The following is a 122,190-nucleotide window of genomic DNA, read 5'->3' on the forward strand; positions in this document are numbered from 1 at the left end:
AAAGTTAATTTACCAATATCTTTTTATCGTGCTCGTGGCTGCAGAAATAATAATCTTAATATCCTGAGATGAAAAAATTATTAATGAAGCGCCAAACACAGAGAAGTTATATCTGGCAGAAAAAGTAATTTAATCAAACGTTATTAATTACATCACTACATTTTATAGATAATTCTAATCATTAATCAAGCAATATGCAAGTTGAGGACCTACTCGCATAAATTACCAACATTTTTTTTATATTTTTACCAGTTCATAATTGGCAAAGAGTTCAAAGTTCAAACTGCCAACTATATGTGACTAGCATTATCTGATTGTCCAGTTCTAAAAAAGGTTTTTGGAGCATCTGCAATTGATTGGATTAGGGTTAGTTAGGGTTGGGCTTCAAAGTAAATTGGTTTCGAAGGGGGTTTAGCAGAAAATATTAACAAATCTACCACACTAATTTCTTTTATCCATTTGCATTTAAGTCAAGTTCGTTATGGGCATGCTTAGAACTTAGGAATCTATTAATGTCAAAGTTACAGCGGTACCATGAAAATGGTAATTAATCCTAGGCGCTACATAATTGAAATGTTACTGCGTATGTCACCACTAGTACGATATAGTTCGTATGTGAAAGTTGGGCTATCGAGTTTTTAATGTAGTTCTTTGAATTTTGTTTGAGTGTATTTGTCATCTACATACTACCTACACTCAAACTAGTGTTTACAATTTGTTTTTTGATTTGTTCCATCAGCATTGCTGTTCACATGGGCACCTACTCATTTTGTGTGACTTCAATATAGCATCTTCTAAATGTGTGCACCTTTAAAATGAATGCATCAAACGCCATCCCCTTTAAAGCTTTAAGCCTAAAGTAAAAAGTACCTAAGGTTATATGATCCTCATACAGTATTTTCTCTTAATATTTACCTACCTTTGCAAAATGTTACACGTGCAAAGACATTTGAAAGGTACTGTTCGCTTTAAAACGCATGGATCGTTCAAGAAAATATAAATTCACATTAAAAAACGCCGCCAATGCATGGCGATTACTACATAAATGAACCACCTTCTAAACATGTTTGCCAATGCCTTAGCCTTAAGTAAAAACCACTACAAATTTTAAGCGCCAAACTACCCTCAGTTATTTTGGATCACGCGGTATATGCCAGGCAACCGATCGTAGAGGAATTTGGGTTCGTGAAAACATGCACAAAATTTATAACGCGTTTTACTTTTTTTTTGGGGGGATTGATTCAACCTTGAGTTCATCTATGAGGTGAATTTTGAAATTTTAAAAAACGGCGTGAGTAATGTGACCATGAAGTTCTAAACTTTTATCATATCCATCAATCTCTGGACCAACCTAATTTTATCCCTTCATTAGTATATCACCTAGGCCCCCCACCCCCACCTTTTGAGCCCCTAGGCATTATGAATAATCCGCCATCGCGTATAGAGGATGGTTTTATTGTATTGTAAAGAATTTCATTATAAGTACGAGCCTTTGATTTACTAGAAAGTTTATGAAAAATCTAAGATTCTTCAGACTTGCGACCTATTTTTTCCAACAAACTATATATAAATACAACAAAATAACATCATTTTTAAGATTGTTCTTTTCTTGGTCCATCGAACAAAGCACTGACACGTAAAACTAAGGCCGGTGGTACAATTCAATTTCAGTAACGAAAATATTTTTCGTAGATGTGAGAAGTTGGAAAGTGATTTTTCTTATTACAATTTCTCTTTTGGCCAAATTCTCTTCTTTAACTCCATAGCAAATATTGTTGTATAACCTTGGAATGACACATTTCATGTAAGTGTGAAAGAGGAACCCAGACGTTACTTGTATAAATAATTTTGGTTTCCAACTTTTCATTAAAGTAGAAAGCGTTGTGCTATTTAATTACATTACACCGAAAAAGCGAATATCTTTTTGTTGTATGAGCCGGTTCTAGTCTCTGAGGTTTTCTGCTTTGTAAGATAATTTGGTCAGACTAAACACAGATCTAATTTCGCTAATTGCTACTGGGAGTATCTTTGCTACGTTCCGTACAATTTCACTATACGACGTACCCAAAGACCTCGGGTGGGAATATAGAAAAGAAAAACTAAGCCAATTGTCAAAATTTTTATGTGATTAATATAATTGAAATCTTTGAATAAAAAGTGTCGGGAGATAACATTAATTCCCACTGCCTTTCAGAGAGAATTTGTAATGAAGGGAATATTTTTGGAGGACGGCTTTTAAAAGCCCGACGTTGAATAGAACTCTTTGAATATTTCATAGGAACTAGTATGGATGGGGATTTAATTAAAGCTACATTGAGACACTCTAGGAATTGGGGAATTCTCGCGCGGAGGTTTCAGGTACGGCGTTCAATACCGGCCAATGAAGAGATATATTTGAGTCGCAGTGAAAGGGGCGAAGTGAAACTTTGTCCGTGTGCGAGGGTGAAGCTGGGTCTGTGATCAATACACGCTGGCGGAGGCACCCTCCGGCGTCTTATTAAAGCGGACGAGCGGGAGAACACCGATGATGATCTCGCCACGCGGCCAAGATTGGCTGTTGAAATAGACTCACGGCGTTGGGAAGTTCAATGAAATATCTATCAGTCGACTTTTTTGAATAACCGTAGAACGTAGATAGTCAATTTATGATAGCATTGTACATGAATCGATACGTAATTATTGAAGCATTTGCATTCATACATACAAAGTATAACACAGGTAGGTAAGGGAGCGCCCCAAATATTCTCTCCGAGCGCCGCAGAATACAAAAGATTCAAATTTACATTTACACTTGGTTTTAGCAATTTCACTCCCAGTTTGTCATCTGCGTTATTTCCACGTATATGCTATACATAGAAACACAACCTCCACTTTACATCAGTATCACAATCGTGAAACTGCGAAACGAACTAAAATTTGTTTTGTATATACAACCCTCCTCACTATTGATTTAGGCGCGACTGCGAATTATTAGAAATGTGACTTTGAAATATGTATTAAAAATTTGCTTCTTTTAACGCAGTTCGTTTTCATTGCTTTCTTGTAATGCGAACGTACGAAAATTTTACTCGATAGGTGTTCATGCTCGGAAGGCAAAACCGTGTCGAAAGTGTTCGTTTTTAGCGCATTTTCTAACAAAGTTGGGTGCGCTATTGCAGCACTTTCTGTGTCCGTCCGTCTGTCGGTCTGTCTGTCTGTCCCAGGCCTTAACTACTCCTACAGTGTTTAAGATATTTAGTTCGTTCTTTTTCCATTCGGTAGTGTATAGCTCTGGCATTTGAGCCAAGGAAAATCTTGACGACTAAACTGCGTATGCGCAGGCTGCGCAACGTCAACTTTCTTATTTATGGGGATATTTGTCTGAAATCTTAACCACAGATGCTTTTAGTAAAAGCTAAAAGCAAACGTATTGCATATTGTAATTAATAATAACAATGTATATTACGTGCTTTGCAAAACAAAATAATACTTGCATTAGTCAAAACAACAAACCATCAAAACATTAAAGATAACTAATTAGATTAATGTAGGCATGCCCAGGATGCGCAATATCAACTGTCTTATTTACCAAGATATCTTTTTGAAATTTGAATAACAGATGTTTCTGTTAAAGGCAGACATATCTGATATTGCATTAGATGTGCGCATGCGCAGTCAGTGCTATCTTCCTTATTCATGAAGATATTTCTTTGAAATTTTAACCAGAAATGCTTCCAGTATATAAAAACATATCACATGTAGTAAAAGTCGAAAACTACAAATGTCATTAGCAAAGGCAAACACATCGCACATAGTAAAAATGAAATGAGTGCATTCGCAGACTGTAAAATGTCAACTTTTTCACTTATGACTCTCTCTCTAAAGTTTAGGCATAGAAGCTTCTAGTAAAAACAAGCATCGCATATAAATAGCATGCGCGAACTGCGCAACGTCAATTTTTTTATTTATGGAGATATTCCTTTGAAATTTTAACCGTATATGCGTTTAGTAAAGAAAAACATAGTGCACATACATATGGCCTATGTTTTCTACCAACTACTGTCCTTCTTTCTGTCCTCTTATCAAAGTACGGGGTGGAGGGGAGGGGGAGTAGTTTTATCGGGTATATTCTCTTATACGTCAAGAACGGATTGTCGGAAGAGAGTACTCACAAAGGGCGATTGAGAGGTCTGCAAGAAATATATGCATTGGTGATGTCAAAACAAAAGCTATTTCGGTTTAAAAAAATGCGCTTTATCTGCACAAGAGTTGTGCACACAATTTATACTTGTTTTTAATTCTTAAAAAAACGCTAAAAATTATATTTGTCAATGTTGTCTTTGCCATTTGATATAATGATTTATATAATAGATGCTGATACAATAATTTCAACGTGAAATAAGCTTTTTGCAGACATTTGGTCCTAAATTCTTTACACAATTTTCAGCCACAATTGAGTTCTGGTTTACGCCAATGCCATTTAGCCGTAGGCAGTTGCTTCCTAACCTGTTTGCGATGAAAGAGAATTGCAGATGTTTTTCCTGGAGGCAGTGTCCTTTTGAGAATTTATATATGTTTTATAAATCGTAGTTTATTGCAGCAATCGCCTGCAAATCCTCATCGGACGCAAACGATAAGTACACTTGCGTATCGTCTATATAATTGTGGAATTTGCAGGATAATAGACATTACATGCATAAAAGAGGTCCAAATATGGACCTCTGAGGGACATCAAAGTTCAATTCTCTAAACTAGCACACTCTGTCCATGTAGTTGACCGCCTGCATTCGATTTGAAAGATAATTATGGAAGAGGTCTACAGCTCGTTGTGACAATCCTATAAAATGCAACATCTCAATTTTTAGAAAGCCTTACTAAAACCAAGTAAGATCAAAAATGTCATAGGCCTTCAAGACCTCATCTGTGACATTCAGTAAGCTGTTTGGATTGCTCATGGGGAAGTATATTAAACTTGTTTAAATGCGAACGAAGTTGCTCATCCATAATCCTCTCCAGTACCTTTGAAAATGTGGGCATTCATTTCCACAGGGTTTATCACTTTGGGAATAGGGGTGATAAACGGCACAATTCCGAACACAAATCTCGTAATGCAGAAGTTGTAATGAGTGATTTTATTTTGGGCAGAATTTTGTTTTGAGAAGTTTGTGTTTTTGTCATCAGCGTAAAGTAGCATGTATGTACATTTAGGTGGTTGTCCTATTTGGATGATTTGAACTCATTTAAATTAGGGCGGCGTATTTTTTCCACAAAACTGTTTTCCTTTGTGAAACGTGACCTCAAGTTTTCAGTGCGTCAGTGCATTAATAGTGTTTTCTCTGTTCTTTAATGGGCAGAGTCGCCCCATTGTCAGGAAGGTATCTCTGATAACACTCATTTTAACGACTGGTTTATCTTACAAATCTGATTTCCCTGTGAGATCGTTTTGTGAACCCCTATCATCTGGCTTCATTATGACGGTGCAGTTTTAATATACCAATCAGTCAATTAATGTCCAGAGCCATCTTTAATCGTTCCCATTCGCGGGCGTGTCTTCTTAGGAATCCAGAGAGGTGGAAGATTTTGAAAAAAGAGGATTCGCGGTTTGTACGTGGAGCTGATAGCACGTACATCGAGAGATTCGCGGTTTGTACGTCGTGTAGTTCGCACGCTTTAGAAAAATAGATTCGCGGGTCGTATGCGGTACTGTTAAAGGGGTAGTATACCCAAAATCAAAAAAATTGTAGAAGAAAATCTAAGAACAAAATTTCAAACCGGAGTTTTCTACGATGAGTAGTTTTCAAATTATTAACGATGAAAGTTTGAAAGACAGAACATGTGACGTCATCCCGACGTCGTGGGTGCGGCGGCACGGATCCAAGCAGTCCAAACGCGTCAGTTCTTTCATATTCTAGTTCGCTTTCCTTTGAAAAAAACAAGAAAACCTTACTGAAGTATCATCCGAACATATATCCTCATATAAATTTGAATATTTGTAATAAATTTCTGTACCCAGCTCAGATTGGATACCTATGCTTTCAGTAAGCGGTTTGGTTCGATTTGATTCAGTTCTTCTGTTTGATTGTGGCATATGTTTGATGTTGAACTGGTTTCTCCACTACGAAATTGATCGTTTACACACAATAAGCAATCAGACACAATCTTACTTTCTTAGATAAGTTGACTGGCGTTTTGTAGCTTTATTAGGGCCTTTGTTTCCTGTGAGATGTAAAGAAGGGATTGCAGTATGTTAGCCTTCTCTAAACTTTATGCTGAGGTACAGGGTCCTTTCCTTCTTGTATCTTCCAAAAAAAATTATCATCTTTAAAGTGGACACTGCAAACGACGTGACTATACCTACTATGATTCAGCGGTTTTTTCTAATTTTCCAGACTTTATTTCGACACGGCTCCTTCTTTTCTAGGGGAAAATGCAATGGAACATTGGCATTTTTCAAATTATTATTGCAGGGGAAAACACAAAGTTAGGCATACTGGTGATCTAAACATAAACCAATTTAGTAACGACATAAATACTATGAAACTCTTTGACTTAATTCATTCATTCAAAATGGTATCATTAATAACTACGCCAACTAGAATTTTCACCAACATTAATTACACCAGCAGTTCTTCAATAGATTATGTTATCAGCAACGTACCTCATATTTTAAAAACAAAAAATTTTGATCCCGGAATATCTGACCATCATTGTCAAACTCTTGAATTAGTCGTTGCTTCTTGCGATATTAAAGAACACACCAACGACTATTACCTTCACACGTATAGAATAATCAAGGAACGGTCTCTTCTAGATTTCAAGGAACGCTTCGCAGAATTCCAATTTAAGGAATTCAATAATTCTAACGTCAATCGCCTATTTGACAAATTTCTAGGAACGTTGCTTTGGTGCTTCGATATTGCATGTCCAAAAAGAAAAAGGAATATTTCCAACTCTAATAAAGGTGATAGAATTCCTTTCTCTATAGATTTGTATCAAAAAAGGAAACTTTTGCAGAATTTAAATTGGTTGCGTAAAAGAATATACGACGAGAATCTTATTAAACGATACCAAACCTTAAAAAGAGAAATAAAACATCAGATAATATTGGAAAAGAAAAATTATTACAAAAATTTAATCAACAACTCATCTAATAAAAACAAAACTAGCTGGAACTTAGTTAACAAAGTCAAATGTAAACAAACGAATACTAAAATAAAAGAAATAAATTATAAGAATAAAACTTTAACATGTTCGAATGATATGGCTGCAGCTTTTGGCCAATATCTATCAACAGACATTGTCAATAAAATTAGTGATCATTTTGGTAGTAATTTAAGTAAGGAATGTACGATAAGTGAATCTGCAACTCAATCAATGTTTTTTACATCAGTCTCAAGTGACGAAGTTATCGAGATAATAAGTAGTCTGCCAAATAAAAACTCAACTGGGTTAGACGAGGTACCTGTAAGCGCAATCAAGTATTGTAAAGAATTGATTGCTCCTCATATTACGAACATCATTAATGTTTCAATTAAGGAGGGCCAATTTCCATCAGCCTTAAAATTGGCCTCCGTAACTTTACTACATAAAAAAGGTGACCCTAGCGATGTCGCAAATTATCGTCCGATTGCTGTTTTAAGTACGTTCTCAAAAATAATAGAAAAGGTCGTGGCAAAACGAGTTTACTCGTACTTAAACAAATTTCAACTAATAACCAATTGTCAGCACGGTTTAGAAATGGCTTTTCAACAGAATCAAGTATTGCTGAATACATACAGTTCGTGAACAGTAAATTAGATGTCGGTGAATACGTTGTGTCTATCTTTTTCGATCTAACTCAAGCTTTTGACACTGTAGATAAAGCATTTGTATCCGACAAATTATACAACCTTGGAATCCGAGGATCCATTAACAACTGGTTCGTGTCATTTTTAGAAGAACGAAGAATTATGGTACGCGTCAACAACGTTCTTTCGGATGAATTTAAGTTAGATTTAGGAACTCCACAAGGTAGCGTTTTGGGACCACTTTATCTTTCTCTTATACATCAATGATCTTCCTAATTTTATTACACATGGTAAATTGCTCATATATGCTGACGATACGTGTATGATCATATCTGACCCTACAACGGCTAATCTAATAAAGAAAATTAACGCATGTTGGAGTGCATTTTCAAATTGGTGCTTTAGGAATCATCTAATAATTAATTCTGCAAAAACATCAATTATCGAACATCACAACATACGAAAACAATCATTTTTTAACCAGTTTTCTTTAGGCAAGAGTATAGTCTATACGTCTACATCAGTAGAGTTTCTGGGAATTACATGCGATAGTGGGCTCTCCTGGGACACCCATATCAACAACGTCTGCAATAAATTAAACAAGTGCTATTACTTATTAACCACGTTAAAATCAATGCTGGATACTGAAACACTTTTAAATGTTTACTATGCATATGGATATTCAGCTATAGCGTATGGAATTATAGTATGGGGGCAGGGTCGAGATGTTCAAAGGGTTTTTGTATTACAAAAAAGGATAGTAAGATTGATCTTTGGTCTTAGTGGGAGAACTTCGTGCCGTGAATTCTTCAAAAGCAAAAAAATATTGACCGTGGCATCTATATACCTCCTCAAACTCTATGTCACATTCACTTAAAGAAGCACAACCTTCTGAGGAATTGTGACATTCATAGTTATAACACCAGACACAAAACCGATTTTGTAAATTTTAAAGTGAAGAATAGTTATTGTACTAAATCACCAAATCACGCCGGTGTAAATTTCTTTAATAAGCTTTCAAGTGATCTGAAAACTATTCAAAATAAATTTATATTTAAGCGGAAGTTAAAAACGTTGCTATTCAATCATTGCTTCTACACTGTGAACGAATTCCTCACTCTTACTGCACAGTCTTAGTGTTCTTGTGTTTTATATTGTTCCATAGTGATCATTAATGGCTTTAATTTTTATGTATATTTTAATAGTTGTTTGTTTGTTTCATGTTATGTTTATATATACACATACACACACATTGTAAGTACCAAAGTAATTGTAAGACGAGTGCAAAAATTACTACCTATGTAATTACTTAGCACAATAAATAAAATGAAATGACAAGGTTTAAATTAAAAAGTAAATAAATTTATTTGCAGATGTTTACGAATTCGTCGATTTTATAGATTGCATTTTGAACTAATAACTTTTTAACCTGAATTCCCTGAAAGTCTTTATATTTTGATATTTAACACTTTGAGGTATGCCTGGCGTCGTGTCTCCCAGGATTTAGTTAACTGTTTATTAGTGCACAGCAGTTTTGAGCTGTTCGCAGTTGTGCATTATTAAGCTTTATAGGGGAGTCGATGGTGTCCGTCTGTCCGTGAAAACGATAACTGTCAAACGCTTTCTACAGAAAATCGCGGATGTTCCACACACAACCGTGAGAACGCTATATCGCGTTCAAATCTCCTACTACCCGGTTGAATTACCATAAAACTACTATTATAGCGTAATATTTTTCCGTTGCTAAGTTTCCCATATTGACAAAACATCGCTATTGTCATGGCAGTTTGATATATAAAACTGTCATCTCCACGTGAATTGTTTTCATGTAGGCACGTTTTCCATTTAACGATTTGAATTCGAATGGATTTAGACGAATTTGACGATTTTGGGGATGAAGAGGAACAAGAAGAAGAGCAACTTGATCCGAATAATCCAGATCATGCATTTATTTTATTGGAACGAGAGTTTACAAAGGTAAGTGTTAGTAATAGTGATACTAATTCAATATGAAATTGCCAGACAATCGCAGACATCGAACAAAACGCACAGGCCGCTCAATACGCCGAAGAATTTAACAAGTTATTCGAAGCGCTCTACACGCATAACGAAACGAGAAAACAGTTGACACAGAGATGTGCGGAATTGGAAGAGCAGCTCGCGGGAGGCACAGAAAAACTGATAATAGCAACAAAAATTGCCGAAGGCGATGCCGAGGTCATTGCGAGTTTAAAGGGGAAAATTGAGTACTCTTGGCGGATGACTGATGCAGCACATGAGCGCGAACAGCAAGCGCAAGAAATTATCGATAACCTGAGGAGCCAAATTAGTGCTTTGGTCGCCGAGCTGGATTTCAAAAATAAGATGAGCTCGGAAGATGAGTGGGTGTTACCTAAATTGCTTTGACTTTGCATTTCAGCGTTGTTAAATTGCAGCGGAGGCGGCCAGCAAAGCAAAAACCAAGAAAGTCTAGAGAGGGAGAAAGAGAAACTAATGGGTGAAATTGGTCAACTGCAAGTGAAATTGGCAAATGCAATCGGGTACCAGGAAGAATTGGAGAGAAAAAACTCTCACGCTGATTTGAAAATAATTGACCTCTCTAGTCAATTGCAGGTTGGGAGCCTTCATTGCTTTCAGCAACTTGACTGATCATATTTTCAGGATTTGGCGAATGATTTTGACAAAACCAAGAAACAGCGTGATAAGTTAGAAGGAGAAGCCGTCGAGTTAAACAACGAACTTTCAAGATGCAACGGAGAAGTGCGTTCATTACAATCCACCGTCCAAAAAGGAGAGACCTTTATAAACCGACTAGAAAGACAAATAGATGATTTGAAGAACCTAAAGGAGAAGCTTTCGAGCGATCTTGAAAATTTAACCGATAAATACGAAAATCTACAAGACGTCCATAAGCAGCTTAAAAATACACAAGACGATACAAAGAAACAGCTCGGAAAGGCGATGATGGAAAATAAAGTAAGTTTTGACTGAAATATGCTATATCACAATTATCGCTTTGCAGCTGAAAGACGACCAAGCTGTTAAAATGAGGTCAGAAATAAATAAATTTGTGACGATTCGTGAGCAGTACGATAAGAAAATTGTCAAGTTAGAATGTGACAAACGAGCCGCTTGGGACGAGCGCGATGCACTACGCCAGATCCAAATTAGCACCCAGAAAGAGATCCAGCAGTACAAAAGGCAGTCCGACGTAGATAAGCGCACGATGGATTCAATGGTTAAGGAAAAAGACTTGCTAAATAAAAATATCTTAAAACATCAAGGTAAACTGACGAAATCTTCCATGGGTTAACGCCAAATTTTAGACCTCATCAAGGAGCACATCAAATTGTTCAAAATTCAAGAGCAAACCAAGAAAAAGTTGGAACTAGAAATTGGCGAACAAGTTCAGGAGATTGGTAAACAAAGAAAGCAGGTCTCCTACCTAGAAAAGGAGCGAGACCGACTCGTCGATGAGGGTTTGGAGTTAACGCAGAAAATAGAAGATACAATGGAGGAAATTAAGCTTAAGAAGGTAAATAATTTTTTATTACCTTTGCCATTCAACTTAAAAATTGTAGACGCAAATATACGATTTGAAGAAAAGTCTGGCGGAGAACGACAATAAATTGCGTATACAACAAAATCTGTTCGAAGGAGTGCGAGCTGAGAGGAATAACTTACAAAAAGCTCTCCAAGAGTCGGCCGCTGAATGCGGGGAGCTCAAAAATAAGCTGAAGGTGAGCAGCCACCAATCAGAGCAACTTAAAGAGGACATCGCCATGAAAGAACAAGAACTGATTCGAGAAGAGAACATTCTACGGAAGATTACGAAGGACAAAGAAAACTTAAGGTAGGTAGTTAATACGTTATAGAAGTGTAGTACCTATAAATCAATTGTAGAATTGAGCTTGATAACGCACTAGAAGCTGTCAAACAACTCAAAGAGGAAATCGTAGAAATGAAAACTGAAGAGAAACGCCTACACAAAGTCATATTCGTATGAGAGCCTCGACATTTTGTAATAAATGTACACGTAACTGTTTTAAGGAAAGCGATAAAAGAATCAAAGAGCTCACAAAAGACTTGGATACTCTTATGAATGAGCGTGACATTTTGGGATCACAGCTAGTGCGCCGCAATGACGAATTAGCACTTTTATACGAGAAAATCCGCATATTACAGTCTACACTTCAAAGAGGTAAAATCTCTCGAAGCATGTTCGGTTGAAGTTCACTCAAACTGTCTTAGGGGAAGCCCACTACGAACGTCGACTGGAAGATATTCGACTTTTAAAAATCGAAGTAAAACGTCTGCGTCAAGAAAAACTGCTTCTAACAAAATCCATTACCAACATGACGGACCTACGGCAAGAAATTTTCCATATGGAACGTGATTTAACAAGGGAACGTTTGAAGTGCCGAGCTTTGGAAGAAGAATTGCAAAATCCGCTAAACATACATCGATGGCGCAAGCTGGAGGGATCTGATCCAGATGTTTTAGACTTACTTAAAAAAATTCAATTGCTCCAAAAGTGCGAATGACACGTCGCCCTTAACTAGGCAAGCTTACTTTCTTTTTGCAGAAGACTGCTGAATCAGACTTCGGAAGCCGTCGAACGGGAAAGGCAGCTCAAGGAGGCAGAGAAGCTTTATACCAATCTCAAGCAAATTATGGCCAAGCAGCCGAGCCCCACGATTCAGGAAGATTTAAATAAAACGCGCAAAGCGCTTACATTACGTGGCAACAAGCTAAAGGTTTGAATGTTTAATCAATTCGAGAAAAGTAAAAAAGTCATTGCAGTGCTTGGTTTCTGAATTGAACATGACGGAATTGCAATCTATAGAGTACAAAGAAGATTTAGACAAGGTTCGTGAGGAACTGAAGGAGGTGAAGAAAAAGTACTTGATTGAAAAGAAAGCACATCAAAAAGATTTGGACGCCTTAAAAACCCTGGAAAGTAAACACAATCAGATGCCAAACATAGTGCCAATTAAATTTACAGGTGGAGGTTTTAAAATGTCTGTAACCACCAATGAACAATTTTAATATTAAATGATTTTTTAACAAAAATGCGCTTTATCCTCCTGACCGTTCTTCTGTTTGCCTGTCCGCTCGTTTGCGGTAAGGTATGACTACGAAAGACATCACCTAACAATGTTTATCAGTATTACCATCAATGTCATAGGCGACACATTGACTTTGTAATTTTGCACACCTCCTAATATTCGTCCCCGGAAGATTGACTTCTGAAAACTTCGCTCTCAGAAGATCCAATCTAAAAATTCGCCCCCGGAAGGTTCATTCCCGAAAGATTTGCCAGTGGAGCTCTCGCAAAATTCGCACCCGCAAGATTTATGCGCGGAAGATTTGGTACCAAGAAAACTCGCCTTTGAATTTTCGTTATTATACCGAAGCATTGTGAGCTATCGTAAGAACTGTACTGCAAAATTATTACACTAACCCATATATCTCGTATGCTGATAATTTCAGAAGTTGTAACGCCACAGAGTACATACTACTTTTTACTCAGGCATTAATTATATTTGTATGTAGATTCGTTAGAACACCTTTGGTTTGCTGTTGACTATTCTATTTAGCATCCTGTACTTATAAGCATGAATTACTCTGTATATATAATTTGTGCAGTTGGCAGCCCCCGTTCCAATCTGGTTATTTGGTGTTGGCAGCACTGAATAGTATGACGCTTAATACTAACCTCACTTTTTCATAATACCGATTACCGGTTGTCGGTATATCTAGGTACTAGGTTTAAATCTTATATAATTTTAGTAGAAGAGGACTACATGGTACCATGCCAAAATTACTTGAAGTCTGTGTTGACAACTTCGAATCTGCTTTAGCGGCTATAACTGGTGGAGCTGATCGAATCGAACTGTGCTCGTCACTAGTGGAAGGCGGTTTAACACCGACACCAGGACTTCTCCTACAAATTCAACAAGCCAACAACACAAAAGTTCCGATTTTCTGCATGATACGATGCCGTCCTTCAAACTTCGTGTACTCTCGCGAAGAAATCGACATTATGCTTGAAGATGTTAAAATACTTAAACAGAAAGGCGCGGACGGTTTCGTATTCGGAGCGCTCTTGGAGAACGGCGACGTAGACATGAAGAAATGTCGCGAGATTCTTAAAGCGTGCTTTCCTCTTCCAGTCACGTTTCACAGGGCGTTTGATTTTTGCAGGCGGCCTACTATCGAGGTGGAAGTCATCATTGATTTGGGATTTACGAGGTTGTTAACTAGTGGGAAACAAAAAAATGCACAGCTGGGTGTTAAACTAATTGAGAAACTTTGCGACCAGGTTGCGAATAGAATTATAATTGTTCCAGCAGGTGGTATCAATAAAGATAATTTAAAGTATATTATCGAACAGACAGATGCAAACGAGTATCATGGATCGTTTCGCAAATTGAAAGAGGAAAGTAAAGATGAAGAAAGCGAAGTGGTGTTAGGTGAAAAAGATGCACAATTACACATTGCAGATGAGCAATTGATTAGTGAAATTGTTCATATGCTAAAAACTGACTAATTTATGTTGTATCAGTATCTATTTTTTCATGTTGTATTTGAAAGACATAATGTGTGTACTTTCATGTTGGGAATGCTCTAAGTACAATGTACGTCTCTGTGCTCATTAAAGAAGTATTTTATTGATTTGGTGTAACTAGCAAATTTTCAAGCTTTCTGTTTCTTTTAATGTGTTTATCCTTTTTGTTGTGCCCTGTCACAGAATGGCCACAGTGGCATTGAAAGAGGTAGTTCAGACTGTCCACCCTAGGTGTGAGTGGATTTTCCTGAACCCCAATTTGTAATAATATTGTAGCAATGAAGAGGAAAGCATATGGAGTGGAAGAGTACTACAAACAGTCCTTGTGGCTGTGAGCAAAGTTTGTCCGCACGGGCACCCCTCATGTTCCTCTTGCTAGACATGGACGGACTTGTAAACCTCCTATGTCTAGGCTTTGACCACTGTCCTCCGATATCCCTCGGGGTATCAAAGGAATGAAACACGTTGACCTTTTCCTTCCTTTACGACGTGAACAAGACTTATTAGTATTCAGAAGCTACAACTGGGCATGCATGGGCTGGACTCTGGAGTACACTCCAGAAAGCAAATACTGGACAAGAGGGTAACTTGGAAACCTGCTCACATCACCATGGTCTTAATGCGTTGTCGAAGCTTTATGGGGAGGAATCTGACTATACACCACTTATCACTGTAGATAATTAGGCCTATCTTGAACAACCTTGCGGTGGTATGGTGCTCCCAAGCGGAAGCAAAAGTAGCCCAGACTCAACTAAATAGGCTGCAACGAATGGCCTGAGCAATGAGTAGTATACCCAAAGCTGCCATGCTAGGCCTGCTCTTCATTTAGTATAAGTAGTGGTGAAGAAGGAAGCAGCGAGGTAGGAGGGAATACATTGAGGGCTATTTAAAAACTGCCGTTCATGCTTGTTTTTCAATAAAGCTCCTTCCCACCTACCACTGTAAAGTGGATTATTATACAGTGATATTCATGTAGAAGTTGACATAGGGATTTCCCATGGATGCATCCTTGGGTGGGCATTTCCTATGTCTACTTTTACATTATAAAGTCCTGGAAGACGCCTAATTTTATGCAACCAAAATACCTTCTTGGAACAAATAAAGATCTGGCCTTCGTATTAATTATTAATTTGAATACTGTTGCTGCTTCACAGAAAATAAATCTCTTAAGCTCCTTTAACTGTTATCGGCACTATACCAATTCGAAATATCAACTTTTTCTTTACTTGAATAAATCGCACACGAACCGATAATGCAATATGACATGCAGATCCTCATTTGTTGTAGGCAGTTACTTTGGTTGCATAAAATTAGGAGTCTTTCAGGAGACTTTTTATCATGTAAAAGTAGACAGGAAATTCTTATAAGAAATCCTTGGGGGATTTATCGCTATGCTAACAAATTTCCTTTTCTTATACCTAGGAGGCGTATGCTCATGAATCTCATATAGCAATGGTATCTCTAGGGTGGCTAAACCAGGTTCCAAGTATGGATTACTATTCATCAGGTATGAATTTATTGTTATGTGTGCACGGTTGAATTTACCTCTTGCTTAGCTAGTACAGCTCCAGCTGCGTAGAGTGGTCATGAAATAGCATAATCCGAGAGTTCATTGTATCATTTGATCTTCTAAGTAGACCCTCCATCTTTTCTGCTACGAACATGCCTATAACGCCCACATATGGCTTAACTTCTTTGTAGTCAGAATGACATAGTGAAACCTCTTGATATGAAGTATTATGTATGTAATGTAGATGATCATTTATACAATTTGTCATTGATATTAATTTGCTAATCATGGGTTTTCTTCATAGTTCATTTCCATGTAAAATATGCACGCGCGATTTTATTACGGTAATTTTCACGGTTGTTGCTTTCCAACTTTTGAGTTATTCAATCGATCTGGAGAATTTACTAAAACAAAAGATATGGCACAAATGAGATAACTTAACAAACAAATTGAGAACAATTTAATATGTATTTCATATCTCCCAAACCCTTAGCAATATAATTACAATTTATCACAACATGTCTCAGTACATCATAAAAATAAAATATCTATAGTGGTAATGTCTTCGGGAATAGTTATTTGTACTCACAGAAACAAATATATTTCCGTATAAAATAAAAATACGTCGAGTGATCCATAAGATGAAGAATATGCAAATTCTGTGTCAAAGAAACATGGCAAAAGTGAAGTACGTATTTAGTATTAGCTGAGATTTCTTCGCGTTAAGCTCGGAACAAAAATATTCTCAGCTTTATGCACATACTCTTACAGTTTAAAATTAATCGAAACATGTACTTAAAATGATAAGGATTTAAAAACACTATTTGAATATTAAGTACAAAATTCAGAGATAAGCCAAGTCACATAGTAAAAGGCATTAATTGATACATAAAGCATTTGTTACAAACTCGAACTGGTTTAACGTGGCCAAATTTTGGCAAAGGAACACTGTTTGACGAACATCGAGAGCAAAATATTTTTCCACAGTTTCTACAATGATGTCTTCGTTTGACGACCGTGAATGTAGCGGTACAACTCATACATTTAGGCGCTTCTATATCCGGTATCCACACAGGTGGACGTTCATATTCTACCTGGCAAGTTATGTGAGACACTGATCCATTAGCAACAGCAGTCCCTAAATTTTCAGTGACGCTAACGCAACGTTCAAAATCTTCAGTCATGCCCGCTATATCTTCGTCATCACTAGATCGGGGTCGATTTGAATACTGGGATTCGGTATCCTCATTATCCATATGAAAATATACGTTGTTATCGAACAAAGCTTCCTGAGCTAGAATATTGGGGTCAACTGTAAACTCGTCGTTTTCAATTACTTCACTGGAGGATGGATGATATTCAATTGAATTGTCTAAAATTTGCTCAGAAAGCGAAGCAGTTTCAAGCGAATCGCAAGTGTTCATTAGAAAAACGGCTTTGAGAATATTCCGTAAGTCGCTCGCAAAGTTGGTTTGCAACTGATCAGCTACGCCGGCGATACAGACGAATAATCTATGTAACAAATCCTCGCTTGATCTAAATTTTGCTCTAATTTCGTTCCTACTGGCAATTTCGGCAGCTTGTAGCGCTAAGGCGATTTCTTCATCATCCGCGCAGTTGCTATTGAATGACGAGGTATCCGAACTTCCTTCGCTCACTTCCGCGTCGGTAGCGCGTTTGGGAATGGATACCAATTTTGAAGATTTTCGTGTTATCTTTGGCACGCTTCCACTTGTTCCAGGGGAGAAGTCGACCTGTCCTTGGTGGGCCATTTTTTTCTTGCTCGATTGCAGCTGCGCCGGCTCTGATTTGCAGTGACATGAAACTTGGGGCATTGCAGACTTCTTAACACAACCACATGATTTTTCTTCAAATACATCCAAACTGGGCGATCTATCTAAGCTAGTAGTTTCAGTACATATCCCCGAATCACTTGGAGATTCTACCCCTGGTTTTTTCTCTTCGGAATCGGTAGGAGCTTCAGTGGCAAGAATAGATGATAATGTGGCAGCAGCTACAGATATTACTTCCAAAGAATCATGTTCAGGTTGCGAATCGATTGATGAACTTTCTTCTAGAACTTCTATGGCTGTAGAGGTGGAGGGAGTTTCATTACTATCTACTGTGTTTTCTCTACTGTTTGCGTCCGTAGATTGAACAGGTTTGCTTTTTTCCTTAGCACTTTCATGATTGTTTAAGGTAACGGTAAAAAAAGTACACATGAAATCTTTACACGAAGGGTAGTCACTATAGAATTGATTAATAAAGTCATCTAAATCACTATGCATATCAAGATCGCTAACTGATTTTAAGTCACTAATTTGTTCGTTATCACATAATAATTTTTCAAGCATGTACAACTCTTTCTTGTTTAACGTCCATAACAGTTCGCGAATTTTGAGCAATAAAGTTCTAAACGGTCTAAACATTTCACTTATTTCCTCCATCGGTTTATCGATGCATAGCGGACCGTTAGGAAAAATTAACAACCCACTAACTATAGCTAAACGAGGTATCGTAAACATAAGCGCCGGATCACAGTCGTCGATCATATCTTGGGATATTAATCTCATTCGCAACGCTCGCTGAAGGGTTTCAGAGAAAAGAACGCCGATTAGTTGCTGCAATTCGTATTCTCTCGTTGTCTTCACAGGTACCATAGCGCTAACGTAACAAAGTTCGAATTCCGCGAAGAGTTTATCAAATATTTTTAGGCTTTCGATTAAAACTTCGTTAATAAGATCGTTACCGTTCAACTGTAAAGGGCCGTTCGGTGTATTGCTACGAAGACATGTTTCGCGTAGTAAATTCCGGACGTTTTCTAAACTTTTCGTTAATGCTCTTGCAAGTGGTCGCATTACTGTGCTTTCAGCCTCGCGATTCATGATAGAAGAACCGGCAGCCAAGCACTGTGAACAAAAACAAGATATGGTTACAAACTCCCAAATAAATAGGAGCTGGCGGCTGCATAAATATTTAGTCCCTTAGGAAAATGCGTTAAGAACAATCAAAGAATTGAATTTTTACCTCCGCTCCAAACCACAGTTGTCCTGCTAAGTTTTCCTGCAGAACGTCCTCCGGAAATTTCACTCTGAAATCACGATTAGCTCTATGTTCCCCGATAAGTACGTCCATTATGGCATTCGTTATTGTTAAAACCTTATCTTGCGATTGTCTCAACTGATTGACCAAAGATGTGCATCGCTCGGGATCTTTGCGACCGTCAAAACTATCCAGCTCGCTTGCTATCATATTTAATGCTTCGTCGGCGAAAAAAAATTGAGCTAGCAGTGAAGTATCGTCTTTCTAAAATGGAAAAACTGAGTTAATATGGGTACAATAAAAACCGAGATAAAAACAAAAACTAATAGAGGTATATAGAAGTAACGTATTCTCTTTATCTTTGATACGAAGCATTGGTTTGATTTTTGAATTCATAGTAAGCAATTTGACAAATATCTTGACATTCTTGGATTATAAACCACGTGTTTTGTTTATTGGTGAATTTGTTAAATTCTGATCGCTCGAAATTTCGTTTGTTTACAAAACGAACATACGAAAGGCCTTTATTATAGAACATCCAAATATAGGTACGTGTTTGTAATCAGAAACGAGAAATAGTAGTGCAATCTATAAATTGTACTTGATCATCATAAAGTGCACCAATTAGACAACGAGCGACAAAGTCACTTCAAACAGAATATTACGACCTAAAGCTCGGCCAGAAATAGCCATTAAGGCGGTGACATGCGCCCAAAATGAAAATGTTTTGTATGTATTGTATAAACAAAAGATTATTGAAACAAATTGAGATTATGATAAGACGAGGCCAAATATTTTTCGTTTGATATTTCTGAGGGTAGGTATTCCCAGTCAGTATGTAATGGGAAATGCCGCTTGATATCTTACTTATTTATCTCGCTCTTTTTTAAGGGAATTTGGTATATTGTCGAACTAATAAAAAAGCAACTAAAAAGATGTCGTTGATGGCGCGCGTGCAAATCTGTCCGATATGCAAGATTGATTTGGATTTTACACCTACCACCGTTTGTTTAGATTTTACAACAAGCGATTTAATGGACGGTGTATTATCTTTTTCAACGGAAATCGTTTTATTCACAAAGACGTGAAATTACGAACACCCAGTCCACTTAATTAGACATGTATTCGAGTCAATATGATTTCATTGTATTTCCTATTTTTTAATTATACTGCAGGTATAATAAACTAGAAAAAAAACACTATAAGATACACGTGTATAATTGGCCTTTAAAGCACTTGCAACGTTAAAGGCACTCCGCTTCGCGTCGTGCCATTAAACTCGTCGTCATTTTTTGACGTTAATACTCTAGCAAGGTTTCACGCGCGAGTTGCTGCCTGATAACACTGTCGAGGTGTAAACACCAACGTACGTCTGACTTACTGTGGTGCGTGAAACCTTGCTAGAGTTTTCCCGCCTTTAGGTAGTTGAATTTAAAAGCAAATTTAATTAGCAATCGGTACAGTTGTAGAAAAAATATTGTATATAACGGCGGTTGACGGATATGTTGATTCGGTTTCGCCTCGTCAAAATACCTTCATTCTCAATGCGCGAAATTGAACTTCGCGCTCTTGTTATATAAATAACTATTCATTACAACTTTTTAATCCACTTTTTAAATCAAATTTCGCATTAGTAGCCTTCATCAATGCTATATTTGTGATAACAATTCTTTATTGTTTACTTTTCCTACCGTTCTTCCGATTTCAAATTCATTTTTTTACTTTATTTATTTGTTACTCGTACTTATCGACCCTTTCCCAGTCCGTGGAGGTCTATTCGCGAGTATTGTACGTACCTACCCGCAAATAAGGGTAAGTAACCTGGGTATAGCTATAGCATGTGCAAAACCAAATTTTGAACCTGGTGGTAGTTTTGCTTTTATTCCAAGTGACTATGTATCAAATTCATTTAAATCCCTCCATAAATAAGAAAGTTGGCACTGCGCATGCGCAAAACCAAATTTTGAAAATTGCGATAAATTTGCTTTTATTGCAAGTGTCTATGTATCAAATTTCATTTGAATACCTTCATAAATAGAAAGTTTGCAATTCGGTTTGTGGTGTAGAATGACTCAATTTCTGTAACAAAAAAATGATACGAAGCGCCCTTCTCCTATTCCTCCCCTATTGGAATTACTAAGTAATTACTAAGTAAGTAGTAGTAATCGTGTGAATCGGGCACATCGAAAAATTGGTAGTACTAAACAGATGATTATGCATTCGAATGACATCTGTCATTCGTATTTCAATGGGATGCAGAGTGGGATGCGGAGCACAATATAAAATGACGTTCAGATGATGTTTCTATGGAAACGACCGCGACGGCCGAATCTAAGCTTAGTAATTGTGACGTCTAAATTAAATTCAGAATTGTCAGAAGATATTTACATTGATTTATACTCGGATTTATATGATGCCCTTTATGATTGGGTAAAAAATTTAGCACACGATACTGCAGATTAGAGATATAAAAAGAAACAGTCTACGAGTAGAATTGTACAACATTCTTCCGGAATCTATAAGTGTATTTTAAAGAGTGTTGAAGCATCTACATCTTAAATATTGCTTCTACTCCGTGCGCGAATATTTAAATACTAAATGCCTGTTTCTAACGAATGAAATAAAAGAATCCCTTTCTCACCCCCAGTGTTGGTTTAAAGAAAATAAAGTGCGATATGAAAATAAGGTAGCAATTTACTCAAAAGCTAAGTTGTGAGGTTCAATAGGATTTATATTCATAGCTTTACATTTGCAAAAGTCAACATTAGATATCTAATGTAAGGGCCAATCTTCTGCTTCCCAAGGTTAGTAAATATTTGGGAATACTAATACATACTTAGACGATTTGGCTATTGACGATATTGGTTAAAAATAAAATTTATTAGCAACCTTCGTGCTCCGGATACGTTAACCTCACGATTAATACAATGAAATAGAGGTAGCAACACGTTTATCAAAATTTATACAATTTTATGTAATTGAAGCGATTATCCTGTCGTAAGTAATTCTGCACTGACGAGGTACTACCTGCGTAAAATGGCACGCTTCTTAACTTAGAAATCATAATTAATATGTGGAACATGGCTCAATTTTCTATTGTTTAAGGTTAAGCAAGTACCTAACGCACTCCATTGTTATACGTACCTTCTTATTACACTATCTTCGGGTTTAAATTAATTAACAATTAGCTGAATCAAATCGTACTCTTTAAAAAATTTAAGGCTAGTTTCCACCCAAAAGCGGCACCCACCGAATACAAAATATTCTCTTTGCGCTCGAAAACTATAAATAATAATTTCTCTCAGTTCACACCTTTCTGCAATAACCAAATGTAATAGAGGTTCGCCTAGTTACATCCCTCGAGTGTTTCCATGCGCTTTTAATTGAATTACTCGGAATTAGGTAAAGTACTTAATTAGGCAAATTGTGAAACTATTACGTTTTTTAAAAAAAACTAGAAAGCGACACAATTTTAGTGCCACTAATGATCAATCACGCAATTTAAAAAATAGTATCAAGGTCCTTCTTTGCAAATTACTCTGAAGAAACAGGTTGTACGAAATTAATTATATCGTTTCTTTTCTTAATCTTTAATACTCGAAGACCTTGATAATGGTATCAAAGATAAATAGAAAATTATAAGACAACAATTAATGTAGAATTGAAAATATTTAGTTACAGTTAGGAAAACTTATACTAACCTTAGGTCTATAAAACCACTTCCGTATAGACTCCATCATTTAATAAGTTTGCTTATATGTACCAGAAAATAAAATCAAAAATGTCACATGTTAAATAGGTTTAGAACACAAAACTGCACAGTAAAGTAACAGGATTTTCACTTCATCCATTTACACTTTTTCATCTACAACCCATTTATGATGTCACACCTTTACTACATTTTTAAGTCACTTTGTCTGCAATTTAATGGCGAAAAGATTGGATTTAAAAATGAGGAACACGGGTAATTCCAACCGTATGGAAATACATGAATCAGAATTATTTTTGACACCAGACAGTGCGTGTGTAACAAAATGTATAAACCGAGCGTGGCAAACAAAGCGAAATAAATAAATGGTTATAAAAACTTGGGTTTGAAGAAAACTGTAGCTTACAGCACCCTGTTTCTGCGAAACATTTCCGCTAGCCGTTTACAGACTTGTCCAAGCAGTTGTAAAAGTTGTCGACAGATGGTGGAACGTGTACAGTTACAATTGCATGACGGTCGATACTTGATTCCCGCCAAAAACAGACATTTGTTTGAGAAACGTACATTCTTTATTTACAATGCCGAATTACACAAAGAACTTGATTTGTTTTGGTCCTTCGACACCGGACAATTACTAAGTTATTGATGTAATTATTGAATTGACCCGATTCGCATTATTTTTTTGTGCCTTGTAGAGATAAGAAAAGAATTGTGTAGGTATAATGAACAAGCAAAATCCACAAAGAAAATAATATCAATAAAAAAATTGATTTTGCTCCGTTAGGCGGTTTTTAACAGGAACGAATCAAATTTGATACATGATACATTGATACACAATCCTAAAAATCGTTATTTGGCGGAAACTACTATGAAATTCAAATACTAGCACATTTTTTACAATACAGGCTGTTCTAATACCCTGTAATTTTAATCGGTTGCCTAATTATATAATAGTTGAGGTTATTTGTTCGCATTTGTGTTTTGCAAAAGTTCGATTTGGTCTAGTTTTGACAAAGTAGCCTACATTGTTGGACAATTCGCGTCGAGACAATTTGCACCGATTATGACATTTTGATTCAAACACAATTTCACACTCGCAGAATTAGTATATGCTGCGTATGGTATGTGTATAGGAAAAGTAAAGGAAGCCCTCAGTTACTCAAACTCGTTCAATTTGGGAGTTTCAATATTGTCGCGAATAAATTGGACCCTTTTCAACGCACAAAGAAATAGAAATTAAACTCTATAAAAGGAAAATTCCCCATTTTCTGATATCGAAAATTACTTATCGTTGAAAACATTGGTTACTATTGTACATCGTAGCATTCTCGCCCGGATCATATTCACAAGTGCATTTTATGCAATTCGCATTCGTTATTCGCTTGCATAGTGTCTTAAATTCAGTAGGATAACATGGCTATCTTTGTTATTATTATTATACTTACAGATTCCGTTAAAGTTGTGCAGTTTTTGATGCTGATGGATAATCCCATGATGCGATACTTTCAAAAATAATTTGCTTCGTAGATAATTGGAAAAAGTAAAAATAACAATTTTTAAAAAGTTCAATTATTAAGAGAGCTATCAAAAAAAGTTTCAAATAAAAGTTGCAAAATTCGATGGGATAAATTCAGTGGATGTAAACTTTTTTTTTTCAAAATGGCGGTTTTCAAAATATTGACATCAACTTCCTTATTTTAAATGGACGCCATATTGGAATTTGACGTAACTCAATAGAGAAAAAAATAACAAAACCGGTGATAGGTACTAAACATTTAGTCGTCTACATAACAGCTCTTTTAGAGGAGGGTTTTTCTATAATGTTGATCCTGTGGGGGTCTAGCTTTTTTCAGTGTGAATTTTCTTTGCAGAAAAATGTGCAAAGGCCAATATTATGGGAATTAATCTTCCGGGACAGAATGCTCCGACGGCGAATCTTTCAGTGGCAAATTTTCCGTGGTGGTGAATATTTTGAAGGTGAATCTTCCAGGAGCTAGCACTTTGTTACATTTTTCGCCCCGGCCTTCTAATGACAAACTCAAATTGCCAAGGTAAACCATGCCACTCCAAATTGTCGTTTGGGACATATCGTCAACGCTTTCTTCGGAAATTCCCAATATTTGACTTCTACGTGGGGTTAGATTAGTTGACTTGCTTGGGTATAAATCGTGCCAAGTTCAACTGTTGCGTAGAGCTGATATAGATCCTCTTATCGCTCGTACTAGTCGTGATAGCGGTGCTCCAATTAAAGATCACCACTTTCCGTTGGGCACAGTATTTGTCCAAGTCATTATGAGTCCTGTCAATGTTGCACACTCTCAAGTATGTGTATTTTAATAGTGGTTTTCATCGCTCTCTTCGTCTTGATCGTTATCAGAACACGTTGCAGAGCCTTCCTTTAAAGATTCGCTATTTCGTGAAACCTCAGGTCGTTTTGGTGTAGCGCTCCCATTCAAGGTTTCAGATCGTGATTTCCAGGGTTCCTTAGCTATCGCCGGTCGTCGTTTACGTTCATTAGAAATTGGCCTCGCCTCAAAACTAGTACCCAGGTCGCTGTATGTGGATTTCATGAGAGGCTATCTGCCTTCTGGTCACAACTCAATTGTCTTATTAACCTATTGGTAATGATTGCTATTATATATTCCTCATCATGGCGTCTTCAAGTAGGGGGAGGAAAATTCGAAAATTCGTCTATAGTGTTTGATGCCTCGGCCAAGGCGTCAAACGGGAAATCGCTTAATTATACCCTTCTCGTTGAGCCAAAACTCCAAAACAATATGGTGCAATTGCTACAGCAATTTAGATGGTTTCACCAGTGACGTTCGGCAAATGTATCGTCAAATTCGTGTTCGTCCTGAAGATCTTAAATATCAGTTGAACGTCGTCACGTATGGTGTTTCTTTTGGCCATTAAAACTTTGTTAGAATTCGCAGACCTTCGTCAGCGTTTGACCGCAGCACTTTTGTCGCAGGTAGCTCGAATTCACGATCCTCTCACCTACTAGTTTTTTCGCTAAATGTCAGATATGATTGTTAGGTCTTCGGTGGGATGAAACCCTTTGTCTATAGATTACCCCGCACTGGAATCAGTTGAAGTGTAAATTCATAGGCATTTGATAATTCATAATAATAATAATAATAATATTTATTCGTCGGATTTCACAAGAGTGTTTCGACACGTCGAAATATACACAATATATATAAATAATATAATAATAAATGCAGACACTAAAACATAAAAAATAAATTATGTAAAGAACAGCAAGCAAATTTTTAAAAACAAACAAATAGGTAAAAAAAAACGGAAGCTAAAACCAGAACACGTCCGCCCTGATGGTTGACAAGTACTCTTCGACGGAATAGAATGCTTTACTTAAGAAATATTTCCTAAGTACGCTTTTAAATTCTTTTACACTATACCTTTTTATTTTGTCCGGCAAAGGATTATATAGTTTAACATTAAGAGAGTTTTTTATTGATTTGTTTAGCCTGAACCTTGTGGTACGGAGTTGATTTTTAGATCTGGTATTCGTCTCGTTTAAAATAATTGGAACAAAAGCACTCGACTATCCTGTGGGAAAGTGGAGTTAAGTCGGTTCAGAAACACCCCTTGGTGATAAAATTCTGAGCCTAGAAGAATTTACCACAGTTATTAGTGGAATAAAAGAGGTATTTCAATTTTTCTATGAATTGTTTATTTTGAGTACCGGATTGTTAGTGGTAAGAAAAGAAAAAAAAAAATTTTACTTGATCTTTTCTTACCACTGAGGTATTTCAAATTCAAGACCTCTTTATCCTTTAAGGACTGACCACCCCCGGTCCTTTTTGACACTGGAACTACTTTTGTCGCCCCCCCCCCTCCCGCACTTGCCGCTACTACGTGCACTGTGAATTCGAGTCTAAATTGCCACAGATAAAGGGGTTGTGTTAAAACACAAGTAGTATGGGATACGCCAAATAAATTATGCTCTATTTTAAAGTTACAAAAAAAGGGTCTTGTGGGATTCTTGTCGACCAGTTTTTAAATCACAAAACAATGTGTGTGATACGCTATTTCTTTTAGAAACATGTTTTTGTATATAATAATAGACCATAGATCCACAACTCAGGGAACCTACTTATCAATCTTATCATAAAACGAATGCAAATCAGCTCCGTTAAACTCTTTTAAATACAATATTTATAGCTTTTATAGTCAAATCTTTGCAGTATTATCAAAATTAACATCTGGCATGAAAGATATCGACAATCTCACCGGTTTTCGAGCAAAACTTAAGAATTTTTTTTGTAGAAAACGTATTTTATGCAGTACCTACAGGAGTACCTACATCCACTTCTAATTGGTTCCTTCTGGAAAGAAAGCTCGTTGTTTTCTTTATGGAATGTGATTGATAGATTAAAATTACCACAATTTGAGATCAGACGGGCTCAGTATACCTTTTGAACAGGATGGAGGGAGAGGTTTGGCGGTATGAGGAAGGTCAATGTATTATTTGAGGCTATTCCCTAAAAAATGTTTTGATTTCTAATTTGCGGAAAGCTGCGTGCTGCGTGGTATGGTACATCAATACCTGCAGAAATGAACTAGTCACTAAAAATATTCGTTCAAAGACAACTCAAGCCGAATAGTTTCAAACATTTATTATTAAAAAGTAATCCTTGGTATTACTTTTTTGTAGCAAAGATCGCAATTCAGCACCGTGAAAGAAATTATCCTTAATTTTCAAAGACACCAAAAACGGCGGGGAATGCAAGTTGAGATCCGTTTAAAATGTAGTTTCCAACAGGGTCCAGTCCAGTTTGGAATTGGTCTTGTGCAATATTTTCGCTGGCTCACGATACCATTGGTGTATGAACAGCCTAACGATTTTAATTACGGCATGAGAATAATTTATGTAATAAACTGGGGATTTAGATAAAAGCTTCTTCCAAGCATAAGGCTAATAACATTTAATAGTCCTTTTAGGAGCGATGCTATTTGGTTGACAGATAAATATGCGACGCAAAAATATTTTAATTAAGTCTTCCTATAAATTGTTTTATCAAGTTTAAAACGCTATTAAATTTTGATGTCATTAAAATAATCATTAAACATGTTAAGCCTTATGAATTTAACCTTCATATACTTAGGTAGAAAATAGTTGACCAATAAATTAAATTTAATTTGTATAATTTGACAAATTCTCTGGTCCGCAACACGTTTAATGTAAAAGATTACCTTAAAATGTATATCTCGAGCCGGTATTAAAACCGAATGTTTATACTGAGAGCAACTAACTATAATTACTATTTATATATGGTGGCGAAGACATTAATTACAATGTTTAAACTATTTAAAACTCGCCTGTAATAACAGCGCTTGTGATCGTAACATATAAGAATCCTTTTCAAAATCACACGATTTAGTCCTTATCTTTTCACCTGGAATATGTTTTTTCACTTGAAAGACGATCTTGTCAGAACTAATGCACTTTACATGTTAAGCGATTCATAATCGTGAAGGTGTTTAAAGTTAACAACATCGCTACATCCTTGTTACACCGTCATTATTATACTTTACCCGTTTTATTAAGTGATTTTAACTTATTTACTCTTAAATACCGCGCTAAATCCATTACAGGAATGATTATATTTTATTATGTACATCGAATTTGCATAGTATTAATTTCTTTTTGTTTACATACAATTAGATACATTAGCTACTAACTGTATTTATATAAAAGGATTTGAAAAGGTGTCTTACCCCTAAAATCAATGTTATCGCACGAAAAAAATTCCTAAAAACATGCTTTTCCGCATCCATGGTCCTCAATTGTACCTAATATTTAAACAAGAACTATAAATAACTAAAATTTCTCTTAAATCTCTTACAAGACCAAAAGTTAACCTGCGACTCTTGAGTTTCTTATTTCGATAGTTCTATTTCAACGAACCGAATATCACGGGTTTATTGTTCGATCAATTTGACACATCTTGCATTCAAATCGTCATAAGTGGGTATTTGCAGTTTTGAAAGAATTAATTTTTAGTACTTAAAGGTACCTATAGCAAGAATAATAGACATGTAACAATACATACAGGTTTAGAGTTTATACTTTTTAATTAATAACGAAGTTTAATTTATAATCGTTTATATAACTATGTGGGTAAAATTAGCGTCAACGTGTCAACATGTAACAACGTATAGAATTGCTAATGGAATTTTAAGGGTCCTTCGTATACGCAAAATAAGATTAATTGCTCATTTTCTTTGATATAGTCGCTCTCGGAAAGGAGTTTAAAAATTTAAAGATATAGCAACTAGCGAGCAATCAGAGTTATATAAATTTTCAAATCCGTCTAAATCCTAATCATTCTTGACTTACCCCAACGATTTGAAATATTAAACAACCCTTTTTTGGGTTCATTGTCGTACCGTTTTAATAATTACTCGACATTGCCCGCCGAATAGTCGCTCTTCGTGTTTAGAGACGCTAAGCTTTCGCCATACGAATTGAGTTGGTGTTTAAAATCTAATATATTATTTACCCGACCCTTTTTAACTTCAATTAACCCGTGAAACGGTTAGACGTATTGGTGATTGTGCTGCTATATTATTTAGACCGTATATTCTTACGCTTTAGCTGCCATGACAAAGAGGATCCGATTTGTCACAAATAGCTACGTTACAATCACGCTTCCTCTTACACAACATCAAAAATTCAGTCCTGTGCCTGCACTGTTTCTCTAACTAATTAAATCAAAATTCACCTGTCTGGATTTTAAAGACCGTTGATCCACCCGTGACTCAGAAAACATCGGATGATCAAACAATTAAAACAAAAGGAAACCGTCAAAACAAATCCAAGAACTATGTAATTAACATTTGATTTCATTACCTCAAATTAACTTAATATAAGTCCATGTAATATGCCTAAATTCATTTATTTTTAATTCATATTACCTACTGGTTTGATGGTTATTTTATTACGACCGAGCAACTCCTTCAGTAGTTAATTCTTTTTATCGTTTTTTGTGATGTCATTAAACGTCCTGTACGAAATTGGGTCTCATTATTGTTTATTATCCCATTGCCCCTGGTTAACATAAAACATTTGTATCATTTTTTACCTCGTGTTGAGTTTTAAGAAATTTATTTACCACTCCTGGGCATTGTTTAAATCAGTCCTTGTATAACTTCGGCATCTCGCCTTTCATTTCTCTGAAAAGTATTAAGTTTCGTACATTTAATAGATGCCTACCACGATACTTGCGTGTGACATCTAGCAAATTCCTTGCAATTTCATTTTCAATCTTACAGGTTTAATTCAATTGATCGTTTTCTCGATACCGAAATATTAGTTTGTTACAAAATTGTTGGAAAATCGTGTACGATGTTTTTGATGGTGGTAATCTGTTTTAATCGGAATAAAGCAAACAAGAAAAGAATGGTAAACGAAACCAGTCTAATTCGAAATCATGAGAAATATTAGTGTACTTTAAACTAACAGTCATAGTGTCCTTAATTAAATTTCCAAACAGAGCTTAAATGTTACTGCTACAAAAAGTCAGAATTATTTGACGGAAGAGTAATGCTCTTACGAAACCATTACGAGTACTTGTAAGCCCAAAATCAGTTTTCAAATAATCGAACTGAATGAGATTGGAAAACCCTGTTTTTCGAAATTAAATATTCAATCATCACTGTTTAACAATCTGCGGCAAATTATAAAACATGTAAACAAAGTTTTTGTGAGTATGGTATGGAATGCTTTTAGACGCAGTACTAACAAAATAAAATGAGCATTCGTAAGGCACGATACAACAAAATAAAGCAGGTATAACCATTTAAGTTATGGGAGAATAATTACCCTATAATAAACGTTGAAACCAAGCTAAAATAATGAATGAAAATTATTTCAATTTTAAAATATTAAAATGACTATTAGCGGTCAGGAACGTATCGTCTCAATTTATTGCCAGTATTGTACCACTATTTTTGTGCGAGCTCAATATGAATAAGAAGATATTCCACCTCTGTTTTGTAGTTATACCAAGCCTATAATCAAAGAATTTTCAATAGTCTTTCTAATGGCTAACGTGATATCACTTACATTTAACTCTTTAATAACGTGACCGTTAAATTCCATTCGTCAATAATTTCATATCCAATTAGATGTTTTATATCATTCATTAGGTTTGATGGCGTTTCAATTACCTATTTATACTGACTAAGGGTTTGGGTTTTAGGTCTAATGATGCAAGATTCCCTACAATAGCAATGTTGCAATGCTCGTGTTTTTTGCGGTTAAATTGTATCACGTTTTCGTAACTGTCTGTTATACCTTACAGAGAACGAAATTGCTCATCTGAAATAAATATAATAGGTTCGTGCCCATTGACTCATGTTTTTAACTGTGCGTTCGGTATGAGTGGTTACAACCATGTTCCACTTGATAAAATTTATAACTGGGAGATAATTCATTGGTACCTATAACAATTGCAATTGGATTAATTTAACACACCGGTAGCTTTTCATAAATATTTGGCTCTTCTCGCTTTTTGTCCTGAAAATGCCTTTTCTTTGATGCTGGTTTTGTTATTCGTGTTTTGAGCACATCCAAAAAAATAGGTACGTGTAAAAATTGCTATACACTGCTGTTTTTAAGAAAAAAAAATGGTTTGAAGTGCTTCCTATACATTGTTTTGTGATGATACAGTTAAATTTCAAACAGACTTCTTAAAAATAACAATAGTAAATTGTTTAATACAATAGAAATTGCAAGGTTTAAGCAGCAGTATAGATAAATCCCAACACAAGATGGTTTTTCGGACCTTAGTTTAGCACTTTGTGTTGCATGAGCATGGGGTAGGAGGGAATGTAACTCCTCAACAAGGGAAAGTGCAATTTTTAACTACAAATCAACTACTAATTTATACAGTGATATTCATGTAGAAGTAGACATAGAGATTTCCTATAGGAATTTCCTATGTCTACTTTTACATGATAAAAAGTCTCCTGAAAGACGCCTAATTTTATGCAACCAAAATAACTTCTTGAAAGAAATAAAGATCTGGCTGTCATATTAATTATTAATTTGAATACTGTTGCTTTAGCTTCACAGAAAATAAATCTCTTAAGCTCCTTTAACTGTTATCGGCACTATGGAAATATCAACTTTTTCTTTAGTTGAATACATCGCACATGAACCGAAATTAGAATAGGTAAGTCAAAGCGATAATATTCAAACTAATTGTTTGGATTGCCGTCACAATGCATATTTAGTGTCCACCTTTATAGATGATTATAAAATCACTTTTTAGTGCACTTTCACTTTCAAAAAATAAAAAGTGCACTTTTTCGCTCTTGATGTCTGTCTGTCTGTCTGAGTCACAAAAGCTCCGGAACTACACCATTTACAGACTTGGTATTGATGTCATTCGATTAGAAATTAAAAATTACTTCATGTTTGTATTCTCCTTAAGGCATGAAATGTCCATAAGAGCTATTAAAATCGAAAAAAACAAATTTGAAAGTGCACTCTTCGCCTCTTGCTCACAAGCGGCTTAACGAATTTTTTAAAACCAGTATTTAGCATGACATGTTTTCTTGTAAGTAATTGAAAGGCATCTGTCAAGATCAGGATCCATGAGGGGAATGCTTATGGAAAGGGGATGAGAGCTCGCAAGCTAATTTTGCAAGCGTTTTGAAACCATCTACACCAATTGTTCCTGGATTTTTCTCCTGTTTTCCAAATTTCTTGCAAAAAAGATCCTAAGAAGATAAACATTTTACTCTGTGGCGGACTGCCATTGATATGGTCTTAACTCTCCTCATCTTCACAAGAGGAATACGAGGAGGAGATTGGGGAGCACTTGTTCACTTACATAGCTTTATATGTACAGGGTGGCCAAGTAAGAATGCGAGGTACTGTATTTGAGAATCTATCCATCGTAGAGGATTGCGGTAAAAAATTTATTACTAAAACGGCCACGGGCAAAACCTGGAAAATATGTTTCTGAAATGACCGCTAGGGGGCGTAACTGCAATCTGGAATCTAAAAAAGTGATGTTTCTGTGAATTCCGCTATATTAACCTAACGACCTTTATTGTACTGCAGTTTGAATAGACGCCTTTAATACACACGCTATTCTGTCGTTCTTCGAGATATGACTTAAAGAGCTTTAGCGAAGTGCCACTTAATCCGTAATACTCCAATCTTTTGAACTAACTCGAGTTTGTTTAAATCGGCTCAACCGTTTCGAAGATACAAGGTGTTCTTTACGGAAACCTTTGAATACAGATACAGGAAAAACTGTCAAACAAAAATTGTTCAGATTATCGTCAACTTCACAGAACGGACATTTTTTGTTAGGTTAATATAGCGGAATTCGCAGAAAAATCACTTTTCTAGATTCCAGATTGCAGTTACACCTCCTAGCGGCCATTGCAGAAACTTAACAATATTTTCCAGGTTTTTCTCGTGGCCGTTTTAGTAATAAATTTTCTTACCGCAAGCCTCTACGATGGCTACAGTACCTCGCATTCTTATTTGGTCACCCTGTAGATATGATCATGGGAACTATTTGAAATCCCTCTCGGTCCTTATTTCATATTTTATTACTTTCGCCAGCACTTTTAAAGCCCGTGATGGTCTCATTGATCAACAAGAGCACCACAGGTGCAGGAGTGAAGTACACGTTATGGAACACCAGGTCTGAGACAAACAGAGATCCTAAACGCTGGGTTATCAAAAAAGGTTCCAAAACTGGCAGAAGGGAGAACTTTAACCATGCACAAGTAATTTTTCTTGCAAAGCCAGTAAACGTGCTTGATCATTGTTCGTAGACTGTAACGGATGTTACAAATTAATTGTTCTACTCCATCCTACCTCTGATCTTCATATATCTTAATTAAATTGTGGGCGGTTCTTGTTATGTAATTATATAAATAAATGAACGTCGGCTAGCTGTCAGTGATCCTCTTCTGGCCTCTTAAGGAAAGGCTAAAGGGATAAATAACAACTCAATAACCTTTATTAAATTATGAAGCGGTTTTTATTTTCTTTAAGGTACCTCTTTGCTGCAATAGAATAACATATTAGTAAATTGGGTAGAGGGGAAAAATCCTGTAAAGCGTCGTTTGGCTCTATTCCATCAGTTCCCGGTTCCACGGTCCTCCTCGACCGCCGTAACACGGTACCAACAGCTACTTGTGTATATTTGTATATGTTACCGGCAAACTGAGAAATCCGGTATTTTGCAAAATCCCTAGGCATTTCGCGAAATGACCAATGCAGCAGGCAAAGTGAGAAATGGAGCTCGAGTTCGCACCTTGTCTGCCTTTCTTTAGGGATTTTGCCCATACATGCAGGCCTAGGGATTTTGCAAAATGCCGGATTTCGCAGTTTGCCGGTAACATATATACCAATAGCAAAAAAAATTGCTTCAGAAATTTGTAAAAAAATGTTTAAAAACTCTAGAGAACGTTGCTTTGAATTTTTAAAACAAAGATTTAGCTTAGCTGTCCAACAGAAAAATTCCGCTTGTATTTTAGGCACTCTACTCTACCGCCAATAGTTAATTGTATTTTTAATGCAGTATTCGATATTGGTATGTGAATAATTATAACGGTATTTATTTTAATTTATCGTCACAGATGTAATAAATCTTCGAGAACGTTGTATACAATGTAGTAAAAAATTTAAAATAACTACTGTACTGAATGCTTAGTTGACTATAATAGCAGACATTTTAATAAATTTCTTATAATTTAACAAAAGGTCGCACGCAACGTTTTTATGGCTATAATACAGAATTTATCTTATCCCTTTGATCTTAAAACAAAATTTAAGACCCATCAATATTACCAATTACTCTAGATGACACGAAATTTTATAAAATTATAGACAAGGACCTAAATATGGACGGATAAACACTTATAATGACATTTTAAAGGCGCAGAAAACAACAGTCAAACTTTTTATACCAATACCAATTCTTTTTTTTACCTTCCACCCAATGATGCAGTAGATATTAAAGGTTGATTATATACTTGAATGCAGCTAAATTCTACGTAAATGGTATAATGGTCGATTACGTTTCGTTCACCGATGTTATTATGGTATTATTGTAAAGGTTGACTGAGCGGATCGTTTATGATACTTTGCCGTGTATATAATGAAATAGTAAATTACGAACACATGTTTTAACTCTATCATCGTTTAGTACTTTAAGAGGAACATTTCATAATGTCCTTTTTTAACATGAGTAGCATTTGGGATATTGTTCTTGAAGATCTGTCAATTTGTTCTCGTATCAAAACCCTTCCATTCCGTTATAGCTCTAGGTAGATTAAGTTACAGGTTCAAACCTTTATTTGAGTAAGTCGCGAAGTGGAAAATTATAGGGTTCCATATTTTAGAAACGAAATTGCGCTATTATTAGCGATTTCTCCTCCGTTTGTACGTTCATTCTATCAAACAATCGAAATTATGCAAACTCTTCGTTTATTCATAGATTTTGTCGGAGAAACCGCAAAACACACTTGATCCACAGGTAGTACCTAACTGTTGTGCACTGCTCAATCCTGGTCCCCATTATGTGAAAGATCTTGTAGACGCTATCTTGTTATTTAAAAAATGAAAACTTAATCCTGGTTTTTAATGGAAAATTTTGAAGTTTAAGTGGTAGGAGATGCTGGAAACGTATAGATAAGAGTCATTTTCGCGAGTTTCAGTGCTTTCTATAATTATAAGCTTAAGTATGGGAACATTTTCCTAAATTGGCGCTTATTCCGTTGCCAATTGTTTTAAATTGCGTTTATTATATCTAAATCACGAATAGGCATAAATAACACTTACGCCTATTAGATATAATAAAGAAAATTTTGATCTATTAGCCGAAAATCCTAAATTCATTCGTGACTGAAATAATATAAACCGCAATTATCCAGAAGGCTGTAGGCTTTCTTTAAAAATATATACAATTTACACCAAAATTAGGTAAACTTTCCGTTATATTAATAAGTATTTATGATAAAATACAACTATTATACAAATATTATTTTTCTCATAGAACCACGTCTTCGTTTTTTGTGAAAAGTAAAGAGAGATGGGTCGTTCCCCCAAATGACAATTAGGGCCAGATGGATGCACTTTCACGTATAATTTGCTAGTAATTACGAAACGTCAGTGCAAAGTAACAAACAATGTTTCAATTGTTCAGATGCTCGTCAATTATTTCTGTAAATTAGTCCTCTTTTTACTCGATACATTACAACTCGGAAATTATAGGAACTTAATTACATAGCTCGAATTGCTTTTACATTTTATCAATTGTTAATAATGGTCAGTATCATGTTACTTTATTTTGCTAGTTATATTTGGTACAAATGGAACCCTCTAATAAATGCAACCTCAATTTGATTTCAACAAGGGCTGCCTGCTATATGAATACGAGACAGGTTGTTCTACTTTCCAATTATTTATGAATTATTGCAATGCGTTTAAAACAGTTTTTTTAGATCGTATCCCATTTGGCACTTTTGGGATACAGACGACATTTGTACACGCGGAATCATTTCATGTTACCGGTTCCACCTAAATACACAAAGCATCTGTGACTTTTACTCAGAATAGGTGAGATCAAATGTCTGTTTCTATCCATCGAATTGTTGCATTTGCCCTTCTCCTGAATGAAATATAAATGAGGTTTTGCAGCAGTGAATTGCCTTATCTTATCTTGTACCCATAAGTGCGTAAGCCAGAGCTCTTGTCATCGACCCACAAACGTAATTATAAAATTTGATGGCTGGTGATTTTACTGATCAGCAGTTTGAGTGATGAGGGAAAGTAATAAGAAAAGTGAAAAAGAGAGAAATCACTAAGTTAGGGATTTCGGTACAAATAAAAATCCTTGGATGACGTCGATGGTTACCCGAGTGCACTCCTATTTGAATTCCCTGGAATTTGAAACCTAGGTTCCTATATCTATAAATTTACTTTACTACCAATTAATCACTTTCATAATGGTCGTTCCATTCGTTTTAAATCATGAGCGGTTCTCTTTTTTAAATTTCCGAAATTTCACTTTAAACATTTCTCTTCATATTTTTCGTTTTCATACTTGATACTTCTAAAGGTGTATTGTCTAACCATAGGGGAAGATTATCACACACTTCATATTTAATATTTCCGAACTTCTCAATTGTAATTCTTCATTATTTTCACTAATTAATTTTTATTAATGGAACTATTTTTTCCTGCCGTTTTCACGCATCTTTTGATTCCTCAATTTTTTCTTCAGTTAGTTTTTGCTCTCTCACATTCCTTCCTCAAGATTCTTCTGTACTGTATCACATCAATGTTTTTTCTGCCACTGTACTCTGGCAGGTTATCTCGATTGGGCAAAAGGGTTCAACCCGGATTGGTATAATTGGGTCGGCCAGTAGTTGATCAACCGTGTCGGTCGGCTGAGCATCTTAGGGGTTGATTCCTTACAGCAACAATTTAATAGGCCAATGAAATCAATTGTTTGCCTTTAATAGCTTTTTTTCAAAATAGGGAGTGTTATATTTATCGAACTTATGAAGAATGCAATATACAAACATTTTCTGGTGACTAAGTAAACAAGAACAATAGATGGCATGGGTGGGAGATACATACCCAACAAATATGTATCAATACGAGCGGATCACACATGAGGCATCACCAATCATCTTTTTACTGCATCAAACAAGTGCACAAAAAGTCTTTTTTGAAATTTCAACTTGAAAGTAGAATCTTCTTAAATCTCCTTAGAATCGTCTTGGAATATTCTCCGAAACTGAAAATCTTCTCAGAGCTTTCATAAAATAAATTGTCTTTCAACAATTCCGATATACTTTAAAAGTATGTTTATGTTTATGTTCCAAGATCTCCTTTTTTGACTCCTGTAACAGGGGCGTTCAATCTAAGGTTTTTGTTACAATTTTTGGAAAAGACGTCTCAAATACAGGCTAAATCCATTTGTTCCTTGTGGATGTTGAGAATAGAATAAACAAAAACTTTTGGTACTTTCTCAAGAGAAACAGGTTCAAATGTGACACCTATACGACATTGGTTGAGTAACGGGGGATCAAAAAAGGATTGACGTTGAGTCCCATTTGGAAGTTATGATTTCCGTGTAAACAAAAATTACAAAGGTGACTCGACCGCAACTCTTTTTTGATCGCATAGTATTTGCTTCAATACGACGCCGACGCGCCGGTTCGTTTTTGAGGAAACGATAACTCAAAGCGTTGTGCATGTGTACAGGGCCCCTTGTTAGTTGCTTTCAAGAAGGGTATGAATCTAGTACTGCACATTTTGGGAGTATTGTCTTCGCAAAAATTGTCGGTCGTGCTGATGCAAGATATGAAGCACAAAAAGGAAGCATCACTCTCCTCTTTAGTGCTTTTAATGATATCTTGCTAACTTTACCGACGTCTCTATTACCATATGTTTAATTTGTTCAATAAACAATTAATATGCCCTAGACTCTAGAGATTGTGGTGTGGTAAGGGCGACAAAAAGTTTAATACCCCTCTGGTTTTAGTTTTATGGAAAGGATATTTACCTACATTGTAGTATCCGGTCTAAATTAAAGAAAGAAGAAATGAAACAACTGAAACACAAAAGTAAGGAAGATTAAACTTAAAACTTGAGCTGGCGAGGGAAAAAACGCTGCCCTCAATAATTAATAATAAAACAAATACAGCAAGATTAGTAACAAAGTAGGCATATATTATGTAGTAGGACTTCATGGGAGTACGATGCTATCATAGTTTTTAATTGGACAAGTTTCTAAATCTCAATTTTCTCTTTGTATGTCTCTCACTGCATATGAGTATAATAGTGGGGTTTCCACATTTCTTTCTTTTGTGGGATAATTAAATTTCGAATTGAAACCCTGAAGGTAAAACACTAACCGTTCCGAGTTGCATCCGGAATTACAAGCATCATCGTGCTAATTAAATTCAAATGTGCCGTCGAGATTGTGGTACTTCGGCACCTACTGACTGCATCGTATACAATAAATGGGAGACAACCCTTAATTACTGCACGCATTGGGTATTAACATAATAGTGACCTCGATCCTTTGATTTTATTGGCGCGGTTGCCATAAATCGTGGATTTAAAAGCACAATTTATTGTGGCAGATGACGAAGGCATTTTCATAAATGCAAAAAGATATAAAACCTAATAGGTAAGGAATAAGAAATCTGTTGTGCGCCGATTACCAAACTCTTGTTATAAAAGTTTAAGGGGGTTGGTCCAGCGTCTCTGGAGGCTTGTACTAAAGTTTGATATTGTTTTATTTGCTACCCTCTCGCGGGGTCAAGCGCTAACTAAATTAGTTTCTAGGTCCGATTTGTATTCCGCTATTGCTGCCGTTTTGTTATTGCCTTGAGCAGAATTAGTTTGCACTCCCTTTCACTTTAGTCTCTTTCGCCCATCGCCCTGTTAATAGGACAGCTATGGACTTGCTGGCTTCTTACGAAATTTGTTTCATTCACATTCATATCTCGCATGTAGCTACGGAGGAAGTTAAATGAGAGCGTTGTATGCAAGGGGTAAAACCCGACTGGGCCGCCACTTAAAATAAATTGTCATGAGTTCCGACTGCAGATTTTTTGTGGTTCCCATTTCGCCGATTGTGTATTCTACAAGCGTATTGTTACAGTCGTTCTCTTGTTTTATTCTCTTTTCCAGTCTTACATGCGGTTGGCTGAAGAGACATAGCTCACTTGTAACTGCCGCCATTCGTCTTCCTCTCTCTTGCAGAAATCCCATAACGCTAGCATGCTCTGATTGTTACTCTTTTGTCTTTGTCGGCGTCACATCAATTTTTCAAACATGGCGCGGAAACAAATGAGCAACCCGGCAAATTGAAGTAAGAAATAGCGGTTAGCTTTTGTTTTATGCCATGCCAACTGCTGTGCTATTGTTATGTTTAAGGGTTTTTTATAAATCTTTTACGCCCACTGAATTGTTTGAGAGGGTTTCATATTGCCTGCTTTTTATTGCCCTCGAGAATTGTATTCTTCCTCTCTAATAAACTTCCACTTGTGTAATTTCGATTTTATTACTGGAAGTCAACATATGTTACAAGTTTTTAATAACATATAACGGCTATTAGTCTGCCCATTTTCACTTACATTTCCATCTCGGTGTGACGATCTAGCTCAAATGAGACTGAAAGAAATTTCATTTATTTAACTCTCCCTAAAACTTATGATTAAAATTTCAAGTAATATTCGTGCATAAAGTAAGTGTATTTTAACTATGCGAATCTCGTTCTCACGCACCAACAAACAGCGAAAATTAGTTATTGCTCCCTAAAGTAAGTCAGAAGATGCATCGTTTTGAACTGGCTGAGCACGTAAAACTTTATACGATTGTTCAACTTGTAATGCGTACCAACCCTTAATAATTGATAGCCTGGGTTTTATACAAATGGTGGAATGAAGTTTAATATAGTTATATTTGAGTGAGTGCGATATTTGGATGTCTCTCTTGAGAGTCAACCTGCGTTTCTATTGTAAGCCATTGTATGAAGAGTTTTTATCAGGCGTACTAATATTACTTTTTTTACTTTTACTTTACTTTCTCGGTTTTTACGTCAAAATTAATTTTAAATTTCTGCACACAATTTCTGAATTACGTCCGCAGCACCTATATGTTGGGCGACTGAGAACTAATTTAATGATGTGCCAATTTCGCACTCAAAGCGTTATTTAATACATGGTCATGTATACACTCCAAAGACCATACTATCATTACATCCCAGTTCGCAGCATATACAAATACAAGTATTGCACAATATTTGATTAAAAAGTATATTTTAAAGCATATACAATATTTTTGATTATAAACAAGGCTAAAATCAAAAATAGGTTGATAGAGACTTGGATGACGTCTTTCTAAATCAGCTGGTCTAAGTTGTAATGGTCCTAGGGCTCTCCCAGTCGACACTGAAAATATTGACTTATCCTATACTTACAAACATGATTCATATAACGGTACTCAAAACAAAAGCATATGGAGTAGGTATGTCATGTTTTAGGTATCGGCATTTTTACAAAATCCGCAAAATGTAAATAATATCAAATTGTGACAAGAAATTCAGTGATTAAAAATTAGTACCTGTAAATACACCTTCAAAACACAACAAGCAAAATAATCAAGAAGAAAAACCCGGGAAAGCGTGATGCCCTCCATTAACTACATCCCCATCTTTTTTTCCGCAACGCTCTTTTTTCCCCTAGCTTCGTTATTAAAATCCCCTAGCCTAGCTAGTCTCAAAGATCATACTACACTAGATAGCCAGCGTAAATGCAAGAGTTGTTTCGTGTTTAAGTAGTTCCATAAAAATATTATAGGGGGCTTTCAAAGTTAAGAACGTAACTGATTCATCCGAAGCCGTCTTCGTACGAATTCGAATCATATTATAAATACAAAGAGTGATTATTGTCTAAACACGAGACACATAAACATGACCTACTGAACACTCCTCACTATCATTGGGATAAAATTACATTTGTACGTGGGCGTCATTCAAGACTATTACAATTCTATTACAGACAGGACGTTACAATGAAAGAAATAATTTGAAAGGTTGTACACAATATTCCCCTTGCTTTTTTTTAATCAGCCCTAACCAATACATTTTCCAGATTTTCGGATTAAATTAATAATTGCAAAAGCGTCTTTTTTCAAATCAAATCAAATCAAATCATTTATTGTCAGAGTACCAAATGTGGCTTTGACATGTCAATAATGCACAATGTAAATAACCTAAATATAAAACAGCAACATTCGAGATATAACTACACATTTTCAATAAATATAAATATGGACGTACACTACACATTAAAATTTTGATTTACATAAAATAATAATAATAATTTAGCTTACGCTTACACTTATCATATAGGTATGTGACACAAGGGTGTAATATAAAAACAAACGACATATGATGGGACGAACATACAAAACTGATACGCATCAAGGCACGAGTTATCATTTGGTGGAATAAATAAAGAGTATATAAAATAAAATCGAAAAATAAAATAAATTGACAGGTTTCATATAAGACTAGATAGATTATCACAGTTGAATTCTTCAATAGCGTAATATGCTTTTTTTAATAGTATTTCTTTTAATTCCTTTTTTAGTTGTAGTCTAGTCAACTCTTTTATTTGCGTTGGAAGATGATTGAAGAGTTTTTGGGAGACGTACACTAGTCCATTTTGTGTCTTGGCTAAACGGCAATAGTTTGGCCTTATGTTAGTTCGGGATCTTGTGAAATGATGATGTATATCACTTTGTAATTTAAATTCATGAAGATTATCTTTCGCATACATAATACTATCTAACAAATATTGTGATGGTAAGGTTAATATTTTTAGGTCAATAAAAGTCATTCGGCAATCATCCCTATATCCAAGACCATTTATTATTCGTACTGCACGTCGTTGGAGACCAAAAACTCTTCGCGCTGCAGGACAATTTCCCCAGACTAAGATACCATAGCTTAATATGCAATGTATTAGCGAATAATAAGCACTCACTAAAACGTTCCTTGAGACATTATCGGATAAACGTCGTAACACAAATATGTTTTTGCTAATTTTTTTACAAATAAAATCGACATGTACTCCAAAGTTTAAGACCGGATCAATATGTACACCTAAAAATTTTACAGAAGCATTGTTTTGAAATGCATGATGTCTTAGAGTTAGCATCAGGTTTTCCGATTTGGTTTCGTTAAGCTTTAATTGGTTTGGTATAAACCATTCTAACGCCAGAGTTTCAACTTGTTTGTGAACAGACAAAATGTCATTTAACCCTTTGCGTTTTATAGCGAGCGTTGTGTCGTCCGCAAATAAAATACAATCTGCATAGATGTTTATATAATTAGGGAAGTCATTAAAATAAATCAAAAACAAAAGTGGTCCGAGAATGGACCCCTGGGGAACTCCCCTAATTACAGATAGTTGACTTGACAATACTCCATTGTGGAAGACGTGCTGAAATCTATTAGATAAATAGGAAGAAATTAACTTTAAACTGAAATCGTCAAAATTATACGTTATTTGTAATTTTTGCAACAATGTATTGTGTGATATACAATCAAAAGCCCTGGACAAATCTAAAAACATTGAAATTGTATAGGCACCTTCTTCGAAACAGTTCAAAGTATTATTTACAAATTCAACCAAAGCATCTGAAGTACTTTTTCCCTTGCGAAAACCAAATTGCTTAGTGTAAAAGAGATTGTTGTATTTCTTAGCATAATTTCTGAAAACTTAGTTTCACGTATCTACGATACTTTAGCTAATCTTCAAATATAATATGCACCTACTAATCCAGGCATATTTACATTGTAACCACACATTTATCTAATTTAGATTTGTTGTAATTAAGCATTTTATGATTGGGATAAACGAGATAATATCCCGCTTAGCCTCCTACATAAGAAACTTGTGTCCAGCTAAAGTGAGTCGGAACTAGAATACGATAAAAAATTTAATTTAAAACAATATGTCAATATTCGGAATTTTAATTTACAGTAAGGTAACCAGATAAAAACATCTATAACACCCACACAAGGTTGCGCTTACCAATGACACTGATATCCCATACAATAGCCCTTTATTCTAAAAATAACTGTGCTTTGCCATTTCGTGCGTCTTCTTACCCCGCCAAGTAGTTTGTACTATTCTCATAAAAACATAGCCGCTGGAGGACGCAGTCGACTTATGTGGCGGGACGAATTATAAGAGTCTAAAATTTATACAGCGCTGTCTATCTAGTGTAGTATGATCTTTGCTCGTCTTCAGCATCACTGCGCATAACGGTCGATTGGTTATATACAGAGCGTATCGTATTTTTGTTTCAGAGGTAATGGTGTGTTGCCTAACCATAAGGGTGGATTATCACAAAGGCCTTGACAAAATCGGTATTTGGTAGACGAGGTATGTAAATTAAGTAATGAGACTAACCCTGTAGCGGTTACTATAGCAACCTGGTCGTGTCAAACTGTAAGGATTGGTAGGTGGAGCTGGACAAATCATACGCCCACAGTGGAAATTTAGGCTCAGTATGTTCATCTGGCTGTTTGTAGGTGATCAGTTTTCTTGTATAAGTTCCTTTTTGTATCTTGTTTCAAAAATGAATGACCCGGTTCGTTCAAAGCGTCGATAACCAGTCAGATTGATTGGAGAACAGTTGAATTTGAATCGGACAATCCATTCATAAAATCATGGATTGGGGATGGGAAAAATTTGTTGTGGAGAAGTGCCATTGGTCAAATGTTAACACCAGAAAAAAATAGTTCGAAAATCGGCACTAAAATTATTGAACCCTATCTTGAGAACACTCGCCTCCGCAGTCGCACAATTCTGTGCAGGGCATGTCGGACTTGGCACAGCTGCATCTTTGTGTGCAGCGTTTCTTAAGAGAGGCGGTACAATTGAATCCATATTCAACAAACAAACTTAATCTACATACATTCGCAGGACATGTATGGGGACATTGCCTCCTGGCGCAACAGCAACTTCCGGATCCATGTGATTGGGGTTGGAGAAACTCGAGTGAAGATCAAGAATGGGAGCCTGTCTGGACTTTAAAACCTCCAGTTCCAGAAGCTTTTGTAATCTTAGTAAAATGTGGATGTAAGAAAGGTTGCACACAAAGATGCAGCTTTGTCAACTTTTTTCGTTAAAAATGTACTATGATTTTTGAGGCACTTTAGAAGACTTTTGTGCTTTACAGGTAAGGTTTTTTTGAGTTCTAAGTTAGGTCGAAGGTACTTTTTTGTTAAATATTGTGATAATTAGCGATTTATTTTAATACAGAAGTTAACCGCACAGAATTGCTTATTTGCCAATTTATTTAAGGTTTTGCGAGATCCCGCAAATACCGGGATCCCGCGGGATTAACATCTAACAATCCCGCAAATATCGGGATTGAGATTTTGCTGCGGGATTGCATTCCCTAGTGCGCACTGTTAAAAGCGCCTTAAAAATAGGCAAAGCACGTAAAATACCCTAAATAAATTCTCCCTGGGTATTTGACAATGGGGTCATCCCGCCTTCATTTTTTATTTCTGATCCACAAAGTACATTAAAAATAAAAAGACCCGTGTGTCCTCAATTTTTATTTGCGAGTAAAATAAACCCAAAATAAATTATTGAAAAGCTGTGTTTTTAATCCGAATTTGAAACGCTTCAGACTAAATACGTCACAAACCTACAACCAATCACGTAGAAGTGAGCTGGCAACCTTACGCGAGGGTCTGACGTTTGTCACATTTGACGTTTTGAGAGGGATGTTTAACTGCATCTAGCACGAAAGTGACAAGTGCCTGTGACAGATGACGCAAGTTTTATAACTTTTATATGCCATTCTCCTGCAATATTGCCAAGTGGTTATGTCATCTGAATGGTTCTAGGAGCTGATTGGTCGGGCTTATTACGTCACAGAGCCCGCCACAATCATATCGTTTTGAATAAACCTTTAAAACCGCACATGTTCATTATTTTTTTGCTAATCAGCCTCTATTTTTAAATAAACTTTTACTGTCCGAAAAAATGTTTTATGGTTTCAGGTACACGCTTATTAAATTAGAACTGCGGAATTCAACTATACTTTAAACCTCCATTCCCTTCAACCTTCCTAGATGTAAGAAAATACAAAACAAACCCTGGACATACATTTTTGACCCATTTTATGGGCGGGTATTGAAATGCTACCCTGCGCTTAAGAAACCCGCTATAGCAAGTGCCGTCCGGTGTTGCGAGGGTGGCGGCATAGCTGAAATTGAACCTTAGGGTGTCTAGAACAACCTCTGAAAGTTTCATAAAGTTATCACAAAATGCAAGGTTGAAACCTATTTTGGCTCTAACCCCTGCACCCTGCACTATCTTCTTACACCTTTTATTGCTTAAGTTTACTTCGATTTAACAAAATTTGTATCTCTTACCTTTTCTACAATGCCCATAGTGGCCTACTTTGTCTCGGAGACAGTGTATAGTGGGGTGGTGTTTTAGCTATGTAAATCGACATATTCCATTCTGAAAATCATATGCGATTCTTCATATACCTATTTGTTGCATTTTGTGAATTTATGCTTAGACGTCCAAAGGAGGCCTTATTTTCCATTGCGCCAATAGACACGATCACAAAAACCTTACCACCGATATTTTCCCGTTTTCCCTGTTTCCCGTCTGCAAGTCTGCTGAATCTCCACCGTTGCCTCACTTGCTTCATTTGTACAGTCGTCGACTACTCGAAGCTCAGTTTATAATTCTTATAGGTACTAACTTTTCTACTTTTGTGACGTAGGTATATGCTGGAGTTTGTAGGTATATGTTTATTACTCGAATTTCTCCGAAATAAAGCTGTCAGCTGTCAATAAATGAATATTTATTTTTTGGATACAACGTTTATTTCAATACACCACGATATATGCTGAAGGGTATAATCTTTCTGTCAAAGAGCATTGTAAATGAACAAGATATACTTGATTCCCTTAAATGATTAGGTACATATTATTTGTTTTTGAGTATGGTCAAATACTGAAAACGACAATGACAAACTAGGTACGTTGTTAACTATGAAGGCGCATACTTACATTCAGTAATTGCATGTTCAATTGAGATCGGGTAACGAAGAAATATTTCTTTATTTTTCAAAGCCCTTGCACTTTACACGCAAACACGTGTAAATAAACAAAAATTAATTATTATAATTTAGCAGTTATCCTTATAACAAATAAATTTATTGCTGTGTTGAATGTATTTATAAAGCGTAGCGAATAACTAGAACACTACTTTATACCAGAGACTGTAGTAACAAGTCTCTGCTTTATACACACATTATGGACTAAAAGGGGGTGCGCGTCATAAAACGATGAACGGCCGTTCTTTGTGTGTGTAGGCGAGTGGACTTTGGTAGTTAACAACTTCATAAAAATGTTTTTTATTGATTGCCAATTAAGTTTGAATTATTTTATATCTTTTACCGGAATATTTCACGTTCCAGTGAGATCCCCAACTCTGATGACGTAGGTAGTATAGGTTAATAAACGAGTATATACGTTATATACTTTTTGATAAAACTAACACTGCGATTCAATAAACAAAATTTCTAACTTGTTTTCACTTTTTAGTTAAAATTTACCAAACGTTCAAACCTAACAATGGAATTTCCATCGAATAATTGACTATAGGATGCAAACAATATTTGAACTGCAAATTCATTTTTTGCAATTTTAGGTTTCAGTATTCAGTAAAATGCCTTTATTCATTCCAGAAGAAGACAAAATGTACCAAAAAGAAAATGAAGTTTGGATTTGCGTAGAACACGATAAGTATATTTTACAAAGATTACCAAAAATGGAAGGTGAAAACGAAATATTATTCAAAGGAGTAGATTTACCAATATCGGGCGATCAAAAATTAGTGACTGTCGAGTCGCCTTTGGAAGTTAAAGCATGTAAACAAAAATTCCAAAGGTGACTCGACAGTCACTCATTGTTTATCGCTATTTACATTGCGGAATTATATAGGTTGACCTGACAGCATAGCTATTTTAAAAATTAATCGCATTACTCAAACAAATTCGATTATCGACTATAGCTAGGTGGTTATAAATATTAAATACCTATATGAAAATAATAAAGGTATAACATTTGAAATATATCTGCTATATTTCATGTAGACATCATTAATTGACATGGACTAACAAACGGACACAAATTCAATTACATAGGCTTTCATTGATCAGGTGATGAGTAGGTAATTACAGAATGTTCATTTCTGATTTCCGGTCCTCGTTTCATCGCACCATCTATACAATTGCATTATATATTGAAGGCGAAGTGAATGCGAGTAAAAGCAAATCCAGGCTGTATAAAATGAAAATTCGTTTAAAAAGTAGCATCATTAAAACAAAGCCGCTCAATTATTCAGAAGAGCAAATTTAAAGAAAATTACATTATAAAAGAGTAATTCATTTATTAGGCAGTTGAGTGAGCATAATTGGACAGCGATTCTAGGAAAATCAAAATGGCTCCGACGAGAAACAAAAGCAAAGCTCCCAGAATAAAAAACGACAATTAATTCTTGAAACAAAACACTTGCGGTTCACGGGCTACAGTCAGTAACAAGTTACTTTCCCCACCAATCGCCCCCGCTTACATTAAACGGCCATATTTAATGGTTTTATCGAGTGAAATTAATAATGAGATGCCTGATTGGAAGTCTTTTAACTCTAGTACCTACTCCTTTCTATTATTAATCAAATAATTACCAATCATAATTCTAGGCTGTGTTTCACAGTCATGTATAATTTGGAAGGTAACTATACGTTGGTACATTTAAATGAGTGCCTGTTTTAAAAAGCCTGGTAATATAATTTGTAGCTTAAATTATCATTTTCGATTTGCGTGCGACTTCTCGAATCACGCGAGTGTTATTGAAATCCTAATTACTTACTTATTTTAATATTTTATCAAAAAGTTAAATTATAAGACGGGAATAATTAAGGATTTCAATTATACGTTTTGTTTGGTACTTCAGTGTCAGCAGTGTGATTCAATTTACTTAATTTCGTTACAAAAATTAAAGACGACACCTAATGAGAGAAAATTGTCATAACATTAATTCCAAAATTGCGAAATCGCAAAAAATATGTTATAGACAATTAGACATATCTTCGGATAGCGCCCAATTATACATTCCCTGCACTTCAAATTATCACTCCAAATCGACACAAAAAATCGCTAAATTCGGAAAACATGATGCACGGATGCAGACATTAGGATGCGGACATTGGGACACGGACATTAGAACGCAAGCATCATTTAGATCACCTTACAAGTAGGACAATAAAAGGAATAACTAAATTAAACCAATGTTATTTTACTTATTTCATCTGTGTATGCGTTCTAACGTCTAGTTCTAGCCTAGGATCTGTGTCCTTATGACCAGATCACGTCCCAGTGTCTGCGTCCCAATGTCCGCGGCCTAATGGCCGCATCCCAATGTCCGCGTCCCAATGTCTGCGTCCCAATGTCCGCGTCCCAATATCCGCGTCCTAATGTCCGAGTCCTAATGACTGCGGCCGACTTCCTTTGCGGTCTATTGTCTTGCGGCCCAGTGACTGCGTCCTAATGTCTGGCGGCCTAATGCCCGGTCACCTTGCGTAACTTTCTCCAGAAATGTACCAAATCACTTTTTTTTTGTGGATGAAGTGAGTTTTTTTAAACATGCATAGAAATTAAGGCAGAAATCAAAGTTGAATACTTTGTAAGTAGGTACCAATGTTATTAGTCAACGTGCTACAATGCGTGCAGAAATGGTAGTAGAGTGGGCATAAGTAATTATGACGATCTTCGCAGTGCTTCGTTGTGCGTAGCCCCGTAGGGAACTCCTGGTACAATAACAATTCACCTTTCCAATCGATAAACTCGTATCCATCACCAGTGGCACGGGGAGTGTCCCCCACATAAACTGCCACACTGCCTGAGAAGAAAGGCTGTACGGGGTGAACCGAAAAATGTACGTGTAGCTTTTGATGAGATTCCTGGGGATGGCACCCAAAAGATCATCAAATTGGCAGAGCGATTCCGACGGTCTTAATTTATTTATTTATTATTCCTCTCTTGTTCTGGGCCCTCAACAGGCTTGCGCCCAATTACAGAGTGACCCGCATAATGTTGTTTAGAGGTGCCTCCGCAGAAGGTCTATAACAGTTTGTTTCGTTCCCTATGTTTCTTCCGTATGTATGGTTGGTTGCCTGTTAGAATAGAGTACAGATTCAGTATTTAAATTTTAAAAACCAGTATTGTCCTTGTCCTTGTGATAAAATTCCTTTACCTTTTATCTTCTTTTCCGGTCACTTTTTGATTCTGGCATGGTCGTATGTCCAGCGTGCCAATCTTCATTTGTGTAAAAATTTCATCTTAATTAATTATAAGGATCTTCACACATTGAAGTAAATATTTTCTAATTGTTACCCAATTTTGGAGACGTTTTTGGTTCTCATGGTAATATTTTTGGAGTTTCGCCAAGCGGATTTTGGAAGCACATTGGTCATCGGCTTGATACTTTGGCTCGTTTACGATCTTTAGAGCCGATTTTTACTACCTACCAATTTGTACGTTTTTCGTCTCGTCCATCATTGTGAGGGAAGCGCATAGCTTTACCATCGACATCAACCCGTATAAGAAGGAGCCCTGCGCCCCATTCATCGCAGAGCCATCACCGATCATCCCCTACAAGTGCGTCCCTGTCGTTCTCTGCGTGGCATCACCAACCCCAATTGTGGAACGGTATTCTACAACGAAAGGTCAGCTGTGTATTACTTGAACCTTCCCGACTACTTTGCAACGAACCATCGAACCCTGCATCCACGTAGAGACACCCTTGCAATTTTGTTCCCTTCCTCTCCTTACTTCCTTTCAGTTCCTTTGTTTTGTTGTAATTCGTGTTTTAATTTCAACAATTTATCACTGAACACTGGTCACGTAAAGAAAAAAAAAACGATAAGTAAAATAAAAACATCGTTGTGCTGTTATTGGTTATGTATTACTTTAAAACCGACAACCCTTCTGGTTGGTCGGACGATTAGAACTATTTTTTTTGGTTGTGCCTACTGCACCGAATTATTATTTTTGTACGTTTATGATTGTTAGGCAGTTATCAAGATAGCCTGTTGTTTTTTTTTGGTTCTTAAAAAGGTAGAATGCCCGAGGTGAGGTACGTTTTTAGTAGCCCGTGAAAGAAAGGCCTTTGTTTTACCCCCGCACTAATTATTTTTGATTTTCATTTTAAACGCTCTAGACCCCAAGCGTGAGGATCTAGCGGCACTTGCTACTGCAAGAGTTTATTTTATTTTCATTATTTGTACGTTTGGAACTTTAATCTAAAATTTTTATTAACCGTTCGAGATACAGCGATCCCTTGATATTATAGATATACAGATCTTTAAATTCTATGCATATCAACAACTAATTTAATAAACGACCAGTTCACCCCCAATAGTTCTTTTTTTTTGAATTTACAGGTATGTGTTGTTGTGTGTCCTTTTATCTTTCAGGTTCTGCGTTTCCTGTAGGTATCTTCTTGCATTTTCAAACGTAGTGGCGCTACCCTAGTCAATCAGAACCACGCGAATATATCCCTGAAATCTGAACCGCCTCGCTCCTGCATCAGAGCTAGACCGGAGCAATACCGGCATTTCTTTTTGCGCCCAAATGAAACCGTTATAGGTCTTAAGTTGTTCTATATACTACTCCGGTATTTACCTTACGAATTAGGAAAACTGCAGGGAGACCTAATTCGGAGTAGCTGGCAGAATGCTCGAAACAGGTCTGAGGTAATTCCCATCTCTGCTACAGATGAAAAATTCTCCTCAACCCAGGTTCGAACACCCGACCTCCGGATTTATAGCCCAACGCTCTACCATTGAACCACAAAGTCGGTCTTCTACGGCATCAGCTGAAATTGTGTTTGACGCATAGTCCATCGTCATAGTCGTCAGTCCCCCAAGAGAATAATAATAACAGAACAGAATATTCCAATTACAGGACAATACATGATTAATAGATGCTCTCGAATAACAAAAACAAGGTTGGTCTCATTGAGCATCTCTGTCCTGATTTTGCCCTTGAGAGGATTGAGAGAAAACAGCAAAAGAAGACGCAGACCGCGATATCGTTGCAAAGAAATACCCCTAATGACCACGCCATCATCCTTGGAGAGGATGTTTATTAAGCGGCAGAGCAAGGCGATGCAAGTTTTATAGGGAAATCGATGGTGTTCGTCATGATAACTGTCAAACGCTTGGACCGATTCGGTTCAAACTTTGCATAGTTGACCTATATGCCACAAGTAATAAGCCTATTGAAAATGGGTCAAATCCAATGACCCCGTTGGATCACACCAAGGTGCTCTGCCGCTTTTTTGGATCTGATTTAAGGGTTTATTTACTCGTGCTCCTATACGGTCTAGGAACCACTAACACGATCGTCTAGAGTGGCAGAGGTTGCATTCAGTTCTCTATGAGCTCTTTCAACCAAGGGAAAGTGGTTTCTGTACCTCGCATTTATACTGGCTTTAATTCCTGTATATTCCCGTTTAGCTTTACTACCTATCCGTCCCAAGATCCTCCCAAAGCTCTCCCTATATCTCATTATGTTACTCTAAAATGTATAGCTTTTCGCAAATTTGCTCCGAATTATCCCTAATTTTTCTATTCACCGAGTTCTATTTATTAAGTTCTTCAAATCCTTTCAACTCGCGTTGTCATCAAATCTTATCGTGTTGCCTGCCCTCAAGATTTTCTCAATTTCCTCGTAAGCCGTTGTCAAGGCCCTAAAAAGATGAATGACTTGTGGGCGAATTTCTTTACTAGATATATGAAGCATTTGAATGATATGGCATCCGTTGAACCAGATTTACTAGAATTAAGTAGTTTACATATCAAGCCATGATGGTGTCTAGCGGTTATTCGCAACCACCTGGTAGTCATTTTTTATGGAAAAGGCATTTCATGATGAAATTTCACTTCGATCTGATGGTACTGATGTATCAAAGGTCTCTTAAGATGAAAACTTCCCGCAGTTGTTTATTAGGTCACCTCATTTTTGCAAATTAGAAAATTCTTGTTGTGTTTAATTTCTATTTGAGAAATATGTTGAGACGTATACGAGGTATCTATGTTAAAAATATGTAATATGAATTTTCTTTTAAAAGAAAAATTCTTTTATTTGATCTAATATCGAAAATTGTTATTAAGAAAATTTATTTAAAATTGTAAACTAAAATCTAATAAACCATTCACTCTGTTGTTATTATCAAATTTTCGATGGGTACTAAACAAATAAAGCTATTTCAATCTTGAGTACAATTCATATTATTTGACATAACTCGTACACGATTGAGAAAGTTTGATATCTGATGGTTGTTCAGATCATGCAGAAATTTTTATGAATGAACATGTTAAATTTATAAAACAATATTATTATATATATATATTTTATTTATATATTTTATACCTATTATACATTTATAACAAAGTTTTAAGAATTTTAAAATCTGCATTTGTTCCCCGCTGTTCCATTCCTCGCTGAACACAGTGTATATATGATCCTAAAAAGCCCTTCCGGTCACTTCAATTATGCAATTTTGGTTTTGTTACATGGGATCTTAAAGCTTTGATTCGCCCAATCCGACCGGACTTACTTACCAGGTGAATCCGCATGCTAAACGCTCGCTCGATTAACCTAGGGTTCGCTGATATCTCTCGTATTGCGGATCAAATTGGACTCATCTTATCCCCCGACTGAATCTGACCTAAATTAACGCAAACCTATATGGAAAGTAACGGTTTGCCATAATTATCAAACACTACCTATATACATATCTAGATTTTTCGTGTTGTAGGTAGGTATCACATTATATATGTACCATCCTGTGTCTTTTAGTACCTATGGCCAAAGTAGTCGACATTTAAAAAAAAAATTTAAATGAAAAATTTTTATTCGCCATAAATGATAAAATACATATATTATTTACATTGTAAGGTATATATTTTTTTGTACTAGAACTAAATAAAATGTAGCGTGGCATATGTTAAAATTACCCATTCCTATCCCTATCCGAGAAGTTAATCAAACGCGGGCCTTAAATCAATAATAAAAATAATGAACACGGGTCGTTAATATATGAGTATCTATCTAAACACAAGCACTACCTACATGATATAAATTCTTTTCTAAAGCGCCATCATTTTAAAATTTTCCTCTGAAGCGAATCGTGGCAGGTATGGGAAAATTTGTATGAATGAAAATTGAACTACTTGCCCGATCTAAAAAAAACTTAACAGAAAGATATTCAAGATCTAAAAAAAACTTAACAGAAAGATATTCAATTTAGTTCGAATCTGTTTAATCCAATAGGGGATGTAAAAGGAGGAGCCATCGTAAAGAGCCCAACCAATCATTACTCGTATTGTATCTGTGTTGCCGATGCTATGGCAACCAGAACTTGACTGTCTAGTGTTTCGGTAACAACTCCCGAGCGAAGGTCTGAGCACTTACGGCTATTGCGGTGCATACTCGTATACATCGTTTCATTATTATAAAATGTTTAAAATTAATGGGGTAGTGTTAATGGTTCAGTAATTAGCGTACCTAATTGAAGACTTTAATTAGCAATGTCAGACCACGAACTGATGGAGGACGATCATGAAATAAACGTTTTAGATACAGACAGTCGTTTATCAAATAGTGACAGTGAGCCAAGAAGTTCAAGGAGTCATTGCTCAAGCCCGGAAACGGTGCCGAATTCGCATTCATCGACAACTACAACACTACCATTCAGTATATCTAATTTATTAGGCAAACACCTCGAAGACAAATCGGAACCCGAAAGTCCCGAAATTTCCACACACTTATCTTATCATCCGCATGGATTACCTCCACCGAGAGGCGTCGGTGCTTTTATTCCTTCGGGTTACTATGGACAGGGTGTGTTAAGGGTGCCAGCGCATCGACCTGTTGGAGGACCCACAAGCCCCGGAACTGTTTTTAATCCATGGGCTTTGAGTCTGGACCCCGTCTTGCAAAGATCGGCGGCCGCAGCTGCCTTTGCTTCGCAAGTTGTTAAAGAAAGGTTATCAGGTATGAAGTTTGTGTTTTTTCCCATTTATTATGCATGTTTGATCAATAAGTTTGTCGATTTACACTGCATAAGTATACATTTAAAAATTCATACTGATTAAGTGGCGCCAAAAAAGGTAATTTATGATCATATTGAGGCAGATTATTCCAAATGTTGTATACAAAAATAAATCGCTTGCTGTAAGTGTATAGGTATGAATGTGTGTCGGTAGACGCTTAGATATTTACAAGGAGACGTTATCCTTAACTTGCAGCTATTATAATGCTATTATACTAATTTGCTTATGTAAGCTTAAAGAAAGGAGTTGCTTATATATCCGACGGATACCCTTTTTTTGACGTCGGATTCACTTTTTTTAATTCACTAAAGTAAGTAATACTTTCAATTTCAATGTGCTTATAGATTACTTGTAGGTAGGTACAAATATCACTTAGATATTATACCTAGCTTGTCATTGTCTCACAATATTTGCATGATCTCAATTTTTTGAAAAAAGCTTTACCGGAAAAGTTTAGGAATAGGAAATAAATCTATACGTAAGTAACTTACCTTTGCTAGGTAATTTTTTTAAGCTTCAGGATCGACTATTACTATTTTTTTATTATTTAACTGTACCTATTATATTATTACTTATAATCAAAAGATTTCTAAACGAACACTGGATTAAGGCTTTTACACCTTGAGTAAGTAAATTATGTTCTTCCTAATCCCATCAATATCTTAGATTTTTCTGTAATACTATAAATTAAAGGGCATTCATTCATCGTTCATGAAATATACATACCTACATTTACCTATCTTAGATATGTAAGGAGAGTCTTTTATCAATCAATCATTTTATTGTCAGAAGTACCAAAATACAGGATATAAACTACAAATTATAAATAAATATAAATATCTTAAAAACATATGCGAACTATGGACGTACACTACACATTAAAATTTTGATTTAGATAAAATAATAATAATTTAATGATAATTTAAAAGCATTTTATAAATACAAATTTTTTGAAAAAGAAAAATGAGAAAAAAATATGCGATATTTTAAAACAGTTACAGAAATTTCTTTAAATATATCTGAACCAATATTTTTTAATTGATTCTAAAGAATTAAAATATTAAATATAACATGAGTAAGTACATTTCCGTGGGTAAGAAATCAGTAAGCGCTTTCGTTCCTTATTACTTATTATTAAATTCAATACCTAAACGTATTAATTAGCATCCCAATCATTGATTTATTTATTTTTTATTTATTTAGTGATTGTCCGTCTCTTGTTTTGCGTCCTCAACAGGCTTTCGCCCAATTACAAAGTGACCCGCATAATGCTGTTTAGAGGTGCCCCTGCTGAAGGTCTTAAGTTGTTCTATACTACTCCGGTAATTACCTTACGAATTAGGAAAACTGTCGGAAAACCTAATTCGGAGTAGCCGGCGGAATGCTCGAAATTGATCTAAGATAATTCTCATCTCTGCCACAGATGAAAAATTCACCTCAACCCAGGTTCGAACACCCGACCTCCCGGATATGTAGCCCAACGCTCTACCACTGAGCCACACAGTCGGATAAAATCAATTGCAGTCATCACGATCTTGTGTAATGTCTTCTTGCAGGCGTACATCAAATTAATATCTTAGTTATATCTTACGCATATGACACAAACGTGCTTTAAAGTCGAGCAACATGACGGAACTATCTCTAAAAATGAAGCATATCTTATGTAAGCTTCAGCCGGCCAGCCAGCATTATTGATGCATTTAAGACCTTGTTTGAAAGATGATTCCTATTCATATACGCTATCAACCCGTGAAATTTTTAATAATCCGTCTTTGCATTTGAATTTTGCAGGTCCCAACTTTCCGTATGCATCTGAAACAAGCCACCGAATGGACTGTGTGTTACCTTGTTCAATCCAAGTCATTTTATTTCAAAGACGATTTTTATAAGCAAACTATAAGTAGCATTTCCATGGCAATCATGGAATTACGAATAAACAACCCACTTAATTAGACATGTACTCATGTATAACGCCAATATGATTTTATTTTATTTGACATAAAGCAGATATGGCATATAGAATTCCACTTTCCGTTTAGCTCACCCTACATCCGTCGTATCTCATCGGAGTGGGAGTCTCCGAATCGTATGCGGGCGCGTATCGTGCTTTTACGTTGGTAACTGCTGTGATTCATCATGCTGCTTTAAGTCACTCCACATAACAGTTGAATCTAGTTTCCATTATTTTTAAATTATAATATAAATACTATAAAAACGCGCGTATAATTGATCTTTAAAGCACTTATAACGTTTAAAAGCATGACGCGTAGCGGAGTGCCTTTAAACTATCGTTGTGCTGTTTTTATTAATGGACATCGCCAAAGAGGAATCCTTGTTAGTAGGAGGCTTTCTAATTGATATTTAAGGATTATACGAACAGTATAAACTTCGAACATGTTAGAAACGTGCATGTTTTTTGGAGCGGTATACTTAACAATTTAAAAACGAATAAGCTTTTTATGGTATTTGAAAATCTACCTATTTATCCAGTTATAGGTATATACTCTGATTTTAAGTAGTTTAAGTTTACATTGTAGGAAAAGTTCATTTAGTGTTTTATATTCCCTTTTATTTTATTATCGATTTCATATTAATGTTGTCGCTCATATGTGTTTACTTTTTAGTTTTTTTTTCATTTTTATTTAGTAGACAGGATTATTTATTTTATACTGTTTGTTGTATAGAACAATCGATTACACGTGTATGATAAATGAATAATTGGAAGTGTTTATGAAACGTATAGCTAGTGCATTTATATGGGATAAAAGTGAATAGTAGGTATCGACCTATTTTATTAGCTATACCTAGAGGCCACTTAGACTTTGCAAAGTAAATAATGACATATTACATAGCTACGCGTTGAAAGCGCCAATAAGCGGTAATCAATTTGTTTTACAATGTGCGATTCCATATGATGTTTATTTACAATGGCCAAAAGTAATCAATATTGTAGTGCGTGTACATCGAAAAATACCTCTTGTTTAATTTGTGGTCAGTGTAATTATGCCACAAATAGTAAGGCTGTTTTAAAGCATAATCGACGTCTTTATTTGTAATTAGAAAATTAAGTTAATTGTGTGTTTAAACTAATTCAAGATAACCTTTCATGTAGGATAGGATTAATGGGTTAAATTTTAGGTCTCAAAAACTTCGATTCACTTTAAAATTAGTACAACTTCACTTAAAAACCCGCTGTTTACAAATCGCTCCCACCTACATTCGCCATTTGTAAATTACATCGACACCTCTAGTGTTAATATGAATCGCGAATGTGCATAGATACATCCTCCCATTTACTATCAATAAGGAGCGTCTGTGCCAACATAGCAGACACATATATTTTGCACCGTTAGTAGAACACCGCACATGCGCATGAGCATTTTAACACTTCATACTTCATAACTTTTATTGTTTCCTGTTGACAATATAATATTGTATTAGGACATGTCACAAAATGAAGAAAAAAGAAAGAAAAAGCAAAGAAAACATTGACATAATTTAACATAAAGATAACATAACATAACTTAAAACCTTGAGCACTTACTTACTTCTAAAAACTCGTCGACAGTGTAAAAAGCATTTTCGCTTAGAATATTTTTTATTGATCTTTTAAAATCTTTGAGCGTATGCAGGTTTTTAATTGAGGTTGGGAGGTGGTTGAATAGTTTGATTCCTACAGAGTTTGGAGATTGTTTTGAGATTTTTAACCTTGCCATAGGTATACTAAGGTCTCCTTTATTTCGGGTGTTATACGAGTGAAATTCATTGTTGCGCCTAAGTTGGTGTTTATTTTTGTAGATATGAGTTAATACTTCCAATATATATAGCGATGGAAGGGTGAGGATGTTATATTTGATGAAATATGGTCGGCAAGACTCCCGCTGCTTTATGCCCAATAAACATCGTATTATACGTTTTTGTACAATAAAAACTTTAGCGGCCAGTGTAGATGATCCCCAGAAAAGAACACCGTAACATAACCTTGACTGAACCTCCGCATAATAGAAGGACAATGTGAAATATACACCAATCAACTGTCTGATACTACGGATTTGAAAGCAACAAACATTAAGCTTTTTTATCAAGCATAAGCAGTGGCACTTCCAGTTTAATTTTGTATCCAAGCACATTCCCAGGTATTTCCCTGATTGTTGCACTGGAACATTAGCAAGAAGGGATACATCGGTGGTGGGAGAAATAGAAGAAAATAAAATGCAGTACGTTTTGCTATTGTTTAAATGAAGTTTGTTAAAATTAAACCACCCTTGAAGCGTCGATAGAATTCCACTTGCCCGTTGTTGTAGGTCAAGAATAGTTTTACCGGAAACTATTGCAGTAGTGTCATCCGCATACATGATTACAGAGTTCAAAATGAAAACAATATCATTGATAAATAAAAGAAACAGGATTGGCCCTAAAATCGAGCCCTGTGGTACGCCAATGTTCATCGGCAAAAGGCACGATGAGAACTTTGTGATCTTGGAATTGGAATTGCACTTTATTTCTACATACTGAGATCTTCCCGATAAGTAGGATAGGAACCATTGCGAGACTACACCCCGGATTCCATAAAACTCTAATTTTTCTATCAAGACTTTATGGTTGACACAGTCAAAAGCCTTTGTTAGGTCACAAAACATTCCTATTACATGTCGCTTATTTTCAAGGTGAGAAATTACGTCGCTGAGAAATGAGTTTATGGCGGACATAGTAGAATATCCGGTACGAAATCCGTGTTGTCGGTTTGTTATGATATCATTTTTATGTAAATGACCGGTTAATCTATCGAGCATAGCATACTCGAAGACTTTTGACAGCACCGGACTGACAGATATAGGTCTATAGTTGTTACCATCATGCGTTGAACCTTTCTTGTGGATTGGATGAACTATAGACATTTTTAATTGAGCGGGAAAAATACCTTGAGCAAAGGATAGATTAATTAGAAACGTTAACGGAAAAATTATTATTGGTGCAATAGATTTCAACAAATTTGTAGGGATATCATCTGGTCCTGATGTTTTCTTTGATTTTATTTTATTTAGGACGAGTAATAGTTCATCGGTGGTGAAAGGAAGAGCACACATACTATTTGTGACAGATTTTATGTTGTTGAATTTACATCCGGTATAACTTAGATTATTGGATTGCATGGAGTTTACAATTTCCTGAGGACCATTTACGAATCTTTTATTGAATTTATCGGCTATTTCTTTAGGATCGTCTAACATATTACCTTCCTCAAGAAGAGTGATATTTTTGCTACACGCGCCTGAGTTACCTTGAGAGAATGAAATGATATTCCAGGCTGCTTTAGTTTTATTATGGGAAGTATTAATTAGATTCTGATAGAATGCCCTCTTATGCGCAGCAATGAGTCTACCGTATTTACGTTTTTCACTTAAATATTGAGGATAAAGTGCTGGATACAATTTCTGTAGTTTGTATAGGTCTTTAATATTTCTACTTGACTTTTTAATATCTTTATTCACCCACCTCTTATACACTTTATCATTATTTGAAAATGCCGTATTTTTTTTGGGAAAACTAATGTTAAAATGAGATACTAAGGTATTATAGAAGTAAGTAAATGCCTCATTAAAATGTAAATAGACTTCAAGTTGGGACCAACTTTCATTGTGAAGCATGGTACAAAAACGTGATATGGAGGCGTTGTTAAAGTCTCTCATCTGCCTATAAAGCGTAACCGGTTTTTGTTGTATTAGGTTTGCATAAAAGGTTACATATTGATGGTCGGAAAATAAACAAGGTTGCACATCGCACTGGACATCACCGTACATATTGGTGAACACATTATCTAAGATGTTTTGCATCCTTGTTGGTTTTCCAACCAGACCTCTTAAATTGTAGGATAACAGTAAGCTATTTAGTTCCTCGCAGCGACTATCTTTAGAACCAAAGTGCACGTTATAGTCTCCTACCAAAATGTATTTGTTAGAACTCTTAAACACACGTTGAAGTAGACCATTTATTTTGTCTAAAAATACATTAAAATCACCACTTGGTGGACGGTAACAAACAAATATATATATTTTGGATACATGATTCCAGATTAGTCCACACATTTCAATGTGCATCTCCACACAATAGTTAGAGATATCAAAATCCAGTTTACAAACATTTACGCCCATTTTGTACATGATGGCAGTACCACCACATTTACCTACGCGATGTTCTGCAATAGGTTGACATAGTGCTATAGTTGGGCAAATTCATTGTTTTGATCGAATCATCGTTGCACCATGTCTCAGTAAGACAAAGGAAATTAAAGTTTGAATCAATGAAGTCGACTTCAACTTGTGCGATTTTGGGCATACTAAGACCTTGGACGTTTATTAGGACGATGTCCAAGTTCTTTTTGGGCAGGTTTACAATAGTACTATTCTTAACATTATTAACATTTTGCAACGGCACTATGTCTACATCTTCATTCCGTAAACTAAGATTTGTTGGTACGTCGGCGAGGTTTAGTTTAAATCTCTAACTACCTTAGAGGATTCAGTGGGTAAAATGTCTAATTTAAGTGGAGCAATGTAGTCCACTTCGCTTGCATGGCCATTGTTCCAGCACTCCGCGGATGCACTACACTCTTTTTCAGATAACGAAGTTACAGGTTGAATAACAATTAGGTTTCCGCACGTAGTGAAGGTAGGCCCAGCGGATTGGGTATTTCTTTTAGTAACCGAAGCATTTTTTGCGAATTGAATGCACGAAGATATTAATTTGAGTAAACGACGCTTACCTTTTGGAGTTATATGCAGACCGTGTCTAGTGAAATAATTAGGCGAGTTAAGAATTCTGTTGGTATCCAGAAAGGTGACGTTGGATCGTTGAGAGGCGGCCATCATCTTCGCGTTAATGTCGTGCACTATATTATTATAAACAGATCGTCCAGTCCAGAAAGGGACCCCACAAATTATTAGGTTGGTCTTACTTAATTTTAAAATTAACTGTTGTACTAATTTAATGTCAAATTTTGAGCACCGAAGAGCATTGTTTGCACCGGCAAGAATTATGACGTGATCTTTGTCATTGAATTCGCATGTCAGATGATCTATATCTTCAATTACATTTTCGAACTTCGCGTTAGGTTTGAAAATTGATGTCACTGCATACTCGTTGGGAAGAAGATCTCTCAACATTGTGGAGCAGAGTCTGCCATTACTGTCGCTTAGCATAAGTACCTTATTTTTTGGGACCAGATTAGTAGAAGGGAAGGTGCTGGGCGTTATACTCGGAAAGTTGGTTTTGTTAAGTCGCAGTTCTTCATACAGGGAAACATTGTTTGTGGCTGAAGGAGTCTTCTTGTTTGAATTACTATTTGAAGTTCTATTGTTGGATGAAATATTCGAGGTACGATGGGCTGAGATTTGCTTCTTCATTTCCTTCGTAGAATTAATAATCTGGTTGATCGTCTGAGATTCCGCGTCGGATTTATTAATGGATGTTTGGGTACTTTTGTATGATGTATCAGTTGTACGGGTCTGAAGGGAAGCATTTTTGGTTAGAGTAAGTTTAACTTGCTCCTTTATATTAATTATTTCAGTGCAATTAACAAGTGCATCTGTTTGAGTAAAATAATCCCTAGTATTAGATTGATAGCAGAGGCTTTTCAAACTATCTAATTCGTTCTTAAGATCTGCAATATCCTTGGATAAGTTTTTATTCTCAGCTTTTAGATTATACACCAGAGTTAACAGTTTGGAGTTTTCATCTTGTAGAGAGTTTTCCATGGAAATACCCTCATTTAAGTTTTCGTCCATTTGGACACAGGAGACTCTTTTTAAATGTGTCCAGTGTGACTATGCAACGAATGACAAAGCTAATTATAAAACATATCTATTTATTAACAAGCAATATCATCAAGGATTTAAAGTGTGTCCAGTGCGCTTTCGTCACCAAACATACATCCAGTCTTAAAGCAAATCTTATCATCTAATATTCGTCAACACATTGTTGATCTTTTTGTTTGCAAGTTCGTAGGGAGGGGGAGAATAACACCGCTATCTTCACTTTATTAGTTAACTCAGGTTACAATACGTCACTGACATCCATACATACGTTCTTTTTGCGCCACTCTTTTATATTAAGGGTATGGCATATATAGGTACGCATTCAACAATTAAATAGTAATTTGGCATAACAATGCAGAAGTAAATATGACACGAAATACATGTTATCAAAAATCTAGAGTAGAAAAGGAAGTAAATAATGGAAAAGTAATATTAAAACACGAAAACTTTATGGTGAAACAACTATTAAACAAGTAATCAAATAGAAATAAGATATATATGCACGATATTGGACACGAAAACATAACATAAACAACTATAAGTTGAAAACTGGTATGGCTCAAATAACGAACGAAATTCTAAATAGTTTGAATTGAATGGCATATAATAATGGTTTATGCATAAGTGGACGCCATTTTGACTAAGGACATCCATTCCGTTGACTACTCGTTTATTGTATCTTATCACGCAATGTTGTAGTTATTAATTTAGAATTCGAAGCTAGTATTTATATTAATGCACTTCACAATCACACTTTCGCTTGTGTTAAGCCTTTGTAAATCTAACAACATTAAATTGATGTGAAACAATAGGAAAATGTGTATTTAATGTTAAGTACTGTATAGATTATAGGAAAGTCGTGCATTATTACACTGTCATTTATTATATGGCATCGATTTTCTTTAATATAGATATCCACTTCAGTAGTGTGCGGCCTCTAAGCACTTATCAACTTTCACAGTGTTAAAGGTTACAGGCGCGTTAAAAATCGAAAAAATAAAAATCCATTAAAAGCGTATAGATAGATGAGACGAGATAACGAAATTGGGGGGTAAGGTGCAGCAAAAGCTTACGTCGAATTTATCCTTCTGGGGTCTACAAACAACTGTCATTTTCACTTACTTTTCCGCTTGTGGTTTCAACGCAATTTCAATTTTAACCGCACTTTACAGTCCTGAATTTTATATACCTGACGTTTATATTAAGCTGTACCTATCCTTATATCTATACTTGCTAGGTTTCTCTTTGCAGCTATTAAACGTTTTATAAAAATTGATAAGACTGATTGATGGTAACTTTTAAATTAAAATTGCAGTTCGTAAAGTGTTATTTTACGACATTGCGCCATTAATATCTTAATTTTTGTAGACGTGGAAGTTTCACCTACCTTTTTCTGTTGTCGCTTCTTGCTCTATGTAGTCTAAACACGATAAGATAGGTAATGTAATATGCAATAAAATGGTTTTAATGATATACGTCAATTTACCGCACTAAAGATCTAATGTAGTTTTATAGGTTTAAGAATATATTATATTACGTAAACCACTGTTGAGATAGAATTAAGTCTATATTATGTTCATTTTATACTTTAAGTGGTATTTTATTCTACTAGTCCTTGGTGTGTGGTCATAGGTGTGCATATAGAATGCAAAATTGTATTGGATTTTTCCAATCCAATACAAATTTGTTTTCCACAATAAGATCAATCGCAAAAAATGTGTAAACGTTTTCTAATTACTTAATTACTCGTTTTGTACACAGTGTTATTGGGGTATGATTTGGCATCAGCTAGACCTCGCTAAAGGAAGCTATCGGGCGATGTTGATGTTAATTCATTTTTCATTATTACTATACCCCCACTTTTGACGGAAGTATCACGTTGTTGATTTTGTTTATTTTTTGAGTGAACTCCCGAACTTTTTTCTTCGGATTTCTTAATTTTCGTGCAGATTTGTGTTTTCCAAATACAATTATGTCAATATAAAAACGGTAAATGGCCTGAATCTTACTTGATGAGGATAAAGTTAGCAGTACAAAGCACATGACAATTACAATTAAATGTATCCCCAAGTGGCGATATGTTTGATGAGAACCGCATTCCGTTCCTCAATGTATGTGTCCACTTTCAAAGGGTGAGTATTTATTACCTGTATGACGGGCATTATTTTTATTTATTTGGTCTAAGGTAATTTCCATCTCTGCCACAGATGAAAAATTCACCTCAACCTAGGTTCGAACACCCGACCTCTGGATTTATAGCCCAACGCTCTACCATGCGCCACAAATCACAATTACAAGAATTACATACATTGGATGGCGATCGAGAACATTTTACCTCTAATGCAAAACACTCCCGGAAACGTAAACTTAGGGGGTATTTTTCTGAATGCTTTATTTTAAAGCGCCCTCAAGTAGGACCCCCCTAGTGACAATATAAGATAATGAAAACCGCATGATGATCGCATTACGATTCCCGGTTATTAAAGTCGCCTTGTTTTAGATGCACCACTCGGTATATTGACATGATACGTGTCAAGTGTAAAAGAAAGTAAGAAAAAATTATCAAAGTCCTCGTTTGAGATCGAAGGGACTTCAGCGCATTTTTGTGTGGCAGATCAGTATTCTATTAGCCACTTTCGATTCAACCATCAATAACAGATCTTGTCGAAGGCTACTACATTCACTAACCGCTTCCCACTTTCCTCGTGCACCCGCAATTCGCTTTTAAAGATTTGACTCCACCATCAGGAAGATCGTGTCGGGGGCTACCACATTCCCTTTGACGGTACCCACTTCCGACGTTCGGTTCACCCGCAATTCGCGTTTGAAGATTTGACTCCACCATCAGGAAGATCGTGTCGGGGGCTACCACATTTCCTTTGACGGTACCCCCTTCCGACGTCCCGTTCACCCGCAATTCGCGTTTGAAGATTTGACTCCACCATCAGGAAGATCGTGTCGGGGGCTACCACATTTCCTTTGACGGTACCCCCTTCCGACGTCCCGTTCACCCGCAATTCGCGATTGAAGATTTGACTCCACCATCAGTGAGATCGTGTCGCGGGCTACCACATTCCCTTTTACGGTACCCACTTCCGACGTCCCGTTCACAGCAATTCGCGTTTGAAGATTTGACTCCACCATCAGTGAGATCGTGTCGCGGGCTACCACATTCCCTTTTACGGTACCCACTTCCGACGTCCCGTTCACCCGCAATTCGCGTTTGAAGATTTGACTCCACCATCAGGAAGATCGTGTCGGGGGCTACCACATTCCCTTTGACGGTACCTCCTTACGACGTCCCGTTCACCAGCAATTCGCGTTTGAAGATTTGACTCCACCATCAGGAAAATCGTGTCGGGGGCTACCACATTTCCTTTGACGGTACCCCCTTCCGACGTCCCGTTCACCCGCAATTCGCGTTTGAAGATTTGACTCCACCATCAGGAAGATCGTGTCGGGGGCTACCACATTCCCTTTGACGGTACCCCCTTCCGACGTCCCGTTCACCCGCAATTCGCGGTTGAAGATTTGACTCCACCATCAGTGAGATCGTGTCGCGGGCTACCACATTCCCTTTTACGGTACCCACTTCCGACGTCCCGTTCACCCGCAATTCGCGATTGAAGATTTGACTCCACCATCAGTGAGATCGTGTCGCAGGCTACCACATTCCCTTTTACGGTACCCACTTCCGACGTCCCGTTCACCCGCAATTCGCGTTTGAAGATTTGACTCCACCATCAGGAAGATCGTGTCGAGGGCTACCACATTCCCTTTGACGGTACCTCCTTCCGACGTCCCGTTCACCCGCAATTCGCGTTTGAAGATTTGACTCCACCANCGAGATTCACGAAACGTTAAACCGCGTGAGTTCGCAACGGAAAGTAAAAGGCGCCTGACTACTTCTCGAAGACGCGCGCGCCGCCTCGCAAAAGGTCGTTAATTTCGCCCCTATGACAAAAAACAAAATTCCGCCACGCAGGAGTTGTGCGCGTTTACAACATCTTTCCGGCGACACCAATTTCAAAAGAATCGGACCAAAACTGTAGTAGAAGATAGGAAAAAACTGAAAAACCTTCACGTTAGTTTACTACGCTCGAGGATGACGCCCAGATGTCGCCAACCCCACATCATGTAGCCATGTCCCTAAGGTTGACAAATTTCACGGCCCTGTAGATACACGTACACCCGTTGCCTTTCTACAAGAGTTCTTCTACGCGCCCACATTTGCTGCCAGCCAGCCAGCCAGCCAGCCAGCCAAAGTGAGATTAAAAGCTACTTTTTACCAAAAAAATTTTTTGCAAAAATGCGCTAAAAATAATAAAATAATAATGTGGATCGCAGAGAGGAAAAGGACGGGAGAGGAAAAAAACGGTCGGGTTTGGAAGATAGAATGGGAGGGGGTACAGACACAAATAACAGAAGAAAAGAGAAAAACGAAATAAATCTTTTAAAATAGAGAAGGACAACATGAAAATGATATTCTGAAATGTGGAGGGGGTTGTTAAATCATGAATAGAAGAAAAGAATTGGGAGAAAATAATATGGAGGTTGGTAATTGATTACACAATAGTGAACGAAAGCAGTATAAATTGTACATACAACTCTTGTGCAGATAAAACGCAAAACCGAAGTACTTTAGTCAGTGGTTAGGTTATAAGGTAGTAATTTATCGATGTTTACTTTCTTGGTAGATGATTCGTTTTCAAGATATTCGCTTCGCCTTCATCAATAGATATGTCTCATCCAGACGATTCATTTTGCCCTTGAAAGTACGTTCCTCCGACAAACTCTTTTCGAGATTTTCGCGTTTAAAGTTTTTTCATCACCAATGGATATATTCTTCTCGGCGTACCAATCGAAAAAGGGAGATAGAAAGGAACTGGAGGGAGGAAAGAATAGAAGAAGTAAAAGAAATTAAATATTTAGGGTACAGTGGGGTAAATGTGCAAATAATGGAATTAAGGAAAAAGAGGGGATGACCATGAGAGAGGCGTGGGGAATTGGAGAGAGGAGGTTCAAAAATGATTTTAGAACAAGAAAGTGTCTATTTTATTCAATGGGGTGCTCATGTACGGAACGGAGATATGGGGGTGGAAGGAATGGAGCTGAAAGAAATAGGTACAAAGAAAATATTATAAATGGGTATTAGGGATAAATAAATAAACTCCGAATTAGGTTTTCCTGTAGTTTTCCTAATTCGTAAGGTAAATATCGGAGTAGTATAGAACAACTTAAGACCTTCTGCAGAGGCACGTCTAAAAAACATTATGCGGGTCACTCTGTAATTGAACGCAAGCCTGTTGAGGTCCCAGAACAAGAGAGGGATAATAAATAAATAAATAAATAAATAAATTGTATATTTGAGAAATAAACTAAAATGGAAGCGCGGCCGTAAGACTCGAGGAAAGGGCCGATAGTGAAAGCGAATTGGTGAAAGAATGCTTGAGAACGCGGATGAACGTAAAAGGAATGTGGGAACTGTGGAAAGAACAAAGAGAAAATATTATGAAAGAAATGGATACGGGCATGCTCAGGTCACCACGAGGAGATAAGTATCGGAAAAAAGATGGAAAACGAGCTGGCGAAAAAGGACCAGGAAGTACAGATATAACAATAGAGAGCGACGATAGGGAGCGCACGTGGAAGTAGTAGTTACAAAGAGCTAATAAGGGAGTGGCTACCAAAATATTTATGGGAAGAAAAAAAATGTTAAAACAATATCGAGATTCAGATGCGAAAATGGAAACAAGAAGAAGAAAAAAAATGTAGAATATATGGAGAGGAGGAAGAGGACATTGAACACATTTTATGTAATTGTACGGGGGTGGAAATGACAGGGAGAAGTAGGAGTGAGGTGATGAATGCGTAGTGCTAGTGAGGAGGTGAGAACTGGGGGATGTGGATGTTAAAGAAACAAGGAAAATAATGCATTTTTTGTTTTGTTTTATGCTGTTATAGTTTGATTGTAAAAAGTTTTGCCAAGGTGGGGTCTAATAAAGGTTGAGTACTTAGAGCATATTATCAACTTCACTATACATGATGCGTCCAACGGTCACCTATCTCTTTTTTATTTGGCGAGATGCGAATAATTTGTCAAATATAATTTTATATGTGACATTACGATCTATCGGATTACATTTTGAAACTTCCGGTTTCGCTCCCGGTTTAATCGGAAATCGATGCAAATTTTGTTTTTCAAATGCAACGCATATGTTTAGGTAAGATATTTGAAAAGAGCAATCAATTTTCTGAATGACAACATAATCTATGCATATGCTTACGATAAAAATTGAGTTACTTTCGAGTCACCTTTGGAATTTTTGATGTTTACATGGAAACTCGTACTTCCAAGGGCGACTCGACCGCTACGCATTTTTGATCGCTCATTACAAAGAAATAGAAAAATTCGTGATTATGTATTTAGAAAACTGGCGAATCCGGAAGTGACACCGGAAGTTTTAATATGGAATAGGACAGATCAGTGTTTCTCAAACTTCTTCGTCTGGTGGCACACTAAAACTAAAAAAAACATCGCGGCATCCTTATTAGTTATTATTTTTTTGCTTTTTCTACAGTTAGTAAAGATATCACGGATGAGGCGTCTTTGACAAAATACGTTTAAAAAAATAAAAATAACTTCCTGGAAAATTCACAGTGCGTATAGGAATCCTCGTTTGGGGGTTGTAACTTTACGAGTATATTACATCAAATAAGTGCTTGTAATTTATTGGGAAATACGACATTTGAAGGTGATAGATGTTTCCAAGATCATTTTTCCGTGAGTAAAAAAAACTGGTATTTTAACTTAATCTGACTTATTACTTTTTTTAATATTCTTAATTTAAAAAAATTTATTTCTCGTTGTAAACTGACGTAATTTGCTAGAGAATTCATTAAATATTATTATTTTTTGATGTATTTTGTTCCAGTATTATTCATAAATAAAGGCCAATAAGAAAAGACTACCTACCTTATAGTTGACCTCCACAAATAAGTTTGCTTGCCGTTTTAAACGTACTTTTTAAAAAATGTTTACATGAAGCTACAGTAATCCTCGGTTGTGGGGTTGTAACTTTACAAGTATATTACATCCAAAAAGGGTTTATATTTTTTTGGGAAATACATTTGAAGGTGATAGATGTTTCCAAGATCATTTTTCGTGAGTAAAAAAACTGGTATTTTAACTTAATATGCCTTATTTTTACTTTTTTTTATACATAAATATAATAGCTTAATTTATATGTGAAGTATTTTAGTGCGGAAACAAACGTTTATCGTAAAGCGGTTGCCAAGGGTACGTTACATAGTAAAATTTAACAGTCCCATATGTCTTTTTTTGTTGTAATAGTTAATGTTTATACAGGAAACCAAGAAGAAATGCCGCCAGTAGTTATATTAAATTAGCAAATAAAAGTGAATGTTGTTCACACACATTAAGACAAAAAAACTTAAATGACATTTTAATATAAGTATATAAAAATGACTAAAACGAAACGACATCTTAATAGTTTGAGGGGACAAAAAAGTTTGCCCATCACCGGAAGCTCTTCCATCTATTTGTAGGTCAGTAATTATGAAACGCCAATAAAGCGCATCGTTATATAGTGCTCAACATACGCGTGTAAAAGAAAGTGTAGGTAATCCCTTTTTTTGTTGCTATAACGTAAAGGAACATTAAGTAACATTGTATTACAATAACAATTTAAAACATAAACTGTCATTGTGTATTTTTACTTCAACAATGGTGAAAATTTGTTCTCACAATGATGATTGTAATTAAATGTCATTGCTTTTCATTGGCAGACAATGAAATTATACCTTAGTAACGGCGACTGTTTAATTAATACGCAGGTAATGAAATATTTTTAATTCCAATACTTCTAAACTTAGCTTGCAAGATTCCGTGGCTGCCTTAATCGCGCTTTCGACATTAAACATTATGGATTAATGTCAGAATGAGTTTAAGGGCAAGCGTATATGAAATGCGACATAAGGAAAAAAGTTGGTGGAAGAACGCGAAACTTAGCATACTCCCGAAAGCTCTATATAAAAAGCACCATTTACATCGGCTCCAAAAGGCAGGCGCATAACTTCCCTGAATTTTAATATAGCGTTCAGAATATTCAGCGAAGTGAATTACTTTACAGGTCTCCCGGAACTTTAACGTCGACCATCTTGTCTCTGGAGGGAGCTCCTTTTAAAAGTTCCGCTGGAAAAGCTTGAGCATGGATTTAAAGTGACGCCATATTATATGTAATATGTATTGATCTAAGTTTAGAGCTTTTTTCGGCTTTTAAGTTATCCTCTTTGACTTTCTTTATTCCTATGTGCGCTACGCACATTTTAGTTTATCAAATATTCATATAAACGGTGTATTTTATAACGTCACAATTTCTTCTTGGTTTACTTTTTTTTATAAGGTTTCCAAATTGATATTCCGTCATCCATAGGTACATGCAATATAACTGTCGGCTAACCTTCAATATTATATATTTGCAATGGAAGTAGCTGAAAGACTAACATTGGAAAGCTTACACAATCGCCAGTAGCATAAGTATATACGAGTACACACAAGCAATCCTTTTGTACAGCAAAACTCAGATCCTTTTGGGTTTGGTTTGCATTTTCTGCTTTCAAACACAGCAGTTTTTTTGTACAAGAAGTAACTCTAACGATATAAGTATGTAAAGTCTACACAATAAGCTGCTTGATGACAATGGACTATGTTAGACGGACGGTTAACATAATTGAAGGTAAAGTGTGATTTGGGTATATTTGAAATCTTAAATTACTATAAAATGTAAGCATTTCATCGCGTCACCTTTTGCGATTATTGCTTTTGGTGATGATATTTATGCACCAATTCTCCACAATCGACACTTCCGGAAATAAATAATTATCTTTATGTCTTACTAACCTATAATAGCACATTTTATATCTGTGATACGCGGGCATAAAGTACCACTTTATGCTCTAGGGCATTAAGTATCACCATAGTAACTCATTTATACTTAATGACAAAACAAACAAATATTTGCAAGTCATTGAAAATGAGAAACGTCAATTATTAATTGCCAATACCTACTAAATCACAAGATTGGCCTTATTTCGTATAGTTTCTGGAACTTCTTGCTCATTCACGATGAATCGAACTATTTAAAATTAAGTTTGACGTTTCAATCACATTAACAAATTCGAACCACGCATACTCGATCAAACATAATGAATTATTTTGTAAACGAATTTTGACTAAGAAAACTATTTGTAAAACATAAAATTGTGTATGTACCACGGGCATACACTGATGTTTATACTCTCGGGCGACTAAAAAGCTCTCGGGCCATAGGCCCTCGAGCTTTTTAACTTGTCGCCCTCAAGTCGATAGGTAAACATTATTATTATGCCCTTAATACATAAATAACTATTACATGCGATCTTACGTTAAGTTAGAAAATGCAAACTGTTCGTTATTCAGTATATAGCAGCGAAAGTAAGACAAACTCTAATTAAATCATGAATTAATAAAGCTACAATTTGTAATATTTTGCATTACAAATTAAAAATGAATCTGTACCGTTTTTTAATAATCTGGTTGGTATTGGAATTTGAATAAGTAGGTACTTAAAAAATTATCAAACTCCTCGTGTGAGATCGAAGGGGCTTCAGCGCATTTTTGTGTGGCAGATCAGTATTTTATTAGCTAGTTTTGACTCCAAGTACCAAATAATCACCCGTGAAATACGAAAATAATCCAACGATGTGTGCTGCTGCAGCGCGCTTTTCTCCTTTTACCACCTGCACATTAAGGGACGTAAGGGGTAATGACTCTCCCCCCTCCTCCCTTTTTACGGAAATAGACCTTTTGAAGTACCAGGAATCGGAATCAAACAAAATTTCGAGAATGTCGGTCGGTCTGTAGATCCATTCACACACAGAATACAGATTCCAAGAAAGAAATATTCTGCGAATCCCCCTCACGAAATGTTATTGGAATTTCGAGAGCTCTTTCCAGGAACGGCTCTCTAACTTTCTTTGTCTGGAAAGTACCATTCTCCTGAATTCTCTGTTTTTTCGAAAGCGGTAAAAATGTTTGATGAATGTGCAAATTTGTTGCTACATTTGTATAAATACAAATATCTCTGATTTAAAATCTTTTGGAAAAGGTAAATTTTACAATCAAATTATTGTTTTGGTAATTTCAAAAATCATATACGGGGCAAAATAATTGGCAATTAATTACGTTGCAAGTGTGTTGCAGTACAAAATCGTACCGCCTAATGTATTTTTTCACAACTTTATTCATCAGAATTTTTTGTGCTTAATGTGCAAAATTTGTGCTATGTTTGTATACATACGATAACTGGTTAAACACATTTGAAAAACTTGAGTTTTTCAATCAATTACTTTGTGCTATTTTTTATCATTTTGAAAAATCATTCACATGAAGCAAAAATGTTGCAAATTGAAAATCCGATGTTTTTTGCTTTCGATAAATTTATCGACCTGCTTAAAAATCAATGTGCGAGAAATTGCTAAGCAACGATAAACTTTCCACCATGGAAGAGCTGGAATGCTTTTGGAATCGCACATGCGCAAGTATGTCAAAGTAACAAAGCAAATATCAAAGTCCTCGTGTGAGATCGACGGGACTTCAGCGCATTTTTGTGTGGCAGATCAGTATTCTATTAGCCACAATCACTAAGATCTTGTCGGCGGCAACCATATTCCCTCTGTCGATACCCGCTTCGGACGTCCCGTTCATCCGCAATTCGCTTTGAAGTTTTGACTCCACGATCAGTAAGATCTTGTCGGGAGCAACTACATTCACTTTGTCAGTACCTACTTATTGGATTTCGCTAAAAACCCTCCACAAAATAGTACTCAATTTGTTGGACACTTCTCATACCTCAAGCTTCTAATGGCGACACGAGAAAGAGAAACTTTAAACCGCGTGACAAAATTCGCAGCGGAAAATACCTTTTGGGCGCCCGAAATCGACTACCCCTGGAAGACGCGCGCCTTGCGAAAGGTGGTTAATTTGGCCCAAGCAAAAAAACAGAATTCCGTTACACAGGAATTGTGCTTGTTTTCGACGACGCCAATTTGAAAACAATCACACCAAAACTGTAGAAGAAGATAGGATAGGAATAAATTTGCAAAAATCCGTTAAAAAACCGTCAAATTTTGACGTTTTCCCTCGGTTTTTCCATATTCTGCTATTTGATGATTTTACTGAACGGGGTGAATTTACACCAGCCAAACTGAAATGGTAACTATGGGCACTGTTTAAGAGTTTAAACAATGCTATGGGTCTATAGCAGTGAATCAAATAAACTGTCTCTTCCTTCAAGTAAAAAAATTTCTTCCACTGCCATGTTTTTCTATTCTAAAAGGGGAGGATATAAGAGGAGTTCATGTTACATTGGAACGAACACCTGCATGTGGTGGTACACACCACCTGCTCACCGGAGGATGTATGGGAAGGTTTGGAATTCTCCTAGGTCAACGAAAACTTGAATTTGAAACATTTCGCTCTATGAACCACGTTTGAAGCAATTCTTGCACCAATCTTAATGAAGAAATGTAGATGTCTGATTCTCAACTCCCTTCGAATGCTCTATTTTGACAAGCACATAGGAAGAGTTGCGATTTGAAAAATTATTGTTTCTTATACGCAATTCTTTTATTACCTTAGAATGACTTGACTTCCATCATATATTCTAATCCTGAATGCGTGCGTATAGGTACATCACCCGGGGGCTGCAGGGCATGGAAGACCACCTACAACCGTTATATCAGTATATTTAATTAAAACTTTATTTGAAATAAAACCTTCAGTTTGGTGGGGGTGTGGGAGCTCAACTTGTATAGATATTTAATATTATGATCTAGACTAGGTCAAGATTTTGGCCAAATTGTCAGATTTAGATAACGGTAACGTGAAAGACCGGCTCTGAAACAAAAAGGGATAACTTAGGACTTTTGCTCTGCAAGACTTCATCATAAGCAAGGTTTAGGATGTGTAGGAGTATGTTGGTATAGAGATTCTCCCGCTCTTTGACAGCCTACCTGGATCGTGTAAATTTATACAGTATGCTACCTTTTTTTGTTACTGATATTTTAATGAAATTCAAATGAAAACGGTTTTTTGTTAAAAATGGAATAATCGTTTCTCTAAAAGTTTATGATAAACGGCAAGATTTGCTAATTTGTCTTAAAAGCCTGCCAATCGAAACATTTTATTATGTTTTTAAGTATGTCGCTAGAAACTCCACTCGATTCTATAACTTGAATATTTTCTATTGAAGACCTTGCCTATTACTACCGTTTGGAAATGTCAGAGCGTTGAAAATGTTGATAGTAAACAAAAATTTATGGAATACACTTTAAAGAGGAATTCACCAGATAAGTATTCGTATAATCAGTAAAATGAAAAGGTAAAAATTGTAACTCTTTAATTCAAGGAAAAAATTTTAAACAGTCAACCGAAAGTAATTCAACATTATTTACGACATAATGCATTAGTATTAAAACAACATACTTAACCGTAAAAGAGCTATTAAAATATCATCACTATCAGTTGGAAATTAATCATGACTCTTTTAAGTCGTCTATAAAGCAAAATAAAACGTACGACACACAATCAGGTTGTTAATGCATGACAACACAAAGCTTTCAACGGTGATAGCAATACCATACGTCCGTGTAGAAAAGTGAAAAATATGAACAGAAAAGTTGTCAGAAAACTTTTTCATTCTCTTCAATCCATTTATCCTCACAGTTATACGACCGTAAAAATGGAACAAAATAAAGGTTAATGAATAATAATTCATAAACTGTCATTGCTTTGTCTTGATCGTCGTCTAAAAGACTCCATTGAAAAATTGACACCCTCCACTTTTTTTAATATTAGAACGTTTTAACGCGGATGAATTTTAAAGTGAATCATTTATAATAAATGAGACGCTTTTGGAGGGAATTTTTCAGACTACGATGTCCTTAAAAGTTTTACCGTTTATATCATTTTTTTAATTTGAATTATTTCCCATAATAAAACAAATTGCAATCTCTGAAGTCAATTATAATTTAATGAGATGATTTAATGATTACATCAAAATTACATAGTAGCTTTAACGAAAGGAATGTCGTGATCAAATTGTTACATATAATAAAGTTTCTGATAAAACATGCAATCTGTTTGTATAGTATAATAATAATAACGGTGGACAAGTTCAGGTTTAATGTCCCATTAAAATCACAATTGTGAAAATTCCGACATTATATCTCGTATCGTAAAGTCATATTAAATACCACAAACAAAACTCATTTAATAAACTACAGGTTTCGTCATCGTGTTTCATTTCAAACCTTCTGAAGCGCAGAGCAAGTTCCCTACAATTATCCGCCATCTTGGATTTTATAATAAAAATGACCATTTCAAATACGGCGCATTAAACTCACGTAAAAAGGTCATTAAGAAATCATCCAATAGAAACGCTCCGTGTAATAGAGAACTTTTTACTTATTGCCTATAACAAGCAAAACACAGCCTTATAATAATTTTAAAAACGATTTGATTACACCTGCCCATCAGGATGAAGTGTTTGGGTAATGGGATTTTCGTTTATTATACGTTTAAGCTTAGGCACATCGCCATTACACTAATACAGAATTGGTGCTCGGTAATTATACTGAAAAGGTTTTATGCGGTTAGACTACCTTTTATATAAAAGCAGATCTACATTGTACGGCTTTTATTAATATAATCTCGATTGCCAATTTGTAACAAAGATCTACGCTAGCGCGTCATACCAAAGAGTCTTTGTTAACGGTTACATGGGCACGTTAACAGTGTCGTTTGTTTGCAAAGTTAACGACATAATGCGTTATTTCACTTAATTTCATCAGTAAAAAGACATCCTATTCATGAAAAGTAGTGAAAGTACTATTTTTTCCATACCCATAGTACATTGTATCTTTTGGTTGTTTTTCAAGAACGTTACGTAGTTATACAATTTTCAATTTGTAAAACTAGGGGCTATAATACTTTTAATTATCAAGGTAATATAATGTAAGTTAATTAATAAGCCAATAATTACCTATGTTTTATATAGTCACGTTTCGCTGTTGGTAGATTGTTGTATTGCACAATTAATTAAGTAACTAAAAAATGAAATGATTGTTTTATAACGAATTATGATGTAAAATTAAACTGTAATTAATCTTTTTTTTAATTGCTCAACTTCTGTAGTTTGCATAACATCTTGAAATTAGCGTTGTCCTTTATATGCCGTAAACGTAGGTAGGTATATAGGCGTATAGGTATACTCGCGTATTACCTATACACATAATAGGCGTTTAATGACATCAAACTCCTTCCTTTTCCAAATTTCCTTAGTATTGCCGCATTAGACGGATAGTACGTATTCAAAAAATTTGCTCTCCTCTCCCGCAATTTCGCCTTAGCAGTATACTCACCAGAAGACCCAAGGAAAATTATTTTCACCGCTCAAGAAAATTGCATAAAGGGTTAAAACTTCCCTTGAATTAACAAAGTTTCGAAATTCTGAACTAAAACTGTAATCTCTATACAAAAAGTAAATGAATCTGCCATCGGAGCCCAAAACAAATATACTATTCTGACAGAAAGTTTAATGTAATTAATATTCAGCATCTAAATACCCGAAGTTCTCACCTTTGAACGTACTATATACACCAATAAACACCCAACATTTTTAACATGTTTAGACCAGATAAATTAATAAATTAATGAACCTCGAATTTGGCAAATTGTATTGAAATTGTGGAATCAAATTCATAAAAAACAAAATTTAATTCTTTAATATTTTCTTGATTATATTGGGCGCAACTTCGTTGCTTTTTTGGTAAGCGGCAATTTAGCTTCCAAGAACGTGATTTGTATACACTACTCATTTTAATGACCTTTGTTACTGTTTAGTATAATTGGAAAAAATCTTCAGTAAGCAGTTGCACAAAAAATATTCATAGGAACTCTTTATTTAGGTTTGCAACTGTACACTTAAAGAATTTTAAATTTCCTCTTCGGTTTATCACATAATAGTCGTTCTTTTTGTATATTAAAAGGGAACTTCTCCGGTTAATAACTCGACGGAAAATATAATTCTAGCACACAACTAAACCCAACCTGCACACGATATTAATGAGATGAGAGATTCATTACATTTTTCAGTCGAATGCCTTCCTCTTTAATTACGGAGTAAATTTTTTACACCCACAACGGCGAATTATCACTCAAAACGGCGATGTGTCTGTAAATTTTCATTGGTTAGTATCTTTTTACTACCAATCCTCAACGGCTGTTAAAGATCCTGCTCAATTCAAAATCTACACGTCAGCCGTTTCCACGGGGCCAGCTTATCTCATGATGAGCTAAAGTAATGTAATCGGCTATCTTGATGCCTCAATGAATAAGTAAATGTAACACATGTTTCGTTGACCGCAACCATTCAGATAAATTCTTCACATCATGATGAGCAAAGTTCGTTTTGCAAGACGTTGCTTCTGCATTTACAGCATCCCAGTGCCATGTAATTGGAATACTTGCATTCTGTATGGTATCTGGCTAAACAAATAAACTTTTTACTATTTCTGAAAAATTCTAGAAATTTAACTGCAAACCTGAATGCTCTAAAATTCATTTCCAAGGCACAACATTGTCCTTTACAAAATTCGCTTCGGTAAATTCGCTTACAGTTATAGTTACCTATTTAAGGACATATTACGTTGCACTTCACCCTGGAACTTTCTACTATATGCACTAAATTCAAAGGTTCTCTCTATTTCTGTAAAAACATTCGCAATGATTCTCTTCGGAAAGTTTGTCTCAAGAACAAATTCACGCCCTTAACATCCCCGCTCACCGTCTATTAAATTCTAGAGTTCTCTATTTTCTTTACGTACTATTTCTCTATAGATTGTACTGGCAATATATAGTATAATACGAGTAATTCGCTGCGTACTCGTCAATTGTTTCACTTTAAATGTTATCCTTATTTTGATTTGTTTAATATTGGCCAGTTCCTTCGATTCGTTTAGTTTGATTAGCGAATTCAATTCTTTGAGTATGAATCTGCTTTTTTTAATGTCTTTAACTGTTTTATCCGTGCAGAGGTAAATGCTGGAGTGTTAAAATTACTTAGCGGCACTCACCTCGAAATACAACTTCAGTCTAAGGTTACCGTATCCAGGACCTCTAGTTACCTTCTGGATTGGAGAAGATCCCGCGAATTAACAAATTATTACTTTATGTAAGAGACTTCGGAATGTTATTTTTCACAAATGGGAAAGGAGTGGAGTTGCTTTTAAATCTATTTGAGTTGGCTACTTTTAAGCATATCAATTTTTGTATTAAAAGTCAGATTTAAATGATACAAATTCCACAGTTACTTCCTCGGATCGTTAATTTTTGTATATTTCAGATATTGATCCAGATTTTTCACCCTCCGTGAACAATGAATCAGAATTTTCTTCGGACTGTAATTGTAAACTGTAAAAAAAACAGATTCCTGGCCCTTCGTAAGTAAGCATTAACCAGCATTTGCATTACGCGTTTTTACGTTTTATCTCTTCCTTTAGTAACGGAAAATATGTAGATAATTAATAGAAGCATACCATTGAGGGAGTTCGGGAAATTTACAATTTTTTTCAGAATTTTGCATAAACGAATAAAATTTTTCGCACGTACCTAAGTACGAAGAGAAAGCTTACCTTGTAATTATCTTGTCAAAGTAATATCGTCACCGAGTAACTTAAATGATGAGACACGGACAGACGGTCATACTCGTACTTGGGAGGATTACCACCTACAATTAGTAGACCGGCCATTGTAAGGGCGCGAGAGACAATACAAGCACTGGAAATCACATTACCAAAGTTTATTGTTAACTAGGTGCCAATGTTCTCCACATGGATAGAACCTAAAACCCATGCCCAGGGTTATAAATCGGTGCCAAGCTAATTTTATATGCAATCCACAGCGTTATCGATTCGAAGAGATTTTGTTTATGTATTTTCGCCGACGGCTGGAAAAAAGGAAGGTTATACACTACTACCGAGAAATTTTGGTGCAGTCGATTTTTGGAAAAAAGGAAGGTTATACTCTGTCTTCTTTTTGCCCCGAAAAAAAATTGTCTCAGATCGACCCGGAAAAAATTTTTCTTATAGAACGTGGCCTGTAGAATTCATAATTTCAAACAGTTCCAAGATTGGGCTACTAGTTCAAAAGTTACAGCCCTTTGAATTTTCTTTCGAAATTGGTTTCTAGTCTATAACTTGATTGAGAAGTCTGATCGAAAAAGTACGAATTGTTTTGGATTCTACGCACCAAAATTAATAAGAAAAAGTGTTTTCCCCAGAAATTTTGGTGCAGTCGATTTTTGGAAAAAAGGAATGTTATACACTGCCTTTTTTTTGCCCCGAAAAAAACGAAAAAAAAAATTGTCTCCGATCGACCCGGAAAAAATTTTTCTTATAGAACGTGGCCTGTAGAATCCATAATTTCAAACAGTTCCAAGATTGGGCTACTAGTTCAAAAGTTACAGCCCTTTGAATTTTCTTTCGAAATTGGTTTCTAGTCTATAACTTTTGATTGAGAAGTCTGATCGAAAAAGTACGAATTGTTTTGGATTCTACGCACCAAAATTAATAAGAAAAAGTGTTTTCCCGAGAAATTTTGGTGCAGTCGATTTTTGGAAAAAAGGAAGGTTATACACTGCCTTTTTTTTGCCCCGAAAAAAAAATTGTCTCAGATCGACCCGGAAAAAAATTTTTCTTATAGAACGTGGCCTGTAGAATCCATAATTTCAAACAGTTCCAAGATTGGGCTACTAGTTCAAAAGTTACAGCTAGGGAATGCAATCCCGCAGCAAAATCTCAATCCCGGTATTTGCGGGATCGTTAGATGTTAATCCCGCGGGAACCCGGTATTTGCGGGATCCCGCAAAATTTTAAATAAATTGGCAAATAAGCAATTTTGTGCGGTTAACTTCTGTATTAAAATAAATCGCTAATTATCACAATAAGTATTCAACAAAAAAGTACCTTCAGGCTAACTTAGAACTCAAAAAAAATCACCTGTAAAGCACAAATAGGTGAACTTCTAAAGTGCCTCAAAAATCATAGTACATTTTTAACGAAAAAAGTTTAACAATTATTTTAAAAATAATTTCTCCGTTATGCGTTTCATTAACAAAGCAAAAAGAGTCGTCCCCTTGGTCGACAAATTCCTCGGTCCCGCAAATCCCGCGGGATCCCGCTCCATTTATGTGCGGGATTAATCCCGCAAAAATGCTGCGGGATCCCGGTATTTCGAGATCCCGCGATCCCGGTATTGCATTCCCTATTTGGAACGTATCGGAAACTTTTCAGAGAAATTCAACTGAAGAAAAACTTGATATTGTTAATTTGTATAGTGTCGGTCATAGTTTAAGGAGCGTAAGAGACTTAATTTATGTGTTGATCACTTTAAAATTAGTGGTTATTGAATGCCATCCACGTAAGACACCCTAAACAACCCTCAATTTTAACGGAGGATATGAAACTGAATGTTTTAATTTTTGGTGAAAAGAAACCCATAAGATTCTTGAGGGAAATACCGGCTCGTCATCATGACCTATTCACTGTCGTTTTTTAAATTAAAATTTAGAATTACATTGTAAAATGATTGTGCATGTTATTTTGGGTGCATAAAATTAGGCGTCCTTCAGAAGCATTTTTGTCATTTAAAAGTAGATATAGGAAATCCCAATGTCTACTTCTAAATGAATAGCACTGTATACCGACGGATCTAAAACAAATGCAGTAGTGGGCAACGCGTTTGCGCACACAACCAATCGAAAAAATATATTATATATGCAGATTCTTTGACATTTCTTGAAGACAAAACCCAGAAGGTGAGCCGCTTATGACTATGAACAAGATCAACTGTATAACGCGCATTATATCAACAAAAATATAACATTGTTACAAAAGTTATATAGGAATGCCATAGCTGTACACCTCTTCCGTGTTGGAATTCAGCGTATTCCAGAAAGAAGTACACGATAATTAACATTTCTCTCAGGGTAAACGCCTTCCGCTTTGAAATACCAAGACTTCAAAAACTTTCTTTGCACCCCTTTAATAGACGAGATGTCCGTGTCGTGGCTAGGATTCCAGATCAGAGAGCCATATTCCAATTTGGATTTTACGACAGAGTAATAAAGGTGCTCAAAGATGAAAAATCTTGACAGGAAACCATATTTTTTTTTTTTAGATTTTCAGTATAGGCAAAATATCAACAAGTTAACTTTTGGAGTCCTTCTTCGGATGTTATAAACAATATCCATATTTAATTGAAATCATTATAACATTACTGTACAGAATTTCCTATTCCTTAACCTTACACCTCTAGCCATCTGTAATTATTGTTTATTTTTACTTCCGCTGGAAATAACATACCCATGAAACAATGTGTGAAAATTAGTAGATATCTCTAATTTGCTCTGCCGGATTCGTTTATAAATGCGCTGGCGGAATAAAATTAGTAATTTAAAAATGAAGCCATGAGAACACCTAAGAATTAATTCATAAGCCATTTTGTATTGTGTTGATGAATAACGTTGAGATCTGTTGTCGGCACATATTGTAAAATATTTTTTGAAACAACCTTAAACGAATTGATTTATGTTTATTTATTTAAATAATATTCAACCAACACTTACAAAATAATTAACTAAAATTCATCATTAATTTATGTCAAAGCGCGTAACTACAAATAATTAAACGCTGAGTTGGCATCAACGATTTATTTTGCGCTAGTCTACAATTGTATTACACCTTGGGTAGATTTTTATTACCTGAGATGCACGGAATTGATCTAGATTATGTATTGGGTTGCATTCATGACACACTGTAAACGCGTACGAGGCGCAACCTATATACAGAATATTCCAGAATAATTTATTTACTTACACTTCTATCCTTCTCCCTTAAATTAACGGGTATGTGAGATAGCGAAAGGGAACTTTCCATTGCACTCAACTGTGCAGGGATAAACAGAGCAAAGAAATTGAGAACGTTTCAGATAAACCTTTAAAATTAACTTGCCGTGCATGTCAATTTTCCCTTTAGAATAATATTATTGCGGCCCATTTTGAAAGCATAATGTGCTAAAAGACAGTTTACGATATCGCTTACGTAATGATCCCATAACTTTTCGCTCGCCATTATATGCTATATATAAAATAAACGACGATGGTAGCAGCCACATTGTATCTCAACTAGGTACTTAACCCGAACAAATTTACATTTCCAATTTAACACATTTATCTAAATTGGTAGATAACTATAATTAGCGGCTAATTACTATAATTCTCTTTCAGCGTTTCCTATGGTAAGGCGAATCGGCCATCCATATCAGAATAGGACGCCGCCGAAACGAAAAAAACCACGAACGTCGTTCACTAGATTACAAATTGCCGAATTAGAGAAAAGGTTTCATAAACAAAAGTATCTGGCGTCGGCGGAACGGGCGGCTCTGGCGAAAAGCCTGAAGATGACGGACGCACAAGTAAAAACGTGGTTTCAGAACAGAAGAACAAAGTGGAGGTAACCGATTTTTTTTACTTTCTAGTTAAGTTTTCATCGATTGATCATAAACGTTGACATTTTCAAACAAGCAAACTTAATGGAACCACTTAATTTTTAATTAGGCCTAGATGGAGTTTGAACCGTTGTTATATGTATAGTGAGAGAGCACTTAACGTTGAGAAAGTTGGGAAATAATTTAGTCAATAGCAATAGAGGCACTATCGATCAAACTTGATGGTGGGTATATGGCAATAATTCATAAAGTTTAATGCACGTGGATATTTTTCATTATGGAGTCAAGCGCTTGCCGTTATAAATAACGCTGCAAAATATTAATTTGCGATCTCGAAATCTTTTGGTTAATTATAAAGCTGGAAATGTCAAGGATGTAGATTTTATTTTGTTTAATGTCTGTATGCCCATTGTGAGATTAATTAATTTTTGGAGGCTCTCTTCGGTAAATAATTAAGCAAAAACGTCGCTCGCCGGAGTAATTTAATACTAATCTATCAAAACATAAAAAGTGTTTAATGCACACAGGCGTGAATTATTAATTGCACGTTTCCATAATCAAGAAAAAAAGTTAAAATGAGCTTGGTTATATGCGTACTTCGTACAAAATCAATGCTAATGCGAAAGTAATCCATTACGTTTAATAAACTTAAGTGGAATTGAATAAAAGAGAATTACACCATTTCCAAAAATACTCTTGTCAACTTAGAGGCAATGTAGTTACTTTAACGACGCGGTTGGTAGCATTGCTGTAGGCGATACCAGATCGTATTAGTGTAATTGACTAGAGGTTGGCTGCCTGAAACGACGTCTACCATTGCATCACGGGTAAAACACGCAGTAATCGAATTGTGGCTTCGTTATTTCATTTGTTTCGCTGTTCCTCTGTTTTATGTTCTCTCGTTTGTTATATTGGGCTTTAGAAAGTGCTTTGCGTGCTTAGACGTACGTTATTTTCGGAAGAGATATTAATGCCTCTCCGAAATTTAATTTATTTTATAACTGTCGTATCATTAACGGGGGAACCTTTAAAGATAAATGTCTTAATTTTTAGGATAACTTTAATTCCGTAGACGAAAAGTAAAAGCGGTTTATTTTGAAAAATTTAATCGCGGTGATGTGTGGCGACTGTCATTGTTCCCATCGGCGCCACTCTCTTGTTTAACACGGTATGTCCATTACGGAACAGGTAATTAAAAGTCTCAGCAGTTTGTTGTGTTTAAAGAACCCCACGACATAACTCCGGTTTTAATCAACAACGAAAAAGATGTTAGATTTAAAAGTCTTTTATCTTAAGAGGCGATTATGCGGTGACTAATCTTCTCTTTTTAAACAAAATAGGGCACTTACGCTGGCAATGAATTTGCTTTTAAAAGTAACGGCTTGTACTATGTAAATTTTGCCTGTTGAGATTCGAGTTTAACCTAACTAGCGACAACTCATTATTGTAACTAACTTTTTAGCGCATTTCCATAAAAATAAAAAAAATGCGCTATTGTGGCCACTTTGTCCGCCCGTCCGTCCGTCCGTCCGTCCGCTAACTTTGCGACGCTACTAGTTCTTTATCTTAAGAGCTATTGTTCTACTTTTTTCGCTATTTGGTTCGTTATGGTGTCGAGTCTTGTACCAAGGAAGGAATTTTTTCTGTACCGCTTACAAAAAAAGTTATTGTAAAAAAAACAAAAAACCGTTTTTTACATGTTCCATAATTTTACACTTTTGCCGTTTATTAACGATCCTAGAGATCGTTTATAATTTTGCATTGCTATCTGTCGCCTGCCGGTTGGTCTCTCCGTCTGTTCCTTTGTCTGTATGTCCATCTATCTGTCCGTGTGAACGATAACTTTGTTTAGAAATGTTCGATCGCTTTTACATCTCCGTTAGTTATGAACTGAAATGCATGAAATTCAATATGGGCATAGATTTAGCCATATAATACGCAATGCCAAAAGTTGAATCGAATCGATTCAAAATTCACAGTGCCCTTTTCGCATCTCGACCATTTATTAACCGAATTGCAAACTTTTTTACTTATAAAAGTATTTGAATGAAATTTGATACATAGGCACTTGGAATAAAGGAAAATCAAACGCCAATTTTAAAATTTGGTTTTGCGCATGCGCAGTGCCAACTTTTTTATTTATGGAAGAATTTAAACGAAATTTGATACATAAACACTTCGAATAAAGGAAAATCAAACGCCAGTTTCAAAATTTGGCTTTGCGCATGCGCAGTGCCAACTTTTTTATTTNGCAATAACAAAACAAGTTGTAAATCAGCATATGTATGATTAAAGCGCATTTTTGGTAATGCAGGTCAGTATTTTATTAGCGACGTTTAAAATTATCGATCTCACGAGTCATTTTGGCTGCGTTAAATAATTAATTTTATTTAATTTCAATTGACGGTACGTCTTCATTTTGTAAAACAAATCACAAAGTAAATAATAAGTTTTTATACTGGTAGCGCTATCTCACGGTAAAATTATAGCACCTCCGAAACCCATATCGAAATTATTTTCTTCAATTATCGATTTCACAAGTAATCTAACTCAAAATAGACTAGTGCCTGCACATCTACACTATAGCAGAAAGCTTTTAGTGAAAATTTGAAGTCTCTAGCTATTGTAGTTGTGGAGATCTAACGCGGACAGCCGGCCTGCCAGCAATGACGAATATAATAGCGTATTTTTTTCAAAAATGCGCTAAAAAATGCGCTATTGTGGCCACTTTGCCCGTCCGTCCGTTCGTCCGTCCCGTCCGTCCGTCCGTCCGTCCGCTAACTTTGCGACGCTACTAGTTCTTTATCTTAAGAGCTATTGTTCTACTTTTTTTCGCTATTTGGTTCGTTATGGTGTCGAGTCTTGTACCAAGGAAGGAATTTTTTCTGTACCGCTTACAAAAAAAGTTATTGTAAAAAAAAAACAAAAAACCGTTTTTTACATGTTCCATAATTTTACACTTTTGCCGTTTATTAACGATCCTAGAGATCGTTTATAATTTTGCATTGCTATCTGTCGCCTGCCGGTTGGTCTCTCCGTCTGTTCCTTTGTCTGTCTGTCCATCTATCTGTCCGTGTGAACGATAACTTTGTTTAGAAATGTTCGATCGCTTTTACATCTCCGTTATTTATGAACTGAATTGCATGAAATTCAATATGGGCATAGCTTTAGCCATATAATACGCAATGCAAGTTGAGTCGAATCGATTCAAAATTCACAGTGCCCTTTTCGCATCTCGACCATTTATAAACCGAATTGCAAACTTTTTTACTTATAAAAGTATTTGAATGAAAATTGATACATAGGCACTTGGAATAAAGGAAAATCAAACGCCAATTTCAAAATTTGGTTTTGCGCATGCGCAGTGCCAACTTTTTTATTTATTGAAGAATTTAAACGAAATTTGATACATAAGCACTTCGAATAAAGGAAAATCAAACGCCAATTTCAAAATTTGGTTTTGCGCATGCGCAGTGCCAACTTTTTTTATTTATGGAAGAATTTAAATGAAATTTGATACTTAGGCGCTTGGAACAAAGGAAAATCTAACATTAGTTTTAAAATTTAGGTTTGCGCATGCGCAGTTCCAACTTTCTCATTTAGAAAAGCATTGAATGAAATTCTTCTCATAAACTGAAATTGAAGTAGCACGTCAACAATGGATTGCCCATGTGCAACGCTATCTTTCATATTTGTGGCCGGATTTTTACGATTTTAACAGAAGTTGCATCTTACAAATGGGAAATGAATGCAAGTGGAAATGCGCTTTATGTAAATCGTTTACGATTACTTTTTAACTTGTTCTTCTCTGTCCTTTTGAATATACTCGTACTTCACATTTCCTAATAATAACTAAACCGTTATATGTGTTATACCTTGAAGGATCTAGAAAGCATATATGAATAGAAAGATACACAAAGGCAAAATACCACAATTCCAGATTGAGAAAGTAGATACATTATACATTTCCTAAATATGCTCAAACTTATAAAAATAATATCGTTTTTGTTATACTGTACAGAGATCTCACGTATTAGCATAGCCATAGATAGAGAGTTGGTTAAATGGACAAGAATGATCCTCAAGTTATGCCTAAATAGAATCCTGTTCTTATACAAGTATATGGAATGTATTTTGTGATAAATAATAAATATGAGATGATATGATATGAATCAAAAAACAAAATTTACACCCTCTCTAAGGTTTCCTAAACATCATGGTGAAAAATAACAAAATTGATGTTTGACTTTAGTTCCCGTGAAAAATGTCATCAAGTAAAGACAACGATGTGACTGCGATGCACTGGTGCTTACGAAATAGAAAACATTCTTGAAAACCCAAGAAAGGGAAATGGAGGGTGCTTTTATTGCAAGAAACCAAAGAATAGAATGTTTTTTTGCTGCTAAAGAACTCGACAGACACAATTGAATTTCTTTAATAAAAAAACCTGAATTTAGTGAGTTTTTAAATAGCCCCCCAAATAAATATTTTAAAGTCAAAAATCAGAAACGCCATTATTATTTTTCGCCATATTTAGGAAAACCTAGATAGGGTGTAAGTGTTGATTCTTGATTTTCTTCAGGCATAAGTCATCCAGGATCATTTTTGTCCATATAACTAACTCTCTATCCAGTTCCCAAAACTATCAAAATAGACATTAACATACAGAATGAAAGCTTGAACATAAAATGTACCTATGGCGATTTGCTGATGCAAAAATAATTAAATTAATTAATCCAAAATCAATAGCCAGTGCTTTTGACCTTTGATTTCGTTCTTCAGTGAGATTGAAATTGTTTGTTCTGTGGCTATTGAATGCCATCAATAAATTTAATCATAAATATTATGTAATGATTATTGTTGCTTTTCAAATCGTATAATCTATAAACTATTTATATTTAATGAATCACGAAGAATTATGTTGTGTATTTATGTAATTTTAACACGTAATGACCGGAAGTATATGTCGAAGTCAATGTATACCCTTGAATTGTTACCGTAAGTACAAGCTCAAATTTGCTATCGTAAACTATACGGTGGTACCTTCCAAATCTATAATTTATATTTGTAATTGCAGGAGAATAGGCATAATTAAACTATTATTGCTTTGCCATTTTAGGAAGGGAACAAAACTGGCGAATGAATGGTTTAACTAAGATACAAAGTCGCAATAAACACTGTGACGCATTGATTTTTTGCCAATATGTTTAGAACTTAGTGAAGAAGCGGAAGAAGCAGAGCTTGTTGGCCCAGAAGATCTGAAACCGCTTACAACAAAGAATTTGAAAAATTGACTTCGTGGTTGATACAAAAAAGGGCGGAAACTGTGGCAGAACACTTGCTACTTTTTGGACCAAGGTTTTACGAAACCTTTTAATGTTGCTTATATTATTTCCTTTTCTTTAATTAGTCGAAGGTATATAAAGTCTCATCTTTATAGTGCACTTTTTCAAAGCTGAATAAAAAATAACGTGGCTTCGCGGGGGCGTATTTCTCGTCGTGCCATTAAACTCGTGCGTGCCTTAAAGACTTGATTATACACTTGTCTCTTAATATACTATTTTTTCTCTATCTCTATCTTACTTAGTGCCTCTCTTGTGCCTCTTCCTTTCCTGAAACCATATTGTCCCTCGGATAGATTAGAGTATTTCTCTATTCTCTCGACCAGACCTCTTTCTAGCAGTTTTCCCAGGTATGGGCCTCATTGACCCCGGGTCTTTTTTTGGAATAAGAACTACCGTCGCTTCCTTCCACATCTCTTGGTATTCGCCTGTGGTTAGCACTTGATCAAATACGCCAGAGAACCAGTCCGGTTTCTCGCCGCTACTTTAGACACAAATTCTGATGGGAGCCCGTCTGGCCCGGGTGCCTTCTTCCTTGGCATCTTCCTAGCAGCTTCTTCTGCTTCTCTGGTCTTCTGGTCTTTTACTTGCATCGGAAAAAGTCTGTCAATATTTTCCATGATTTCCTGGTCGGTGCCTACTACCCTGCCTCTTTTCCCTATCTTGCTCGTCGGCTCTTTCGTAGCCCCCTATTCCGCATTGCGATGGCACCCAGATCAAGCTTACCCTATTAGATTCGCTTCATGTCAAACATGCCTAACCCGTCTTTCCCTTTTGCCGCAGTAACCTCCACTTAACGGAAATACTGAATGATGTCAGTGCCCAACATATCCACCCTGTATATATGTTTGAACGTAAATGAGGAGAAACGATGAGCCCAGCCAATTAGTGTAAAAATAAAGGATGGTGTAACATTACAACAAATACGAGCAAAAGACAATATACTATCAAACAGAGCCACTCTTTAGGGGAGTAGGTACTTTTTTGTAAGTGATAAAAGGTATAGGTAATTGAATATTTATGCAATCATTGTTGGTTTCCATTTAGCCCATTGGCGTGCTATTTTTCAGAAATTATTGTTTTGATTTGTATAAGTCTTCTTCTTGTTATTCTCAGATAAATGGTTTTGTTTTAATTTTTCCCTCTTATACCTATCTATCTGTTTTGTTCCTTCAATATTTTACCATTTCATGCCCCTTTTAATTCACGCTGCCGCATTATCTTTTACTACTATCTTTGCCCGTCATCTATTTATCATTCTTCCCTTTTGTATTTCCGATTTTCGTAGATTACTTATTGATTTTTCTCAAATTTTTTGTCCTAAATTAAGTGATCGTCTTCTTTTTGTATTCCGGATACCATCATTTGTCATTTTGTCGTGCGTGACTGAAGTGCGGAAGAGTTTAATCCTTCTATCCAAATTACTTTGTGATTTATAATTCCAAGGCTTTTAGTTATTCCTTTCTTTTTTCTCCTTTTTGTGTCCTTTGACCGCGTTACACAAGCCAAGAGAACAAAAAAATACATACCTACCTAAACCAAGATCATGCAGAAGAAGGACCTGCAAAATAAAACAGGGAAGCTGCTAATCTTTTTTTTTAAATGCGCTTGGCTAGGCGCTTGGTCTCTGTTTTTCAGCCATGTCTTTCGATGCGTGGTTTTTCTTTAACTCATTTCCTTCAGCTTGTTATTTTCCCGCTACGTTTAAAAACAGTATTTTACCATTTCCTTCTACGTTCTTATTGGAATCTGCTCCATGATTTCACTTCTAGATACTAAATTTTTACATCTCTGTCTCTCTTTGTTTCTTGTATACTGCTGTTTGGTGTCATTTGAATTTTTTTATTTTACAATCAAATTTTTAGCACCTCCCTTTTCCATTTAAGCTTTTAAGTGCAGGTATAGTACCCATGGGCATTTTCCTGCAATGTTCTAGTTTCGTGTTCTTTATCTCCTGGCCTTTTATATGCGCGTGGTAAGCCATTTTTCGAAGACTCTTAGATTGTGTATCTATGTGTGTATTCTATTTATGTAAATTTAATCCTTTCAAATCGTTAGTTCTTGATCGGTCGTGGTATTTGGCATAGTTTTAAATTGTTCTATTGAACAAAACACCAAGAAATAGCAAATCTGTATATTTATCGGTTTTAGACATAGGTAAGTATAAGTATAACATATGCATAACTGTCTACTCATATACCATACCAAAAAACAATATATGTTTTTATTAATTACGCATTTCCGGGCGCACCACTTAATTAATGTATAAGTTCCGCGAACATTATTTTTGAGGCATTACACGCACGCAATACCTAAATTAAAATGTAGTTTAACTACGATACCTACCTTCCATAACATCAAATGTGCCGATTTTTACGTAAATACGGTAGCAAATTGGCGGTCTGAAAAGTATACTGTACTAGAAAAAATAGTTACAATGTAAAATTTTTTGTTATTATTTTAAAGTTTTTGCTCGCAAAAGGTATATGATATGACCACAACTACAAAAAATGTTTATAACAAAGCGACACATCTAATTGTTTGCACTTTGCAGGTCGATTGCCAACCTTATTTGGCAATTCGATTATTAATCATTATAGCGTAAATTTTTAGAATCTTCAAAACAGTTCATTGGCAATCGACCATAATGAAATTTAGTCAAGCGCGCATACCTACTTAAATTAGAAAGGGCAGTCAATGTCTTACAACATCCTATCAATCGCTATAACATAGTTTAGTTTCTAATCGGAAATGGAACGTAACTGCCATAGGTTGTAAACACTATACAAAGAAGTGTCTTTTAAAAGGTACAAAAGAACATTTCCGTTCGACACAAACACATTAGGTAAGAGGGCGCACACGTATGATTGAAATTAATTTTGATGGGTGTTTGCATAATGGTCTAGACACTTCAAGAGTGAAATTTTATTTAAATCTAAAAAAATCACATTATCCTTTAAAGCGTTGTCTGTAATAAAAAGTCGGTTTTCAGTTAAAACCTTAAAAGCCCCTTAATTCCGTCCTGAATTCGTAATGAAGACTAATTAAAAAATAATCGCCTCTAGTTAACTCTGTTAAAATTTCAAACATCCCCTTAATTAGCAAATAATTATTCAAAGAAGGTATTTAGGAATTTTTAAGAGCGAGTCCAAAAATCGTTATCGAATAAAATCGCTAAAAGCGAATGAAGATAACGGGCGTCTCATCATAACTAATACCTATACTAACAAAATGGTGGCCGAAGACGAGGATAGGGATATACGAGCAAGTATGAGGTGTTGAAACAATGACGCTTTCATATTTAATTACCACCTAATTAAACTACCCGGGCACACTAAATAATTAGTGCCCTTATACGTAGGAAGCGGAACCGCCAGAACTGAAAGTTTAATTAACGAAGAGCAATTAATAATTAGAGGCCGACTAACACTTCTACTTAATTTCTCATAAAAAGTACTGCTTTCAATTTGGCCTTTTTTTTACTTTTTTTTTTTATAATGCACCTGACCTGAGATTTCACTTCCAAAACTGCAATCAAGTGTGTGTGGTACGGGTACCGGTCGCAATATATATGCTGTGTTGAACCGAAATGATTTCAGTTTGCCGCTTTCTTGTTAAATGTAAGTTAACTACAGGTATCTCGCTAATCGCACCCGACGTTCAATTATTAACAAAGCACTAAAGCCCGCCGCCTGCAGCACAGTTGTGGTTGTGGCCATATTTTAATTATGATTTACATAGCCAGGCTTGATAACGCAATTTCCGCACATAATAAATTAACTGTTATATTTCATAGACCTTTGTTGTTAACTAGGTTGAGTTACATGAAATTATTAATTAATTGCGCTAATTGTTCGAAACTTCCGAATCTGAAGTGTATAGTCTACATGTTAACATGGGTACAAGTTGCTAAGGTGCCCACGGGAATTACACCACAACTTTCTAATCGCCAAAGTTGCTTATAGTTTATTGTAATGTGTTATAATTAATAACGGTAATGACAACATAAAGCTCGAAATTTCTGAATTTCTACTTTCCGAATGGAATATTCACCAAGCCGTTTCGCAAACTGCGTTTATACATTTTGCACGAGTTGGGGTCGATTCAGTAAGATGTATTCGCAGTTTTACTTCTGTGAAAATTGTATTTTGCTGTGATTGGAGGACGACAATGTTTGTCATTTCTGCATCACAAACCTGGCATTTCTTTTCCTATATAATTTTAAGACGAGAGTCAGAGAAGGGAGAAATGAGGATAGTTGTAGAGAAGGTGTCCAGTGAGTTGACGGTCTCGGTTTGACACCCTAAAAGCTTCTGGATAATGCAAAAGCCGACAGAGCGATTTCGTTCAATAATGCACGCTGACATCGGTCTAGTGTTTGAAAGTTTAAATATTTATAAATACAGTCAACAACTCAACTATCGGTGTATCACTGTTAATTTTTTTAACACCTCAAAGATATTACTTAAGACGTTCCTCCCTTAGACATTCTATTGTACTTTTGTTATTCCGAAGTGTATCTACGAGCAAACTTTACCGAGCACGACAAATTGAAGTGTGTCGACATGGAAGGATACCACCGTAGATATTGATCTGTCTGGTTTTGTTGGAATATTACAGTTTAATATATTTTTGGAATTTTAAAAATTTTGGGGCTGTATATAATTTACACCATTTTACTGAATTTAGTAGCGTATATCCCAGCATTAAAAGGAAATATACAGGCACCTCTTTCTTATGTTTCTACTTCCTTTAGTGCTCCAGTGGATAAAACCTTCAATTGGGACCTATACAAAAAAAAAGGTTTTTCGGGGAGGATACGAGTACCTACCTCTGATTATTTAGCAAAACAGCAATTTTTATTTATTTATTGATTTATTATCCCTCTCTTGTTCTGGGTCCCTTGAGAACAATAATTATCAACACAAGCATGGGCGGAGCGAGGGCTCAGGGAGCCCTGTGCTAATATTTCTAGGGGGCCCTATACTTACATGAAATTCTGTTAACGAACAACATCTTCATTTCTATTTTTATTATTTCTTCAGAAAGTTATTATTAAAATTACAGGTAGGGTAAACGCACTAAGTATGAATACAATGAAAAATATTGAAATTGAGATAATAATCAGAGGTAATTCGGGTTCAAATTTCAAAAATCACAGATATCACTAAAACAGTGAAGCTCAATCTGTACACAGCAGCAGACAAAAACCCACTGATCTATTTTTAGAACTAGGCCTGTGAGTGTCAGAGTGATTGTCGACACGTTACCCGGTGCCTTAGGGTGAGTAGCGTAGAATATTGTAGGCGTACGGCGATTATATGAAAATAGAAAGGCTTTTTGGCTTAGTTCAAGTGTTTTAGAGGAAGTCCCTTCCCTCTACGAGTTCAAGGATCAGTGCTTTTGAATATGAGCCGCATTAAAAGTTGCGTTTCCGAAAGCGAGCCGAGTGTAAAAAATTTCCCTTACTGAAAGCGTATACGATTCTTCGTATCTTGTTTTTCTTTTGGACCTCGGATTGCACGGAACCTCGCATTACCGCGATCTCACTGGTACTTACAGTGTATAAATGCTTTAAGGTTTCGCCTCGTGACGTAGACGTAGATTCTCGGTTCTTTCCTCCCTACCTCCTCGTTACACTTGTCGTTGGAGAGAGATAGCATGTACCTGTTACATTTACACCTACTATCGTGCGCCCATGACACTCACGCTTTAAAGTCTGAAAATCAAAGATAATTTAGCATCTTATTGGAGTTATTCTTTTATTAATTCCTATTGTAGTGTTCGGCACAGGGCGTGGAGGCCCTGGGTTTCAGCCCCTACCTAAATCCGCCCCTGAACACAATTACTGAAATGTTCGCTGTAGCTTAGCCGTATTTCTGGAATTATTTCTGAACGGAGTAAAAGATATTAAAAAAACCTTTTGTCAAATGGGAACAGACGGTTGCGTATCTATAGAAATTATTTTTGAATGTACAGGGTAGTTATAGTATAAATAAATAAATGATTTTTTAAAATAGAACACTTTGTAGATTTTTAGTTATTCCGATGTCATTTGGTACCCTCTACATTTAAATCTATTCATTTTTTGATTTGTTGTAAATGTTTCCATCGTATTAATTTTTTTCTGAATAATTCCCCATAAGCAAGCCTCACTTTGATGAATCGCAGAGACCTTGTTCTTTGAAGTTAAGAAATAAATTTCAGTAACAAATTAACCCGTGTAAAAAAAGGAAACACTGTGATAATGAGAAAGTTGGATTTAGTGAACACCCTGTTCACAATGGGACATGTCCCAATTTCAAAGTGCCATAACTATTTTTTTTTCTAACTACCACTATTTTATTTCGTTATTCGATAGTCTTTTGTATTTTCTTCAACTTTTATAAGGGACACCCTGTGTCTAAACCTTGCAGTTTTTAGGTTATTTAATACTTTTTACAAACGTACCTACCCATTAATTAATTAGATGTTTATGTACTGGAGTAGGCCGTGATAATAAAAAACGCATTGTTGCAGAACCCTGGATATTATACAGTGAGCGGCTAAAATATGGGACAACTTCATTTAAAAATCAGGTGTTGAGTTTAAAAAAATGCTCGCATACATCTATCATAATTTTTTTGCGTATTTTTTGCACCAAAGAGAAAATATACGGGATAGGTACGTCAAAAAGCAGACTTGATTTTTTTTAATGGAACAGTATGTTTAAAAATCAATTTTCGAATTATTCTTATTACGCGTAGAAATTGACATAGATTTCGAAAATGGATTTTAAAAATACTGTTTCATTTAAGAGAATGAACTTTGGTATCAAAATCTGCTTTTTGCAAAATCTGCTATATTTTCTCTTCAGTGTAAAAAATGCCAGCATTTTTTAACCCCAACACCATATTTTTCTCGATCACCATATACATATATATCAACAAAAAACTAGAACGAAAATGTAAACACGCCGGGGCTTTGATAGCCAAGGCTGACTTTTCGTCATGGGGTATAGGAAAGTTCATACCTCCTTACAACAATTGTTTTATTGAAAGTGGCGAGTGTAGAGAAAATGCGACGAACTTGAACACCCGCACTGTCGAAAAGATATTAGTTGGGTCCCAAAAGATGAATTTTAAATGATGCGCATAAGTTTTCGTCAGCCATTAGGATTGGAGCAAAATTGTGCTGCTGATATTATCTCAGATAAAATAAACCCATAAAGAGTGTTTAAAAAAGCGGCAGAGCACCCCGGTGTGACCCCACAGAGTCATTGGATTTGACCCATTTTCAATTGGCTTGTTACATGTGGTATATATGTTAACTGTGCAAAGTTTGAACCGAATAGCTTCAAGCGTTTGCCAGAGGAAGAAAGGCGTGACCCTACGGGGATTTGACCCATTTTCAATAGACTTGTTACATATGTCTACTATGCAAAGTTTCAACCGAATAGGTTTAAGCGTTTGGCAGGGACAGAGAAGCGTGACCCCACGCGGTCATTCGATTTGACCCATTTTCAATAAGCTTATTACATGTGGCATATAGGTCAACTGTGCAAAGTTTGAATTAAATAGGTTCAAGCGTTTGGCAGAGACAGAGAGACGTGAGCCCAAGGGGTCATTGGTTTGACCCATTTTCAATAGGCTTATTAGTTGTGGCATCTAGGTCAACTGTGCACAGTTTGTATCAAATCGATCCAAGCGTTTGACAGTTATCGTGTTCACGGACAGACGGACAGACCGACACCATCGACTCCCCTTGCATCGCTTTGCTCTGCCGCAAACTTATTGCACGATTGACTATGCATTTCATATTATCCGTGGATGCAACTCTGTCACAAAAATGTTGATTGCATTAGTAAAAATAAAAAAGAAAGAAAATTTCTGGAATTCAAAATCCGAGAAAATTCAAAATCTTATTACCTACTAATAGGCTTTCTATTTCTAGGTGTACCTAAGTATGTGTTCTGCATGAGCTTTTAGTCACATCGTCCAAATTAGTTCCATTATATCGATACTGGTTCCGTTGTTCTGTACCAAAATCAAAAACGCCTTGCCACATCTAATCTTAACCATATACTAATAACGATTTTTGTTACAGGAGACAAACGGCGGAAGAACGAGAGGCCGAGCGGCAAGCAGCGAATCGATTAATGCTGTCACTTCAGGCTGAAGCCCTCAGCAAAGGATACATGCCAGAAGCGCCGCCATCCTCGACGGGTCCCGGCGATACGGCCCTTAGCGCCTTGCAAAATTTACAGCCCTGGGCAGGTCCTTATAACACACCTCAACCCGCATTAGCCGAATCAATATGTTAGAACCGCATCGCCGTTCTATTAAGGACGTATTTTTGCTGTGACTATTAAACCGACTTAATTCTGTAAATAGTGGCCGTACTTAAAATAATAAGTGCAATAATTATAGCATATTAAAGAAACAAGACACGAACTTTGCTTTTTCGTTGATTCCGTGTAAAATCTGATAACTGAAGAGGCCGTACTGAGAATTGCTGTATTTATAATTAAATAATTGATATTAATAACGCTGTACTTACAGAAAAGTAGTGTGATCTATATGTATAATAAATTAAATAATTGTAGATACGTTAAGTAATTACTGTAAGCACAAGAATACTACATTAAGGTAAATACAATGTACGATACAATCATTAATTTGTTTAATTAGCGGCTCCTTCTGCGCTCGAATATTTCGCTAAACGGGTAATTTATTATAAAAACGTTTTCAGATAATGATAAATTGAGGTTGCCATATTTATGTAGGCACGGCATTTTTATCATTCGAAGTTTCCACTTTTCCCTATCCTCGCGTATATACATTTGATTGGGGCTGGAAGGAATGAAGGGTGAAGGTCGTAAAGAACTATTTTAAGCATCGCAAATAATATTCGCTTGGTGTGTAGTATATTTTCGGGTAGGTATATTAGATTACATTTTAATCAGCAGCAAGTCAGTGGATACAGAAGGGGAACAGGGTTACCAACCATTACTCAAAGCTGACGTTAAACAGCTAATCCAATTGTTATCCCCAACGATGTGTGGTTATCGCCCGATTCTGTTGCAGATAAAATGATCAAATTGCCGTTGTATTTTAATTTACTTTGTGAATTTGAGTACCTTTATTCAAAACAACAAAATTAATTTTTCTGCACCAATTTTAAAATACATCAAGTCAAACTAATCAATCGTGACGTCTATTGATTAAATACGAAAGTAGACGCACAATTTCCATTGTTTGATGAAAAATTCAATTGAAATTTCAATACGTATGACAAAAATGCTTATGCAGCATTAACGAACGTCTGTCAAATAGAAACTTTAATTCATTTTCTGTCATTTAATCTAACTGTAGGTGTACTCATGTGAAATTTTTATTACGTTCAGAAAAAAGTTTAGTTTTACTCGTTTCGATAAATTAAAAAAAACGCTTATTAATTTGATTTGGAGCAGTTTGGAAATGTATAACTTGGTTGAGTTTAGGAAAGTTTTGACGGCCCATTTTAAACAAATATTTAAAACTGCACACTCAAACGAGTTTATTTAACGAAAGTTTTTCCATTTGAATTTTTCCCAACTTTCAAGCAGGGTTCTTTTTATGAGATTTTCATTACCATTATGAATTGGACCATGTTACCATGTATGCGAATATTAGAATAAGGATACAAAACGTAATCCCTAATGAAAGAGAGAATTGGTTGGAAAGTAGGTACTAAGAAGAAAAGGTTCCAAATATACCAAAGGAATCCATATTGTCCTGAGGGTAGAGAACTTAGTTCTAGGGCGCGGCTTTAATTTTTTGAGAGATTAAAAATGTTACATCTCAATTCCTACTTCTTAAGGATCATATTTGAATAATAGGTTGGTTGGTAACACAATTAAGATTTTTTAAAACAAGTGGTAGTTTTTAGCAAAAGATAAGTATGAGTATAATGGTTACATGGTTATGTACCTACTAGGGAGAGAGAAATCCATACAAAAAACAACGGGTCTGAATCGAAAACGACAGGAATTTATATATTTGACAATTACATCAAAGGAAAAAATGTTCAGTATTGAACGGACACATCAAAAGTCCAAAAACTCACTAAAGCCTTTATCTCGCCTCCCACAATTAATTCAAAATAGTACCGATTTAAGTAGAACTTTAGACCGTAGATCGGAAAAAAGCAACAAGTTGGCTCAGTTCCTTTAATTCTCGTATGGATTTAAAAAAAATTTTGTTCACATTCCTTTGCATCAAGAATTTTTTTCATTTTTTGAATTTCTTATAAATATTATTTTATTTTTTGAATTTTTTGATTTTTTAAATTTTTTCAGTTTTATGAATTTTTATGAAAATTGGCTTTTTTTGAATTTTGTGAATTTTTCTAATTTGTTACTTACTACTTTGACTTTGGCACGAAGGAAATTAGTTGTACTGATGATTGAACCCACAACTGACTTGTATGTTTCAGACCCCTACAGATGGGCGTGGTTTCCTTACTGCACCTTTCGCTGTAGCCCTCCACAGAATGGCCCTAAAACAATAAAAATATGTTGGTAGCATGCTACATTATCAATAAATTATGAGTTAAGATGCACTCGTCTTTAATAAATTTACTCACCGTCAGAAGTGTATTTTTATTCGATGATATCAAAATCACCGTCGTTCGCTGGATGGATACTACTCCATTTTCACAAATATTGGGTAGCGAAATGCAGGTACTGGTGAATTCAATTTTGAATTGAGAATCACGTATGAAAACTTGGTAACCTTTTTTAAAAACTTGAAAACCATTCACTGGCATTTCCTCTAAAAAAAATTCATTAGAAGCCATAGAAGTGGAAGGTATTTGACGTACCCGTGGTTCCAAAGTGGCGCTGGCGAGCTCCATTTTAAATTAAAAATTGCATATGAAGACGTGGTGACCTTTTGTATAGACGAGAAAATGGTATGTAAGACGGCATCGCGATCATTCAATAGCCTACCCCTCTATCTCCAGAAAATCCTCCATAATCGTAGGGAATTGCCTAAAAAATTCATCAGAAGACATAAAAGCGAGTTATACTCGTATATACCCGTGTACTCGGTTTCAAAGTGGTGCTAGCTCATTTTTATATTAACAATCGGCACATTATTAACCACTTTGAACAACTACCGAGAAAGCCTACTTTACAAGTGGAAAAAAGGATAATAATCAGACGCTAGTAGTGAAATAGTATTTTACATTATTAGCCAGGTAAGTGAGTTTTTACTGGCGATAGGAGAAGTTGACTGGCGAGTCGTCAGGCGAGCCTGTCATTTCCTAGAGCCAGTAAAAACTATTACCTGGCGTATAATGTACAATATTTTATTTGTTACTCATTTGTAAACAATAGTAAACGTAAATAACTAGTTCTTAAATTGATTCCGAAGAAATGTCTAAAATATCATGTTATCCATGTAACAGAGACTTCGCATTAATTCTGGCCAATGAAATTGCTAGATTACTAACTTGTAAAATTTTTACAGGTCAGCTGTCAGTTTTACAAGTCAGTAGCGTTTAAATGACGTTTACCCGTTTGCGTTTTGTCTTGTTAATCAACGTTTACAACTGAGTAACAAATAAAAATAATATTATATAACCTGCCCACGTGCAGATGTAATCGTAATACCTATACAGGGTGGCGCATCTTCATTTGTTTTTCTTCTACTCACTTTATCTCCAACATTAAAATTCTAATTTGTACGGCATCTCGTGTGGCACATCAAATAAAAGATCTTGAAAAATCCTATTAATTCATCTGTGTCAACACATGGAGATTCGAGTTTACCGTTTTAAATGTATGGACAAATTTTTTATTACAAAATGCATTCTAGAATTATCATGATAACAGAAATCTTCTTTTACGAGAACACTTACGCCACCTTACCCTATATGAATCCTGTTAAATGGAACATATCTATTGGCTTTCTGCCCCGTCGGTTTACTGAAAACCCACCAGGGGCGCCAAGTTTTTGAGGGCAGAAAATTAAGGTGTCCGTTAAGGTTTTGCGTTTGAGAGAGTAACATAGCAAAGAGTACCCTTTGAACATAGCTCGAAAAAGCACTACTGCTGCCACCTTTGGTGTCGAACTCCATATGACGCAGCTTTGTTTTTATGGCATCAGTGGTAATTTCATATGGAACTGTTTACACCAGGATACTTTTTGATTAGCCCGCCACTGCACTGAAAATACCTTACTGTGAAAGAGCAGTTTAGAATGCCCAGGTCTGCGAAGTCTATTTGACACAAATTCTGTCGGCACACTGTATCTCAAATGCAGTATCTCGCATACAGTATTCCCGTGTAAAATCGGTTTTATGTTTCACTCGCGATAAAATTTTCACCTGATGACATTTTTCAAGTTGAATTTGCACTAACCGTCTGAACGAACAAAATTTGGAATTTCTTACAAAAAGACGGGATAAGACCGCCATTTTGTTTATTTACAACAGCCAAAAGTAATCACTATTGTAGTTTGTACGGCTGTAAAAGTAAATACACTTACAAACATTTCATTTGTGATTACAGCAAGGATAGTTTAAAACTTTTCCAGAATTTAAGCCTAACTTGAAGCGGCATATTCACATTGAAGGAAGTTACGTGCGATTAGGTATGCCACAAACAGTAAGAAAAATTTAAATTTATTAAAGCACGACACGTCGAAACATACGGATTGTTTAATTTGTGGTCAGTGTAATTATGCCACGAATACTTAGCATAATCGCCGTAAGGGAATGTCGGCGAGTAGTTGCACAGTTGTACGAGTGCGTTCGAATGATACATTGTGATCTTTATTTGTAATTAGAAAATTAAGTTAATTGTTAATTCAAGCATAGTGTAAATAATGATCTAAGACAGCTTCGAAAAAAATGCCTTTCAAGTAGGATAGGATTAAGAGGTTATATTTTCAAGTCTCAAAAATGGTAGGATAAACTAAATTCACTCAATTTAATATCATTTCACTTAAAAATCTGCAAGAATAACCCAAACCGCCACCATTTATACACGCTATTTTTAAATTACACCAGTGAATAGTCAAGTGTGAATCTATTCCGGAAGCTTTTGCGCTGCGCCAAGCGAGCCGAGAATAATACAATGAAGAGTAAGGTAACCTTTCACAGTTAATGTGAAGAGCATGAAAAGTACCTTGTCTTGTCTTGCCAATTTAATTTCATTAATTTATATAAATTCAACTATTTAAATGCTGCCTAGTCAGTAATCACAAACTGTATCTGCACATCTTCGTGTAGTTGTATAAAGCGCATACAAAACTGGTCCCAAAATATGTCCTAACTCTTGCCGAACCATTTCCTTCTGTAGAGAATTTGTTCATAAATAAATCCTATAATCATAAGTTATTGTGAATAAATGGAACAATAATTTAATTCACTCTCTCCTAAATGACCTGGCACTCAGATTTCTTGGTATCGTTGTCATCAATTCAGAGCTCACATGAATCACCCATTTCATCCGTGCCGTAAGTAGGTACCTAATTATTGCAGGTAAAAAATACGCACCATCCCCAAGTTGCTACGTGACAATGTAGGCTATAGGAATTGCAGTTTTATAAATACCAATAGATCCGGAACTTCAACCGCAGCGCAACCCTTCTTCATTTGATACCATCTATTAATGCGGATGTTTCCAATAAATGTGACTTAGTCAACACAAATGATACAAACATAGCATTTGGGTAGAAAAGTGCAGGCGCCGAATATAAATAAGCATTATAATAATTCGAAAAGGCCTAACCACAATAACGTAAATAATAGCAAGTGATTTTTTTCCTATTCAGCATGCAGTTCTAATTGCGCTATCAAAGTCGTGTGATCCTAAAAGCGAATCAGAAAAAATCGACCGCACAATTGATATCTTTACGTATGATTAAAGTTTAGAAACTAAACGCAACCTATAATTTGACACGAAATGACATTTTTTTTAAATCGTGGTCCTCGATTCTTTGTTTTAAGTTGCCGATCTGAGTTTTTCTTGCGTGCAACTTTTATAGTTGAATTGGTGATATCCTGTTTGTAAATTATAGTTATTCGAGTACAAAGATTTTTATTATGTTTTTAGCCGTAAATATTTACAAGACCGATTTGGTTTTATTTGATATTGCTTCGAGTGTTAAAAAATACCTACCCCATCTAGACAACATAAAATGATCAAGTAACCTCTAACATCGTAAAAGTGACATGATTTTAGCAGCAACCTTTACGATTCCCCCATTTTCAATTGACAAGGGTTGAAAGGGTCTTTGTTGTTATTTTTTTCGTACAGTTTTCGTTACCATAAAGGAAATTTATAAAATATTTCAATCGGGTGTGCGGTGTTTCGTGCATTAATTAACATATCTACTGACCGTCTACAAATTTTAAACTGAACGCTGTATAATAAATATAAATTGTCCACAAGAATAACATACATTTTAATTATACCCTTTAGTAATTCAATTGGATGCCTCACAACGAGAATAAATCATAGGGTAAAATAAATGGCTGTGTTTCATTTACTTAAAATGAAAATGAAAGATCTTTTATGCAAGAACGTCGCGAAAAAGACTTGAGAAAATAAAATTCAATTCAGTGTCGGTATATATTGTTGATAAGGCAAAATACGGTGATTTACGAATGCGACAATCAATTATGAGTACCTTTGAGATAAACCGCAGTTCAGTTTATATTCATGGAAAAATCGCTAAAGGTTCAAAGCTTAGGTCCGCCCTAGTGCCACGATAAAAATCTCAGGAGGTGGGATAATTTCATTAGGTTCTCATTTGGCATAAATAAAAGAAAGTTATTTATAGAGCAAGATAAAAGTTTCCGTCACTAGCAAAATAAAGGAAGAAAAATTGCAAACAAAAGCTTTTTAATTATCTACTTGCTTTCACATAAAAGGAAAATTAAATATCGGATTCAGTATTCGGTACTTAAACAAGCAAGTTGCATAATACCCCGCACATCTGGCCATATGATTGGTTTTACAATTAGTATAATTGCGCCGAAAGGCAGTTGTTAAGTTCGGGTTTTAAATTGACGTAAATCAAAACATGGGAAAGGTTATCTTAGACAAACACAAAACATAAATCTTAGCTCTTGGCACGAAGAATGCGGGTCTGGTGCGAAGAAGACGGAGAACTGGAACAATCGGATGACTCTGAAAAATCGGAAGAAATTAAACGTAATGGTGACGATACTGGTCTCGTACAGTTGGCGGTACTTTTGTATACGTATACAAAAAAAACCCTATAAAGTTATGGTTAAAATAAAATTATATTATTAAATTGGCAATTTCGCTTACCTCAATTCAGAGGGTTTCACACGTAATTTGGATGGTAAGTAAATCGTTTTCTTTTCTACAATATCCAATTAATGATCTTAAGCTTTTCTTTTAGCAGCGCAAAGAAACGGATGTCGTACAACTGAATAATCCCCAAAATGGGCAATGGAATAAATTTGCTTCAAAACAGCAATCCAAAAAACGTAAAGGTGCTATTTAATCCCTTTTACGGATACGATTAAAAAAACTAATAATCTATATTTTTAGCAACACTCTACTGCAGTGGTACAAGTTCGCACGCCAAAATCAATCGGAATAATGTCCAAAATTTCCCAAGAAAACACGCATATCGCTCAGACAAGGCCAACAAGAATTGTACTGATATTGCATTTATTTGTAATACTTTACATTATTTGATGTTTTTATTAAAATGAATTAACTTCCTAAAATGGACTGTTACACTAGTGATTAATTAAATCGCATTAGCTCGAAGTGTCCCCGGATAGTTTAACTTTAAATTCATAATTGCGCTCGATCGGATTATAGGACTTTTTAAAAACGTCTTTTTCGTTGATGTCGCACTCTGCTATCTCACTACCGATCGACACATGTGCTTGCGTCGTAGCGTGCCGATGTTTTTACATTTTGATGTTATGTGCAATGGATTTCAGTTATCATATATCCGTCAATATCGAGCGTACGAAGTCGCGGGGGAAAGTCTAGTTTCTTATAAAAATATAGAATTAGTTACTTCCAAGAAAGCTTTCATTTTAAAATTCATTTACATTTTATCAACTTTGGTCCCATTTTAACCAACATGGTATCCTCATGGTGGGGTTCGAAAACGGGGTAGCAACTGTCCTGGCGAAAAAAAAAACACTTTCTCATTACCCCCTTTTGAGCTCTATAAGACCATTGAGGGATTTTCAATACAACGTTTCGTTTCGGAGAAATTATCATCAACTTTATATTATTAGCCCATAAAAAATATATACTGTATTGAGTAACATTTTTTATTACAAATACGGCACGGGTGCACTATCCTGTTGAAACCACCAGAGTTGCCAACTTATGTTCATTTTGTGGGCGATATATCGTTGTATTCGAAATACAAAATGTTACTCAATACAGTATGTACTCTTTTACGGGCCATATAAAAAAATAGAGTGGATGATTTCTCCAAAACAAAACGTTGCATTGAAAATGTTTCCTGGTAGAGGTCAAAAAGTGGCAGTCAGAAAGTATGTTTATTTTTTTTGTATTAGTACAAAATATCATGAGGCAAAATCAAAACCAAAACGGCAAATGTCGGTTTATTTCTGGCATATCTTCGGAAACATGTAATGACAATTTTCTGGTTTCTTGAAAGCATGATAATAACTACTTAATTGCGCAAATTTTCCCTAATTTGAGCATGCTCGTATTTTCTATGGTTTCGGAAATCCTCATGATAGACAATCCTTATTTTGGACACAGTGTTTACAGAGTCAAAATTTTGTCTGGAACACTAATTATATCATCAAAACATTAAAAAAAAGTTTTTTATGGTACCCAAAATTATAAAAATTTTGCTACCAATCTACGTACTTTAAGTTTGTGGTCAGTAGCGTACTTCTGCATGATCAAAGAGGGCATATGTTTTTATTAGTAATTTAGAGAGTTTTGATCACACAATATAGTAACCACTAGCTTTATTAGGTATTTATTTTTAAAGTATATAGTACCAGCATAAAAACTACATATTACATAATCAACTTAAGGACAATAGTTTGGTAATTAATTTCATAATTTTACTACTTTGGATTAGTAGTGCTTACCATCAAAAAAGTTAAATAAATTAAGACAACAATTTTCCTTAATTTGGGTTTTTCTCTTAAATTTGATTATGCCACGTAATAAGTTTTTTATACTGCTATATCTAATATATCTATATATCTAATGAAATCTAGCGGTTGTCGTTTAAAAAAATAAGCTCCCCTTGACCATGCAGAAGAACTAAAACACAATTCGACTTGCTTATATAGCAAACGCGTCCTCTTTCTCGAAAGATTTCGAGCGTTTCCGAATGCAACCGACTATTCAAAGGTTCTCGCACAAACAGGTAATATTTGAAAGAAAGATTACGTTACATTCGCCGATGGCTAATCTTTCATGGCGCCTCGATGTCTCAAGGTTTCTGGAATGTTCGCTACAATACCCATGCTTTTGGAAATTCTCGATTTTTGTTTAATCGTGCTTCTTTTTAGCCCCGTTATGGTACTTTAGTATATTTGGAACATATTTGCCGTTTTTATATACAGGGAGTAGCATCTAAAACCCCTCTGATCACAATTTCTTTACCATAAAAGATACAAAAAAAGTCTTAGAGCATAATTGTACGCAATTACCGCAATTCCAAAATATTTTTGATCACCAGGGCAGTTTTTGGAAATTTTTTTGAAAGAAACTAAATTGCACAGGCGGCTAATTTTTATTTTATTTATTTATTTATTATCCCTCTCTTGTTCTGGGCCCTCAACAGGTTTCCGCCAAATTACAGAGTGACCCGCATAATGCTTTTTAGAGGTGCCTCTGCAGAAGGTCTTAAGTTGTTTTATACTACTCCGGTATTTACCTTACGAATTAGGAAAACTGCAGGAAAACCTAATTCGGAGTAGTCGGCAGAATGCTCGAAACTGATCTAAGGAAATGCCCATCTCTGCCACAGATGAAAAATTCACCTCAACCCATGTTCGAACACCCGACCTCCGGATTTATAGCCCAGCGCTGAACCATAAAGCCGGTCGATTGGATTGAGGCAGAGGTTAACACCCCTTCCCCGTAACATAATTTGTTTTAGGTACTTTATTGAAAAAATTTGATTTACCTTCGATAAATGTCATATTTTTTAAAAATTTCATATGGGACCCCCCTAAAAAATTATACGTTTGGGTAGCCGTTTTGGGTTATCGTGTTGAGAGTACGGGCGAACATACAAAGCGTGACGAATATGCGGCTCGCAAATAACCGAATGGACCTGTTTCAAGGTATCCACCTTATTGTTTTCCGAAGCATCACAGCATCAGAGCACCAGAACAGAAATGTATTGAGTACCTTAACGATTAATGTACCTTTCCATTGTACCTTTTCTGTCTCTGAAAAGTCGAGTTCCAAAAGAGCACTGCCAAATTCTCAAGAGGATAAGAAAGATTTCGAATAAACATTCGAACGTTTTTCTTCAGAAATCAATATAATCCAATATATTGGTAATACTGAAAATTTTATGAATATTAAATAAATGAATAATTTCTACAGTGACATTGTTTGCAGCCCATGCCCTTTGTTACTAAAAATATTTCTTAAATTTTGCAGATATCAAGATACAAGGTTTTGGGAATTTGAAGAGTTTTTTTCCTTCTGGTGTAGCACGGATTTTTGTATTTTGTGGAGGTTCAAATACGTTCCGAGATTGGGAGCAAAACGGCAAAGGTACACACGAAACAAATGAGGTGTATTAAATTCAAACATATTTTCTGATTTTCGAGTTGCCAATTTTTCGTGGCTAGCTTCAAGGAAGTGGCAACGACTATGATTTGATGTGAAGACAATTCAGCGCACCTGAACAAACAATAATACTTTATAAAATGATTTACTAACTAATGATTCTTTTTTCCACCCGTAGGTACATTTAAGTAAAACTGTTTACTTTTACATACTGCACAGATGATATAAATTACTATGTTTATATATACTTTAATACTTGTTGCACGCAACACTCGTGCAAATGAGCGGCGACTGTAATTTTCATTACGCTAATTCGCGGTCATCAGATTTTCCACCGTAAATATTTTCTGTGAGCATACGAAATGTAACGTCGATAATCGACTTTCTCCATAAGAAGCATTAGCGCGGTTTAAAAGTGTTTCACGTAAAAGCATAGGATTTCTCTTAACAGGGTCCTGTAACTTATTGGACACGAAATGGAAATGGACAGCGATTACAGCAACGATCAACGCTTCTCTTTAAGGATTAAGTTAACTGTCGCTTCTGGTTCTGGATTAATCCACGAAATAACTTTCTTTGCGTTTCCCGTTTCATTAATAATCGATATTCCTTTATCCAAAAATAACATTTACAAACTGACTCGGACAAATTGTACAGTTTCATTTTCGGCAAACAGTTTGAATGTTAATCAGCCTGGGTTTGTAACTAAATACTCGTGAGTGTTGGGGTGGTTTTCTCACTCCCACCAAAACGCTTCGCACTAACCCCAGTCATCGGGGATCAATTAAGTACGCTAGTTCATCGGGGATCTGCATTCGTCTCTATTATATTACGTTTATATTGCTGCATCTGCTTCATTGTTATTATCCCTAACAGATATTTGATTTTAATTCACTTATCTAGATAACTTAATTTTCTGTTACAACTTTAATGTTTTTATTTTGCTTTCGCAGTTAAAGAGATACTCGAACAAAAATGCGACGAGATTTAAGAGAAATAAACGTGATTCTCTATAATTTAGGTTTACTACCGAAAATTGCGTCGTGTCATCGTAAAACTTTACAAGAGGCTTATGAATGGAGCAGGTATTAAAGAAATCACAGGTAGTGACGGAAACTGTCGCGACTTTGTAGAAGTCTAGACTAACGACCGACCACCTTGGTGACAAATTGAAGTTTATCGTTTTTTAATAATGAAAAATTGGTTTGTATTTGATGCAAAAAGGGACCAGAGACCTTGTGGGTTATGAGTGTTATGACCCAATGGTATAGTTCGAAGTAAAGGACTATCATTACTTCTTTCAATGTGGAAAGTGTTGCGCTAAAACTGCAATTTTTTCTTACCTGGTAGGAATTTGGGCAATTAAAAAATTCTTGCGTTACACATACAATACCGTTTCTGGAGCGACATTCTATAATTAAGCTTTTATCTTTGAGGACGGATTGTTCTAATTATGCAGCTATGTTGGACTTAAATATTTCGACTTTTTTAACACCTAATGAAGACGTGAAACTGTTAATTGATTTTTTACGAACAACTTTTAAGAAATATTCTCTTATCACCATTTTAAGTAGAAATTAATCTTTGTATAGACGCCGATGTAAAGTGGGGCAGAAGTACGCTAAGACTTTAATTTTAAAATTCCTCCAGATTTATACACCGCGCGGCTTAATACGGGAATGTAAATGTTTTTGGAAATTTTTACTTACTAATTAAGTAGATCATTAGTCATATAAGGTCATGGGTAGTAAAACATTTCAGATATGCTTAAAACGTTATGGGTTATTTTAATGTCCTAATGGATGTGCATAAAGCACTCAATTTCATGGACCAATTAGGTAAATGTTTTATCTCGGAATTAGAATTCCATCTCGAGTATACAATGCAAAAATGCAAGATTTGGAAAGAGTTTACTTGTACTTCAAAAGGGACTCATACGGCTAGTGCTTGCTGGTCTTAACTTAGGTAGTTTTTGATTGCGAGAATGGTAGTCAGTTAATAATTGGTTGGTTCTGCGATCCCACTGCTAGATAAATTGTGCGGAGGAGGAAATTTGGTCTCTTTCTATCACACTTCCGCTAGTGAAGTAAAAATTTATAGAACATAAATTGAAAAGGACTACGTTTTCCACAGAAAATACTCTATAGCATACCTATCTATTAAAACTAAATGTGTACTAAGAGTTCTCCAACACCCTTAGAGCTCTTTGAAACCTTTTGGGTAATCTTATTCATGGATTAAGAAATTTCTTACCCGTTATGTGCATAGTAGATACTTTTAGCGCATTTTTGAAAAAAATACGCTATTATATTCGTTATGGCTGTCTGGCTGGCTGTCCGGCTGAGATCTCAGCAATTACAATAGCTAGAGACTTCAAATTTTCACTAAAAGCTTTCTGCTATAGTTTAGATGTGCATGCTCTAGTCTATTTTGAGTTAGATTACTCATGAGATAGAAAATTTTAAACTTCGCTAACAAAATACTGATCGGTATTACCAAAAATGCGCTTTCATCATGCGTATGCTGATTTACAACTTATTTTTTCATAGATTTTTGTTGAATTCTGCATTTTCGATGCTCATTCATTAGACTTAGGATTTTTTCCATCTCCCATTACGGTTTGTATTCTCTAATACCATGGCTTCTTCTTTCTTCTGGCTTTTGTTTGTTTGGCGATGCAAGATTTGATCTAACGAATAGAAGCACATGGAATATCTACTCCAGGGTAACTACATGACTTTGTCTGAACCTCCAAATAGTTTGTTTATAGGTATGCAGTCGATCTGATTACGGGATATTTTATTTATTATTTTATTTATTATCCCTCTTTTGTTTTGGGCCATCAACAGGCATGATATTATCTATTAGATAATGATCGCTATGTGTGCAGGCGTTTTGGAGGAGGAGATGAACCATGTGTGTAGTCACTTTTTGGTTTGCTTCCTGGGAGAACTGTAGCATCCGACCTTTTGTTTCGTTTGTCTACTCCCTTCCAAAAGGGTCTAGTGTAAAATTTCCTCTTCTCAACTTTTCAGAAACACTATTCTGTCGGAGTATAGCACAAAATGGAGAACGTAGCGAGCTATGTATTTGGAGATAATTATTTCAATCTCTCTTTTGTCTTAGGTGGTCATGGTTTAGTGTATTTTTTGTAACGGTTGCTTTCAATTTGCAATTAAATTTTTTTCGAAAATTCGTTGTGAAGTTAGAACTTTTGGGATTTTATGGGTATAGTCATACAGGAAATAGTATATAGTCCAAGATCCTAGAGCACTCAGACCATACTTATTTTTTGATAGACAATACAGTAGTATTAGTGTGTGCAATGACCGTGCACATACCCTCTAGCTTGCGCCGACGGCCAGTTCTCAGGTAGCAGGTGTTACAGGTAGTAAATAAGGCCCCGGGGCCAGACAATGTACCGGCGGTGGAAGAAGGCGAATCTGGTCATGGTGCCTAAGGCAACTGGGAAGTACAGACCAATATGCCTACTGAACTTCTCGGGCAAAATTGCAGAAAGAGCCATCAAAGAAAGAATAAGCGAACAGGTGGGTGATAAGCCATACCAATACGGATTCCGGAGAGGAAGAGCCACCAAGGACGCACTGCTCTAGATCGTAGAAGAAGTGCGGAATGCAAACCGTCGTACGAGAAGGACTAGAGAGGTATGCTTTAGATGTACAAAACGCTTACAATTCCGCGTGCAGGGAAGCTATAGTGACTGCTTTGAAGCACTTAGGTGTTGAGTGGCAGCTAGTGCGTAGTACCTGAGTTGGAGGCAGGGAGTAGCTACCAAACCGTCGGGTAGACCGTTTACTTTCGACGCGAGTGCGGGAGTGCCACAGGGGTCGGTCCTCGGGCCCCTGCTGTGGAACGTGGTGTACGACGGGGTGCTTAGATTGGATTACGGCGAAGGCTTACCCAGTTTCTGTCTGGCCACGACGAAAATGCAAGCTACCTCCACCGATTTGGAAAACGGACAAACCCATCCTGCACAGACTGCGCAAATCTGGACCACTCAGGACTAGCAGCAGTAGTAGAAGCTGGTGAATGCCTGACAACGGAAACGGTGGTTCCCATCATGTTGAGCACACGGGAAGCTTGGAACGCCGTGCAGAAGCTGGTGAGGGAAGTGGTCCGCAGAAGGGAGAGCGAGGGCCGGAAGAGACAGAGACGCGACGCGGATTAAAACGAATTAACTGATACACCAAGGCTACCACCCGGGGACGACCACCGGTCTTCGTGCGAGAATGCTTCGACGAGCCCTCGACGTCACCTAGCTTTAAGTAGAGAGAGGATAGGGTTTTAGTAGGGAGCCCCACACACCCCCCGCTATAGAGCCGAGCGGGGCAGCCTATAAATGGATTCCCAAACCTCTATAAAAAAAAGGTGCGACAGGTACGATTGTACACACTTTAGTTTGCATTGGTGATTAACGACCCTAAACAATCTGCAATTGGTAGTGCAGAAAGACAGTAGTAAATGAATTATTACACATGGCCGCCTGGGTTGATAATTTGCCATTTTGTAGTCGTCATTAATTAAGATTGAGTGGTAGTCGTTACGGGAGATTTGTAAGGCATTCTCGTTTTAATCACGATAGAGAACTGTATTTAGTGATTTTAGAAAAATTGATAAAAGATTTGCAATAATGCTTGGTCGCGATCCGACACCGCCAGGCGGGGAGTTTGACTGTCCGCAGGTGTCCCAAGGCCAGCTCAGCAAGGACAGAAAAAGGCAAATGCTGGTGTGATCTCGATACACAGTAAGCTGCGGTCCCATCGGCCCTTTTAGCATTTAGGAGTTTTAAGCGAGAGGTCTCAGAAAAGTTACCACAAACATAACTGCATTGTGGCGGCCAAGCGTTCATAGCGACGTTGCTTTTTGATTCTTCGATGTCGGCTTTCGATTTCGCGTTGTGTCTCGCAGCCGCAGCGGAACCAGAACAATACACAATATCACCCAAGGTGGGATTGAATTAGGGTTTTTGGTTACGAGAACGAAACGTCTTCGTCTTAATTACGGTAAAGCCAATAGTATCCTGTGTGTCTGGATTCGAGTTTCGCAGCCGTTGCTACGAGTGTAAGAATTAAAATCTGAATTCGTTTCCAGTATTTGTGTTTGGAACGTAAAATATAACGACGCGTGTTACAGGAGTTATCGTTAAAACATAAAAACTTTAAAGTAAATAAATTCTAAAGTTGTAACGAAGTTACCCGTTGCGCTTTGAAGTTTCATACCCGAAGTTATGACCACACCGTATATTTGTGTAATCGGCCAACTTTTCTGAACACCCGATATGTAGAAGCGCTTTTAATTTGGGCGCTTCGCTACTAAGTAGTTTCTGAATTTACTTATTTGCTCTAGGAGATGAGAAGTGAGCTTAGTGTGTTTTCATTTTGTTTAATTGTTTGCCTTACCGCCGATAATGCAAGTAAGTTTCGTAGTGAATCGATTTCTTTTGCAGCCTTTCCTGTAGGAATATTATTGTTTTTACAGCCGGCGAAAGCTATCTTGCCAAAGAAGAAGAGGGCAAATTAAATATTTTAGAATTTTAGACATGATAAGCCATTATTAGCAGGTTCTGTTTTGTATGGTAAATTTAAAACGAGCACATTTTTTTTTCAAAGTTGGAAAAACCGTCAACGGCGCACGCTATCGTTGGATGGTGGCGCACATTGTTTGTCTAGAAATGCTTAAACATGATCTAGACTACTTCTATTTTCAACAAGACGGCACACCTTGCCTTTTTGCAGGGCAAGTTCCCAGGACGCGTTGTGTCAAAAAAGAGTGATTTGGACTGGCCGAATCGTTTTCCCCACCATAGGATGCACCTTGTCGTGGTGGTGGGGCTTAGTAGTCACAATTTTTTGTGGTGAAGCTAAGCATCCCAGGTAGGTCTGGTCCGTGCTACCCGATTCCAGTTAATCTGGTTTAAAGGACGCCGTATCATTCCAATGCTTTATGGAGTAGAGAAATTCCGAAATGGTTCTCGACGTTTGCTTTTCACGTGCGTTCACTACTGAGGCGTGCAGTAGATGACATTTGGACAACTTCTGATTCCAGACTTCTCTGGTAAAAGGTTGATTGCTACGTGACGATACAGGAGTAAAGTTTCGAGAAATGGAACTCAACCATGACTTGTTAAAGGTGATAAAGAGACCTTTATTGACACAAGTACTCAAGGTTGTGGGATGCCCCCGGGGCCTGACCACCCCTCCGAACTTAATAAGGTTTGCACTGTGAGGGGTTGTAAAAGTAACTACATGGTAGGGAAAGAAAGTAATTTGTGCGCATTATTTTCGTGGAGGATCTTCATGCTTCTGCTGGTTCTTGCAACCAATAATGCCCACCAACCTCACTTCCTGTCTATCTAAAACAATTTCCCCTTCTCATCTTCTTAATTCACAAATTGCTGCGTCTTCGAAAGAACGAACATCTGCTTACTTCGACGATAAAATATGCTTATCTTGAAACTAATTAACTTAAGCAGCGATAAGGACTCTTATCATAAACGACCCTGATTTAAATGATATAACTTTAATAAAAATAAAATAACTTTAAAATAAAATAAACAAATTAAACAAGGCGATTACTTCAACAAAATTAAAAAAGTTAACTAATTCCGATCGTTCCGGTCGTTTAATCGAAAAATTAACACCACATTTGCGCTCAAAAAATAATTTAAATTCAACATACAGGGTGTCCCATCGTTATTGTAGGTGTCGAAGCCAAATAAAACGTAACAATTAATATATTGAGTGTGGTGTGTCTAATACAAATTTAATCTTTTATCACAACTACCACTACAAACACGGTAAATGTCATAAGAAGTTTGGATTTAATTCAATTCCTGGTAGATTATCAAACCATCTGTTCGTTGTCAAATCTGGGATAAATACGTTTAATTTTGCTAATTGTTACAAGTTTGTAATGTCTGGTTAATAGTTAGTAACTCTCGAATATAATTCACCCCAACGCAGCGTCGTACCTCGTAAGGTGAGCAAAGTAATTTTTCTTTTCCATAAGTGTTTTCCTTAATGGCATACATTTGAGTTAATAAACAGGGCGCAGTAAAAACCCCAAAGTACTAAAGTTTACTTTATACGGCTCTGCACCATCAACGCGACGTTTTAACTTAGAACGACAGCGAAGGACAAGAGAAGCTTTCAAAATAATTAGAAGTGGAAGAATCACTTTATAAATAATAAATATCAAGTTGTGTGTCGATGTAAGATAAGGGCGCGTGCGACTTCATGCAGAACACGAGCGCAACCCTGATGCATGAAAGACAGAACACAGCTACTGCTCTTCACCGAGGGCGCTAATTCAATTTGAATCCCAATAGACATCATATTGTGATCTTTTATGAAATAGCTATTGTCGTAAAAATACACTGTTTTAACGAAACGTTGCTATAGCAGCCTGTTTACCAAGGAAGGCGAAGCTGCGGTGTAATCAATTTTCATATTACACACCCAGGAAAGTGAACAACTTTTGAATGAAGGCATCGCGCCTCGCTAAACGAAGAAATACTGCAAACACTACAAAATTTGATTTAGTACGTGGAAAAACTGACTCTTCCATTAATTAATTTCAGTAATAATTTTCTTCCCTACCTATAAACAAATTCATCGTCTGACATTTTATCGCGTGACGAATATTCGTCGCCAGTGAAAAAGAAATTAAGCTAATCTTGACGAGGAACGTGTAATCAATCGAAATGACCCGTGTTGAAAAAGTCTACCTTCGCACCAAACATAATATTTATACGTCACTAACTCAAAGAATTAAGAAGGGTATCACACATAAAACAAAATAAAATATGTATACATTTCCTTCCATAATGTCGATTCATCCCCACGACTTTCCTGATGGGGACAGTTTATTTCGTAGTCTACTGATTAACTTATAATGAACTTACTATGTACGACCGCCCCTTTGGGTTTGCCAAACAATTAGCCTCCGATACACTGTAAAAAGAGTTTATTTATTTGGATTTTTTGGTCGGGTGAACACTTGTTCGGTATATGCCTAAATAACGAATATTTTGTAATAAATAATTAACAACTTAATTGTTACGCATTTGTTGAGCTGTATAAAACAAGCCCACTCCTATTTTTGTACATGTCGATGCATATATTAATAGAATTCTTTATTTCCGCAATGTTTTCCATTTGCATATATTTTTTATAAGGATAGGACGAGTATCAACCAAATAGTATATTATTCAATTAGCGGAGAAATAAGTTGAACTCATATTCACTTGTCTCGCTATCAGAAAAGTATAGGCGAGGGTGACTATACAGGGTCGCTTATTTATCATGACAAGCATTAGGATTTCGGAACCTCTACTAAAAAATATGATATGAAATATTGTTTCTATTAAAAACATTGTTCAACTCTGCGTTACTTTCAATGTTCAGTGGGCATTGCCTATTGCAGCAGCCGCGACTTATAGTGCAAATTTTCTTCGTCTAATAGTTTTCCCTATTGTCATTTACTTAATTTTAAAAGATCAGACGATCTATCACTTCTTCTAATAGATTCAGATATAATTCTCCTAAATTTCCGATGGAAATGTAGCATCTTCATCAATTCCTTGAAACATTAATCCGCATAAGTCAGTTATCTTTTTTTTTCCAATTCTTGTAAAACTTGTACCTGATATGGAAAGGGTTTGATGTTCAGCATTTTATGAACTGGCCTGGTTCCGTGTGCAGCTGTAGGATTTGCAACAAATTTACCACACCTCATTACATATTTATACTCGACATTTATAACGTGATCTTTAGGTTGGCGCTCTTTAACTCAAACCCGCATAAAGGGCCAACTAGCACATCAGTGTTAGAAAATCAAATGAAAGCTTGGGAATTTTCACAGCGGTAATTCGTTCTGGGCATTCAATCTTCTCTACTTCGCCACAACTTAGCAATAGGGTTGGGCGCCACTCAATTTCTATGTTAACACTCTCCGAATGAAACTGAGAAGATACGCGAGAAGTAATAACAGTGAAATCAAATTACCAAAAGAAGTACTGGTTTATTAAATCAATCTCAAAATTAACTTGTCCCAAAATTGGGTAGCGTACTCTCCCCAGTGTCCATCTGGCCGGTGCAATCAAGAATGGCTTCAAGATGGCCGTTATCTCTCTGGTAACATCGACACAGATACTGCGCCTAACTTCACACGGGAACACCCTGGTTAAGATTAACACTCGAGTTGGGCTGGTATAGTTCAGCGGGGGGTACCCGAAGGATTTTCTATAATTACTACATATAACAACCATCTCTAAATCCCCAAACGCACCTACCTCTAACTACACGAGAGGGCGCAGAACCAATTAATACGAATAAATGTGGTGAATTATTAATTTATTTACGTCGATTCAACCGGGAGATATTGGAGGTCTAAAAGGAAAATGCATCACGATAAGGAAGGAGTTAGCAAATGGCGGATTACCTACTTACGTGTCGAGAAATCTGTCAAGAAAAGTGAAGATAAGCGCTTCGGCTTGCTTCACGACCGCAATTACTGCGAAATAGGTCATTTACGAGGGACATTAATAAATAATTTGAGCAATTAGACCGCCGGTGTGTTGAAATTTTGGGTGAAAAGGATGCCAGCACCCCCAAGTACTGCCAAAGGGTAAACCAAACACTCCCCCTCCATAAATTGAAAATTTGGGGGAGGGTGACCTAGAAATTGAAAAAGAACACAACTAGGCATAGTAAAGGCTATGTGGGGGGCATGATTCCTCAGCAACTTCGATTTTCCAATAAGATGACTTATTGTCAAGGGAACTAAGATATAAATACTAAACCGGAATGCTCTTACTTTCAATTGGTCTAAGATAGTGGTAATATAAGGTAAAGGAAAAGCGTCTCGCTCAGTTAATGAATTTAATTATTTACGGTGGACTGCATACAATTATGCGGATGCGGAATTTCATTGAATGCTCGAGTTTATACGTTTGCAGATATGTGCCTAATGATGGCGTCATCTTGAGTGGGTCTTATCTTGGCTAAACTGTGGTTTGTATCTTGGAGCAACATGGGTTCTTATCTTAGCTAATGTCTCGTGTGATTTGTATGTAGAGCACGTCGGATCAATGTTAATTTTTCATGTTCCTTTCGCGGATGCTGTAATTAATCAAGTTGCGCAAAGTTTCCAAGTTTCGGTCGCGTGGTCGTCATGTTTTCGGGAACTTATTTACCTCCGAGAATTTTGAATAATTTCGGAGAATTTGGGCTTTTGATTTGATCGAATAATTTATTTTGCGATTTAATTCGCGGTTTTTGATTGTATTCACGTTTTGATTGTGGTTTAATAATTAGCGTTTAGTTCACTTTTTGATTCGCGAAAATTTACTTATTTCTTTTAAATTAATATAAGGGCAAAATTAAGGTGAGGACTGATTTAAAGAACTATAACATTGTGTTTAAATAAGCAGTATAATATAATAAAAATGTGAATGTTAGGTAATTTTGCACAAGAAAAAATACCAAAAGCCAATATAGAATAACATCAAGTCTCGGCGAAAAAGGGGCGAGAGAGAAAAAGTTTTTTTGAACTTACGCTACTCCTAAAAAAATGAGAAATTATTCACTTCAAACTGTGCAAAGATCAAAAGAATCTTACGTGAGTTCTATGGATGAGTGCGAACAAAGCAAAGCAAAGCCTTTAACAAGAAAGCCTCTGTAGTTACTTACATTTTACATATAACGTTATCCTTATATTTGAAAGTATTCCTACGCGAAAGAGAAAGACAGATAATAATATCATTATAATAGCGTAAAGGAGATATGAGAGGTTGATAAAGCTGATAATACGCTAACGTTAAGGCGTCTGCGGACGGTTGAAGAAAGTGATATTGTCTCACTTTCCTGCATATGTTTTCCAGTAGAAACCGCTACCGAATCCGATTATTTACTGTTCTCGCTGTGCGCTTTAATTTTATTTTAGGAGTGTGGTAAGAACACCAGTGTACAGAATAAACACCTACCTAATTCTATTTTATTAATCTCAGCTTAAGAGTCTTCTTTACCTAAGCGCAACTTTTTTACATTATGGTGTATAGATGATTATAGTTGCAAGAAACAAGATGATATTCTTGCTTAGTCAACTCCTATTATGGTCCTTAGTTAGTTCTCGTCGACACTGTGCAGCGGCGCAACTTGTTACACTAAAATTGTTGATTTACCGCCCGCCAAGATACAGACTTTATTTGCAAAAAATATGATTTCATTTTTTGGGGTAATGTTTAGAAGTAACTTATCTAGAAAACTGTCGGTTTACTTTTTCCATAAACCGTTTTGTTCCAGAGTAAAAAAATAAAACAGATTAGCGCAATAATCGATGCAAAACATCTCATCTTTAAACGATCGGTATTCAGTTGTTATAAACCTTTTAAAAAAAAAATAGCCCGAACATTTTGTAGATAAAGGTCTAAATTTATAAAATTAATAGTTCTTTAAAAAAATTTTTTTTTAAAACAACTTGAGTTTTAATGGCGGCCGCTCTTATGGAAATTTACATTGGGTGCAGTGGGTAAAGAAGACTCTTAATAAGGTTTTACAATTTGGTGTTATATCCAAGAGAAGCAAATTTCAAAACCTCAAGTTACCACCACCAACACAACACACACCTATGAGATATAATCGGAAACCATCACGCATGGATACAAGTGAGTACGCATGCACACAGATAAGAAAAAAGAAGGTATGACAACCTGATTGGGATACTTGTCTTCTGAGGCCCGCACGTGGTGAAAAATCATAGTCAGCCACTCAGTACTGTCATCAGAGATGCCGAACCCGCATTCGAACCAGGGACCCTTACTACCGCAGCAGAGCTTCTACGCCAATGCGCTACACAGACCGGCTTGTGCTTTCACTATTTCTTCCGTCTGCTAGTCCATCCACGCTCAGACTATAAACATATCGACTTTAAATGTAGTCTACCCGTCTACCTGTGTGAGTGAGTTGCGCTGGCAATACCCACGTACAGTTGAATTCACGAAAGGTTAGCCCTGCGGCGTTAGTTTGTGAGCAGTTTTCAACTATTTGCAAATTGATACCCCGTATAGCTTACTATTTCTTATTGAAAGTCAGCCACTGCATAAACCTCTGTACTTTTCAGGAAGTTCCATTTTCATGTCATTCGTTGTCGTAAAGACGCACAATGATCAATGTCTCTAGGACTCATTTTCCTTTACTATATCGAGCTTAAACTCTACATTCAAACTTCAGACTTTAAACTAAATGGAAAACATCTGAATTCGAAACTAAAGTCTTCGTTCAGAATTTGAAGTCTGAAATTCTAGTATACGCATCAAATTCCAACTTTCAAGTTTATAAGATGCAATATACGCTTTCATAAAGGAACACCTAAACATGATGCACATTTATGAACCATAATTTTTAATCCCCCACGATTATAATACTACCTTTAGGTACATTATAGCTAATTGGAAGCTAGAGGCATGGTTTTAAGTCATGAGGGTTATTATTATTAACATGTAATGCGCAAATTACAACCGAATTACGTGAATTTCGAATGAAAAAAGGCAAAACCCAAAACGACGTCTTTTGACAGGTTTAACATTTGTTGACAATTGTCATTTCCATACGTACATGACTTATTCAAATTTTTTTCATTACGCACGAGTGTAGGTAATGGCTCTAAATTACACGATATGAGCTCATTTTCAGAGAGGTCGTAGAAAAATGTTATTACGAGAGAGTCGCCCTCTGCTAGTCAGTGGTGGAACATATTCAAATATTCTAGTTCCAACCAATGCAGTAGTTATCTACTATACTTTGCAAAGCTCTGCATTAATAAACCGTTGCCATCATTTTTACAGGTAACGATGAAGTCAAAGATCATACCCCACTTTGATGAAGTGTACAGCATGAATTAAAGAGCACTCTAATTTAAGTTCTAGCAAATACATTGAAGACGGCGGTAAAATTTCTGAAATTGCGGCACTAATTACAAACTAAAAACGTATGGGCAATTATTTTAACATCTTAATTAACAAGCGTATTCATTTTAGAGTTACAGCTACGTTCTTCGCGAAAAATAGAATAGGCAGTTCGTAATTAATATAAATGGTTTTGAGCAACAAAAGGAGTTTCTTTTAATTTGAAGCCACGGAGCTTTTGCACGCATGACGCATGGTAACTGCGAGAAGATCGATTTCTTTTCTGCATACCTTTCTATTTAGCTTTGATTATAAAATAGTAAATATTAGTAGTCTATATTCAAAGCTATTTACTAAACTTTTGACATTTTTTAACTTTTTTTTAAATCTCTGAATCCGAATTTCGAGGGTTACCGGGCCGAATTCCTTGTCCGTTTTTTATTATTAACAATTTAAGTTGCAAAATTTACTATTCGCGTTTTCAACCTACCGGAAAAATTGTGAATAAAAAATTTGATTATGTGCGTTGTAACAATCGAAAAATACGTAATTGTATTCAAACTTTGAAGGCGCCTGGCAAGGTGTTAGCCCCGCTTCTCCTCAGTCAGGTTTGCATTTCTGTGTTTGGGTATTATTGGACAAGTGGTGGACAAGTTTTCAGCGTGCCTCAAATACTTACCCAAAAATGTCTACCAGCTCTCCTACTATACAGGATTGCTCGATCACTGAATTTTTTCGCCGCGTGTAGTGACGTCACTGGCGGACCCAGACGCACCGCATGCTTTGATTTTTCGATTTGTGCACCACTTTCATTTGTATTTTATATTATGTAAGATTCTAAGAGCTCCTTCTCACGATGCGTTTTTGAAACGCTGGAGAGTGGAAATTTTCTTCGAAAAAAAGATACGGTTATGCAGAAATCCCTCCCTATGAGAAATTAGCTTTATTTCTCAGATGAGTAAGAACTGAAATTTATTACGTCTTTTCTGTACAATTTATGTTATAATTTTGGAGCTTGCCACACCGTGCTACAATGGTTTTTACCATACAATATGAAGTGTTTAGTCTAATACGGCTTCGCCTTCCTTCAAAGGTCGAACTACAACCCCCTCATATCAGTAATAACAATCTTAAACATAACAAACTTAGCTTTATGCACCACCGGGTATATTGCTGTGTGAACTGGTCCGTAGGCCAGAAAGACCGTACACAAAACACCACAACAAAAACCTAGCTAGCTCTTTACCTTTATTTATTATCACGGCACAAAACTTCTCCCCGGCACAGAGGAGAGATTGAATCTGCTTTCAGTTAACCTGTTAACTTCTAACAGCTGACAAAACAACTGATTTTAAATTTCAATGAAACTGTGTCTAAAAGCGACGCTTTTCTGTTGACGTCCTATTTAAGGCAAAACCCTTCTTCCGAAAATAAAAATACACCGTTGACAACAAAGACTATCCCTTCAACGTACCAAGAAAATAATTCTTAATAGATAAATCCAAACTTAAATACTAGGAAAAATAAAATTTCATCTTTCTTAACTACACAGAGAAGGCGATAAATCACATCCACCTGTCAATTAAATTAAGCATTTACATTTGATAACAGATAAAGACCAAACAAAATTCCCAGAAGTTTCTACGTTAAATAAAATGTAAACAAACTTTGACCGCTTTCTCGTATGACATAATAATTTCCATGCCGTCACATAGACCAACGACAAATAATAAAATTTAATTACAAACGTTAACTACATTTTTTTTTCAATTCTTTCAAGCTAGAAGAGATTTTTTATTTACTTTGAATATTGTTATTGAAATTATTTGTGAAATGCGTTTTAAATTAAAATAAAGAAATTAATTACATAAAAAGGAGACCGCCCTTGTCCATCTTAATTAAGATTTCAGAAAATTTCATCCAGCCGGACGAAATAAACACAGCAATATTATATTATATAAATGATTAAAATATATATTATTGGTAGCACTGGCTGTTGATTGTTGAACTTGCAAAGGCAAAACAAAATCACCAACAAACCACAATAATACCTATATTAAAACCTCGAACGCGTTTCCACAGCAAGGCTGCCATTATCAGCAGACAACTGTTCAGTTTTTAGCTGCTGATGACAGCCTTGCTGTCGAAACGCAATCGATGTTTTAATATATTATTGTGGTTTATTGGTGTTTGTTTTATGTTTGCAAGTTGCGTATTATTATTTTGATAAAGTAGATGAAAAATTTACGTTCAACAAGTGAAGAGGTTTCGATAAACTTTCTTAATGATTTGATAAGGCGATAACGAGAATTATTATTATTATTATTATCCCTCTCTTGTTTTGGGCCCTCAACAGGCAT

The 122,190-nt window shown here is 36.0% G+C and overlaps 4 protein-coding genes and 2 long non-coding RNA genes across 7 annotated transcripts; 4 read left to right on the forward strand and 2 right to left on the reverse strand.

Annotated features, from left to right (window-relative positions):
- Positions 1-4,295: 4,295 nt before the first annotated feature.
- On the reverse strand, positions 4,296-7,045 carry LOC116176679. Of its 2 annotated transcripts, none has more exons than XR_004146486.1 (3): positions 6,338-7,045; positions 6,144-6,278; positions 4,296-6,094 (listed from the first exon to the last, which is right to left on the reverse strand). It is a non-coding gene; the product is annotated as an uncharacterized LOC116176679 (long non-coding RNA). The 2 variants fall into 2 exon arrangements; XR_004146487.1 differs by having other exon boundaries at positions 6,334-7,045.
- A 2,521-nt stretch (positions 7,046-9,566) lies between these two features.
- Positions 9,567-12,815, forward strand: LOC116175534 (cilia- and flagella-associated protein 58-like). Its single transcript, XM_031493696.1, has 12 exons — positions 9,567-9,743; positions 9,789-10,147; positions 10,202-10,379; positions 10,428-10,742; positions 10,789-11,050; positions 11,093-11,301; positions 11,348-11,619; positions 11,670-11,766; positions 11,817-11,967; positions 12,018-12,300; positions 12,352-12,523; positions 12,570-12,815. Exons 1-12 carry the CDS (start codon positions 9,630-9,632, stop codon positions 12,813-12,815), a joined length of 2,658 nt encoding a protein of 885 aa, XP_031349556.1. The 5' UTR covers positions 9,567-9,629.
- A 647-nt stretch (positions 12,816-13,462) lies between these two features.
- LOC116176427 (copper homeostasis protein cutC homolog) lies at positions 13,463-14,444 on the forward strand. Its single transcript, XM_031494992.1, has one exon. It carries the CDS (start codon positions 13,582-13,584, stop codon positions 14,317-14,319), a length of 738 nt encoding a protein of 245 aa, XP_031350852.1. The 5' UTR covers positions 13,463-13,581; the 3' UTR covers positions 14,320-14,444.
- Positions 14,445-16,295: 1,851 nt separating this feature from the next.
- Positions 16,296-22,935, reverse strand: LOC116176372 (lateral signaling target protein 2 homolog). Its single transcript, XM_031494894.1, has 3 exons — positions 22,591-22,935; positions 18,875-19,153; positions 16,296-18,756 (listed from the first exon to the last, which is right to left on the reverse strand). The coding sequence occupies exons 1-3, from the start codon at positions 22,627-22,629 to the stop codon at positions 16,708-16,710; spliced, it is 2,367 nt and encodes a 788-aa protein (XP_031350754.1). The 5' UTR covers positions 22,630-22,935; the 3' UTR covers positions 16,296-16,707.
- A 30,736-nt stretch (positions 22,936-53,671) lies between these two features.
- Positions 53,672-96,777, forward strand: LOC116175368 (T-cell leukemia homeobox protein 3-like). Its single transcript, XM_031493441.1, has 3 exons — positions 53,672-54,292; positions 82,574-82,799; positions 96,222-96,777. The coding sequence occupies exons 1-3, from the start codon at positions 53,827-53,829 to the stop codon at positions 96,436-96,438; spliced, it is 909 nt and encodes a 302-aa protein (XP_031349301.1). The 5' UTR covers positions 53,672-53,826; the 3' UTR covers positions 96,439-96,777.
- A 6,511-nt stretch (positions 96,778-103,288) lies between these two features.
- Positions 103,289-103,705, forward strand: LOC116177381. The gene is made up of 3 exons (XR_004146660.1): positions 103,289-103,477; positions 103,538-103,631; positions 103,690-103,705. It is a non-coding gene; the product is annotated as an uncharacterized LOC116177381 (long non-coding RNA).
- The last annotated feature ends 18,485 nt before the right edge of the window (positions 103,706-122,190 follow it).

Source organism: Photinus pyralis, unplaced genomic scaffold (assembly GCF_008802855.1).
Source record: "Photinus pyralis isolate 1611_PpyrPB1 unplaced genomic scaffold, Ppyr1.3 Ppyr1.4_LG7, whole genome shotgun sequence".
Lineage (NCBI taxonomy): Eukaryota > Metazoa > Arthropoda > Insecta > Coleoptera > Lampyridae > Photinus > Photinus pyralis.

Excerpts from the sequence above, each read along its gene's own strand:
- LOC116175534 (XM_031493696.1), top strand. The coding sequence starts at position 9,630 with ATGGATTTAGACGAATTTGACGATTTTGGGGATGAAGAGGAACAAGAA. Across the intron at positions 11,051-11,092 it reads AAATATCTTAAAACATCAAG|ACCTCATCAAGGAGCACATC; the intron begins GTAAACTGACGA and ends GCCAAATTTTAG. Across the intron at positions 11,620-11,669 it reads AAGGACAAAGAAAACTTAAG|AATTGAGCTTGATAACGCAC; the intron begins GTAGGTAGTTAA and ends AATCAATTGTAG.
- LOC116176427 (XM_031494992.1), top strand. The coding sequence starts at position 13,582 with ATGCCAAAATTACTTGAAGTCTGTGTTGACAACTTCGAATCTGCTTTA.
- LOC116176372 (XM_031494894.1), bottom strand. The coding sequence starts at position 22,629 with ATGATGGAGTCTATACGGAAGTGGTTTTATAGACCTAAG. Across the intron at positions 19,154-22,590 it reads AGTGGTTTTATAGACCTAAG|AAAGACGATACTTCACTGCT; the intron begins GTTAGTATAAGT and ends TTTCCATTTTAG. Across the intron at positions 18,757-18,874 it reads AACTGTGGTTTGGAGCGGAG|TGCTTGGCTGCCGGTTCTTC; the intron begins GTAAAAATTCAA and ends TTTTGTTCACAG.
- LOC116175368 (XM_031493441.1), top strand. The coding sequence starts at position 53,827 with ATGTCAGACCACGAACTGATGGAGGACGATCATGAAATAAACGTTTTA. Across the intron at positions 54,293-82,573 it reads TGTTAAAGAAAGGTTATCAG|CGTTTCCTATGGTAAGGCGA; the intron begins GTATGAAGTTTG and ends ATTCTCTTTCAG. Across the intron at positions 82,800-96,221 it reads AACAGAAGAACAAAGTGGAG|GAGACAAACGGCGGAAGAAC; the intron begins GTAACCGATTTT and ends TTTTTGTTACAG.